Source organism: Tachypleus tridentatus, chromosome 7, assembly GCF_004210375.1.
Source record: "Tachypleus tridentatus isolate NWPU-2018 chromosome 7, ASM421037v1, whole genome shotgun sequence".
Lineage (NCBI taxonomy): Eukaryota > Metazoa > Arthropoda > Merostomata > Xiphosura > Limulidae > Tachypleus > Tachypleus tridentatus.
This window is the reverse complement of record NC_134831.1, coordinates 70,811,480-70,925,921: the sequence shown is the minus strand read 5'-3', so window position 1 is coordinate 70,925,921 and position 114,442 is coordinate 70,811,480. Positions and strand designations below refer to the sequence as shown.

General features: G+C 32.8%; 1 protein-coding gene across 1 annotated transcript; it reads right to left on the bottom strand.

Moving 5' to 3' along the window:
* Positions 1–18,070: 18,070 nt before the first annotated feature.
* On the bottom strand, positions 18,071–84,860 carry LOC143258019 (tachykinin-like peptides receptor 99D). Its single transcript, XM_076517059.1, has 5 exons — positions 84,058–84,860; positions 34,450–34,665; positions 24,842–24,992; positions 23,443–23,639; positions 18,071–18,582 (listed from the first exon to the last, which is right to left on the bottom strand). Exons 1-5 carry the CDS (start codon positions 84,471–84,473, stop codon positions 18,318–18,320), a joined length of 1,245 nt encoding a protein of 414 aa, XP_076373174.1. The 5' UTR covers positions 84,474–84,860; the 3' UTR covers positions 18,071–18,317.
* Positions 84,861–114,442: the final 29,582 nt, after the last annotated feature.

Sequence of the window (114,442 nt, the reverse complement as noted above, 5' to 3'; positions counted from 1 at the left end):
ATACATTTAATCACCAAATTAAAACTAACTTACATGGATCTAGCCGTTTTCTTAAGTTAATTAAGCTAGTCAGTAAATGATGGTTCACTGCTAAATAATTTAATTCACTTTACTAAATAATTGTATACGAGACAGAAAAAAAGATAAAAAAAAACAGGTTAAAATTCACATACGGAAAACATTGTGAGCATTGGAAATACTCCTTTGTTGATACTGGTGTCAATCGATAGTGACTTGAATACGTGATAAAATCGTAACCTTTAACCCTGGTTCTAATTTATTTTTATATGACCCCCAAGTAGCACAGTGGTATGTTTATGGACTTACATGCTAAAAACCGGGTTTCGATACCGATGGTGGGCAGAGCACCGACAGCCCATTGTGTAGCTTTGGGCTTAATTCTAAATAAAGAAACAAACAATTTTCATTGTACCGGAACTTAATGTCTGGGCATTTTTTCGTCAGTGTTCATGGAAAAAATGAGGAGTCCTTTATAACAAACCACATCATGTTCTTTAAGAAGAGTTAACTATATATAGACGTCCGTTTCATTTTAGTTTAAATGTACTCTTTCATCATTTGGCTATAGTTTTATGTACAGTGTCCTATATTTTTATCAGCTGATAATTTATAAAAAACTAATACCCTTATATCTCTTCAAATCCTCAGGACAAAATGACACACAACGATCATTTGTTGCCATGACTGCTTATCTTACCTTTCCACTGTATTCTTTAACAAAACGATGTGACTGTGCTATCTCTTCAATGATCCTGTAAAGCACTGCGATAAACAGCTTGTGGCGTAATCGCAGAAAAAAAAAAGCTTTATCCGAAATAGCCGTTGCCGTATGTAATCTTAACCTAAGCTAAAGGATTAAAACATTCGGTTTACAAGAATGTAACTAATTACCTACAAAACACCTAAACAAAAATTTAGTTATTGAAGTGTTGAAACCGTTGTTTCAACTGCGACAGTCTTTTCACATAAAATACATGAATTTAATTTTATTTTTTAAAATTAATTTTCCCCTAATAGTGTTGTCCCACACAATTCCAGTTCCCTTAAGTGTATTATCATTTTTGCATCTCAAAAGATGTCATGGTAAGAAGCCTATGCTACCACTTCTATGAAATTATTATTATTTTTAAATGTATTTCATTATATCTATCTATAACTATGTCGCGATAATTAGTTTTTTAAATCTCATTTCAGCCGTAAATCTGATGTAATTTGTCGAATAAGAGCTAATTCTGTTTTGAGACTCCTAAATAAAAATTAAGTTTAGAGCATTATCCATTCTAACCACAATCAACTAATTATTTGAATGTTTCTTCTTACATCTATGTTGAGTTAATTGAATATCTCAACCTGGAAGTCCACAAGATCTGGAAACACGTACACACATATTCATAATTTCTTTAATATATAGAACTTAAATTATGACACAGTAATAAAACACTGATGTAAGTGGCGACAAAAATAAACATCGCAGAGTGATGAATACGAATACAATAAGTACAGTAAGGGATAAAAAAAATAAAATTGGATTTATATCAAAAGCACAAAATAACAAAATATGAAACTAGAGAAATAAATAATTGCATTAATAGCACACAAAATGAGTAGGAGATTTAGTTCATTGTCATTACTTAATTTAGGAAAAACAACGTTAGACTTTCAACATTTCCACTAAAAATTCACTAAAAGGAAGGACTTTGGCAATTAAACTAATAACGTCTCGTGTCACGTTACCATTCATCAACTTGGCAATAACTCGTCTCCAAGTAATATACTTATTGCTAACAGTTAATATCTATTGCTTTGCAAAGTTAGTTGGGTTGTATCGTACAGCATTGAACTAGTTTTCTTATTAATATAGCTCTATTTATCAATGCTATAATTAGTAGTTATTAAGCCCCTGTATGCATAACTGGGCATAGAAATATCAGTTTCAAAAACTGAGCTAATTTCTTTTCCATTTTTAAGCTAAGTTATAATTTTTAAGATCTTAGAAATAGTTCGTTTGAAGTTTTTATGTGTAAGGTAGGGCAGTTTCACACAGTGCTTACTAGACCTATTTTCTATTTGTATTGTACAGTTACTTGGAGATGAGTTGAATTAAGTAATGAAAATGAACTAAATCTCCTACTTATTTTGTGTGCTGTTAATGCAATTATTTGTTTCTCAAGTTTCATATTTTGTTGTTTTGTGCTTTTGATATAACTCCAATTTAATTTTTTTTTATCTCTGGCTGTACTTATTGTATTCGTATTCATCACTCTGTAATGTTGATTTTTATCGCCGCTTACATCAGTGTTTTGTTCCTGTGTCATGATTTAAGTTTTATATATATGTACAAGAGAAAGATTAACAAAGATCTGTACTCAACTGACAAGTAAATGTTTTATAAAATACAAAATTTGTCTCTTTCGAGTTTGGAATGAAAATGTCATTTTTCAGTCGTTTAATTTAGAAATTAGCAGTATTTAAAGTATAAGTTTTAGTGTTATGGATTTACTATTATATATTTATTTTAATATCGATGCTTGTTTCATTGAAATATGTATTTAGAAATGCATGTGACTTATATTGTTAAATCTGTATTGCGAAATTTCCGCTTACTTACTAAAGTTGTAGAAGATTCTTGAGCGTAAGAATCAACAATCTACTATACGTGTATGTAAGTACTAGTGATTGTTAATTATTGTTGTTTTAATTGAAATTTCTTAAAAACTCTCCTCTCAATCTTATAAAAGGTATCCACCATAACGTGAATAGACAGTATATATCGTTGGTTTTCTACAATTGGTACACTATAAACCTTGGAAGCTATAATTGTGATGAATGCTTATTAATTGGGAAACTACAAATATTTGAGCAAGAACGTTTCTAAATTTAGAACATTATAAACCGTTTTAACTTCAGCGGATTGACATCAGACGTCAATATTTTTGTGAAGATATAAATATAACTTTAGTGGTGAAAAACTTACATGTAATCAGCGAAGAGCTAGCTAGCTCCCCCATTAAGTGAATTGTACCTATATCAATTCAAAATTAATTTATTCGTCGTGAACCCTCGATAAGATGTCAAGGAAGTTCTAGATCGGATAGAAGACTCAATATATTGTGTGTAAGTTTGTAAAACTTTTATATATAAATAATATTTTGTAATAACTATTTATAATAACCATTATTATAAATTGTATTATTATTATTCGTAATTGAAAATATATTTGTATTAAGAAAGAAAACTGTGTATATCAATCTTGTTGGCAAACGTTAAATTTTATACATCTATACATTTAATTAACTTCTAAATTTAAATTACAGCTCAAGTGTTTCAGGCTATTTGAAATCGTAATGCGTAACAAAATAAATTGAAGTCTCTTTCGAAATAAATTATAATACGTAACACTCATACTGTTTATAATGGTAAGCTAACATTATGAGGGCTTGAATACCAGTTTTAAGAGGCATGTTTTTCTTGTTATCCACTGTGTTTCAGGTTATTTTAATTTCATTTTTTAATTCTACTTTCAAATTATTGTTACAGTCTACTTCCTTCCTACATTTAGTTGTACACAGCGAATGATTGTTTTAGATTTGAGGCGTTGTGGGCTTGCTGTCTAATATCTATCGTTAAATTTATTCATTATTATTTTTTCTTCCGTAGGTACGTGCCATAGTATAATCAGTGGCCTCTCCCATAAAAGTACGGAAGTATCGTTTTACATTTCCTTTATTTTACTTTTTGCACTACTTTCATTTGCCTATCTTTTAAATGCAAGGCTTTTTGTTTTTGGCCCTTGTTTTGAAAAGGTCTGTCATAATTGATTCACAATCTGCAAGTTAAATCCATTCACCAAACATTCTTACTGTTTCGGTCAATGGAGCGTTATAACATGAAAGTCAGTCCCACTATTCTGTTTGAGTGGCCAAAAGAGTTGGTGGTGGCTGGTATTAATTATCTTTCTTCTGGTCTTTCACTTCTAAATTAGGGACGGCTAGAGCAGGTAGCCTTCGATTGGCATTTCAAAAGTTATTTTAAAATATTATCAAAGGTAAAGAGATGCTGTTTCACATTCTATTTCATTTATATATTTATTTTAATACAGCTAATGTATAAGAATGATAAGAATGTTCATCTTGTTATTGCTTGAGGAAATGCTTATTGGATATATATATAAACACACACACACACACACACACACACACATTAACGAATCAGTGTTTATCTTCCTTGATTTAATATTCCGTGAGTCATAAATGATATCAAGTTAAGTGATATTTTAATTCTGTTGAGATTCCATACACAAGTGTAAACTCGTGTTTTCAAATAATAATGTTTTTATTATCTAAAGCAATAAGAGGGAACATATAAAGTCCTTATCGTTAGAAATATGTAAAACAGAACCTTAGGTAATTACTTATTGTAAAATCGCTTCGTTTATATAAAACTTAAAATAGTTTTAAACTATAAAATCCAATGTTGTTAAATCAAATCGCTCTGTACCTAAAATTTTTATTATCAAAAACTGAAAAAAGCAATAATATTTGTACACAGATCTTATATTAATTATTTTAACACAAAGAAACACTTCATTTCCATATAGATCGATTTTAACCATAAAATGCTATTTGTACGTCGAGTTAAAATTAATATTAAATCATAAAATTTCGGTTTGTTAGTACGCAGGCCATACATCCATAATAAATAATATATGCATACTCAGATAATAAAGCTCTTGCAGATCTTGAAAATGCTGTGCACCAGAAGTTTTATCTATGTATTTATTAAACTTTAATTCCAAATTACGAAATATAATATAATTTGAGTGTATAATACAACTTTGTTCTCATTTATAAAATGTAATATTTTTAAAGCAAGTTGGAATTCTGTTTTAATGCCACGAAAGCAACCTTGTTTTGTTTGTATATGACTACAAAATTATTCTAAATCACAAAATTTCACCAGATCACAAATAGTTGATAAAAGAAATGTAGGCCAGATGTAAATTAGTGGTTAGCATACCATACAATGATAGTGGTCGAAAGTTTCAAGACTCGAATCGTGATGAACTGTTGAACATGTTATGCGTTTTTTAACTCGAGAGCGTTATAATCGTGACAGTCAGCCCCGTTAGGAGTAATTGTCCCGAGTGGAAAGTGCTGCTGACCAACTCTTCCCTCTGTTTAATAAGCAGATCTATATTAGGGTTTGTGTTTGTAGTTAAGCACAATAGTACAAAATAGTCTGTATTTGCTCTGCCCACCACGGGTATCAAAACTCAGTTTATAGCGCTTTAAGTCCGCAAACATATCGCTATGCCACTGGCGCCTTAAATTATGGATGTTTGTGTCTAAATCTTGAGAGATTGTGATGCGACTCCTTTGATTATATATTCCATAAGAAATCATTCATATGAAATCTAGGTGGATTATACAATCCTTTCAGATTTATATTTATTATATCAGATACTTTTTTCTCGTATGCTCAAAGCATTTAAATTTTACACACGTATTTTGTTTGAAATCAATAGATGCATGATTCAACTGATAATCTTTAGGGAAACTTTTTTTTTTTTTCGATCAGTAAAATAAATACATTCATATGATATTATTAAATCATAGGTAATTTCGTAAAAACTACCTTAATATTTTACCCTTTTTTGAAGACTTGATCTGATAATAAATCTAAGGATTTTTTTTTTGTAAAACCTGGATAATTGAATTTAAGGAAACATTCGTGATACGAATATATAAAGTTAAAGCTTCAAATGAATTTCCATTGGTATTAAGCCATTAAAAAAGGAAATAAAAATTTCTAATACTTAGGATTTTATTGCACGATTTCATTGACAGAGAAATTATTCTTATATAATCCAATAAATTACATTATTTTAAAAAAGTTATGTACGATATATTATTTATAAATAATTCGAGTATGGTTGTTGAAACATTGATCCAGTTCCAAGGGAATCTCCAAAAATGATACCAAATCGATGACTCGTTGACATTTCTCGAGCATATATACAGCAAGCTACTAAAATCAAACCAGTTTTAGTTTTCTATTGTAACAAACACTGATAATTTACATATAGCTTGTACTACTTGTGTTCACTTGAAAATGACTAGGGAAGAAGAATAGAGTCGATTCAAGCTGCAGGAAGAAAAAGGTTTATTTATTCATCATAAGTCAGTGTTTATGGAAACAAACAAATAATACATTAACATTAAGGCTTTCTAAACACATATATAATATATGATATACAGCTAAGCTTTTTTTAATCTTGACAAACAACAAGAACGCACTATAGACTTAGGCCTAACACTGATTACATAACTATAAACTCGTGGTTACGAAAGTTGTACTGCTTGGTACTCTATACTGAAGGATGAAAACGTCCTCTATGTATATGTAAGGTTTGACTTTTATCAAAAATAGCACGTTAAAGTATAGAAAGAAGGAATGAGTTTAAGACCAGTTACAGAAAATTATGTATTTACAAACTTATGAAACTGTTTGTTTTTTTTAAAAAAACTTTGATATTTTGTGTATTTAATCAACTTCTTTCCCAGAAATCGATCGCAAGTATCCACGTTCTGGATCACAAGCGTTGTTTTAGTAGCTGATTATTTCATTTAACTAAACAAAATTGTTGAAATAAAAATGAAATTTTCCTTAGATATAAAAAATCAGGATATCATAGATCATTTGTAATAAATAAATTACCACTCTGTTAAAATTAAAAACTCACAGAAATCCATACTTCCTAAATATAACTTATAAATATTGTCCTCTCATTTGGGGGTCTACCTTTTCTAGAAAAAAATGAACATACAGTAACACATCTTGTCCATAAAATCTATTGTTTCTGTTCACTCCAGGAACATAAGAAACATATTCAATAACTCACCACGAGCACCTTGATCTTAAAGACTAACTATATATGTTTTTGTTTTACGATTTTTATTCTTTTCGAAACAACACTTTGAAATCAAATGTTGAAGTATAATTATGTTATGGTAAGCAATGAATATTATTACTATTTCAAGAGGATATTGTTGATTAAAACTATATATAATACTATTTCAAGATGATATGGTTGACTAAAATTGTATATAATATTATTTCAAAATGATATTGTTGATTAAAATAATATATAATATTATTTCAAGAAGATATTGCTGATTAATATTATATATAATACTATTTCAAGAGGATATTGTTGATTTAGGATTATATGTAATATTATTTGAAGGTGATATTGTTTATTAAAATAATATATATACTGTTATTTCAAGAGGATATTGTTGATTTAAAATTATACATATAATATTATTTCAAGAGGATATTGTTGATTTAAGATTATATATATAATATTATTTCAAGAGGATATTGTTGATTTAAGATTATATATATAATATTATTTCAAGAGGATATTGTTGATTTAAAAATATATATATATATATATAATATTATTTTAAGATGATATTTTTGATTTAAAATTCAAATAGTTCAGTCACCCACTAACCTCAGACGAGTGAAGTATATACTCGTTCTAGTACGACACAGTTGATTGAAAACCCACAAGCTATGCATTTATTTTTATCAGCGTTAAACTTGGACGATTGAACTTTATAACTATTCTGATTTCATAGTATTGATTAAAAACTAGCAAATTATTAATCTGTTTGCCACAATCATTAAACTTAGATGATTGTAGTAAACATTTCTTGCATTTCAAAAATAACGATATTAACAACAATACTCTGGTGTTAACTGGGAATATATTAATAGTTTAGTTACTCTAATGTTTCATTAGTTTACACTGTTTCTATATAATAAAACGCTATATTTATATACATGTAGACCGGTAAAACCTTGTTCTACTCTTAACAAGTAAACACTTCAAACGTGTAACCGTGTGATTTTGTAGTTTTCTTAACTACTTCAAATAGAACAAATAAATTTGTCATTTAAAAGTTTGTTTTGACAAGCACCATAAATTTAGCACGTAAACCATTTATATGTAAGTGTTTTGTTTTCTTTACCAGAAGATGAAATTTAGCACTTAATCATTCATAAGTAAGATTTCTTGGTCAACGCTCCAAATTTAGCAATAAACCATGTCAGTGGGAACATTTCGTGGTTAGTAGCACTTCAAATTTGCACATAACATTTCACTTGAAAGTCGTTCTTAGTCAGAACTTCAAACTTAACAAGTAACCGTACCATTTGTAGCTATTACTCAACCAGTACTTACAAATGGTAAGGTTATGTAATACATTTGAAGTTTTATTTCACTATCTTGTGAAATATAGCACACAAACTCTTTATTTCAACCAGAAATAGTGAGTAGATTTTTTCATTAATCTTTATTAGCCATTATTACAAATACAGCCTCTAATCGTGAAGTTGTTGCTTTTTTGTTACAAGCATTTCAAGTAAAATGCGTAATGTCATATTCAAGACCAGCACCAGAAAAATCACACTTGGAAATCAAGTTTGGAATGGTTACGAAAATCTGAAAAAGTTGGTATTCTGACTTTCGTATTCAGCCAAAAGCCATAACAAAATTCATAGATACTTGAAAAGCTTGTTGCCTATGTCATTCCCATTAGGAAATAATTATATCCTACGATACTTTAACTTTCAGCTTCGTGACCTTGTACATATGTACATATATATACATGTAACTAAGAAACATTCACATTGGTATTTATACACTAATGGTATACATAGAAACAGCCGCCTACATCTTTTTACACATATAGACATGTGCTAGTTGATACATATTTCTACATTTTACCCACCTCCATCTATTATCCGTAAATAGAAAATTGGAAAAAAACATCACTACATAATCACAAACATTTTCCCTTAGTAACTACTGTTTGAAATACGTAACAGGAAAGAGGAAAATAAAGCATCCTGTATTTAGAAGTACATTACTGTAGCACTTACACCTCTAACCAAGAAGGTGAGCACACTATCAGTTTTGGAATTGTTATGCATGTTCACATCGTTAAATCTTTTATACAAACACCTATTTGTTACAGGTTTATAAACTATATATATATTTGTTTACTCCATATATAAATGTACATAACATTACACTTGGTACATCAACACTGTTACACGTGGTTGTGTTAGCCAAAATGTTAATTTTGTACACACCCACACACAGATAAATACATTACTAGGAAAACTTTTATATGTACATTGTTTAAGTATAAGTTTGAGTGGTAAAAACGTTTACGCATGATACAGATGCACTTTGTTACGGAGGCAGTACACACAAGCATAATTTTCTATATATCTATAAATACGTAATAATATTAAGATAAATATTTATAAGTTTCATTTAAAGCTGCCTAAGTTTAATGTTATCCAGCAGTCTACAAATTGTTAATACTTGGTTTGCATAAGTTTAATAAACAAACCTACGTACGTTACACAGAGTAGTTTTGTCTCTAAACTCATAGGTGCTTCGATTATCACCTTGGAATTTGGTAACTAATACACAAAACATGTTAATTACACTCAAAAACAGCAAAATTCATAGATCATAAACATGTTTAACCCTTAGACGGTGGCCATCATCAACTGATGCTGCTACCTACAACGTTTCACTATTTGAGAGTTAAACCTTCTGTTATCAAGATATCAACTCAAAAACAGCAAAACTCATAGATTGTAAGCATGTTTAATTCTTCTGTTATCAAAATATCAAATAAACATATAAATCAAACTGATTTCTCTATGCTTCTTTTCAATGTTTTAGAAAATAACCTGATTATTAATTTTTAATTAACTATTATTAAGTGCTGGACTCATACTAGTAAAAAAATGTGACATATGTTAAGATTGTTAGTAGAAATCGTACCTATGTTGCTTATCAATTCATTAAATGGATACAACGTAAGTTACCAGCAAGGTTTAGTCGCTGGCGCAAGGATACAGTTGAATAGTTGATGTGAAGCGTTCTTAACTAAGTAAACTTAATATACAAACAGTTATTCATTATAATACTTACTTCAGAATGAAGTGATAAGTGCACAAACCTCATACAAGTGTGTTTTATCGTTGCTATAGTGATGTCACGTTTCAACGCCGTGAAACATTTTTACAACTTTTTTTACTATCAAACTCCTGAGCGTGAAGAAACACTAATATTCAAATAATCACCATGTCCTCTTACATTCCCTTATATTCGAATCTTGACGTGCTCTTTCTTGCTCAGACGTTTTTCTTTTTCTCTTTTTTCTTTCCTTTTTCACCTAAAGACATTAAGACTATCGGTATCTGATTACATCGTGTTTTCTAAAGCATGCTCTAAGTAAAGTAATATTTTATCAGTTCTTTGACGTAACATTCATAGAATCTGCCATACCCAAAGTTTTCACTAAATAGAGAATATTCATTTCTAAACATTATTCACGGTCTTCTGGCTATATAATGACGTAACAAACATTAAAGTGTTGGTGTGATGCGAAAAAGTTTTCTCCCAACCAAACTTTATCGTGTAGAAATAATAACGTTCTCTTTGAAAAGCGGCTCCAATTTTCAATTAAGGACAAGTTCACTGCGTATTTCAGTATACTATAATTTAGTAAAGGTCATTTCATAGATATACCATGTCACTAAAAATTACATAACATTAAATAAGGCATAACAATGGTAATTTTACTCAGTTCTTCAGTGTACAAAATTACGCCAAACAGAATAACAGACAAAATGCCAGGCGCTGCATCAAACAAGTGAGAACAGAGTTAGCACACAGAGCTAGGACTACGTGTTTCGGCAAGACCACTGCTTAAACGAATTAACAAAATGACAAATGATTTGAAAGGAGTATAATGTTATTTTTTCTATTGAATTATCAAACAACATCAAATGTCGCCTCATGAAATAAATCTGGTATTTATTGAAATTATTTCTCACATATTTAATTTAGAACCACAAAAGTTAATTTTTAGAGACCAAATTTAAACGTGTGTAAGAACACAGTATGAAATCTATAGAAATTCACCATGAAATGTGTACCGATGCTGTTTTGGAGATAAATAGTGCAGCAGTAAATCACATATATATATTTTATATTTCAAAAATGAAAGAATAGACGAGAACTAGCAAAAAATTATAAAATCTGACTATAAACCAAATTACTTTAAAAAGTGGGTCGATAAAAGAAATTATTGTCACAAAAAATATAAAACCCTAATGGCACTTTAAACCTTACATTAACGACATTCATATTCTCTTTTATTCATATACACACGCGCAGAGAAAAGAGATGGGTTGAATTAATTCATATAAAAACTTTTGGTACGTCACAAAAGTGGTAAAATGGTTTATTGTGAATTTCAGGCAAAGCTACACTCGGGCTATCTGCGCTAGCCGTCTCTAATTTAGCAGTATAAGTTTGTTTTTTTTTTTTTTTTTTATTTTCGCGCAAAGCTACTCGAGGGCTATCTGCGCTAGCCGTCTCTAATTTAGCAGTGTAAGACTAGAATGAAGGCAGCTAGTCATTACTACCCACCGCAAACTCTTGGGCTACTCTTTTACCAACGAATAGTGGGATTGACCGTAGCATTATAACGCCCCCACGGCTGAAAGAGCGAGCATGTTTGGTGTAACGCAGATTCGAATCCGTGACCCACGGATTACGGGTCGAGTGCATTAATCACTTGGCCATGCCTGGTCATGGTAAAATGAGATTTGATTCATGCCTCGATTAACTGTAGAACCGTATTTTATGCTATCTTGCTTTTCGAAAAAGCATAGTATATTTGTTAAAATATAAATTTATGCAATATCTACGAAATTTCACTACACAGTTTCTGTTATGATTTCAATTGAGTAAGTTGTAAACAAGAACAAAAGTGATTACTGGTGGAAAGAGACTTCTTATTAATTTTATATTATTTATACATCACACCCACAAGATATCAAGATAAAATATGTAGGTACATTTGTTTTAGCACAATGCTACACAATATGCTACTTCCTCTCTGGCCAACACTAGGAATCGAACCCTGGATTTTAGCATTGTAAATCCGTAAACTCACTACACACTCACTGAAGAAACTTAATCGTAAGAATTCCTTGTAGGACTTAACTGTAACTACCACTTAGAAAAACATCAGGTTAGTGAGTGAATTCCAAAGGGAATAACTTCTCACAAATTAAAAGCATGATACAAAACTCTCTTCCTATCCGTTACAAAAATTTCCTTCTCGCCCCTCATCATTTTATTCACATTGAAACAACCGAGTATATGGAACTAAAATATCAGGTTTTACATATCTAGAATCATGAACGTAAATATGTGTGTGTTTTGTGGGTTGTCTGCTGTGTTCACCGAGAGGAATCGAACCCCTGATTATAGCTTTGTAAATCCGAAAACTTTCCATTGTCCCAGTGGGGGACCTGTTTCGGTGCTTAGTAATTCCGACAAATAGGCCCAACTTTGTCAGGTGTCGTTTGGTTAAATAACACCATGAATAACAAGGGTTAATAACTGATAAATTAATTAAGTCAGCGGTTATAAAAACCTTCTTTGCTTATTATTCATAGTTAAGACTACATATTCAGAGATGCCAACCATTACGATTTTGGTGTATACATTACGACTATACGCTCATACAGACAAATATTACGACTTGTTGCAACTCCCAAATTATTATATATTATATAGGCCTATACAATAAAGTGATAAATTGTTCCCCCAGGGCTTGAAAGGGGTGAAAAGAAAATTTCTAGTGAGATACAAATAAATTTTGACAATAAATGAAAGACATAGTCCAAATGGCTACTTGCGATAATCATGTTTGTGCTTGAAATAATAAAAAATATTTGTATCTCCGACGTCTACCAATAGTTTGAGTGCGGTGCTTCTCCATACTGGGTACGTGGGGAATCCATAGTTACGTCATCAGTGCTTGTCAGCCAATCAGCGCTCGCGTAGATGGGTATTTCTTGTTTTATAAGCGGCGTAGAAACACTAATGCGATCGTTCACAAAATGGAAAAAAAGAGGCCTCGTTCACCAGATTCTCTTGTTTCTGCAAATCTAAAAGGACTAAAACTGTGAATCAAAAATTTAAGAAAGAGTATAGTGCAAAATATGCGGTCATTGCTTCAAAAGTCAGTGATAGTCATGCGTTTTGTACAGTTTGTCACATCAATTTTTCTGTGGCGCATGGCGGGATAAACGATTGTTCCAGACACAAAATCGGCATCTCACCAACAAAATGCTGAGGCAAAGACAAAAACGTTGCAGATAACGACATTTATGAGTAAGAATTCAGAAAATGAAACCATAAATGCAGAAGTGATGTTCACGCAATTCGTCATTGCTCATAATTGGCTGTAGCCAATCATGCAGGACATCTATTCAGAAATATGTTACCAGACTCTGATATAGCGAAAAAGTATGGCTGTGCTAGAATCAAAACTACAGCCATTGTACAAATGTTGGGTTGTGAAGACGACAAAATGATTTCAAGCATTACTAACAGTGTTTACAGTTTAGCACAGATGGATCCACAGACATGGATGACTCAAAACTGTATCCAGTGGTTGTACGATATCTGTACGGGCTCTGTCTACAATCATTACGCTCAGTCATTTGAAATAGTTGGCATCTCTGCATATTATTTATTATTATTGTACATTTTTAGCAAATCTTCTGATAGAAATTCTTAAACGATGGCTTATAGTTGATTAAAGTCAGGAAGATCAAACTGCAATATAAATATCTAAGAACTTTAAAACTTACATCCATATGTCGCTTCTCCTCAACCTATATTTAAGGTGGTTATTTATTGTTTAAATTCAAACATGAATTACCGGAGTTTTGAAACACTGCTTGTTAATATTGTAAAAAATGACTAAATTATCAACCAAAACAGAAAATATCTCCAATATGGTTTCTTTGAAAACCAACAGTAACAGTTTAACTTTACATCACACTATTTGGAAAGGATAATACACGTTATTTTCAACTGCTTGAAAGAAATCTCCAAGAATCAATAACGAATTAACTTTTCTCTTAAACTAAAAATTGAAAATTCATTGGCATTTGTTTTAGTTTACTTATAATTCTCAATAGACTGTAACGTTATAAACTCGGATAAAATAGGTAACTCTGAAAGACAGTTTAGTTTAAGCTCGATATACTTTAGTAGAAAACAAATGGCAACATTTTAATCAAGTCCTTACATAACTGTAGTTTTCCTTTTCTGTTTCCAAGACATATTCAGAAATAACATAACATTGAATTCCAACGTATTTTAATGTTCTTTTCAATTTTTATTATCAATGTATTTTATTTCCTTATTTGCAGAAAATTAATAATTTACTATTTCAGTCATTAATTTAACTGCATCGCTTTATCTCCAGATATTATAAAATTAGAATTGCAAATTATCGTCGCAGATTCACTGTTTACTACTAATATTATTGTAAATATATAATTCTTTAATTGTCATTGGTCTAACATACCTAACACGTTTAGACACTGAAAGACTTCTCTACCCTGGACAGTGGCATCAGGCAAATAGCAAAATAGATTTTGGTTCAGATATTTCTTAAGGCGACACAAAGGATAGTGTGATAGTCGTCACAGAGTGTAAACTGACAGATTATGGAAAGGCAGATAGCTTACAGTAAATACTTCTAACTCTTGAGCTACTCCAATGAAATAGTTGGAACTGACCATCCCTCTTATAACACACTCGGTATCCCAAAGTCTGTAGTGAGATTTTGTGGCAATGGGACTAGAACTTGGACCCTCGGATTCCAGTCAACTAATAGGCCACGCCTAGCCCAAAAATGCTACTTTTTTACAAACCTTTAATTTAACATTCTTAATGGGATGACTGTGCAGATAGTTAAAAACATCTGTAGTTTTACACAATAATACATCAGCTTTCTTGTGCTTGAAAATCTTTACATTTCTGCAAGCTTAAACATCAAAGTAACCCTAACAGTTTCGATGGATTTTAATACAACGTTTATACAGTATTTAATATAAAGTTTTAACTGCGTTAAATACAACTTAGGTGATCAGCTTTAGTCTCAAACGGAAGTCTAGTAAAAAATTGAGCAAAAATACCTAAAATAAAATCTCTGAAGTTAAAAGTTTTCAAGTAATATATCCAGATTATCCTACCTTTTCTAGAAGTGTTAGGAACACTTCTAGATCTATTTTCACCAAGTTAAAGTGTTAATAAAACTATCTTAACTCTGCATCCACATTTTGTTGCTTCATTGTTTTGCGTCCCCTAGTGACGCAGCGGTATGTCTGTGGAATTATACTGCTAGAAACTGGGTTTCGATACCTGTGATGGGTAGAGCATAGATATCCCTTTGTGTAGCTTTGTGCTTAATAACAAACAGCAACATCATTTTTTTTTTTGTGGATGATAACTCTCTCATGGGCACAAGTGCCTCTCTCTCCAATTCCTCTCTGGTACAGCAGTAAGTCTACGGATTTACAACGCTAAAATCAGGAGTTCTATTCCATTCGGTAGACTCAGCAGTTAGCCCGATGTGGCTTTGCTATAAGAAAACATACACATACACACATTCATTTTAATAAATAGTTTCAGAAACGATCCGCCATGGCCAGGTGGTTAAGGTGTTCGAATCGCAATCCGAAGGTCATGGGCTCAAATCCACCTCGCACAAAATATGTTCACCCTTTCAGCCGTGGGAGCGTTATAATGATACGGTGAATCCCACTATTCATTGGTAAAAAGAGTAGCCCAGAAGTTGGTGGTAGTTATAAATAGTTGCTTTTTCTGTTGTTTTCTTTGCTAAACTAGGAACAGCAAGCGCAGATTGCCCTGATGTAGCTTTGCAGGAAATTCTAAAACAAACTTTCAGAAATATTTAACAGAACTAATGTAATCCACATTAAAAGAGCTGCTCGTTTACAAAAACGTTTAATTGATCTTCCAAAGAGAAAATCGGCAGTCAAAGTTTAGGATAATTCATTTAGTGTTTAAATTACTGTAATTTCGCAAAAAACGTCTTTCAAAAGTTTTTGTATTTCCGGAAATGACTCTTGCGCGTGCACATACACAGTACCATTGAAAATTTTCGAGTTATACGTATCAGTAACTTCATTTAATTTTATGGATTGGTGTTATATTTTAAGTAGCTTATTCTGTTGTTTAGATTCCTGAAGTTAAAGAACAAGATAGGTTAGGTTTTTTGAATTTCGCACAAAGCTATACGAGGGCTATCTGCGCTAGCCGTCCCTAATTTAGCAGTATAAGACTAGAGGGAAGGCAGCTAGTCATCACCACCCACCGCCGACTCTTGGGCTACTCTTTTACCAACGAATAGTGGGATTGACCGTCACATTATAATGCCCTCACGGCTGGGAGGGCGAGCATGTTTGTCGCGGCTCGGGCGCGAACCCGCGACCCTCAGATTACGAAGCGCACGCCTTAACGCGCTAGGCCATGCCAGGCCCTAAAAAACAACAAAACCTTTCAAAGCTGTAAATTTCGGGACTTTATTGTTTGTCTAAATTTAGCGCAAAGCTGCACGATGGCTATCTGCGCTAGCCGTCCCTAATTTAGCTATGTAAGCTAGAAGGAAAGCAGCTAGTCATCACCACCCACCGCCAACTCTTGGCTACTCTTTTGCCAACGAATAATTGGATTGACCGTCACATTATAACGCCCTCACGGCTACGGCTGAAGGGCGAGCATGTTTGATGCGACGGGGATTCGTAGCTGCAACCCTGAAAGTACGAGTCGAGTGCCCTAACTACCTGGCCGTGCCGGGCCGGGATTTTATCGAAATTTTGTGTAGAGTGATTTTAGACTCTCTGTACATGTGTAGTGTTTATTATTTTTCATTAATGAAATAATCTGTTTATTAATCTTACTTACTTTAGAATCACGTTCGTGCTATTAAGGAGGCTTTAAGATAACGAAACAATAATAATTTGAATTGTGATAAATATTTAGGCGCCACCTTTTAAACGGATTTTGTAAATGGATACTGAAGGCTGTTTATAAATACATATGATTATCATTAATGAGTACCTGAACATTAATTTAATTTTTATAAAGAGAACGTAGAGTTTATCTATGGTGGAGAGATTAACATCTCTGTGTTTATTATTATATTACCTAAACGTATCCATCACAAACTGAAGTACCAACTTTAAAATATTAAGTCGAATACAAGCAAATCTGTATGGTTATATAAGTATAATCAACTGCACCACTGTCATGATTAAGTGTTGCTAGAAATAACTATACATTTATCCTCTCTTTAGATTTGTGAAACATGCGCACTCTCACCATTTCAATGCCTACGCCCACGTCACCCATTTGTATTATATACCTAATTACTTTCGCTTTAAGGTAAAATCACACTCCTTCATTCTATGTTTTTATAGTGTAATGTACCACACCCTCGCCTTTATTTGAAATTTTTTATAACAATTACTTTAATATTAGGTTGTCAAATAGTTAATACTATTATGCGTCACTTTTATTGACCCATCAGTTTATTTTTTTGCCAGTTCAATTTTATCTTTCTAATTTTCTTGCTTACGTTTCTTTAAATTATTATAAATGATTTAACCTTTGTTTAATTCCTTAATGCTATGATATTGTTAACACTGATTCTTTTACTCACAACTGTCTTACTAGTTCAGAGCTAATAAGGGCCATAAAGAATTACAATAATAGAAATGTAAAAAAACAGCAAAAACCCACAATATATTCATTCAGTTGAAACACTCATATGCGATTTTTTGTTGCTGTTGTTAGGAAGAAGCATTGTCGTTATGATGTGTCTGTGTGCATATATATAATTTCTCTCATAAATCTGCCCTGAAGCTAGATCTTCTAACAACATATATACACAACTATTAATACTTATAATTATTCATACCTGCAAAATTCATTTTAAAATCTAAATACATATATTTTTCACACTCTAAACGGATGACACCCGTATTCATTTTATTACTTCCAGCGCACTTTTTTTTTTCTACGAGGAAATAAATAGAAATATTTTCTGGCATCTATTGCGATAGGATTAGCAATGGCGAGGATATAGTCTTATATATTATGAGAATATCCACTTATTATAACGACTAAACTATGACAGAGTATTCATTCACTAGCTAAGTACATAGAGAATAAAATTCTAACTAATTAGAGAGTTGCAGAAACTGCGTAAATTATACTGGAGGTCTTTAGTCATGATATTTGTTTTTTACGTGTTCGTCACACACCTTAAGATCTTATAGTGATCATCAGGGATTTAATTTTAAACGTTTGAAAGTCTTTGTCCTTTAGGTCCATATTTAGGTAGAAGTAGAAAACTGGTTGAATTTCCACTACCGTTGAACGTCTCTGTCACGGTGTGCAAAGGAACGTTAATATTGCCGTTGAAAGTAACTCGGGTATCGGCGTACGGCTCTGAACAGCTGTTGCGAGCAACCGTTTGGTGGCGCTGTTCATACAGCTTCATAGTATCTTCTGGAAGTCGGCAGAAACACAACATGAATACTTTCTTAAACCCTTGTCGAAACCTGTAGATAAAATACAAGGTAAAAAAGTTTTAAAATGTTGTGTAATTTTTATATCACATCGATAACTTTTCCAAAATTAATTATTAAGCAACAAATATGTCGATTTTATAAATATTTGAAATGATCAAAGTAACAACATTGATTAGCATCAGTATTGGGAAATCATCTGAACGATTAGAGTACGAAACTTTCCCTAGCAAAAGGGTAAAAACCTAATCTGTTTGTATAAGTAGATAAACATCTTTTAAGATATTGCTTGTTTGTTTAGAATTAGGCCTGCAGCCATACCATTGTGCCACTGGGAGGGGGGGGGTAAGATAGTGGAAACGGGATATACGAAGACGAAGATAAAGAAGGCTAAAAACGGTCACATTATTAGCGTATCGGACTTTGAAGTTGAATCCATGGTTCCCTTTCTGTACGAGAAAAAAAATCGCGTTCCGGTCTTTATGGACTGTGAGTGCATTATAATAGTAAAGGTCAAGTCTTACTATTTGATCTAACAAAAGTAGTCCAAGAGTTTGCGGTGGGTGGTGATGACTAGTTGCCCTTTCTTTTCTTTTTTCACTTCAAATTAGGGACGAATAAAGCAGATACCCTTTGTAAAAGTTTGCTCGAAATCTAACGAAACATATGAATATTTGGTTTATTTGTTGTTTTTTTTAATTTTGCCACTTTGACTAGAGGACTAGAGGAGAGGCAGCTAGTCATCACCTCCCATTGCCAACTGTTGGGCTACTCTTTTACTAACAAATAGTGTGATTGACCATGACATTAAAACGCCCTCACTGCTGAAAGGGCGAGCATGTTTAGCGTGACATATAAAGAGATGCTTGAAACAGACTGTTAAAAGGCATGTTAAAATAGTTGGATTTATAACTAACTATACTTTTTCTTAACACCGAATTTAATTTTTAGTTTTATTTGTTTGTTTGCAATTAAGCACAAAGGTGCCCAAAGGGTTATTTGTGCTCTGCCCATCACAGGTATCGAAACCCGGTTACGACTGATGTGAGTCCGCAGACATACCGCTGTACCACTAGGTGGCAATTGCTAGTCACCACGATTTGTCATACATTCTGTTTTTCCAACTATGTAAGTACTATTACAATACTTTTTTTTATTACAAAACATGTTAAGTCCTTAATATAAGTTTTGTCTGGAAGTCCGGCTGGAAAGATTTAACTCCAGTATTTATGGCCCGGCATAGCCAGGTGGTTAAGGCACTCGACTTGTAATCTGAGGGTCGCGGGTTCGAATCCCAGTCACACCAAACATACTCGCCCTTTCAGCCGTGGGGGCAATAAATTGTGACGGTGAATCCCATTATTCTTTGGTAAAAGGGTAACCAAAGATTTGGCGGTAGGTAGTAATAACTAGTTTCCTTCTCTCTAGTCTTATACTGCTAAATTAGGGACGGCTAGCGCAGATAGCCCTTGTGTAGCTTTACGCGAAATTCAAAACAAACGAATCCAGTATTTATCGAAGAATATCTTAAACTTCATTAGTATAAAGTACAAATGTTTTAAAAAAAGAATTATTTAACAATAAAAAATAATTAGCAGTGAAGTACAAAGAAGGATGACAATGTCTCATTCATACACTTCGCGTGTATCTTAAAAACATGATATATTTCTTTAACAATGAAATAACTCAGTGTCGTCACGTTTTAAACCTAATAGAATATATTTCATTGTACAAGTGTCCAATTATCACGTGTATAATATACTTGTCAGCTTTTTTATTAGGAATTATATAACCTTTCAGACTCTGGCCTGACCTGAGCTACAGATATAAATTAGATTGATCACATGATGGGTTAGGTGATACCTGCAGCACATACACAGTCGGTCTAATAAATGTAGGTAAAGACAAAAACATTGCAGCGTTAGAATAAAGCATGATAGAGGGTACATACCTATCAGTTACCATAGTGGACAATACAGTTTCATTGCTAGTCTGCTAAAAGACATCGATCATTCGATCTTACCAACAATGGTGAAATGTAAATACATTTCTCTTGAGAGGGGAATTATGCCCCTCCCATAGTAGTGATACAATGAAAAGATATGCATTCTGTCCAGTAAAGTCATGTGGTCGGACGGGTCATATCTTATCTTCCCTTTTTTGCAGTGTTGGAAAAAGCCATATTTGGAGAAATCCACACGAATCATTCGTCTCCTTTTTTATAGCTCTAATTATCCATGCTTCTGGTGGTCAGGGACATGTTTTTCTGACATAAGCTGGGTCCCTTGGGCCATTTAGAAGGAATAATTAATGCTATTGGTTATCGCAGAATAATTTCTGACCAATGTATCCAACAATGATTCATGCGTACCTTGATGGAGATGGCTAATTCCTAGCTGACAATCCTTTCGTATAACACTTTCAGTTTGCGCGTGAATGGTTTGAAGAACATGATGAGGATCTCAGGAATCTTTCATGGTTCACACAATCCTTGGATCTTAATCCAAATAAGCATCTAATGAGATTAATTTAAAAGACGAATTCTCCCTCATGATTCCTTGTCTACCTTGCTTCATAAATTGCTCACAATATTGATGAAAGAATGGGGAAACGCTCTTAGGGCACATTTCAGTATCTTGCAGGTTCTATCTCACGTTGTATCTTGACTGTCATTTTGGGAAAAGGTGGTCCAGCTCGTAATTAACTATAGCTCCCATTAAAGTAGTCAGCCAGTGTGTATATGATGCTGTACCTATACACTTTACCCTACGAGTGTTTCAACATATTTATGATTATATTTATTACACAACTTTGTTTGCATCTTACATTTCGAATCTTGTGACAACATGTTTATCAATGTATTTGCATTTTACTTTATGAATATTTTAAAACATCTTTATTAATGTATTTGCATCTTACTTTATGAACATTTTCATAATACCTTTACCAATGTACTTGCATCTTATTTTATGAAAATTTGACAACATTTGTATCAGTATATTTGCATCTTACTTTGTGAATATGTTGACAACACCTTTATCAAAGTATTTTCTTTTACTTTATACTTGAAGTACACAATCCAACTGTTTAAAAGTACCATTTTTACTTACACAGTCACCTCATTTATATGGGTCTACTCATTCCGTTCTTCATTGTCACTTTGGTATGGCTGCAGATTCACATCGCCGAACACCGGATTTTGATACTCGTGGTAGGCAGAGCATAGATAGGCCATTATGTAGCTTTGTGTTTAATTCTAAACAATTTGTTTGTTTTTGAATTTCGCACAAAGCTACTCGAGGGCTATCTGTGCGAGCCGTTCCTAATTTAGCAGTGTAAGACTAGAGGGAAGGTAGCTAGTCATCTCCACCCACCGCCAACTCTTGGGCTATTCTTTTACCAACGAATAGTGGGATTGACCGTAACGTTATGACGCCCCCACGGCTGAAAGGTGCGACCGGGATTCAAACTCGCGACCCTTGGATTACGAGTCGAACGCCTTAACACGCTTGGCCATGCCAGGCCGAATAAGATTTGATAGCACACCTTGTTTAATGTAAAAACTTATTACAACAAGAGCATTGTTACAGTAAGGAATATTATCAGACAGCGTGGCAGAACCAGCAAATAATTCTAGATATTTATATTGTTGTCAATCTGTTACCCATCATAGCCAACGAGGAATAACCAGTTTCCTGCAATAGTTTTAACACAAGTAAATTATAAACACAGGACACTTTAAAAACACAAATATTGTTTGTGTACTTACACAAAGACGTACAATGTATTAGCCGTATTTTGCCCACCGCAGGATTCTAACTTCAAATTTTAGCATTATAAGCTCTCAGATTTATCGGTGATCCACCAGGAACGCTATATCTTACACTATAGATAATTAGCTTTATATAGTTAAACGTGAAAAAATCACGTGTATATGTAAATGTACATGTATACATTTATATGTTCGTAATTATGTAAATTCATTACACGAAATCATTATTATACATTTTGTACTTGCTGTCAGATAACTTATCTTCCACTTTCAGCTGCGTTGCATATAACAATCTGACAAGTTAACTATAGAGTTTTCTAAAACTTGCAATTTGCTGATTAATGAAGGGCAGAAATGGTAATGTAGTTTTATAAGTATCCATCTAATTAGAACAATTCATCTGTCGACTACCAGTTATGATTTGCTCCATTTTTTAGAATAGCTGACATAAAAGTTTTAATAAGAAACTGCCGGCTTGACACTAGGTAGTTTTTAATGAAAACATTATAAAACAAAGTATTTTTTATTCACCTTAAATGTGATTCTTTTATAAAAATGATATAAGAATATAATCTATTTTCAAACTATTTTTTAAAATACATTTGACTTTAATAATTGCTATTTAAGTAGGTTTCAGACAAAGGTCTCAAGGTAAACAGAATATTTTCATCTGATAAAAACAAAGTGATAAGTTACCTGATATAGCATAAAACAGAACTTTAATAGATATGATTTTTACAATAGTATGTTTCAGAAATCTAAAACTGTGAATAAAATGATATGAAAACGAATAAACGTCTGTTTATGTGTTGTAGAATGCTTATGAGATGAATTTTGTATGTTTCGTGTTCCTTCTGTTTGTAGCTATTTCTCTTCAAAAACTTATTGAAATAATAGTGTTAAACTCGTCTTAAACAGGGTTTAAAGTTTGACTATCTTATTTTGTAAGTTACCCTCGTCAAAAATATATATATAAGAATGAAATATTTCTGACAATAAACTTTGTCATTTAGAAACAGCACTTATCATTTCACATTTACAAGTGATGGCAATATAAAAATTTAATTTGTGAAGCTCTTAAAAGGTTCAGGTCTGTTTAAGCCAGAACTTTGGTATTTTACCTGCTGTTCATCCAACAGTAGATGATGGGGTTATACATTGAGTTGGACATAGCAAGCCAGTATATCCCAAGGTATATATGTTGGATATTTTTGTAGCTGGTGATTTCTCTGTGATGGTGAGCCACAAGGAAGTAGATGTGGTAAGGAAGCCAACACACAGTAAATATAAATACCACAACAATCATCATTTTTACGATCTATAAAAAAGCAACATAAATTTATGAAGAGAATATGACATAAAGTTATGGTCAACTACCGTCATCTCAGTAGTTAACAGTCTATAAGAAATCAATTTTTTCGTATACAGAGATAGGTGAGTACCTCATACTAAAACGACTGTGAATATGCAACTTAGCATGACAGCCACGTCCGATATTAAATCGTGACGCAACCACATTTTGACATTGTTTGTCTTTTTCTAGGCAATGTAATGCCTTCGAAAATTGATCGCTTTTTTAAAGAGTGGGAGACAGTTTATTTAACTTAAAGTCCTTGAACTTTATGTGATCGGGAAATAAGAGAAACTTGATACACTGGAATCATTCAGTGACAATAGGGAACGTAATTAAGAAAGATCTTGTTTGGAAATAAGTATACAAGTTATTTAACGACTTTTCTGTTCATCGCATACCTAGAGCAGCTAGAGAATCAAATGGATAATCATGCTATTCTACATGAATATATATATATTGGTTAGATAATTGGAATCAGCACCTATAGATTTATGAGTGATGGAATTGTATAGGAGGTGGACTATATAAAGCATGCGGGAAGATTAATATGCTTTAAACATTATAACCTTATGATGGAGCCTTTACAATGGAATACACGCTACAAGTTTATTGTAGAGATACACTATTGTCAGTAGAATAATGAATAGACCAAAATAAGGTGGTGAGGCCTCCATATAGTTTCAATATAACGTACTCAACCTTTGAACATTTATAACACAAACAACTCTAAATTAAATATCAGTAAACGCCAACTAAAATAACAATAATAATAATTTAAGTCATAAAGACTAATATTGCATTAATATAATAATTCCACTGACACTATATGTTTTCGGTGTAAATGGAAACTTATATATTTATAACCGCACAAGTAAAACCAAAATATTCACACTTTTCTCGTGGAATCTCGTATCGTCACATGTGGCAGTGTTTGTCCATGGAAATAAACAGGGCATCATTCTACACTATTCACGTCATTCTCTTTAATTTTATGGTTTTCTTCTTTGTTAGTGAGTTTGGAAGGAAATAATTTTAATGCTTTTCGTTTATACAGTGTGTGTAAAGAAATTCCATTTATGTAAGTCGAAAATCCCTACTTTCCTTTTCCATCTTCACGAGCGTATTTATAACGAAATGTTGACTTTACAAACCTACAATTTTCATACCTTTCTCTTTGACTTGATGGCTTCTATTTGCGCAGCTGTACACTCACCAATACTTTGACTGCCCCACAGCTCTTGACCAACTCGAAAATAGGTGAATGTCATTGAGGTAATAGGTAAAATATAAGCCAAAACCAGAATCATCACGTTATAGCTATATTGTAAAAAAATTAAAGAATAACAAAACGTTATAACTCAAGCAAACAATGTTTCAGTAGAAATACATAAACAGTGTGAGTTTATTGTAAATATTGATTTTCTAGCTACTAATTCAATCTTTCAATGATATGCAAACATACATTTAAATAAATAGAAACATAGCATCAAGATATGATAGAAACATAACATCAAAACATCATTGATCGTAAATTGGTGCAAACACTAACACCCCAGAACAGGGCTGAAAACATAAATAACACAAAATATTGAGCCAATAAAAAGTTTATGAGAGTTATTGTCTGTTTAGGATATATGGTGTTTTATGTTTTGTTTTTATTCATATAGAAACCAGCACTGTTATTGTCACTGTACAGTTTCACTTTTCAAGAATATTAATTGTTTATTTAGCTTTTTATCTTTAAGAATTTTATTATTTATGATATCAATGAATTACTCAAATTTTCTAATGATATGATTAGATAAGTACGTTTTAAACCTAGTTCAGTATAGTATTAAGAAATATAATTTTATTTGTTTATGTTTCGATAAAATGTGTTTCTTTACACAAGGGTGTTCGCTATTCTATGTAAAATATTTTCTCAACCCAAACGAGCCGTTTTTGCATATAAATTTCTCAACAAGTGGGTTTCTCGACATCACTGAAAATGTGTTTCTTAAAATATTTTAAAAATACCTCCTACATTTTTCTTCTCCTAATAATATCTCTTGTTTGATTATTTTTAAGGATGTCATAATTTGACGATGTAGGAGATCTGTATACGTTTTTAAACAACTTTATTTTTTTCTGGATAACCCTTTTATATTGACTAAAATTAACTCAAATACTCTAAAATTGTTAAAGGTTACAAGGTAATTCATACCATTCCATCAACAATAAACAGTTTTTTTTTTTAAGTTTCTTTACTCCATTTACTTTGCTTTTTCTTTTCTTTCTGTGAAGGGCCCGGCATGGCCAAGGGGGTTAAGGCGTTCGACTCGTAATCTGAGGGTTGCAGGTTCGAATTTTCGTCGCAACAAAAATGCTCGTCCTTTCTGCCGTAAGGGCGTTATAATATGACGGTCAATCCCACTATTCGTTGATAAAAGAGTAGCCCAAGTGTTGTCGGTGGGTGGTGATGACTAGCTGCCTTTCCTCTAGTCTTACACTGCTAAATTAGGGACGGCTAGCGCAGATAGCCCTTGTGTAGCTTTGCGCAAAATTCCAAAACAAACAAACAATCTTTCTGTTAAAATTGTTTTCATCCAGTATATAATCTAAAACTCTATTATGCTTTGTTTGGTTTTTATTTGCTTCTTTTTATGCACCTACAACATTTTAGTCGCTCTGTAGCACTTGCGGTATTACGGTTTCGCGGGTGTTATGATTCTATGCTTCAAATCCTCCAGGTTATTTGGACGTGTGATAAATACCAGGGGATTTATTCAAAATAAAAATACCTAATGTTATGAGATCAGGAGAACGTGATGGCTCTTTAACCAGCTAAGGACGCTCTATTCTTACAAAAAGCGACCTTTGGGGGTGTTACCTAACAACCTATGCGTAGAGCAGCGATGCATGTTCTGCTAAAACCACGTGCACTCTAGAGTGGTTTGCATGATTCCCAGAATAACATGTTGGAGATTACTTTTGCACGTAAGACTTTGTTTCTCCTGTCTAAAACATCTTCTAAGAAGCAACATATTATTCCATTTTTCTTTCGCGCCCTTACCTATTCATAAAGTTCCACATGTTGGCTTGGGTAAACTTCTGAGAAGTGTGCAGCTTTTATGGATGGTGATTACACTATATCAGCATCGAAATCGCGCTTTTGAATTTACTCTTGCTTCGCACGTAACTTGTCGGATTGATTATTTGTTTATGAATTTCGCGCAAAGCTACACGAGGGCTATCTGCGCCAGCCGTCCCTAATTTAGCAGTGCAAGACTAGAGGGAAGGTAGCTAGTCATCACCACCCACCACCAACTCTTGGGCTACTCTTTTATCAGCGAATGTTTGGATTGACCGTTACATACTAACGCCCCAACGGCTGAAAGGACGAGCATGTTTGGTGCGATAGGGATTTGAACCCGCGACTATCAGATTAGTAGTCGAGTGCCTGAAACACCTGGACATACCAGGCCTTTGTCGGATTGACCTCATTGGGTTTGTTTAGATTCCAAAAAATTCACATTTGTTTCTGTGGAGAAACAATGCGTTTTAAAACGGCCACAAAACCGTTTCACAAAACCTGACGAACACGCTTTTAATACTTGTGTGAAGCAAAGAAGAATTCTGACCCCAAATTCTCTCAAATTAAATTCTGTTATCAAGTGTTTTAGATCAAGTATAGCAACTCCAAACAACGGGATAAAACGTTTTTGTAAAGTTAATAATGACCTGAACTAGTTATTGCAACACAGAAAAATGAGACATTTAATAAAAAACGGACATAACTTGGAAAAATTATAGTAAGTGTACAAGTTAGAAATATCATGACAGACGTACAGTCATGTGAGAAAGTTAAGACGCCCTACGAAAGCCTGTGTATTTTTGTAACATTTTTGGATATATAGATATTTAATCTCAATTTTAACAATACTGAGAGATTATAGAAATATAACTAAACAATTAAAACTGAAGAAAAGACTTTTCAAGATCTTCTGTAAATGTAATTCTACAAAAATGCATATCCTAATTGAGGAAAAAGTTAGGACACCCCCACATTTATTCCCACTTAAAATGGGTTAACTCACACACAGGTGTATCACACCAGGTGCACATGATTAGAAGATAGTTACTCAGCATTTTCAATGAGGCTTGCCCTATTTAAACCTCAGACATTTAGTTTGGTGTGCTCCTGACTGTTAAAGTGAGAGTGAGCACCATGGTAAGAGCAAAAGAGCTGTCTGAGGCCTTCAGAAAGAAAATTGTAGCAGCTTATGAGTCTGGTAAGGGAGAAAAAAAGATCCCAAAAGATTTTGGAATCAGCCATTCTACTGTACGGAAAATAGTCAACAAGTGGAGGGCTTTCAAAACAACTGCCAACGTGCCCAGGTCTGGTCGTCCAAGCAAGTTCACTCCGAGAGCAGATCGCAAGATGCTAAAAGAGGTCTCCGAACACCCTAACATGTCATCACGGAACCTACAGCAGGCTCTGGATACTGATGATGTTAAAGCGCATGCCTCTACAATCAGAAAGAGACTGCACAAGTTTAACTTGCATGGGAGGTGTGCAAGGAGAAAACCTTTGCTCTCTAAGAAAAACATCAAGGCCAGACTGAAGTTTGCCAGAGAGAATGTAGACAAAGACCAGGACTTCTGGAATAATGTTCTTTGGACACTAAAACAGAGGATATGTTTGGCGTAAACCAAATACAGCATTCCAGGAAAAGAACCTCATACCAACTGTGAAGCATGGAGGTGGAAGTGTCATGGTTTGGGGCTGCTTTGCTGCAGCAGGACCTGGACAGCTCACAATTATAGAATCCACCATGAATTCTCCTGTGTATCAGAGGGTGCTTGAGGATCATGTGAGACCATCTGTACGAAAATTAAAACTGAAGCGGAACTGGACCCTGCAACATGACAATGACCCAAAACATACCAGTAAATCTACCAAGGACTGGCTGAAAACTAAAAAAATGGAGAGTCCTGGAATGGCCGAGTCAAAGCCCAGATCTTAATCCCATTGAGATGCTGTGGGGTGAGTTGAAACGGGCTGTACATGCAAGAAACCCCTCAAACATCTCACAGCTGAAATAATTCTGCATTGAGGAGTGGGGCAAACTTTCTTCAGACCGATGTCAGAGACTGGTAGATGGCTACAAGAAGCATCTCACTGCAGTTATTTCAGTCAAAGGGGGTAACACTAGCTATTAGGAGGTAGGGTGTCCCAACTTTTTCCTCAGTTAGAGTATGCATTTTTGTAGAATCACATTTACAGAAGATCTTGAATAGTCTTTTCTTCAGTTTTAATTGTTCAGCTATATTCCTATAATCTCTCAGTATTGTTGAAATTGAGATTAAATATCTATGTATCCAAAAATGTTACACAAATACACAGGCTTTCATAGAGTGTCCTAACTTTTTCATATGACTGTATGCTCAGCATCATCATATATTAACGTCTATTTTGTGGGCACCTTCTTCGAATAGTTATATTAAGTGATTGAACGCGAACATTGAATTCTCCACGTGGGCTTTGATAGTTCTTTTTATCTCCAATTTATCAGTGGTAAATTTGCCAACTTAAAACGCTAAAATTCAATGTTTTGGTTCCTCTTGACTGACAAAGCTCCAATGGTGTGTTGTGTAGCTTTGCGTTAAAATAAAGATATATATGTTGGATATATACCAGGAACTTTGGGAGGAACTTAGATTACAATCTTTACCAACCCTACTGAAAAGTTGATTCTCTGTTATTACCCGAAGACAAGATGACCTTGTTCTGTACTCGAAGTTGAAAAATAACGAAAAATATTTAATGAATGATCATATGAAATAGAAAAGTAATAAAATATGTACTTAAATCGTTCTAGAGAAAAGTTTTGCTATCTAGGTTTGCCATTGTTTTAAATCTCTCGTGAAAAGAGATCAAATTAACATTCAACTACGACGAGGTATAGTTTAACAGAACTCAATCAATAAATAAATACATCGGGACTAATGGTGCCCTTTATTCAAGTAAAATGTGTCGCGTGTTAAAAAGCAATTCAGGAGATATAATATGGAAATGGAGTGACAATTTAACCTCTAACATATTGTGGAATAACTAACGTAACTTGAAAAGATTAACAATTAAGTTAATAACTTTTCTTTATATTTTTCCATCGATTTATGTTAGTGGTATAATATGCCAGGCTGCAAATCTGAGATTCAAAGTTCTAGTCCCGCGATAGGCAACAGCAATTCGCGCTCTGCATTTTGAAATTAGCGTATTATAAGGGTAAAGGTATAACACGAATAGCTTAAATAGGTGAGTGATGGTGGCGTAGACAAACTTCCTTCTATATTGTCTGTCTTTCAAATTAGGGACGGCTAGTCCAGGCATACTTCACGTGGCTTTGCACATGAATAATAATAAAGAAAAAAACACATACGTTTGTTTCATAGTCAGCAGGTTAAACGAAAGATTTTCTGTGAGTTTTATTTAGACTTCTTTTCCATAAAATGAACTGTTTGTGAAAGTAATTAAAATAACAGTAATCGAAACTATAATAACCCACTTTTAATAATAAATTTGTCCTTCAAACACGGTAGAATTTTTAACCTGCGTTTCTTTTATAAAAAAATCACCTTTTTTAAAAGAATATTTTGTCGAAAAATATTCAGGATCCGGCGTGGGCAGGTAGGTTAAGGCGTTCAACTCGTAATCCGAGGGTCGCGGGTTCGAATCCCTGTCACACCAAACATGCTCGCCCTTACAGCCGTGGGGGCGTTATAATGTGACGGTCAATCCCACTATTCGTTGGTAAAAGGGTAGCCCAAGAGTTGGCGGTGGGTGGTGATGACTAGCTACCTTCCCTCTAGTCTTACACTTTTAAATCAGGGACGGCTAGCGCAGATAGCCCTCGTGTAGCTTTGCACGAAATTCAAAACAGAACAAACTAGGCGTAATTATTTCGATAAATATAAAATAAAACGTTTCCCTTTTCTCATAATATAACAGAAGTATAGCTTTTAAATAATGCATATTCGCTAACCAGCGAAACTGCCAGAAGTTTAATTCGATATTGGAACTTAACTTTGAAGGTCAGCGATTTCCAGAAGAAATGATAAGGTGGTAGTAGCAGTGATACGAAGGCTTCTATTATTTTGAATATGAATATAAAAGGATAATTTAATTAGTTATGCAAAAGAAAGTAAAAATCAAATTAAAGTAGTGTTAGATATTTTCTAAAAGACTAAGCTTTAGAAGGGATTTGGATCAGTTTTCTTTCTGTTCCACGTGTACTTTACGTGAACTTTTCATCCGAGACGAGAAATCTTATTAGGGAAGAGCGTGACTCTTCTCGCTGGCTGCTAACTTTCATTCAATACTTAAGTCATTATTTCTCGTGACGTTGTCAGAATATCTTAAAATTCCAAGAAAAGTATGAACACTCTCCGTTCGCCACCAAATCTCATTTAGTACTTAAGTTATTTATTTCTAAAGAAAATGCAGAATGTCTTAAAATTTCAAAAAACAAACAAAAATGAACATTTATTAATGAACAGCATGGTGACACTTCACTAGCTACTAACCCCTGTTTGGTATTAAGTCATTTTCTAGCGAAATGTCAAAATACTTCCAACTTTGAAATGATATCTTGCTGTCTGACTTTAATATTACTTCAAAACGTGTTCCCCGCTGGTAAAGCGTTAAGTCTTCATACTTATAACACTAAAATCAGCGGTTCGATTCCCCTAGGTGTATACCACAGGTAGCTCGGTGTGACTTTGCTATAAAAAACATACACAAACACACATTCTAAAACGTTGAAGGAATAGAAAGCTTTACGTTTTCTTTGTTTGTGTACTCTTACAAATGACAAGAGTTCATAAAAGATACCTTTTACAAAATATTAATCATGCATATTCAAATTCTGTTTTATATTTGGTGGTCTCATATATTCTGGCTTTAATAAAAGTACATTTGAAAGCCTTGAAAGAAGTTCGTTTGATTTTTGTTATTTTATAGCAAAGTCACATTGAACTATCTATTGTGTTCATCAAGAGGAATCGTACCTGGAATTTTAACGTTGCAAGTCTCTATAACTAACACTGTATCACGAGGGACAGTGAATGAGGAATCGACGAATCATGAAAGAGTATTATATACTAGATCAGTAGTTGATACTGTGATAGAAGTTTTTACTAAGTTGATAGTTATACTTGAAGACAATGTTTGAGTCTTAATTATGTAGAAATATTGCTTTTTAATCTTTGTAACCTTCTTTTTATATCAAGTATATGTTCAAATGAAAATAACAAAAACTTTACTCTAGAGAACTTAGTGAATAAGGCAATCTCGCAGTCTTGTATATATTTCACGTAAATTTTAGTTTTTATAAATCCTTAAATCTGTAATCCTGTAGTTGGTGTTCTAATGTTTTTGTATTTAATATGAAACGTTTAGCACGTTATATTAAAACGATTTTTGTATATGTAAATCAGCAATTCAAGTGACGACGTCAGTTGTTATAAAATCGTGATGGAGCTAATTGTATCACAACTATATTTTGACATTATTTGGCGATTTCCGATGACGAGATGTCATCTAAAGTTTATCTCTTTTAGGAAGGGTATACAATAGCCTTTTCCGACGCAAAATATTCATTTACACAAATCGTATAGATTAACGTTCAGATTAGGAATTTATAATTAATGGCGTCAAACAACAAATATAGATCAACTTGGAACTCAGGATCATCTGGTAAGAGACATGACAGAAGTGTTCCTTAACTGTTGTAATTAAATGCGATGTCTTGCAACAGGTGAAAATCACGAAAAGAAAAGTCAATTGAAACAAGAAGAAATTCTTAATAGACTTGAATGTGATTAGATCTCAAATCGGTCAAGAGATGGATCTATGAGCTAAGCGTTTGTAACTGATAACAAAATCTTAGAGCCATTGCATAAGCCGCTGTGCCTCAACTAAAAGATATTTTGGTGACCAAGTAAGTCAGCTTGTAACCAGCGATAATCATGATAATAAAGATCAGTACAAAAGTCGTCTTTGCACCAAGGCAACAGTACACAGCATAACCAATAAGGCTCTCTATCTGGAATAGAGATTTAAGTCACGTGTACACATATTATTTCCACAACATATTTCTTTAACCAACGTGTACCTTAATTAGCTGCAAAAGGAAATGGGTACACATGCCATTACATACAAAAACGCACCAGTTAAGTCACTGTACGAAATGACCGTGGAGCTCTACTTTAACAAACTGTTGATACTGCTATCCCAGTACAATAGATGGCATATGAAAGGTAAACAGAAAGGTAGAGTGTGCTTTTGACATGAACGTCTTATAACGTAAAATGCATTGTAGTACTACTGTCAAGGGTAAATCATGATCGGACGCGGCGACATTGATTGTAACAAGGTGGTGAGTCTTCAAAATAATTCTTATATAATGCACTCAACCTCTATATAAACATATAAGAATAAACAGATATACCATGCTATTTCTTTGTTCATTTCATATGTTAACGTGAATCTACACAAGGCTATCTGCGCTAGCAGTCCCTAATTTTCAGATTAGATAAGAGGGAAAAGAGGTAATTAACAACACTTACAGCCAACTCTTAGACCATGTTTTCTGACTAAATAGGTGATTTGGCTATCTTTCTTACAGCGTGGTTTCAGAAGACCCAGCTACAAAATATTTAATGAGAGTTTGCGGTAATCGGACGCAAACCACGGACATTCGGATTCGTAGTCTGTCAGCGCTATTTAGTAGATTTTCCGTGAAATAAATGAGGCTATAACTTTAAGAAATCTTATAAGAATATTTATTATATAATTTACTTTATCCAATAAACGTTTTATGCCTTTTTCATAAATATGTACCATATATTTTCTTTTTGAAGCTAACAACAGAGAAATGTAAAATCTTATCATGTGACTTGATAGTCAAAAATGATTTGTTTTTGTGGTTTTTCGGTGTTCAAAAAAGAATATTCTGCTGGTTTGCAAATTTTCTGATTTATGAGTAAGGCTAGTTTGAATAAAATGAATAAATAAATAATATAATAATGACTAATTTTGTTTAAATAAAAAATCATAAACTTAAATTCACCAACTTAACCTAGTCACACCGAACCAGTTGTTTTTGGATGTATTAAATATATTGTGGTTGACATATAATCACATTCTTTTCTACTTTCACTCATCTGATAGGTAGTATTTCACAGGTTTTGAGTATAAGTCTTTTTGCTTATCTCTCCCGGTTAAACGTGGAACACTCTTTCAAAACCTGTACAAAAATAAGGAAAATCTTAATGTGTCCAAAGATAACGCCTGATTTTGTACGATCATTTTTACCACTTCAACTAAGTGGTAACTAAAACCTTTTAATAACTTTATTTGTAAACGTTACCAGATGTATTAAAGAAACTTTCTTAGATAGGATAAAAATATAATACTATAAAATTAGTAATCCTAATTTTTTACTTCTTGTTGCCATTACTGCGACTAGTTTTGTAAAGAAACTGTTAACTTCTTCATACTATATGAGATCAACGTATTATGTTTCGGCTGTTTCACTCCTGAATGTGGTATTCGTTTCTAACTGAGTTGGATTTCAAACTTCCTATCGAACATAAAATCGATTCTTGGAGTATCTTGAATGTAAAGCACGACCAGATTAAGACACATTTGAATCACAACCTTAGAAACACATTAAAGTGTTATGGAGCTTATTTAGGAATCCAAAGACGAAGCTTAAATCTTGAGACTTACATGTATTCTGTGTAGCTCTGAGTGGTGGGTCCGTCAGGCCAAATCATGTAACATATAACACGATAGTCTCCATTTGGGTAAACTTCCTTCATGGTTGTAGAGTAAAGTATATTCGGTAAAGACAGCGTACTGCTTGCAACCCATATCCACAAGGTGATGTTGAGAGTGGTTACTCGAGACATCCGGGGCTTTAACGGGTGCATGATAGCCATATACCTATGAAATTAAACTAATAGTATAGGAAGAACAAAACTTGCAAGTGGGAGTATTTCAACAGCTGTGTATTTAGCTTCTATAACGTTAAACTAATTTCATAATTGGAAGATTTAGTTATTTGAAAAAAAGGTTAATAGATAGCAAAGAATTGTGTATAAGCTCTAGAGTAAAAACAGAATTGTCTCGAGTGCGTTAATTAATTCGTAATAATACTTCACTTTAACACTAAACAATACTTTTATTTGAAGTACTCCACTTTAACACTAAACAATACTTTCATTGGAAGTGTAATAATATAGTTAACAGGCAGCATTAGTACAAAGAAGTAAATATGATTTCACTATTACTTTGATTAATTTAACTAAGTTTCTTTAGCTTTGTCGTAATTATAACATACCAACTTTGTCTTGCTTATTTCTATTAAAATTGACAAAATTTCAATCGGGAATGTTGTGATAAAAATATATTAACTAGATAAAATATTATATTTGTGAAATGTTGTGATGTGATTAACTTATTCACATTTGTACACGATTTAAACAAAGTGAGATGAGACATAGACTTAATACGTGTAATAAATATCACACTTGTCTGTACTTTATCTGCCTCATTCCTGTTCATTCGTCCATTGGCTATTTTAAACCCAGTATGTATTAAAGTATCGTTTCATTAATATATTATGTTTGCTGCACAGTTTTTACTCAGAATATTCTTCATATAGCACGAGCTGAGCTGGAGACGAGAGTCAAATAATTATCTGAAATACTATCTGTATATACAATGCAGGAGCTTTGAAAGTTAAAGTCTGAATGGCAAAAGCTGGTGAAACATTGTAACCCAAACACTAATATCAAATAAAGGCTTATCAAATAGGACTAACTTCCTGTATAAAGTACACAAAGTTAAATAAGAAATACTCGGTTTAAACTCCACGTAAGTTAAATAAACGTACGTAAATCGAACTCTTATGTATAATATAGATAAAGTTATATATATATCCGTAAATAGGGCTTACTTTTAACAAATAAAAAGTTAAATAGATACATAAAATGGATCTTACCTGTAATGTAAACAATGTTAAGCAAATGTACGTAAATAGGGCTCTTTGTTGATATATTTGTAAACAAAAATTTTATGTATAATGTGGATAAAGTTAAATAAATATACATAAATAGTATTCTTATGTTCAATGTACACAAAGATAAGTTATGATACGTTAACAGGACTCTATGTACAATACTATTATAGTTAAGTAAACTACCTGTAGAATATAAATAAAGTTAAATAAACACTCTAAATTAAAACCCTGTCTTTAGAACACAGATAAAGTTAACAATAGTACGATGTACCGTTGAGAACTGATCCAACATAAATATATCACCAATAAAAAAAACGTTCCTGGTTCAAGCTGATCTGAAAAACACATTATTCAAGCCCACTACTTCTTAGGACATGAGATGAGATATATTCATCTGATCCTAGACGTGTGCGGCTTACAGAAAAGAAGCTTAATGTTGAATTATTATCTGTCATAAAATATTGATTGAGGAAGAATCAGTCCTTCATCTACTGTAGGTCACATAGACAATCTTGAAATAAACAGTCTACAGAAAAAAATTAGCTCAAAGTCACAAAATCTTTCGAGTATTCAAACTTATAACCTATAATATTATTGTATTTATAAAATAATTATTACCTTCAACTGTATATTTATGTTTCCAATAATCCGAAATAAAGGTTTGCTAAAAATGGTATGAAATTTAAAAAAAAAATCAATAAAACATTGTATTAAAGGCTTAACCCTACAAAATGTAAATATGGAAATTTACCACTTGGTTAACATTTTTCTTAACTTTGTTTACGATATGATTTATTTACCTTTGATGTAATCAGATAGTTAAAAAGGAACAAAAGAATTCTGTGACAAATACAGGGACCTCCGCTAGTATAGCGGCATGTCTACAGATTTACAACGTTAAAATAAAGGGTTTGATTCCCCTCGGTGGGCTCAGCAGATAGCTCGATATGGTTTTCCTATAAAAAAAACTACACAAATACAGCTTTAGTTCCTGGTAGGAGCTGAAACGTTGTGGATTAAAGCATTCAATTCCTAACCCTAACCTGATTGATCTTCCTGAGTTAATGACGAACTTGCTACCGGCGTCTAGATTTTGTCTGATAGATGAAATATTTCCAACGCGTTTGGGTTATATGGCCACAGATATTATCCGTTATGAATTTTAATGATGACAACAAGGACTGGTAAATAATATTGATTTTTGAGCCTCTTCGTAACGTTTTTGATTTATATTATTTTTATCGTTATTGTTTTATAGTGCTGATTAAAAACTCGTCTATTAACAATTAATGAGTTTAATAATATTAGAATCATTGACTTACAAGATTGCAGTATCCGTCTTTTGTTCTGGTTATGAACTTAAAAGAATGTGGGGGTTGTATGCCTCCCAATTGTTTGGTATCACAATATAAACTATCAAATATACATTGGTACAATTCGTTTGTACGTGATAGAGAATGTATGGTATTCCGTAGTGTTTACCGATTATATTATTTTTCCCCTCATCATTTCTACAATTATTTCCAATACTCTTTATATAGACAAATTAATTTCTGTCTGTTGTGCAATGTCTAAATAATGTTGTTTTGTTTGGCGTGTCTTTCTTTTACGTTGGTTAACGTTAGGCCTAACATCACCTGAAGCTCATCCGATGCTTCACATTTTTCCATTTTCCTTGTTAAGTTATTTCTTTATCGAGTAATTTATATGCTTTCTTATTAAAATAAATAACAGTATTAGAGATTTCCATTTTTTCCCTTGAAACACTGTTTTCTTAAAATTCTTACTCTATACTCCCTAAAGTACAACGCAGTTTTGATGTAAATACTGTTTTAAAGCAAGACTTCGTGAGTTTAGTGAAACAATGCATAATCAACAAAATGAACATATAATCGATTTGGAATTGAAGTAAACTTTGTTCAATATATATAAATAACATTATTTTATTAATATATATGAACACAGCTGTATATGTTTTATGCAAAACGTGAAAATGAATTTGCAACGAAATGCCAAATGTCAGACGTTGTCCTCATATCCTACAAAACTATATACTTTACGATAGGTTAACATATATACATATATATATATATATATGCATATACATTCTTTGTTCACAGCATTTTAGTTAAGAAGTATCAACTATCTGTATATTATTTTACGGATGTAAAACATAATATTTATGGTTTCAGATTAATGGAGACTGCTGTCTCATAATTTTCTATTGTAATCAGAGATCTTGACTTCATTGGTCTAACCTTGAATTTTTATTATTTGTATAAATATATGTGTATGTGTTCACCTTTGACCTTGTGACCATTTGTGGGTCTGTCGCCTTTTTTATATGGAATATTTCCTAATCCTATTCAAAGTCTTACATGGCATCATAAGAAATTGTAAAATAGCCATAGAGTAAAACACGTATTATGTATTTTTCAATAAATTGCTGGTGAAAGCAACAAAAACTCAAAATTAACTTATTTTTGCATGACGTTTTAAGTGGCATATCATTAAAATTATATGCTATTGCTTGTGTAACGTTTGCTGTTTGAATTTGGCGCAAACCTATAAAACCATGAAGTACTTAACTACACATTCATGTTTATATATTTATATTTTTAATATATATACTATTGTCGATACAACGTTTCAAGCAATGCTCTTCTCCAGGTATCACTAACTGAATAGTGAAACCGTAAACAAAAACATTCTAAATCGAAGGTCGAGTGACAATGCAACAAATGATTGTTTGTTTGTGTGTTTTTTTTTAATTTTGTGCAAAACTACACAAGGGCTATCTGCGCTAGCCATCCTAATTTAGCAGTGTAAGACTACAGGGAGGGCAGATAGTCGTCATTGCCCACCGCCAACTCTTGGGTTACTCTTTTACCAACTAATTGTGAGATTAACCATCACAATATAACGCCCCCAAGCCTAAAAGGGCAAGCATGTTTGATGTGACGAGAATTAGAACCCGTCTTTTGTTCTGGTTATGAACTTAAAAGAATGTGGGGGTTGTATGTCTCGATAAGTAACTTAAAAATCCCAACTTTTCACACATTATTTATTACATAACATATTATTACAGTAATCATTATTATCTCACCAAAAGCTTTGTATAAGGTTTAAGAGCTCGGATACTTTAAACGTAGTATACACTGTGCGCTGGTCAGAGTGCTTTGTAGGAAGAGATATAAAAAATAGTAGTGGCGATAGATGTTTTTTCTCCTACCTGTTTTTAATCCCCAACTCTCAATGTCCTTCCACACACTTTCACGTTATTAATTAACTGGCAGGCACTGACTGCAGAAGTGTCATACAGGCTGAATTTGTAAGATCACAGGTCAAAGCGGAAAGTGGGTATAATGTATAACTTAAGAAACGGCTCATCGTGTCAGCCTTATGGTGACTGTTGGAGCTTAAACTTCATATGAGTTTACGTATTATTGCAATAGTAGCGGCTAGTTAAATTTATTTCATTTCTCCATAGAAAGTGCTAAAGCACTCTATGAAATCTATAAGACGTTCGTGTGCTCTCCCTCTATACAGTGTGTATGTTGTTTTATATAAAATTTAATAATAAAGTTTTCATGTAAGAATGTGGTGTCATGTATGAATATAGTTAACGTTAACTTACTTCAAAAACAATAAATGCTCAATAACAGCAATACCATGGAGTGAAGGTGTTGTAAATCATCACTAACACGTACATTCTTCCAAACTATCATTTCACAATGTTTGGTTTAAAATAATCCCTCTACGTAGGAGTAGTTAGAAAACGAACAGACAAACAGACAGACACAAACATATTTTTGTGCTTTGTGTATATATATATACATATAAATATGGAGGTAAATGTCAGAAATATAAGTAAGTGATGTTCTCTCTCTCTCTGTGTTTTTACATATTAAGCGAGAAATTCAAAGGCCTTTTGACAGGTAAATAATTAAGAAATGGAGAAGTGTAGTGAAATTATTATTAAATGGTATAGAATGAGGCACCATAGAACTACCCCTGACAATGTCATCATGGTTATTAAAGACTAACTTCAAAGTCGTGTTCTTTGAAATATTTATTATTTGCATCATACCTGAAAAATGTCAACTACAAAGTTGTAGACAATAAAAGTAGAGAAAAGAATTTAAATTAAAAGCTATTAAAATCACTACACAGCAACAACAGCTATAAATATGAATGTAGATATGTAAAGTACTAACAGTATTACAAAATATCAGTAAACAATAAACAACTTTACAAAATTTTTACCCTGTAAAGGATTTACTACATTTATTGTAATACCTCCGTTTGTTTCTGCATAGTTTTATTTTTGCGTGTGAGGTATATTATTGACTGTGTATTACGCATATCCCACCAGTTCTCGAAACTAGTAGAGAATTCTTGAAAGTGAGAAACAACAATATTTGTTTATGAAAACGCGCTATATCATTATTGAAAATGAACTTTGGTGAAAGTTCAAGAGACTCGTGTGATTTATATCAAAACAACACGCCAAAAGAGGAGAATATTATTGGACAGGTACAGTCAGTATGCTATAGAAGTAGGAAGTTATAATTGTGATTAGCGTCTATTAATCGGAAAAATACATAATGTGATCAGAAACATTATAGATTTTGAAGATTACAAACCGTTTTTCTTCAGTGAATTATTTCGGACGATATTATTTCTACAGGACTTTAAATAGCTTTGCTGGAAGGAGTCAGCTTGTAGCCGGTGTGAGGTTAGTCAAGAAAAAAAGACAGGGTTAGCTTATGCGAGGAGTAAGATTATGTATTCGGGATTAATTTGATAGTCGTGAACCTGGACCATTGACAAAATATTCGGTTCTAAACCAGATATGAGATACGGTATAGCTTCTAAGTTCTTAAAACTGTTGTATATAAACCATCATTTGTAATAACTATTGGTAATAGCTGTTATTATAAATTGTATTGTTTCTGTATTTGTATATTAAAAATATATTTGTGTTAAAAAAGGAAATTGTGTGTATCAATCTTTTTGGCAAATTACATAAATTTAATGCATATTAACATTTAATTAACTCCAAGTTCAAATTAAAATTTCCGGTTATTTGAGATAGTAATACGCAACGTATGTAATGTAGTGAATTGGAGACTCATCCGAAATAAATTATAATATGCAACAACTCAAATGTAACAAATGTCAACAGAAAGGCTTCATTCTCAATATTTATTGCTGTTTTTGGATTGTCTGAACAATACTTATATGTAAATGAACCTATAGTACACAGACGCTGACATGCATTTCCTATCATCTATTTTGAAGGATGGTATTTATATAGGATTGGTATTTAAATGTATTTACATTTGACATACAGTTTGACAGACCTGGGCACTCTAATAGCATATTCCATACAGTAGAACCATTTAAACTGTTATCAACTAACTACTATGTTATATGTTAAATGATTTCTGAGAGGCTGCAGTGTAATTCTTGCCTGTTGTCATATGCAGAGGGCTTTTCTTAAATATGTTTTAACATCCTTTATCATTCAACGTTTCAATAAGCTATTTATGCAAAATTCTGACTTTGCATCTTAAATTAGGGTTTGTGTAAGTCTTCCTATGGATATAGGATATATATCTATGGATATAGATCTTTCGTTTCACAATTTTAAGCATGGAAGGGATGTATTTAAGCCTAACACTGTTGTTCTTGGTTTCAATAACTTTTGTTTTAAAATATTTAATTTGCTATTTTCTAAATCTTCGCCATCAATATATTAAGTGTTTGAAGCATATTAATAAACATTTCGAAGGACTGGGCCTTAAAGATGACATTGAAAATCATTAGTGTTACAGTTATAAGTTAGTAAGCCCACAACACCTCATTCCATAACACTAATAATATTTTCCTACATCTGAATTATTTGTTGTCAATGGAGTTTTGAATTACTCTTTATACGAGTGCGTAATTTATATAGTTATCCCTATGTTCTTTAATACTAAATTATATATTCTGGTAATATGCATATTGTGCTTGTATCCCACTAAAACCATTGTCAATCATTTCTACACTTTCTATCCAGGTATGTATAACGGATGATAGTTTTTTTTTTATTTGCGACTGAGAATCTAAGTTTTCTTTGTCAATTTTGAGGGTATTTTACAAGAGATTGAAAAAATCAGCTCGTTTCTTCGTGGTCTGTTACGCGTAATGGTCTTTGAACCATGCTTTTATTGAAACCTTATTCAGGTTCAAGTTTTTTTTTCCTCTCTTACTACTTCTCTAAGTACTTTGACGTTCCTGCTATTGTCGTACGTTTTCATTGGCGCGTTTTTACGAACTTTTAAAATAGAGTACGGTAAGCATCGATTTGACCAAGAAAAACAGAGAGAAAAACGAATTTCTTGTTAACGCTCCAGCAAGTAACTTTGGATTTGTTAAAACTCAAACTTCTAAGAAATAATATATATATATATATATATACCCTAGATTAGATAGTGCAACAAACAGAAGTTCTAAAGTTTACCACATTTAAGATAATAAAAATGAGTAAATGAAAAATGTTTAAGTATCCAAACATTATTCACTTGAGGTTCTTAATGTCTCTTCTTTTAAGGCATTAGGATAAAAAGAACACTATAAATTTTAATAAATGTTTAATTACCCCTCAAAAATATTCTTATCTAGTTAAACGCATAACACCAGGTGTTAAATTTTTCAACTAACCATCAGCTATTTTTTATTTCATACAAAATAATTCAAATAAGGGTTTAATCAATTAATTTATAATATAAAACATGTCAATATTATTTTATAGTTAACGTGCCATAAAGGCGTTATTTTTTTTAATTTCACCTGTGTCAAAAGAACATATTCGATAGCATTTCCTGTCATATGCACGATTAGTATTTAAGAATATAAAAGAAACCCACAAAACACATAAACAAAAGGCTGTTTATAAAGATTTTAGAGAAGTTTACATTATGAATATTCACTCCTGTAATATTTTTAATATGGGCCAATCATATTCTGTGCAATGAAGTCCCAGATGTTGCCATGGTGACTATGACGTTTCTGTGCTTTTATAAGAAGTCCCGGTAAACCATTAAGTTTGAAGACAAAAGTGGATACAAGTCTCTCTTTTTATTACAAGTGTATCGAGTTCATGCTACCAATAAATGTAGTATACTGAATACATGAAAACACCTGCCTCTTATTTTTTAGACAGACTCAGCGTTCAAAAACTTAAATTTATATTCAAAATCGTATGGTTTGTTCCTTTATTTTTTAAAGGTTTGTTTGTTTTTAAATTTCGCTCAAAGCTACTCGAGGGCTATCTGTGCTAGCCGTCCCTTATTTAGCAGTGCAAGACTAGAGGGAAGGCAGCTAGTCATCACCACCCACCGGCAACTCTTAGGCTACTCTTTTACCAACGAATAGTGGTATTGACCGCACATTATAATGCCCCCCCGGCTGAAAGGGCGAGCATGTTTAGCGCGACGGTGATGTTAACCCGCGACCCTCAGATTACGAGTCGCACGCCTTAACACGCTTGGCCATGCCGAGCCTTTTTTTTTTTAAAGGAATTTATCCAAATTAAGTTATACTGTAAACTTATTTTACGTGCATAAATTTCGCGTCTTATTTTTTCTTCATGCGATTACATTTGGTTAAGTATGTTCTTAAAACGATTTTGTTTTAATACTTATTGTTGGTAATGACTTAATGATCTATCAAAAAACTATTCCAAATAAGATCCAAGGATATATTTTAAAACAAGGACAACATTTGGGTTAAAGGGTTGTACTTCATGTTGTACAAATCATTTCACGTCATGCATCAACATATTGATTCAATGTACTCCTCTAAGTAGCGTCATAAATTTATTGTCAGTAAAAGATTTTCCAGACAATATGTTTCATTAAAGCTCCCCTAAACATTCCCATTAACAGTTTCACAAATAGATAACTAGTGCTGCAAGTTAGGGTAAAGCACGTAATCGATTTGACTTGCCTGCACCTTCCAACCGGTTAAGCTACAGTCGAAATTGTATCTGAATATCAAATATATAGATATATATATAACTTTGTGATATATTAAAATATATAGCTTAATAATTTCAGTATAAGTCAATAAACATAAGCAAAAATGATTTATCACGAACTTTAGACATTGTTAAAACAGCAAAACATGAATTAAAAATATTATAATCTATGTATCATACATTGTCAATGTGAATATCTTGTCACATAGGATGACTGTTTTCTAGGTAGTTTTTAAGTTTATTTTTTAATTTTTTTATAAAACAAGAACGACTAACATGTAGAGAGGTTTGGTAAGCTATGTTAGAACACCACTCCATGTTTTTCAAAATCAACCTACAGTTGGAGAACCATGGTTTTCCAGAGCCTGTTTCATTAGTCCAATCGCATAAAATCTGGCGTATCTTCTCGGTCTGAAAAATGACACAATTCACTTCACAGTGAGGTATGCAACGGTTGAATAGATTTATTGAGAAAGCAGCTTAATTATATGTTGTATACTACACACGTGGATGGCTTTTGCCATTGTAGTCTTTGTGGTCGTATATTCTCATTTGTTACAAAACGCTATATTTTTCTCATAACTTGTTGCAGGTCGTTACCTAGATGGTCTTGGCGTTTCAAGTTGATTCATACTTATTTTTTTTATAATGCCATGTTCAAATACATATAATTATCTTTGAAATTCTGAAAAATTCTAAATCCTAGATTTGAGCACATCCTTATGATCTGAATGTATAAATACTCACGATCGAAAGGACTGTCACGTAATACCTTGCCTAAAGTGATCCACTTTTAATGGCATCACATTACCTATGAAATACAAAAAATGCCAAATTAACTATAATACATAACGTTCTGCTGTGACTTTATATCGCCTGTGGTTTTCACGTGACTTCCTGATTTTCATATTCAAAATCACTTCAAGAAGGAGACTATTCACACATATGTGATTATTATTAAACGACCAAGAGACAAAGAAAACAACACTTCGGAAAAAAAAGGGCATTCAACGATATTTATGGAAAGAGAAAACTCACAATGAAAAACATTTAGTGCGTCAACGGATTCCGAAACCACACCCCACGCCAACCATTAACAAATCAAAGGATACGATTACATTCTTCAACTTAAAAAAGCCATTGAAATTAAGCAGGACATATTTTCTGATACGATTAGCAGGATAACGAAGGTGAGATTGAGTTCGATGAGACATAGGCCCACAAGCTTCCAGCCACACTTTGAAATTAAACGCTGTTTTCATAAGTAACGTGGTTAAGAAAACACTGAAATCACATCAATCTCCTGAATGCAATTCGAATAAACTTTTTGCTTCTTGTAGCTTTGAAAGCTTCTGTCCTCTGGTCTGTGAAATGTTTGTAGAAATCTGTGGTCTAACGTTGGTTTTGCCTTCCTTTGCAGACGTTTCTAACAATTGTAATAATGGTCAACAGACTGAATTATTCGACGATGGAAAATGTAATACAAAGACAACTTCGTTGTTTCTAGTTTTTGAATATCCACAAAGCTACACGAGAGCTATCTAATTTAGCATTATAAAACTAGAGGGAAAGCAGTTCATCATCATTACCCAACACAAACTCTTGGGCTACTCTTTTACCAACGAATATTGGGATGGACTGTGACATATAATGCCCCCACGGCTGAAAGAGCTGTAATTCGAACCCGCGAACCTCAGATTACGAATCGAGCATCTTAACTAGCTGACTGCACAGAGCCGTACAGCGGCAAGCTGTGCATACTAGTTTTTATTATTCTTTACCAATCTGTGTTTTTAATAGCAATTAAGAAGCCCAGGTTTATATCTAGTGACATTTACGCACTTAAGGTGCTCTTACGTTTTGGAGAGAGTGAGAAATTCCAAGAACTGTTTGCCGGTGAAACTAATATGCTGCTCAGTGTTTATGGGAGAGAAAAAGTCCACAATTAAATTTAAAGTTTCATCAAGGAGGATATTGGTATATAGAGATTCGATATCAAAACTGGTCATAACTTACTGATCTGCAGAGGGAATTTTAGAGAGTTCAGAAACAACAAGGTAAAATAATCGGTTATCATAAATCGTTAAAGGTGAGGAGCTTCAGGATAAAAAACGATAAATTTAGACAGGTTGTAATTTCAAGCGCTTACACCTAAAACAATAAAATAAAGAGGTTTTTTTTAGTTGTTTAGGGCTGTAAACTGATTAGAGATATAAAAACAGTGGTAACAGTTAATAAAAGAAGTCTTATGAAAAATTAATAATGAAAGCCACCTAAAACCTTAGATGGAAAGCAATGAAACTTCAATAAAACCTTTCCTCATTTATGGGAGTAATTTGAAGTAAACAAAATGGTCTGTAGTGCCTTAGCATATGTATAATTTAATTACACGAAAGACAGATATGATATTCGTAACAACTACATAGGTTTAACCACTTAAAAGTAGTATAACGTATAAATAATGCCCCACTGGTACAGAGGTAAGTCTACTGATTTACAACGCTAAAATCAGGAGTTTGATTCCCCTCAGTGAAAACAGCAGATATGCCAGATGTGGCTTTGCTTTAACAAAACACACACATGTATGAATAATATAACGCAGCAACAGAGATATTTAACTAAATAAGAAACGAAGTCTTCTGTTAATTGAAATTTCCTGAGACCAACACAACATAACTTATAAGATACGAATTATTATTATTATTTTTAGAAAGTGGCACAAAAATTTCCCAATATATAACAAAGTACAATTATAGTAAAAAGGAAATTGTTTAGTTTAGCGTAAAGCTGCACAGTGGTTTCTGTGCTTTGTTCGCCGAGGAGAATCAAATTCCTGAACCATAAGTGGACGAAAAAGGAATCTAAGCACGTCTGAAAATATTTGTATTTCTATATATACATTGAAAAGTGTGTGTCTTTACGAGAATTAACTTTACAAATTCATTCTCTGTTCGTTCTTTATTTATTTTTAATGTTATAAATTTGAATTTAGCTCTAGATTAAAAGTAAAATGGAGACATCTGAAACTATTTTAAAAATAGACTCATTATGAGAAGAAAACTAAATTATTATTGAAGAAACTTTGTATGATGGACGGCAACTGCCTGTTGTGGAGACATAAGTGTGTAAGACGAAAAGCGAAAGACTTTGAAAACGTCTTCGTCTACACTTTTGTCTCCACAACAGTTGCCGTCCATTCTACAAAGCTTTATCATTAATACTCTGCTTAAACAATCTATTAAAGAATAAATTATTGTTAAAACTTTCTCTTTTTTTGACATTTTAAGAAAGTTTTAATTCATTTTCAGTGCACTTAGATACCGTTTAGGACAGAATTCGATATTCATAATGACTTCAATAGAACAGTATTTGCAGTTGAGTCACCTCTAAACGTAGACTACTAGTTTAAATTTTTTCAAATTTAATGATGCCTGTTTATTATTTCAAATATCATGAACTGTTTCATAAAGTAGCAAAAAAATTGGTCCGCTGTTTGAAAATGCATTAAATCGCATTTCACTTTCTTTTACTTTGTCAATTCTTAATATGCGCAGTAATTCTGACACCCAACTATAGTAATCGCAAAGCCCATACTTGCTATGCCAGTGTAATCGGATTATACGACACTGCAAAACATTTCGAAATCCGATTAGTATGTAAGCATTTGGCCTAACGTACATCCACAAATTTTATTATTGTTTTGAAAGCAATGACAATATAGCATACATCAAAAAGATTAGAGAAATGGGAAAAAAGTCTTAGTATGAGTAGTTCGTTCTGTTACCATGTTAGTCAGATATTTGGAATATACTGACACATTACGATTTCACATTTACAACAACAACAAAATTTCAGAAGTGTACCGGAGTATACGACTATATTTTCAAAATAATTTTTAATAGGCTTAATACGAACATGACATATACATTTTTTGTTTACAAATATTCTGTAACCAGGAATAATACATTTTGTTTAAATTTCCTCTTTCTTTCTCTCTCTCCTCTTGATAATGTAACCACATGTTAACTAACATTGCGTGTAATATTTGCGAAAATTTTTATATAAGAAAATGGCGAGATAATATTGTATATTAAAATAAAAGAGCATCTGCCACCACGCTTTATTTTTGAACAGATTAACGAAACTTCTAACTTTGTTCTAATAAAAATATACTTATTCTTAATCGATAATCATATAGAAATAAATAAGAAATAAAAAAATAATTTCTGATCGACAATAGCAGAACGTTTTTGTCTTATTTGTGTTTTAATTCTTCTAATTGTAGTCTAGTAAACGTTTTATATATATTCTACCTAGTGATTATTTTACATAAGATAGATTTTTCTTTCAAAAAGAGAATAAATCACGTCATTCATGTTCAAATGTGATTTTCAGTAAACAACTTTTCCCTCGCCCGATGCATTAACGGTAAGCCCGAGGTGATTATAACGCTAAAAATAGGGTTTCGATACCCATAATGGGTATTGCACGCACAGCCGTTGCGTACCTTTGTGCTTCCAAAACCAGATAAACAACAACAAGTTAATAAGGTCAGCAGGAAGTGTATAAAGTAAATAATACAACTATACTGAATATATTATGTCGCTTTACAACTATACTGAATATATTATGTCCCTTTACAACTATACTTAATATATTCTGTCGCTTTACAAACTAATGAAGACAATCATAACAAAAAAAAATAAATTTAATTAAAGTAATCGCCACCAACTGATGCCTTTGTATTTTATTCTTCACAATATTTACAATCTTAATAGTATCGTCAATCACTAAATAAATTATAGTATTGTAACCGTATTATTTGTTAAATTCGAACCCGTTTTGATTTTTTTTCTAGAGTTAGTTCCAATCACCAGCATGGCCAAGTAGTTAAGGCACTCGACTCATAATCTGAGGGTCGCGGGTTCGAATCGCCGTCACACCAAACACGCTCGTCCTTTCAGCCGTGGGGGGCGTTATAAAGTTACGGTCAATCCCACTATTCGTTGGTAAAAGAGTAGCTCAAGAGTTGGCTGTGGGTGGTGATGACTAGGTGGCTTCCCTCTTGTCTTACTCTGCTGAATTAGGGACGGCTAGCGCAGATAGCCCTTGTGTAGCTTTTCACGAAATTCCGAAACAAAGAAAGAAATAAACCAATCAGTAGGTAAACGAAAAAAATAATAGCACGTTCTACTCTCTTTGCTCTGTTATATCATGTAAGAAAACAGTATTTTGGATCAGTTAATGGGATTTGTATAAAGTTATAGCACGAAAAAATGACGAGGCAAATGGAAAATCGTGTTCACAGTCTCTTCTGTTTCAATACAAAGTTTCTGTTAGACTTAGATTTTTCATAAGATGAATATATGTTGATATTCTATGTGTAGGGTGAACAACATAAAATGGTTTTATTGTCACAATTTTTAAATACAATCTAAAAACAAAAACACTAATTGCATTTTATAAAAATATCTATTTATTTAACTATAAATGTGTAAATATAAATCAACGTAATACGAAGATTCTTTTTTAAAAAAACCTATTCTAAACACCTTTTTCCTTTGAAAACCAAACCAGTAATTATGACAATGGTTTAATAAGTGTCAGAACTGACAGACTGATATAATTATTCCTCAGTTGTGTTATCAACCAAGTGGTATTACTTAGTGACACGAGGTTTTTTTTTTCCTTGATGCATCACACACATATATCATTGTTTGAATGTTTAAACAATAAACCGACTCTAAGCTTAAGTGACATCAAGAGAGACGAACGTCTTTTGTTGTCGGCCAATAAACCCTCAAAAGCGTGCTGTGCCAAAGGTATCTGAAGTTTTGGGTGAGCCATCAGACTGGATTATTTGAGATAAATGGTCGTTCATGAATACTAAACCCTTGAAATTCCACATTTTTACTAATGATAGAAATAAGCCCAACCTAGTGTTCCAGACAAGAAATCTTATTACTAAAAGCCAAACTTCTTTATGTGTTTGTATCATTCATTGTGATGGCCATCTGCGCCGCCATCAGATTTTACTGTAAACAAATAAAAATCTCTCCTTCCTTACTTCTTAGAAATTTATATTTTATAAGGAACGTAGAATGCATGCGAAAAAAAAATCGTAAAACACGTCTACTACAAAATTTGGTTATCTATTTTAAAAATATCACAATTTTCCGTCATTGTTTGAATTATAAAATATTATACTACTTGGAAATTCAAAACATAATTGTTTCTTTTCAATTGGTAATTTTTATGGAAAATTATATCTAAAATATGCGAAATTAAAAAACAAACAAACAATAATCATTGCCCTTAGAAATATTTAATTCTAGTAATAAAGGTATTAGAATAATGTAAATAATGTAAAAGAACAAACAACAACTGTGGGAATTCGAAATAGAGACATCACAGGTGAACTATTTTATTCTGAGCGATAAAGCTGAATTTAAACTATTAAATTTTAATAGTTGTTAAATTGAAAGACTTTGTATCTTCAATCTTTAATTCAACAATTGCAAACCAAAACACCAACTTGTATAGCACAAAAGATACCAACCCAACTAAAGCTAAAGATTAGGTTTCGATACCCATAGTTGGCAGAGAATAGATAGTTTATTGCAACTTTGTGCGTAACTACAAACAAACGAACTCTATTTCTTGATATATGTACAGTAACGAAATTAATTACCGAAAAACATAAGTGACACACATAGAGAAGTCACAAATGAATAATGGGAACTAGGTGGTAAATTTATTTATGATGCATATATTAACACAGAAAAAAGAATAGAAAAGGGAGTAAGTTTAACATTACAATAATATTTTGTACTCTCTTTCAAACAAAGCATTGCACATTATTGTGATATTGACGCACGGTTTATCGATGTACGATTGTGAATATTATTTGATCTCCTTTCGACCTTCTCGGTTATTTTATATCAGCTTTTACAACCTTGAGAATGTTTGTGAAAACCAAACCATGGTTGTCAGTGCGTGTTCCACCAGCTTCTTTACCGTCGAGATAACGTCGAATGAATGTGATTATTGTATTGGTGAAAGTTGTGTTCCTGAGGGAATGTCATGATGGATAAAACTCTGCTTGTATCTGTAAGCATTCGGAGTGTAATAAATTTTAAGTAAGCCATCGACACTATTACTTGATGTGCAGTTTCACATTTCTAATGATCCTCTCCATGGGTCACCACCGTATGTGGTGTACATTGACCATGGTCATACTTTTTCTCTTTGCTGTCCACCAAACTGATATTTATTCTTGCCAAAGTTAGTGCATCTGTAAAAATAACGTAACTTGTATTTGATATTTTATACTGACATGGTGGTTTTGTTTGGTATCACAATATAAACTATCAAATATACACTGGTACAATTCGTTTGTACGTGATAGAGAATGTGTGGTATTCCGTAGTGTTTACCGATTATATTATTTTTTTCCCCTCATCATTTCTATAATTATTTCCAATACTCTTTATATAGACAAATTAATTTCTGTCTGTTGTGCAATGTCTTAATAATGTTGTTTTGTTTGGCGTGTCTTTCTTTTACGTTGGTTAACGTTAGGCCTAACATCACCTGAAGCTCATCCGATGCTTCATATTTTTCCATTTTCCTTGTTAAGTTATTTCTTTATCGAGTAATTTATATGCTTTCTTATTAAAATAAATAACAGTATTAGAGATTTCTATTTTTCCCTTGAAACACTGTTTTCTTAAAATTCTTACTCTATACTCCCTAAAGTACAACGCAGTTTTGATGTAAATACTGTTTTAAAGCAAGACTTCGTGAGTTTAGTGAAACAATGCATAATCAACAAAACGAACATATAATCGATTTGGAATTGAAGTAAACTTTGTTCAATATATATAAATAACATTATTTTATTAATATATATGAACACAGCTGTATATGTTTTATGCAAAACGTGAAAATGAATTTGCAACGAAATGCCAAATGTCAGACGTTGTCCTCATGTCCTACAAAACTGTATACTTTACGATAGGTTAACATATATACATATATATATATATGCATATACATTCTTTGTTCACAGCATTTTAGTTAAGAAGTATCAACTATCTGTATATTATTTTACGGATGTAAAACATAATATTTATGGTTTCAGATTAATGGAGACTGCTGTCTCATAATTTTCTATTGTAATCAGAGATCTTGACTTCATTAGTCTAACCTTGAATTTTTATTATTTGTATAAATATATGTGTATGTGTTCACCTTTGACCTTGTGACCATTTGTGGGTCTGTCGCCTTTTTTATGTGGAATATTTCCTAATCCTATTCAAAGTCTTACATGGCATCATAAGAAATTGTAAAATAGCCATAGAGTAAAACACGTATTATGTATTTTTCAATAAATTGCTGGTGAAAGCAACAAAAACTCAAAATTAACTTATTTTTGCATGACGTTTTAAGTGGCATATCATGAAAATTATATGCTATTGCATGTGTAACGTTTGCTCTTTGAATTTGGCGCAAACCTATAAAACCATGAAGTAATTAACTACACATTCATGTTTATATATTTATATTTTTAATATATATACTATTGTCGATACAACGTTTCAAGCAATGCTCTTCTCCAGGTATCACTAACTGAATAGTAAAACCGTAAATAAAAAGATTCTAAATCGAAGGTCGAGTGACAATGTAACAAATGATTGTTTGTTTGTGTGTTTTTTTTAATTTTGTGCAAAACTACACAAGGGCTATCTGCGCTAGCCATCCTAATTTAGCAGTGTAAGACTACAGGGAGGGCAGCTAGTCGTCATTGCCCACCGCTAACTCTTGGGTTACTCTTTTACCAACTAATTGTGAGATTGACCATCACAATATAACGCCCCCAAGCCTGAAAGGGCAAGCATGTTTGATGTGACGGGAATCAGAACCCTCGACCTTTAGATTATGATTCAAGCACCTTAAGGTCCACCTGGCAATGCCGAACTTATACCTAACACCATACATATCAAACTCTTAAGTATTGCAAAAGTAACTAACAGTATGACTGACCCCTTAATGACATTTCTACATTTCGCAATTTAAATGATTTTATTTTTCAGTGTCAGTCAATGGACAATCGGAAGTAAAACCTCTTTAAAACATTCTGCTCTTGATTTCAGTATGGTCTTCAACACTTATTCTTAACTGATTGGAAAACTCTAAAGTTTAATAATAATATACAGAATAAACATCAGACCTTGATCGAACTTGAACGAATCACACTTGTTTCTTTGCGCATAAAATAATGCTTAACGAAAGAAAATACGAAATTTAACAATAAGTATATAACAAAGAACAGACCTTGATTAAACTTGAACGAATCAAACATGTATTTTTTTCCATATGATATAATGTGTAGCCTAAATAAAATTCATAATACTACATGTATTACCTTTCGTGATCCAATATTTTAGAGTGTGTGTACACAGAGATTGGAAAACATAATGAAAACGCATTTCCCTTTTTAACTCTAAGTGCCGGTGTCTCTAAGAAGGGAGAATTTAACCAAATGGTAAGCTAGCTGTGATTTATTCTGTAACTTAGAATTTGGTTGTATGAAAATAGTATATTATTTTTCTTTCTGACAAATATTCTAAAAATTTCCATTTGAAAACGTCTGTCGGAAATAAAAAAACAACAATAACAACAAAAGTGAATGTCCAGCTATATCCCTCGTGACAAAAACACATAAAATAATGAATGTATTCCAAGAAATAGTATGAAAAGTAATACTAACATGGATATAGAAAATACATATCAGCGAAACATAATAGTGAGCAAAAAACTAAGTTGACAATTCGTGGCAGTATTAACACGATTAGTAAGACGAAAACACAAGATTACAACTTCAAAAGTGTGCACAAACTTTAACGTTAAACTACAACAACCAATTCCTGTCAAAACGACAGAAAGAAAACTGCATAATATCAGTTACCATGGTAGATCTGTCATTAAGTGATCTCTAACAACACCACAAAATACAAAAACTTCAAATAAAACATTGTCAGTGGCATAAAAATTGGACCGAAGATTGACCGAAGAATGTGATTTGATTATTTAATAATCTTTTTCTCTGAAATAACTAAGTTTATCTGGTGAATACTAAAATAAGTTAACAACTCTAAATGAAATTTATCACTAAGCAACCACGCAGGAAGACATTTAACGGTACGAGCAGTCTTTCTTGAATGGTAAAGTGACATCCAATGATAACTGAAACGTTGTTACCAACCAAGTTTACCTTTTGATGAACACTTCATTTCTAAACAGAGCCACTCTGTTTAAAGTTACAATCCACATAAGATAAAAAATTTTAAAGAATAAGTCGTGAACTCGAGGAAGGGTTCGGACACTCAATTTAGCCAACACAATCACTAGATTTAAAAGTTATCGAATATCTATAGTTAAAGGATAATTAACTTACCCAACACAATCACTATATTTAAATGTTATCGAGTATCTATGGTTAAGGGACACTTAGCCAACATAATCACCAGATTGAAATGTTATCGAATATCTATAGTTAAAGGATACTTAACTTAGCCAACGGCCCGGCATGGCCAAACGTGTTAAGGCGTGCGACTCGTAATCTGAGGGTCGCGGGTTCGAATCGCCGTCACACCAAACATGCTCGCCCTTTCAGCCGTGGGGGCGTTATAATGTGAGAGTCAATCCCACTATTCGTTGGTAAAAGAGTAGCCAAAGAGTTGGGGGTGAGTGGTGATGACTAGTTGCCTTCCCTCTAGTCTTACACTGCTAAATTAGGGACGGCTAGCACAGATAGCCCTCGAGTAGCTTTGTGCGAAATTCAAAAAACAAACAAACAAACAAACTTAGCCAACACAATCACTAGATTTAAATGTTATCGAATATGTATGGTTAAAGGATAGTTAACTTAGCCAACACAATCACTAGATTTAAATTTTATCGAATTGTTGTGATTAAATCTGGAAATCAAGATCTAAGGCAAATTTCAATTACCAGCATCACTTCAACCATGAGAAAAAGTTTTAATGAACGAGTAGTCAAAGACCCTGTGTCATCAATTTCACACGCATTAATCCCTCATTGCCTGATTGCGGTGATTGATTTTGTTCCATTAGTTATCTTTTCATGTTCTGAAATACAATAAATGTTTCCAGTGATTCTTCCTCTGTTGATTATAAATATTCGTGATCATTTTTGATTCGATTATCGCTGTTATTACTTACTTAGAGCCACAGTAAAGCGAGATACATAGAAATGCAATAAAAACACAAAGCTGTGTGAAAAAAAATCTTCACAAAAATTGAAGAAGTGAAGAAATCAGAACCAATACTCATTTCTTTTTCGTTTTGTTCCTGAAATGTGACAACTGTGAGAAAGAGATGAAACCTATTAATTTTACTTAACATGGGCACTTGTAAGTTTTCTGTTACGTTTACGTGAATCTATCATTTGATGTAACATATACTCCGATTTAACTTCTTTGGGAACTATAACGTATAATTTTATCCGTTATTTACTTGTTGGATTAAAATTTCATAATTGTATTATTAGTTTATATGGCCAATTTGAGACGGAAATATGTGACATATACATACACCTCTATATCTCTCTCTTTCTCTCTCTGTATATATACATATGCTAAAATAATATGGTCTATGCATAACTTAAAGAGTAATATTAGTACAAAAATATTTAAGCAGTTTGAAAATTTAACGAGATTTAACTACGTAATTTTAAAGTTTCACCATGAATAAAAGTTCAAATATTTATTCAAGAGGAAAATACCAAATGTGCTGCAGTATAACGATAAATTTAATAGAAAGTCGAAAATACACAGAAAAATATGCAGAAAAATACACAAAAGGAAAGTAGATAGATCCTCAATGAGCTCTTATGCTACTGTAATAAAAATGAATATGAAATATAAGTGCATTTCATAGTACACACAAAAAGTATTTCCAAACATCAAATAATAAAAAAATGACAGCAAAAATTTCGAGTGACATAAATACAGAGTATTTGAATGCAGTTTGACGAAATTTACTGAACGCGAGCACCTTCTGTAAATAAAAATAATATAAGAAATTAAATGTCCATTTCTATTACCCATATGTTTTATAATTCACAGCTTAATGTATGATTAAGTTTTGTCTTGAGGCATCTCCTTCTCAGTTTGCACGATTACTTGTTGATATAAAACGAAGAACAAATTTTATTCATATTTAGTTACATTAGTTTTAACTAGTGGTTATTGGAATTCTAAACTTTTTTATGTTTTCATTCTACATCAGATGAGTGAAATGGTGAAACTGGTCATTGTTTGATTGCTGGTTGTTTATTCTAACGCAAAGCTGCACAATGGGCTATCTGAACATAAAAAGGAGACCCAGACATGTTTGGATATTTATAAAGAGAACTTCGTTTTCATTCATAAAAATTATATTACAGCATTTAGCTTATTCTATATCTCATATCACATTAAGTACTATGGTTATATTTCTGTTTCAAAGTAAGGTAAAACTATTATTCAATTTAGAATGTAAACAATATATTTATTTTATAAAACTACCATTCACTGTGGGCCAAGCGCGTAAGGCGTGCGACTCGTAATCCGAGGGTCGCGGGTTCGCGCCCGCATCGCGCCAAACATGCTCGCTCTCCAAGCCTTAGGGCGTTATAATGTGACGGTCAATCCCACTATTCGTTGGTAAAAGAGTAGTCTAGGTGTTGGCTGTGGGTGGTGATGACTAGCTGCCTTCCCTCTAGTCTTACACTGCTAAATTAGGGACGGCTCGGTGCAGTGGGCTAACAACCTACTCACTTAAATACTTGTTGAAGAATCCGCAAGCGATTGCGGCCCTATGTTCCTAGATGGAATCTAATGGTGATAACTAACTAACTAATCATTCACTGTAAATACGCTTCACAGCAAAGTTAAATGCACAGTCAGGCATATATAGTCATTGTTATGTATGTTTGATCATAATGCATGGAAATATACAGGCATATAAAACCAGGACGTATCATTTCCAAGCACCTGTTGTATATTATGTGTTTTTAACTTACTTTGAGAAAATAAACAGCGAAATGAAATAGTTTGAAACTTTAGAATTCTTTCATACAGATTAGTTAGCTACTGTAAATAAAAGATCTGATTTCATACATACTATTTGAATGAATTTTCAGCTATGAAATACTGAAAATGTTTCATTGTGATACGTCTTTTTATCTTTGTTGTATATTTTAATTTCTCATCTTAAGGTCTTTCTACATTATTTTCTTAAATTTCCTAAAGTTTTTATTTAAAAATCCTTATTTAAAGTTCCCCTTTTCCCTATCATCACAGAAAATCTCGATACTGTAAAGGACATATTCAATTAACAATCTTGTGGTATCAGTCTGTTAAGTGTATTTCTTAATTTAATAGAATACTGCCTAATATGAATATTTTCACTAGCTCTTTTTTGTTGTTTATTGCTAAGCACAAATCCAAACAATAGGTTCTGTTCATTACTGGTATCAAAACCTAATTTTAAGTATTGTAAGCTCTTAGACTTGCTACTGAACCATCAGGGACCATTTCGCTAGTTTACAAAAATAAAATTAAAATATGTTCGTAAATTAATACAGATAATAACCATTTTAAATATAAATTTATAACTCTATCAAGAAAATAGCAATATTTAATTAACATTTTTGCAGTCAGGCTTTGTAGTTTCAATAGGTTTTTACAATATTTAAATTCTCAGTTATATAAACTATGCACTAATTCGAAGCAATTTCCGAATCGTTAATACAGTATGACAGATCAACAAATATATTATGCTATTTTGTTATTTATCAGATTACTTGTTTTTTTCCTTAGAATGGAATTACAAATAAAAATCATGCTAGTTAAGAGTATGAATCATATAAAAACAGATTTCTTAATACAAAGGAAATTTATTTCAAGACCGCTTCAGCAATTCATTATTCACCTCTAATTAACACATCTCAGATAATTAAAAGTTTTTACGTTAGGCACTTAATTCTACTTTTAAGAACCTCGTCGACGTACATCTGTATGTAAGATTAATCAGTATTAATCAAAGATATCAAAGTAAGAAGAGAAGTTTGAGTCAATGATGATTGTAGGGTGAAGATAAAGTAATGGTAGCAGTGGAAAACAACCGAATTTCAAGGAAAACTAATTCATTCCAAAACTCGGCTTGTTTGAATTTCAAGATATTTCATATATGAAAAAAAAAGTTACATGGAAAGGACTTCAATCCGCTAAAGAGAAACACTGTTACGGTTAACATTTTAAAATTTCTAAGTGATATTGAGTTAAACGGGCGTAACTATCAATCACAGATCAAATCCAAGTTAACCCTAAAAATCAAAACTAAATAATACTTAACAAGCTAAAATAGTAAAGTCCTTATAAAACCGGATTAATGGTACTTACTGTCTTAAATCAAGATTAATAATTTAAGGTAACAATACAAAACAATCTTCATGAGTCTATAGAAACTGATTTATAAATAAATATTTAAAATAATTTTCTACACAGTAACAACATAGCTCAAGACAATAAAGAACATTTCTATTGCTTCATGATAATCTAAACTGGACGAAACACTTTTATATTCACTAAGTAAACTGAGTAATTTAACCCAAAGGCTGAAAGATCGTGTAATTACTTATGAAACAATTCTTTAAAATCTTCATCAATGGAAAGACGTGTAACAAGATTACTGAAATAAAAATTTTCGATTGTTTTATCCAAAGTATATAATTTTTTTTGTATTGAATAGAATTCCCAATGATCAGAATTAAATTAGTAGTGAAGTTGTATTGAATGAATCTCTGTCTTTTGTTTAAATGCTCTTTATGTATCTGAGAACGGCTGGTATGGGTATTAACACTTTTACTGATAAGTAGAGAACAGAGTTTCGACCTACATAGGTCATCTTCAGGTTGAAACGTTGTTCTCTCCTGATCAATAAAAGTGTTAATACTCGTACCAGCTGTTCTGAGATACATTTTTATTTCAAGTGCTCTTCAGTCTATTAAAAATCTTTACCAAAAATAAATAATTTAACCATTACCAATAGCTGTTGTTATCACAAAAACTAAAAATCTGCATTTGCAATACGATTATGTAAGTTGGGAATCCGAAATAAGGTAAATATTATATTATTGCATTGGAAAGAATGGGCATAAACTCCGATGCTCTATAACAACTCTGATATTTCCCGTATAACGTTAGCACGATTATATCCCCGAAGATATTAGTGGTAGCTGAAGTAGTTCTTTAGACAAAATGCTGATATATGCACCCTGATATGCTCTAGCGTTATGTATTCTCAAAGATTAACAAGAATATCATTTTGTTAGTAGGGTAACCTGTCTTTGTCCAAATTTATTAAACTAATTTCTGTCTTTACTTGTTTCTAAATTTATAAAATTTGTTGTTGCGTCAGTTAACTACAGAAAACAATTTATATATTATTTATTACAGTGTCCTATTAAATATCACTAAATGATAAGAAATTATTAGCTAATGTTATTAAGTTTTCATCAGTTAATAATTGGAACCATAACAACACATTTTAACGTACAGTATTTACTACTGTAGAAGGTTTCGGAGTATTTCTTGGTAATAACGCAAGATGAGAACATTCAATCGCTCAATTGACATCTCAAATTTTAAAAGTCATACATTAATTCACTTTGTACACGAATTTGTTCGTTCTTTCGCAAACTCCGCCTACAGTTTTGGAGCTAGCAGGACCAAATTTAGCTCGAGAATTGGATGGCTGCAGTGTTTTTATAGTAGTCCCATATCAAGAGGGTACCAAGGAAGGTTAAAATGCTACCGGGCATGTCATTCAATCATGAAAGGGGAAAGCAGATTTTAAAACCCCTGAATCCAAATACGACATCGTATTTTGTGTTCCTGTCCCCCTTGAAATACGAGGGTTCCATATTTGAAATTATGTCATACCCCCTCTCCAGGTAGTAATTTTTTTGTTTTGTTTTGAATTTCGCACAAAGCTACTCGAGGGCTATCTGTGCTAACCGTCCCTAATTTAGCAGTGTAAGACTAGAGGGAAGGCAGCTAGTCATCACCACCCACCGCCAACTCTTGGGCTACTCTTTTACCAACGAATAGTGGGATTGACCGTAATATTATAACGCCCCCACGGCTGAAAGGGCGAGCATGTTTGGCGCGACGGGGATACGATCTCGCGACCCTCAGATTACGAGTCGCACGCCTTAACACACTTGGCCTTGCCGGGCCCCAGGTAGTAATATCAAACTTGGTAAAATGCTGAGATGTCACGAAGAGATGTCCTAACAGGTTTTTTGGGGAACACAGAAAACCGAAAATAAATGAGGAGATTTAACAAGGCACTGGGGCTTCTGCGAATAATTACGGGTTCTTTTAATCTCGCAACAGAGCGTGGTTAGACTATGTTTGTGTTATTAAAGACTAAACAGTTTTTTATTCAAACCTGGAAAAAAATATAGTTAAAAAACTTTCGTTTTAGTTTCTCGAACATGTGGTTTTCAGTTCAGATTTTAGTGAAACCACAAAAGAGCCTCGTTATCGTTTTTACAAAGTTTTTTTCTATCACTCAATCTACAGTTGATGTAATTTGAACATTTATTTAACATTTACATTTCTCTTGAGTATCTTTTAGCTGTGAATATATTCCTTTCTCCTAAAATACGAAATAATAACTTCTATTAAGTAACTACTTGATACATTTTCTCGATTTGGAACGAAGTTTTAGCCAATATTATATTTTGTTGCCATGTTTGGAATACACGACGTTAAATGAAGCCTGGTCAAGAGGTAAGAGGAGGTTTAACATTTGGATATTTCATTAAAGAAGTGTTATAGCAAATGTTTTAAGTTATTTGCTAATGATACGTGTCCACAAAATTTGTTTTGGTTTTTCATAATCAGTGAAACTGGAGCTTCAGTTTATAAACACACCTGAAAAATAACAAGGAATGTAATATATAATTTTACTAAAAAAAGTATTATATCATAATTGACGCTTTCTTTCTTTCACGTTGTAAAGCTAATACAAACAATCGTATTCACAACTACTTAAAAATATTTTATTCTTAAACTGAAGGATTTTATAGAGTTAAAGGTAAAAAAGAAGGAAATTACTTAAATTAACCATCAAAGGTATTGTACCAGTTGGGCCATTCATTAAATAAATCCTGATAAAAATAAACATATTTATTAATTAGAGCCATTCAGTTAATCAGATTATTCAGTTTTGTATGTAAACTTATTTCTATTGTTATAATTCATTAAAAGTGTCTTTCTCAGTAACTTACTTGATCTTTTAACATGTCTTATTTCATACTGAAATATATGTCACTCAGAGTTTATGCATATTTTCTTACTTGTGCTCTGGAGATACTATCTCGATTTTAGAATATTTTAATTTATGCATCACATATCGAAATGCTACTTCCCAAAAGTTTTACACAACATGAAAAATAAGGTATATAAGATAGAAAAGAATAGGATAGGAACTACTGACGTCACAAATATATTATTAGCACTCTGACACACGATGCTGCTTTCTAGAATTACTTCCTTTCCATTTATATCCTTATGTAGATGTCATTAGTGATTTTTATCTTTCTTTCCAGTATCAAAGAAATAAAAAAGTAGTAAAGGTTGAAACTAATGAGATTTTCTGAAACGCGGAAAATCGCGCTGTTAGGAATTAATGTTCCGCACCACGAAAGAGGAACGTTCAGCTGACATATAGGAATAAATTATAGTTTAAACATATAGAGTAACATCAGTACTTCACCTCGACTGACGCTGTTTTTTTCTTAGCTACCTTAAAATGGATTTCAGCCAGATGTATATATAAATATTTTTATAAAAGTAAACTATTGAAAATGAACACCGCTAAATACTATAGTAAAGAGTGAAAAACTAGCTAAAAATCCTTTCTTTAAATTACACGAAGTACTCGCAATACATAACTTAAAGAAGTACCTATTGTGTAATGTGACTGTAAAATCGAAAATAAAGAATTACTAAATATTAATTTGAGCCTTTTATCATTTTTCAGAAATGTGAATAACTTAGACAAGTAATTAGACACCTCCCTTTTCATACAGTGAATTAGAAAAGAAACAAAACAAAAGAACACACAAAAGCCCTCTGGGCAATCATTTATTTTAATTTTCATCAGAAACTGACTTGCTTCATTTCGTCAGCTAACCATAGCGTTTATTTTTAAACATGGTTTATGAACCAGTTTAGTCAGTACTTTTTTTTTCAAATGTTATAAGTAATGTGAAAAGAAAACAAAAATCAACGAATTCTTATATCAATTGGTTATTTACACAATAAATAATTTCTTTTACTGCTTTACTTTGCATGACTTTGTTTCTTTCCATAAATATCATTAAAAATATTTACCAAGCTTAAGAATAAACCTACAGGTGAATAGAAAATTGAGGAAGATAATGTTATTTATATTGCTTCCTTGCAAAAATCAACAACAGAGCAAAAAGCTCTCTAAATATTTCAACACGTTGTATTTCGATTTTACAAAAACGTGTCAGGCCTGATTCTTCTTTGAGAAGCATACCCAGCTAAACATTCATAGATCATGTTAACAATGTTAAAGTCATAAACATGAAACATTCTTCGTTTAATTTGTTTATTTGCTTTTGGACTTTTGCATGAAGCTACACGAGGACTATCTGCGCCAGCCATCCCTAATTTAGCAACGTAGAACCAGAGGAAAGGTAGCTAGTCATCACCACCCGCAGCCAACTGTTGGGCTTCTCTTTAACAACGAATAGTAGGATTGACGGTAACATTATAACGCTACCACAGCTGAAAGTGCTAGTATGTTTGGTGTGATAGTGATTCGAACCCGAGACCCTCAAGTTACGAGTTGAGCGCCCTAATCACCTGGCCATGCCTGGCTCGTCTTGGTTTAAATTGTAGGGTTTCTATTAAAATCAAGTTACATTACATTATTACACAAAGCTCTAAACAAGCTATTCAAGTTATTTAATTTTATGGTGATGTGTAATTGCTTCTTCCAAGCAATGTTGATGTCGCTATTGTGTGGTTTCTACAATCTGTGATATTTTTAACAGTTTAAAATGTTCAACAAATATATGCTGTAACTTGAATGTAAGTAAGCAGTGAATCCAAAGTTAATTTTAGTACATTTAGAGTGAAAATTAGAGAACAGATTATGTCTACTCAGGTTACTCAGGTTTTAAGCATCCCATAATTTTCATTCTTATTTTAAGTAAGAGCGTGAAAGACATTTTAGCACATTTAGAGCTCAGTAATTAAGACAATATAGAGGAGAGTTCCACCAATCTGCTGAGCATTTGAATATTCGGTCTAAACCGGAATTATAACATTGTTTAATATTACTAAGTTGATTTAATTACATTAAATTCTAGTTATGAATAGCAATAAACATTAAAATGGTTTTTTAGTAATTACAACACACAAGCTAATAAGCTACAGTTCAGTGTTTCTGATCAATGCCTAATAATATTGTTATAAAATAACCCAAAGTTTTAAGTCATATAACTTTTATTATTTTCTCTTAGCTTTATCAAACACCTAAAACTGAGGAAAACCATCATAAAACGAAGATCGTTAATACGATAATCTATAAGAATCTAAGTTCTTTTGATATTAGATTCTTGACAAGAACTCTGCCACCACAATGACATGGTTTTAAACATAATATTGTTTTCACATAAAGCAACTCCTTGTATTTTCATTCTCTTCTTCTAAGCAAATATTAAACTATTTGAAGCCCATCAGTGTCTGAGCTGTACGTTGAAAGCCGATAACTCTGAAAGCCAGGTTTCAGTAGCCGAGGTGAGCACAGCACAGATAGCCAATTGCGTAACTTAGCGCTTAACAACAAGCAAGTTATTTTATCATTCAAAAAATATAGCTACGGAGGCAAATTTGAGGTATCTTTGATATTCGGTTCAAATAATTAGCTGTAAATAAAAACGTGTTATATCAAATATTTTATCTTAAAAATACATTAGCTTTGCACTCAACAACAAACGAACACTATTTGAAATTTTCTAACCAGTCTACGTTGTTCAAGCAGTTTAAAACATTATGTCACTTCTTGAAATAACCGAGATTTGTATTTAATCCATAAGAAATATTTAAAGTAAAATAAGAGAGATTTTAAAACATATATTCAAACACGGAATTTTTGCTTTCATAATTACCAGAGAAAAAATCCATATCTTTTTCTTTGCAAATAAAGGTAGGTATAATACTTTCATACTTTTAATTTGATGGTTTAAAATATATACCAAAATAAGCATAATCTTATAAAAATCAGTTCAGACTAGCGTATTTAAGTCTTTTGAAAGTGCATATAAAGATTTTTCTTGATCACATGAGAGAATAAATCACTTGAGATTCCTAACTAAAATCTCAAATGAAAAACATTATATTATATCATAAATCTGAACAAATACCGCTAATAGAATGTTAAACTGTTGAAGGAATGAGTTTTAAGAAACGTCCTCATTTCAGTTATTAAAATTTTTAATTTTTCAGAGCAGTTTTACCTCAATCACTGAACTTAATCGTTTAAATATCAATAGTTGTATCCATTAAATAGTATTAACAATTGATATTTTCCTTCTAATTATTTTCTTGGCGTAGCTTGAGTTTTAGTACTGAGACATTAATACTGTTTGGTCATCTCACCACTCAATGCTGTTTTTATTAAATTAAAAATGTTAACATGGAAGACACGTATTTCTTGTACTTGCTTTTAACTACAAAATAAACAATGCTATAAGACTGATTACTAGAAGTGATATGCAAATATTATACATATTAAAATAATTATGTATTTTTTTTAGTCATTTGACAAAAGTTTATATTATCTTTGTAACAAACGTACGTATGTTCACTCCCCTGTAATCTCAACAATAACAACTGTAGATTTTAGCAAATTATTAATACTTAAACTACATTATACGTAGTCTGTATTGGTTAAGTATTCGTCGATTTTCCAAAGCTCTCATGTTTGAATTATAGCTCTTTACAGTACGTGCGTGAGATCTCGAGCAGTTGTTAGCATACTCCATCTATAAGTTGTGGTATTTAAAACAGCCGTCTATTTATACAGAAATGCCCTAGGTATCTGTAACCAGACTGCAAGAAAATATAACTTAGTTACAAGATTGCTATTTTTGTTTAGAATGTAAAGGTTACTGAGTTTCTGGAGTTCAAGTAGAATATTACAACCAGCCCATTTGTTCTCTATTTCCCTTCACCTAACCTGACATAGAATGTCGATAGGTTTTAACGTGCCAATCTGTAACTGCCAGGTTTCGGCCAAAGACCTTCAAATATTGTGAAATAAAAAGAGAAATGTCAATAACAGTAGTCTGGAACAGTCTATGTTTTTATTGTCAGTGACAGTTGTCTGGAACAATGTTTGTACTTATTGTCAGTAACAGTAGTCTGGAACAGTGTATGTATTTATTGTCAGTGACAGTTGTCTGGAACAATGTTTGTACTTATTGTCAGTAACAGTAGTCTGGAACAGTGTACGTATTTATTGTCAGTGACAGTAGTCTGGAACAATGTTTGTACTTATTGTCAGTAACAGTAATTTGGAACAGTGTTTGTATTTATTGTCAGTAATAGTAGTCAAGAACAGTGTACGTATTTATTGTCACTAACAGTAGTCTGGAATAGTGTACATATTTATTGCCATTAACAGTAGTCTGGAACAGTGTATGTATTTATTGTCACTAACAGTAGTCGGGAACAATGTGTGTATTTACTGTCAGTAACAGTAGTTTGGAACAGTATATGTATTTATTGTCAGTAACAGAAGTCTGGAACAGTATATGTATTTATTTGTATTATTATTTCAATATTGTGTCAGTTCGATTTTTACGTTTGTAAAAAGAGCATCTGAGATCAGAGTGATTTTTCATTCCGAAACCTTAAGCATTTTTGTTGCATTATTTTTCTAAAGAAGCTGTAGGTTAGTAATTTACTCTAATTTAACTATTCTAGAATCACTTATGAAGACTTGATATATATAATATTACCAAATCAAATTAAGCGAGTTTTGCTCTCTTTGTCAGTGTAATGAAATCTGGCCTAAACTGAAAATCCCAACAACCTTGTTCAGAATTAAACATAAAGCTACACAATGGGCTATCTGTGTTCCGCATAGAGCGGGTATCAAAACCCGGTTTTTAGCCGTGCAAGTCCGCAAACATACCGCTGTACCAATTGTACTGGGACAAAAGTAAGTGATAAGTTAGCTTATCGATTCCAAAGTGTGTTTCAAAGCAAACTGGAGTCAAAAGTTAATAAGGAAAGAAGTCACAGAACTTCGATAAATAAATACCTGTTTATGCAGCAGTAGTGGAGATATAAATGTTAAACACTATTCTAATGCTCTACCTATACACAAATATTTTTTGAGGGAGGGGTTACTATGAAATGCAACGAAGTTTTAATGTTATCAATTTGCTTAATCCCCTGTTCCTCCAAACATGGCCAGGTGGTTAAGACACTCGTCTTTTTATTTGAGGGTGGCGGGTTTGAATCCCAGTCACGCCAAACGTGCTCGTCTTGTCAGCCGTGGGGGCATTATAATGTTACGGTCAATCCCACTATTTGTTGGTAAAAGAGTAACCCAAGAGTTGGATGTTGGTGGTAATGACTAGCTGCCTTTCCTCTAGTCTTACACTCTTAAATGAGGGACAGCTAGCGCAGATAGTCTCAAGTAGCTATGCACGAAATTCAAAACAAACCAATCTAATCTTCCTCCAAACTAATTGCTCCTTGATCTATCTGGACTGAAACTTGTTGTGAGCAGAAGTCACTCATCTGGCATTAAATCCACATCCAAGAATTTAATAAAGATTCAGCTGTAGGAACTGATGAATGCCGGTAACGAATCGCACTTGAGAAGTTTTTGTGGTATTAAATAAAGTGTTTATTGTGTTTTGAAACGCCAAAATGAGGATGGGTAGCAATTGACAAAACCCTTGAGGAGCAACAAATCTTGCTTTCTGCTGCGGCTCTAAGACAGGTGTAGCGGTATTAAATGGCAACTTAAAGAATAATCTTAGTTTAACAGTACAACTTGAACCTAAGAGTTTTGAGAGTAGAATCATAGTGAGGTTTTTTTTTAAACTGTTCTGGAATTTGCATGCTGGTTATAGTTCGTACCTTACTGGACATTGCTGTACTGTTTATAATGATGGTTATAATTAAGCAAATAATGTACTTGCTTCAACATGATTCTTTGGTGTAATATTATTAGCAGAATGATTAGTTGTCTGAAATTATTATGAAAATGCTTCAGATCTTCTATCGCTTACTCTAAAAATTTGGATAATCAAAGTTTCGGTACTGATTTTACATGAAAGGATAAATGTGTGCAACATAACATGAATTAAAGAGGGAAGTGTGTTTATGTTGTGTAAAATAATCTTTTAGACCATTACTAAATTTCACTGTATGTGAATGTAAATTTCTAACATTATTTATAAAGAAAGCCAGCATAACTGATTCATGACTGGTGTTAAAAACAAAACTATGTTACAGTTAATATTAAACAAAGTGAGAAATACTTAAAGGAAAGAATAACAATTACTTTTAACGATTAAAGGCACTAAAACTGCAAAAATATCACAACATTTTCTTTTCATTATCTGACGATTCCACACTGATTCATACAAAGTTGTAATACTTTATACTGAAACAGGTCATACAAAGTTGTAATACTTTATACTGAAACAGGTCATACAAAGTTGTAATACTTTATACTGAAACAGGTCATACAAAGTTGTAATACTTTATACTGAAACAGGTCATACAAAGTTGTAATACTTTATACTGAAACAGGTCATTCAAACATTAGTGTGCTCATTATTAAATCTGCACTGCCTTAAAGAGCAACTTTATACGTAACGTAGCTAAATCTCAACAATAGTTCTTTACATTATTACAATTAACAAAAAGATCTTACATTTATAAGACAACTGAGAAGGAACAGTAATAGCCAAGAATTAAAAAGTGGCATATTTTTATACATTACAACTATAATTTCTGCCAGCTATATTTGGGATTTAAACTGCACTTACGTGGTTCGGGACGTTAACTCCTAACTGCATCATTCACTTTGTTTCAGAGAATCCCATTACTATTAAAGTGTACTACTTTTTTATTTCATCGATATTGGAGAAAAAGGAAAGATCAGTAATGGTATCGACATCCGGACATAAGTGGAAAGGGAGGAATTCTAGAAAATATCGTACGTCACATGGCTGATGTTGCATTTACGACGACATTCTGATGAGTGTGTGTGTGTGTGTATTAAATAATACTGAAATTATCTAAAATCGAATTTAGTCATAAGGTATCACCTTCTCAAATACACAAACAACGCAAAAACCGGTAATTATAATTATGAATGTATAATTATAAATCCCAGTTGTATAACTGTAGCAAGTATTTCAAGTCAGAGTAAGACACATGTAAAAAAAACACACTTAATTTTTAAGAAAAACGTAATTTAATAAATAACAACAGCTTATACACGTTTTGTTTCGTATTTATAACACGGTCTAACGTTGTATAAAGCAACAAGCTGTGAGTTATAAATATGTTAATCGGTTCATGATTTATTTATTTATCTTTAGTCTTTATTTCATTGCATACCTTGGAAGTGTAAATTTATTTCGCACAATATGCTTAACTTCACGATGACGATAAACCCATCTGAAGTAAAAATGTATGCTAAAGGTTTTAATATTATTATTATTTCATTTAAAGTTTTGATACCCATACCAGTCGTCTTTAGAATACATGTTTGACCCCAGTTTAGATAATTACAAAACTAAATTGAAAAGTATAAAACGTACTATGGACAACACTCTTTAATACTAATTTCCCTTTGGCTGCATTCTCTTGTGAGTAAGCGGAGATATGAGTATTCCTTCTGATGGCTAGACAGGTGATTGGCTAGCATCTCTATGACCAGTTTCGTGTGAAAATGAAGTGCAATAAAAATAACCAGATAATATTTCTACCAGTGATTCGTTCATTAATACGAAATTAGTTATATTTAAATATTTCACCAATATTGTCTTTAAAGAAAGAAACTATATTTTTTACATATTTTAATGTTTAACAGTGTTTTGTATATATCGGATAAAGAAAAAAGCTTCAAAACTATTACTCTGTATTAAATACATTCTCTAGCATTCAACCAAGCGTGGAAAGTTAATATAAAGGGACTATTTAAAAATCAGGTTACTGTATTATAAATGATTGAAATAAAAAAAATTGATTTTATAAACACCAATAGGGATTAATACATACATAACCTAACTAACTATGGTAATATGGAACGTTTCACTGCTACGAAAAGTGTTGAAACAAGAATGTCAAAATTACAGAAACCGAGTTACTTAAATTTGGTTTGTTTTGAATTTCGGGCAAAGCTACACAAGGACTGTCTGTGTCTGTGCTAGCCGTCCCTAATTTAACAGTGTAAGACTAGAGGTAAGACAGCTAGTCATCACCACCCACTGCCAACTCTTGGACTACTGTTTTACCAATGAATAGTGGAATTGTCCGAACTTTATAACGTCCCCACGGCTAATAGGGCGATCATGTTTGGTGTGACAGAGATTCAAACCCGCGACCCCCGGATTACGAATCGATTGCCTTAATTACCTGGCCATGATGAGCCGAGTTAAAAAAATTATCTCTACTTTAGAAAATCATTGTTGTTCAGAAACAAAGTAGGGATAATTTTTTTAAAATTTAAGTACCTGATTTTTCTTGTAGTTTTGCCTGTCTTGTTTCAATACTTTCCGTAACATTAAAACTTCCTATATTACTGTAGCTAGTTAGGTTACATATATATTGATCCATACTGGTCTTTATAAAAATTAATTTTTGCTATTATACTTACTTGTTTCTTTTTATAAGTTATATTTACTATGCGCCAGCAGTAGAAAGTGGAGACGCTCATCTACCTGATTCTAATTTACTATTCATCAGGCTTTCCGTCAACCTATTCTCATATCTAGTTATATGGCCAAAGTGGCTCTCTCTCTCTCTCTCTCTCCATATATATATATATGATACTATTCTCTCTGGTATAAAAAATAATTGGAATCCAAAATGGAGTATTCTGTAAAAGAATTAGAGCTATTAGTTTAGTCGACATTTCATTACTCGTTTTTGGAAAAGTCACTTACTTACTTACTTTCTTAAACAGTTAAATTTTGATTCATTCCATAAATACATATATAGCGAACTAAGTGGCTTTATAAGCACAATAAACTTTAGTTTTCCCAGCCAATACTTTGAAATAATCATTATTGATATTCGTACATTTTAAAGGTGGTTTTAAACAGTTAATTTTTATAGCCGCCATTTTTTTCACCGCGATCCTTATTATCATGAGGTAGTACTATATTTAATAATATGTGTGCCTGTTTGTTAACATGCCCACGCTATTTTTTTTTACAACCATTGTTAGGAACGTTTTTTTTATGTATAAGTATATTTACTAAAAAAAACAGCTTTCAATATATTACTAAGTGTCTATGAAAATGTTCCTGATAGCATTAAAGTGGTTACACCAGCTTATTAAAAGACTGATACTGAGTTCAATACTTTACTGAAAATATTAAAAGTATAAATATTGAGCTTTAACACTCCTACGAAAAGACGTTTCTAGTCCTGATTTCTCCAAGCCCGTTCCCCTGGCTGTGGTTTCGCTAGATAGTAGATAGGGACAGTGGGAATCTCGTTAATCCATTCATTAATGGATTTAAATGGCAATTTCATTTAAATACATAATTATTAGCCTAATATTAATAACCTTTCAAGTTGCTCTGGGGCCTATCAGGCCCCACTTTTCGTAGGAGTGTAAAACACGTCAAGGAAAAACAATGAAACTTTTAACGCAGACATGAAACATCATATTAACTTATTATTGTCAAAACATGTTAGACCTAAATACGTTATAGAAGTGATTAAAGGTCTAATAGAGAGCAAGTGAGAAAAAAAAATGTAACAAAGTTAAAGTATTATTTTAAAACTATCAAACCATTTGTCAAAGTGTCCGCAATAAATTTGTTAGAGTCAATTTATAGGACAAAATGTTTCACTTAGTTTCTGCACTTTACCCGCGAATTAACGGTATGGCCACATGTTTTAACAGGTTTATTGGTTTTAGGTTTAGCGCACTTTTATGGCTTGTGTCTCAAAGAAGAAAACAAATGGTCTGACACTGAGCGTATAACGATAGAAGTGAGGAGATAATATGTTAACTTAAAGGAAAAAACAGGGTCCAGCTGTTACGCCAATATAGATTCTACGCTATCACTCTTGGTAATCTTACCGTTTTCTTGTCTTGCAATAAATACGTTTATGTTTTGTCATAATATGACACTGTGTAAACACTAGTAAAATCTTTAATCGATTATATCAATTACAACAGAAAAAACTGTAGCTTAGTTTGTTTATTGTTTTTTGCGGTTAAAGTTAATTTGTTTTTGAATTTCACGAAAAGCTACACTACGGTTACCGTACTAGCCGTCCCTAATTTAGGAGTAAAAACTAGAGGAAAAGCAACTATTCATCACCAACCTCCGTCACCTATAAGACCCCTATTTTACAAGCGAATAATGCGATTGATCGTGACATTATAACTCTTCTACTGCTGAAAGAGCAAGAATGTTTGGTGGGACGGGGATTGAAACCCGCGACCCTAAGACTGCGAATTAAGCACCTTATTCACCTGTCCATGCCAGGCAGTTTGCGGTTAAGAATGCCTATGCATGTAAAAATGTATAAAGAGTCAGAAAACTAATATTCTAAATAGGCAACCCATTCACTACGACTGTCACGAACATGGGTCAGACTTTTTCTTATGTACACTGCGGCTGTTCCATATATGGAAATTCACTTTTAAATTTTCTACGTGAATTGGTAACGGGTATTTATGAGTGCTGAGGTACTCTTTATCCATACAAGCATTGTTACCGAGTAATGGGTGAGTCAGTTTTTGTCTTTTTTCATCAGTTCTTCTCATGATATCAACGAAATCCTGTATACGGGACATCTACAGAGAATGGGATATATTTATATTATATGGATTTCAAAAGTTTATGACCATACTGAAACGAAGCGTTAATCGGTAAACACGTAACGAAATTTAGTCATTTGTGTTCAAGCATTAGCGTTGTCAACATCTCCCACTGACATCTCCTGTGTCACACTTGGTAAAAACATGGCAAAGGCTAAAAAGTTGACAGAGTTTGAACATGGCAGAATTTTCGAGCTGCAAAAGTAAGGTATCTCTCAACGTGCCATTGCTGGTGAGATTGGGCGTAGCAAAACTGCTGTTGCAAATTTCTTAAAAGACCTTGAGGGATACGGAACGAGAATTTCAAGTGGTCGACCCAAGAAAATTTCGCCGGCGTTGAGCGGGAGGATTCGACGGGTTGTTCGGCAAGACACCAGCCGATCGTCGAATCAGATTAAGTTCCTTACGGACGCAGAATGCAACTCAAGAACAATAAGACGGCATCTACAAGAGAAAAGCTTTAAAAACTGTAAACGTCTTCAAAGGCCACGCCTCCTTCCACATCACGAAACAGCTCGGTTAAACTTTTCTGTAAAGCACCAAATATAGAACGTAGAAAAGTGAACGAAGGTTTTGTTCTCTGATGAGAAAAAGATTAAGCTGGATGGTCCAGATGGCTTCCAACGTTACTGGTACGATAAGGATATCCAACCGGAGCCATTTTCTACACGATACAGTGGAGGAAGTTTCATCATGATCTGGGTGCTTTCTCCTTCCATGGAACAATGGAGCTTCAGGTTATACAGGGGTGCCAAACAGCAGCTGGCTACATTGGCATGTTGGAGAGAGCATCCTTATTGACTGAAGGCCCTCGCTTGTGTGAAAATGACTGGACAACGCTGCAATCCACAATGCCAGCAGGACAAAGGACTTTTTTCATGGCGAATAACGTGATTCTTTTGGACCATTCAGTGTGTTCGTCCGAACTGAAACCCCATTGAAAATGCTTGGGGGTGGATGGCAAGGGAAGTCTATAGAAATGGACGTCAATTCCAAACAGTGCATGATCGTCGTGAAGCCATCTTCACCATTTGGAATAACATTCCAGCCAGCCTTCTACAAACGGTAATGTCGACCATGCCAAAAGCGAATGTTTGAAGTTATTCGCAATGACGGCCGTGCAATTCACTAATGAGACCTCTTGTTGGGCATATAATACCCTGTTTAGGACTTCTTTTTGGTATGGTCTTAAACTTTTAACCAGCTACTATTTAGGTTAATTTTATAATGTTCACATTTTCCCTATTAAATGCTAAAAAGTTTTTTTTTTTATTTTCCCTTTTCTTATTTTCATCTTTTGAAGCTCTACTCAAATAAGTGGTTGAGTCTAACAACGCAAAATGCATATTTTTTTCTTTATGTTCATTGGCCTTAAGATTTTGGCCAGCAGTGTATTTCAACTGTTGGTTGCACTAGTTTATTTAATAAACTAAAATAATAATTTATTTCTCATATAAATGTGTTTTGCTCTATTTAAGAGTTTAGTAGTTTTTCTTAAGTTTCTTTTATGATTGAATTGTTTTAGACGTTTATGAATATGTGTCGAATATTTTCAGCGTTCAAAAGGAAAAAAAAACAACACGTGTTCTTATATACTGGCTACTTCTCACTTATTATTTGTTTAACAGCTAATTACACTGCAGTTAGTATACTCACCAGTTAATTACACTGCATTTAGTATACTCACCAGTTAATTATATTATATTCTAAGCAGCGGTCTCATAAGTTCTTTTACACTGAATATAGTACACTCACCAATTATAATATCCCCTAAAACAGCGGTCTCATGAGGTCTTTTACATTTAATTTAGTATATTCACCAATTTATTATATTATTCTCTAAGACACTGGTCAAATAAGGTTTTCGATACCTTTATTATGGCTCTTACTATGACCAGGTACTGTAAAATTAAGCAAAACTGTATTTGGGGAAAGATGTATTCATTAACAAGTTGAAAACTCAATCTTGGTATTATGGTCATCATCTGAAATAGTTAACTGTGAAAAATAATAAAATTGGTGACCAGTACTCTAAGACATTCTTTATAACTAGTCGTTTGCAAGAGTTGTTTATGTTTGTACACGAAGGTGTTTCACTTAAAGATGATGTTTTGTAATACGAAGTTAATAACTCACTTTCAATTACTCAGGCGAAGAGATATGTATTATATTTATACACAAAGACTTACATTTCCATCTCAATTAAACCTAGGACCAGCAATGGCACTACCAATAAGTTTATCTACTTACTACTTTTTTGTCTAGTTCAAATTAGTAGTTTCAACTTTTGGTATTCGCGAAAGAAAATAATTGGTACCCGTAAGAAATATTTCACAATAAAATTCTTTGTGTGTTTCTTTTGTTATGGTTATATTTGTGTTTATCTTAGTTTGACCATATTTTTTTCCAAAAAAGGTGAGAATCTTTCCAAAGAAAAAAAAAGGGAAATTATTTTACATCAATGTGTTCTGTTATTTATTGATATCCATTGCTGATTATTACACGCATTTGAAGAAAGAATGTTTAAAAATAAAATTTCGCTTGAGTATGTTTCTATTTTGAACTATTTGTTACATTACAAAATTATTTTACGTTTAATTCAACGGACAAACAATAAGAAATCTAAAAAAAGATAGAGTTAAAGTTGAGGTTTGCGAATTACTATCATTTAGTTATTAACATCTGTCAATGTTGTATTGTAAGTGATTAACACGTACTTAATCCATACTACCTTAAATTTTTCAAGTATTTTCTTCTTGTGGAAATTTCTGTAAGTGTGATAGTAATGTGTTGTTGTTTTTTAAATATCGCGCAAAGCTACACGGGGGCTATCTGCGCTAGCCGTCCCTAATTTAGCAGTGTAAGACTAGAGGGAAGGCAGTTAGTCATCACCACCTGCCGCTAACTTTTGGACTACTCTTTTAGCCACGAATAGTGGGATTGACCGTCACATTATAACGCCCCCACGGCTGAAAGGGCGAGTATGTTTGGTGCGACGGGAATTCTACCCCGCAACTCTCAGATTACGCCTTAACCCACCTAGCCATGCCGGGCTTAATCGTAATGTGAATGGTTATGATAAGCATCTTTCGGCTAGCTTTCATAATTAGTAAAACCTTGTATGTGTTAGTTCTATAATAAAGAAAATATTTATATATTAACACTCCTCTCACGTTATAAGAAGAATCACAACTCTAAGTTTTGTTGTTGCATCTATTAATATTAAATTATCAATTCTATAATGTTTAAATCACTTATAGCTATTTTATTTGTTATTTTCAAAATAGCACAGAAAGCTGTTTAAAATCATCTTTAGCTGAATTATTCCTCAGGCATAGAATGATTTTTGTAAACTAAAAGAAAATTAGAAAATTAATGAAAAAATTTAATAAAAATATATATGAATCAATATATTTGAGCAGAAACTCAATGGTATATTAATCTTATAAACAATGGACAAGTTTTTATCCTTGATAAAAAAAAACAGACTTGTGTGATAAAATGTATATTTCTTACTTTTGTGAAATCCTCAAATGGACTTTTATGGCTTGGCACACGAGTGAAATTAGATTTAGCTGGAATTCCATGAGATAAGCTCACAGACGGATTCTTGGAAGTCCCAATCTAAGGCATGTGGTTTAGAAAGACGAAACGTTTTTTTTTTTAGTTGTGAGACTAAGCCAATAGGGAAGATTGACGAGTGGAATTCATTGCAGCTCTAACTAGAAGATGTCAAAATATTTCTGAAACCTTCTCAATAAATCTTCAATGAATATTTTTGTTTTTTATTGCTGCCAATAATTCTTTGAATAATTTAAAATTCAAATTTAGTAATTGTAGTTTAAACGTGAAAAAGAAGTAGATAAAAGGGATTTATACGCAAATGGAGAAAGAAATAGAGTATTGTGTATAAGCAATGACACGCATAAACTGTTTCATATACACATGATTTCATTTCAAGTGTTACGAAGAAATCGCGTCTTGTAGCATGGTATTACACATAACAAAACAACTTTTTCCTTCAATCACTGTTATACAAACAACATTTCATGTTAGGTGCTACACATGTACGAAGACACTTAGCCAGTATTAAATATAAATAATGCTTATGATGTTTTTTCATATAGACAGCACTAGTAATCTTACAGAGAAAAAACATGGCATTGCCTAGTTATCAATATTGTTCCTGACACTGTCTGAATATAGGCTTGAAGTCATGCTCATAATATATTTCACAAGAAAAGCAAGAAATAATTTTAGCTTATTAGTATCATTTTAAAGTAAGTAATATGTGTATGTAAATAAGCATGCAAGTCTTATTAAACAATTTAATTACCTTTTTTAACATGAATACCACATATCATGTATCCTTGTTTTTGGTTTATATTTTTAAATAGTCAAATGTGCCTGAAAATTTCGTAAAATTTTCATACTTAAAAGGTTTTTCTTCTTATAAGCACAAAGCTACACAATGAGTTATGTATAATTTATCAATCTTGGGGAATCGAGCCACGCATTTTAGCATCTCAAATTGGAAGACTTACTGCTCACTAATAGGAGCAATTAAAAGTTGAATGCCAATCAATATAAATTGTATTGTGAATAAAATATACAACTCTATGTGAAATGAGAGTATATTCGTTTATGTCACAAATCAATTCAACATATGTGCTGTTTTTATTGAGCCTCAGTATGTGATATTTAAACTGAACACTCAAAACTAAGAATTTAACCATGAAACATATATGTGTGATAGAGTAATTTTGTACTTTATTCTTGTTATCATGGCTTATTGTGTATAATTCTTATTAAAATTCATGAAGGAACATTTTTCATATGGATAACAGGTCTCGCACTTGCGTGCTGTCTGACACAAGGTCACGTGATTTTCTCTGATTAGGCTGAGGGACAAAGAACTATGTTCTAACCATGAAAACAAAAATAGTAATAATAAAGCAGCAATACACCACACCAACAATAGAATTGTATTTTCTTTTAAGCATGCTTGTTCATTAAGAATTTTAAAAATTCATTGCGCATATAAAGTTGCTCAATTTAATTAGTTTTCGCTCCGGGTTACTAGTTATTTTCTAGTTTAAAGGTAATTATCTTTAACCGTGATGTAGCAAGAAGAAAATAAAGTACAGAAAGTAGCACAAAAATGAATATTAAATTTTTTAAGCTCTCAAAATATTAAAACTGTTATTTGTCTTAATCTGAAACAATGTTGGTAAATTAATTAAAAATCAACCCTTCCTCACTCTCTAGGATTGTTAGTTTAAGACCTAATTAATCTTAATTCGAAAAAAGAAAAACAACTGTTAATCCATGGGCCTAAGTAACATCCGTTTCAAGCTTTTCTTTAATTTGAAAACAATCTTCAATATTAGCATTATCTGTTATGTACCACAAGTATATATATTTCTTACTGTAAATAATTCAACATTGTCAAAGTTTGTTCTTTAGTAATAACGGCTTCAGTTTCAGAGTTTTTGTTGTTTTTGCAGCTTAAAGCATCAAGTGTTATTGCAACAATGCTTTGTAGAAGTAGCGGTTAAAAAATTCAATGTTTACGACTTGAAATTAGAAGAATTATTATTATAGTGACAAGCTGTAGGAATAATGTCGGGTTGGCTGTAAAATTATTGCTACTCTAGTTTTCTATAATAATTATTATTGTTGGATTGGTTGTAAAATTATTGTTATACTTGTTTTCTGTAAGAACTATTATAGTTCTGATCTGTAGTAATAATGGTGGTAGTTTCAAAGTCTTTGTTTAAAAATGTAAATATCATCGTTATACTATTATACAGTAGTATCGGTTAATTTGGACTTACTTTCTCGTTTCAAGTAACAGTAAACAACGTTAGTTTTTATAACAATGAAACTGATTTAGAGAATTGTAAACAACTGTTCTTACATTGGTATGTAGTAAAGACAGTTTAAGACTTTAATGCTTCGTTATTCTTTGTCAAATAATTCCTTTAAACAGTGTGGATTCCATTTCTGAAAGCTATCTCTCTACAATGGAATATGTAGCTTTAACATATATGTCGCAAAGTATATATTTAGGAATAGTCGCCTTAATGTACAAAGTAGTTTAGTGTGATACAGGGAAATAAAGTATAATCCTTCACCAACGATTACTGGACGCATTAAGATTTTGAAATATGTCTGTTTAAAACTCTATGAAACTTGCAGCATTCATTAATTTCTAATCTTTGTGTAGCATATTGTTAACGTTACCAGGATGTATGCTCAGTTTCGCCAATATTTCTCTTGTTAAAGTTACTAAGAGGAATGGCAACTTCACCAAGATTTGTCATGGTAAAATTGCCAAGAGATATGCCAAGTTTCAACAACATTTCTCTTGATAACTTTACCAAGAGATATGCCCAGTTTCAACAACATTTCTCTTGACAACTTTACCAAGAGATGTGCTCAGTTTCAACAACATTTGTCTTGATAACTTTACCAAGTGATATGCCTAGTTTCATCAAGATTTTACTTGGAGTGGACAGTTCTTTTTTTTTACCGTAGTTTCACTTTGTAGGGGACAGTAACAAAATCATCCAGCCATAAGCTTGTTCGCTGCAGCAAGGCACTGTTGAATGGTTGAAAATTCGTCATGATCCAAATAAATACATGACAAATATGTCGCCCGTGGGGCCCCGACTCGCATCTGAAACGATGCTCTTATTGCATTAGCATATATACAAACAAATTTTATAATATATGAATAACTTTATATATAATCTGTGTTGTAGTCATTTTTCTTTACACTATATGACGTATAAAACCACTTGAAATTATAAGAAAAATCTATTTTTTTCATTATCAACCTCTTTCTCTGGTGCTTTTCCTATCCAATTTTATATCTGTTTGTCTGTCCCAAGAGACTAATACTAAGAAGTGATCGACTAGATATAATAAATCCAAGTTATACTTGTCACTGGACGCTTGTCGAAGAAATACAACTTCTTTTATAAAAGAAAAATCCTCTTAGGGTTTCAGGGCAATTTTGATTATTGTCATTTATCTCCGGTATTTCTATTACAACGTTTATTTTCTGTTACTATAGATTCAAAATGATAAACATACAATGACGTCAAATTGCTAATTCATGACTACTGGCAACATGACTTTGTGGCTCACCAAAACCTTCTTATATAATAACAAAAACATTCAAAATACTCTTTAATTAAAATTAATTGAAAAAAATCGTACAGTTTATTAAGGCCTACTAACTTCTTAATTATAACGTTACTTAATATACGAACTTTTTAAAAATTCACAATGTCTATAGCTGTTTGTAAATACAGAGTAGAAGCATTCTCAAACCCAGATCTTCATCGTTTGGGCTTTTAAGATAATTTGTGATTAATCAAAAATAATACAAGCATTTAATCAGAAACAAAGTAAGGTGTGATACTATGGTACTGCCTTATGAAATTAATAAAACAAATACAACAGACTATAGTTGCCATGCCTTTTTTCATTTACAAAATTGTTATGATGTATTCAAGAGGAAAATATTATTTTGAATGATAACAATAGTATTTTGCTGTTGAAATGGGATGGTTAACAACATACACCAAAGTGATATTAAATCAGTCTTATAAATTCAACACACTTTGAAGTTTAAAATGTTAACATGATTTGCAACAAAAATATTATTGATTTGTTTTTGTTTGTATTTTAAAACGGATAGGTTGCACATTAACCTTTTTTTTTTTTATAAAGATGTTTCTTGCAAAGACAAAGAAAAGCAACCAGAAGACACTTCACACGACTGTATTTACTGTTTGCTACACGAAACATGAAAACCAAAGGAGAACAATATGCATATTTGTACTGAATAAAAGCCTCTCAAAAGACCAAATGTTTCTACTATTGTATTTTACTACCGTAATTATCCCTAAAAATAACCTGCACACAAGACTCCAGAGAGTTTAATGACGCAGTTAGTTTTACAGATTCCTTGTAGTTTAGATATTACACGGTTGCTGTCCGATAATTTTAGAGGTATAGTTGAATTCAGAGCGAATTCATTTTATTTACTCCAGATCCTATATCGTATTATTACAGGTTGTGAAGATGTTTTACGAACTACTTTGTTTAACAAACCAAAAGGCATTGAACGATAACTCAAGAATCACTCCATTTCCACCAACAATATAATTTTGGTAGAAGAAAATTCCACCTACGAAATTACCAAACAAATGATAAAGCACCCGCAGAGCTCTCTGAAGTTTTCCTTTTCAGTGGTTTGAAAAAACTTTATTAAATATATACAATATTAAATCGAGCTTGAAATATTGTCAATATCTACTATTTTAGGCGTTTATAATTTTCCTTACCTAGTAGAACCAAGAAATACACAAATAAATTTAGTTTAATTATTCCGTGCCTTTACAAAGCACATAATACTTGTGTTTCCAAGCCCTGGTTCCAATGATACAAGCGTAGAAGGGTGATCTATTCATCCAGCGTACAATTAAGTACCCATCATTCAATGAGATAAACTGGAACAACTGGGGTGAAGTATCTTTCTCAAAGACGTAACAGTCTTCAACCCTCCAGCCATTTGACTACGAGTCTAAAGCGTGAAGCTGCTGACCCACGCTGTTGTGTATTTAATTCTATATGTATAAATGAAGTGACATCAAAACTATAAAAAATTCATTTATTTAAACGATTTATCAAAGTTTCCAATATTGGTAAAAAAACCTCTAAGACTACAGCATGCTTGAATGCTGATTTTCTATAGAACCGCAACTTAAAATTTTATATAGCTAAAGGTGTTTAATGGTCTAGAATAAACAGATTTATATTTAACTAGAAATAACTACGAATATTTAAACAATTGCTATAACACATTCTTACTAAATGATGTTGCTTGAGAAAAGCAAACTTTCACTAATCGTCTTTAAAACGAATTTCGAGCAAAGCTTCACAAGGGCTACCTGCGCTAGCCCTCACTGATTTAGCATTATAAGAGTAGAGGGAAGGCAGCTAGTCATCACCACCCATTGCCAACTCTTGGGCTACTCTTTACCAACGAATAGTGGGATTGAGCGTCACTTTATAATGCCCCCATGGCTGAAATGGCGAGCATGTTTGATGTGACTGGGATTTGAACCCGCGACCCTCAGATTACGAGTCGAGTGCCTTAACCACCTGGTCATGCCGTGCAATTTAATCTTGAAAGGTTTGTTTAATATTTAAAATATCAAGAGCACTTTTAAAATACAATAATCACGAGAATTTTATACAAGTGTTTTAGGACTAACTAGGTTGTTTTGTTATTAGTTATTCAAAGTTTCTATCAGTTATTTCTAGTAATTCTACGGAGTTGTAATATTCTCCCCTCAAAATTTTATGCGAGGTTTAACTTCTAGGTTATTTGAGTTTGTCTTCTTTTAATTCAAAGTGGGAACATTCTTGGTAAAATTCCACAAACTTAGTTCACTAGGCACTAGACAATGATAGATCTAGACTCAAGTGAGCTAGACTCAATACTTAAAATGACTCAAAAATATTGATACTTGAATGCTCACAAAGAATGGGCGTGACTAGGCAATAGAATTTCTAAATGTGAAACTTGTTTTAAATACGTACCTTGCCATCGAATAAGCATCATATTATTGAAAACTAACCCTGATGTCGTTGTACAACTATTATATTTTAAACATCAGTAATATAGTTTTGTTTTTATACTGAAAACCGTCGATTTTCTCTAGATATATATTCTAAAGTTCAATTTTGTTGCAAGTTTATTTAATCTGTGAATTCATGGTGCTATTAACATTCTAAACAATTAACTATGGCATAACGGGAAAACATGTTATTATTTTGTTAACCTAAAGAAGGTCGAAAGGTTGTTTCTTACTTTATTTTAATTAAAGTTTTAATATCCACACCAGCCGTCTTTAGAATACATTTTCACTTCAAGTGGGTTTCTCGTCATCATGAATTACTTCACCAGGCTGTGAAACTATTTATCTCTTGATGCAACTGAGCTGCGCAGAGAAACCAAATTTGCAGACGTAGCTACCACACAAAGAGACAAAAACAACCTTAACAGTATTGTTCTCTGATTCTGTGTACAAGTTATGGAACAGAAGGTAGCAAATTGAAAAAAAATAAATACTATATGCAAACAACTATTTTAAAGTTAGGCAGTTTCGTAGCACTTTAGAATGAGCAGAATAGATGTAAAGAAGGTGTTTTGAGTTAATATACTTTATCAACTGAAGTTTCCGTATTATTTCCATTTGGAATAAAATATGTTAGAGTTTGCTTAGAGAAGAGATCTTTACATATGCTTAGAGCCATGCCATAAGTAGAAATATTTTCTACAAAGACCTTAGAGAATAAAGCACATTAACATTATTATTTCGAAATTTAAAATTACCCAATACCAGATTAAAGCACATAAAATTTGTGATAGAAATGGAACCAATTTACTATCAGTATAATTTGTATTCTACACAAATCTATATTATGAATTTTTTTATCATTTTGCAGAGTGTTTCTATGTTTTTATTTATTGTTTCAATAATAAAGTAGAGTAATAAACAAAAGCAATGTTTAAATGTAAAGGTTTAATGCCAAACCTGGAATATAATTAATGAAAATGAATAATGAAATATCACGGAAGTGAATATTGTAATGTTACAAATTATTATCATAGTATTATTATCTTTATTAGCAGAACAAAAAATACAGTAAGCAGCCGTTGCTAATGACGCACGTTTTGTAACCAGAAGTCAATGACGGTTCGACTAAGAACCGATTGATTAAAATAACTACAGCATTGGCGTGGCATATGATTACATATTTCAGTGTTAATGCTGTTCTTGTATATAAACTCTTACAAAACTCACTAAACTCGCTTTCTTCTGTCATTAAAGTAGAATAATATTCTTAAGACAAGAACAATTACACGTACTTGAGACCGAAATCGCTTGTCTGGCTAAAATGTGTAAGAAATCAGATATATAAACGTAACGTTTGTTTTCACAAAAGCAGGTATATAGATTCATATAAGAGTTCTTAGGATCATGTTATACGTAAGAAGTTGTAATGTTCTCTATGGTTTATTTATCAAGATGAGAACAGAAAGATGCGAATTAAATATCTGTCTAATTTCTTATCAAGTTCCAGGAAATATAAACTGCGTCTGTGGTTGTTATTTAAAACAAATCGTGTGGTTTAAAATCTTTATTACAATTTTAATGTTAAAAAAAATCATATCACGTCATCTCTTCAAGATTGTTATAACCAGTCACGATTTTCATATATGTGGGATCTATTAAATGACAGTGATTAAATCCTCTGCATTCTCGATTATTGACAAATTTTAGTGTGTTGTGTAAACAAACAACTTCGTAAGCCGATATTCCCCGCAGTATTTACATAGTGTTTATTTGATCTACACATACGTACGTTTTCGTCGTAGACATGGATTTTGTTCTCAACACCGTATTTCGAAAAACTAGGATATTTCACAATGCTTTTTTCAAAGTGTATAATGTATGCAATCTTATATACAGTGGAAGTTAAAAACGGTTTGCTTCATTTTGTTAGTTTTTCAAACAAAATGTATGATTTCATAAGGACGTTGTTCTATCATTACAAACATAGAAATTCCTTATATTACACTTCTCATGAAAGAAAAGGTTAAGAAAAAAAAGTTTAAATCCTGTTAGCACGTAAATAGGTTTTGAGTATTTGTTTTTTAACGGCTCTTTTGTTGAAACTTCAAATGAACCCATCTTCACCAGTCTAACGTAGAATCCACTCTTATAATTCATGATAAAAGACTGATAGAAAAAACAATACGTGTCAGAAGGAGCATCATAATTGGAAAAAGGTTGGTGTTGTTAGGCTTAAGGTATTAATTTTTGTAATTAAAATTATGTGTATCATCTTTTTTCTTCTCGGAAATTAAAATATAAATGAAAACAAATAAGTTACTACAAATAATTTAACAAAATTAAAATGCTCAAAAAACGCAGCTGGACCAAAACAGTGGATAGTAGTTAGTAGACATAACTGCTTACCTGTCAATAGAGATTGCCATAAGTGTAAATACACTAGCAGCTACCGACAAGATAGAGATAAAGTTGGACACTTTGCAGTAAGCGCTTCCAAAAGGCCAGTCACCATTCAGCATGGATGAAAAATTGAAGATGACGTTCAAGGTGGAAACCATGGTGTCTGCCAAGCTAAGGTTCACCAAGAAGTAGTTGGTGACTGTTCTCATTCTTTTATGAGCCAGTACAATCCAGATGACAATAACGTTGCCACCAGTAGCAACTAGCACCATTCCTCCAAAAGCAAGGCTCCATAAAGTCTGTTGCCACCATGGAAGAATGTAAACGTTTTCTGTGGGAATGTCTTTTAAAAAGGTGTCATTGACAGATACAAAAGTCTCGTTTCCGTCATATGTGCAGTTATTTATCATCTTTTGGTTCATTATACTTTATTGGAAATATTTTAGCAGAAACTGATGTTAAAAGTATACAAAGGAACAAAAAGTAGAAAATCGCTTCGTTTTCGCAATTTGAAAGCAAATGTCACAAGTTTTAAATGAGCCTTTCCTTCATTATAACATTTCGATTTCTGAGACAATCATGTATTATGATACCTGGAACTAAAAACGCAAACTAACAAGTCAATATATATATATATATTACATAATTATGAAAATTAACTAATGCTTAGTTCTTATTATTTTCTCAATCACGCACAACTCGGGAAAGATACAACAAGACCATTTATGTTTGAGTCCAGAACGAAGGGAGGAAGTTGGGTTTCCTGCTCATGAACTCTCCAACCTCTGACTAGCGGTGTTCACAGAACAGAGCCACAACTCAGTCTGTTACAACGAAGATCCAATGAGAGTATTTCGAGTGCAAAGTGATGTGACAATGACGGCACGATACGCGCACGCGCACTGAGCAAACTCGACGAGATTTGTTGCCCTTGGTCCAAAATAAATCACTATATTCTCTGTCACTACTCGTGTTATGAAAATTGGAGAAGGGCATCAGAAGTAATATCACGATATAGAATTCGTCCCAGGAATCTGAAAATAACTAAATAACCAGGATTTATTAAATAATTACTCTGTCAGAGTTGTGTAAGTAATAGTATTAAGTTTCTATATATATATATATGTATACAAAACTATCGTATTAAGATTGTTTAAGTAAATACTGTAAGAGAACACTGTAATAAGTACGTTCTGTGCAAAGACTGTATGAATAACCACTTTATCAGTCTGTTGTAAGGAAAACTTTATTAGGTCTTTGTAACCAACCAATTCATTCAAACCATTGTAAGTAACTACTCTTAAAGGAATCTATAAATGTCTTCTGAATCAGGACTTTTAACATAAATATTACATCAGGAGTCTTTACATAAGTACTATATCAAGCCTTTATCAGGATGTATTAAATGTTTTTGTAGGTTTGTTTGCAGTTAAGCATAAAGTTACTCCATGAGCTATCTGTGATCTGTACCGCTGAAGGGGGGAAGAAATGTAAATTATTTCTGTATCAGGATTTTGAAAATAACTATTTCATCACGATATCCTAAATAATCAGTGCATCAAAGACTCTTAAGCTAATATTTGTATGGAATATCTATCCAGAAGGCTCTTAACGTTTTGGTATGTTTTTAGTTTTTATTTTTGACACAAGAAGGTATGCTTTTTCATGATAAGAAATAATTCGATAGGAAACTACCAAAATGCTACTTGAACATTTATTTTGGATTAAATGTTAAATCTGTTACCTTTAATTTTTTTAAATTTAACAAGATAAATGTCAGGTATACGAAGTATTTTGAAACTTATATAACCGAAACGATAACAATAACAAAATACTAAAAATCCTTACATTATAAGTGATGTACATTGATTTTATTTTAGTTACTTGTTTTAGACATCAGAACGATTTTTCTTTAGCATATTACTTTCTTACAGGTTAACTCGTAAGATAAGCAAGTCTTCATAAACATATCTCCGTTGAGGGTCGAAAAATTCTAAAAAATGTATTTACAAAATTCGACATACTTTAAAAAACATGTTTATGTTATCAGTTTTACTTTGGACTTAAAAACATGTTATGAACATTTACAATATTTATTTGTAATTATAGATATGCATGTTTGGATATGTAACATATAAAAGAAATAAATATTTATATACAACGTTTTTAAAATAATAATTTAGATATCATATTTTTCTTTACAAGTTTAATGATATATTTCAGTTACTATGACCATCTAAAACAAGTGGAAAGGTTTAAGTTTTAAAAAGTTTCAACTGTTTATATCAAGTTTACCACTTATGTGACAAACATTTAAGTCAAAAACTCATTTTATTGTTCAAGTTGTTTGTTTGTTTCGGATATTCGCGCAAAGACGTCTCTAATTTTCAACTTAATAACAATACGAAAGGTAGCTAGTCAACAGCATTCACCTCCTTGGTGTGTTTTTCTTATAGCAAAGCCACATAGGGCTATCTGCTCAGCCCACCGAGGGGAATCGCACCTCCTTGGGCTATTTTAATATAATAGTGGGAATTTACTATTACTCTTATAACGCACCAACAGACACAAAATGTGAAGTACACGTAATGGACACGAACCATGGACCATCGGATTTATAACCCAGAAAAAGAAACTGGTAAGCCACGCTTAGCCTTAAAAATTATATTATGCACATTCTCATTTATTTAAAAACCATAAAAAATTATTTGTACTTTTAGTATACCTATACAAAGAAAATTACACCTATATAATATTAATGGACAAAACAGTTTGATAGATTACCATTAGCAAAACAAAAAAACATATATATATATATATATTGTATAATGCTGAGAGCCAAAAAACATTAAGATTTTCGTAGTTAAACAGAAAGCTACAATGGGTTATCTGTGCTCTGCCCATTAAGGGCAAAAACAAAAGATATGATAGAAAATCCCTCTAATAATCATGGGCGCAGATATATCTTTCCCAAGGGAGGAGGCAGTCAAGGATTACTGACAAGTAAAAACTTATCAGGCTTTTATGTTATATTCTTTTATTGAGGGGCAAGAGCACCAGTGTACTCGGCGCTTATGTTAATAATAATTAATTGTTTCTTGATAGTAGCGTCTAAACTTAAATAAAATATACATGTTATTTTCTATTTAAATGCTATCATCGGTTGAAAAATTGCCAGTTAGGACAAAAAGGTAAGACTTTTTAACTATACGTAACAGAGTACATAATAAACACTACATAAAAACTGAAACGAAGTATTCAGAATTCGATAATAATCATTAAGTATAAATCATACATAAAATAAACACTGGATATTGACACAGAATACTTGAAAAGCATGTATATTTAATTACCCATCTTCATAAAATATTACTATAGGTAATAATAGCTACGTAGATAGACGGGCTGTGGGAGTTGCTGACAAACTTTTTTTTTGTTTTCATATTTTTATAAGCTCGGGGTAGCCAGGTGGTTAAAGCACTCGACTCGTAATCCAAGGGTCGCGGGTTCGAATCCCCGTCACACCAAGCATGCTCACCCTTTCAGCTGTGAGGACGTTATAATGTGACGGTTAATCCCGCTATTTGTTGGTAAAAAAAAGAGTAACCCACGAGTTGGTGATGGGTGGTGATGACTAGCTGCCTTCCCTCTAATCTTACACTGCTAAATTAGGGACAGGTAACGCAGATAGCCCTCGTATAGCTTTGCGCGAAATTCAAAACAAATAAATGTTTTTATAAAATGAATTTATCTTTGAACTCGATGGCCATTGAATAAACCTGCAAAAACTGGAGAAAGCATTAGCATGTGTTACTGAAATTATGAGGATGAACAGTCTGAATTATTAACTTTCACCTAAAAAGGATATTATCTTTTGAATATAGTTGTTTTAAGTAATCGTTTTGATGATTTCGTAACTTCTCTTTTTAAGTATTTGTAAATTAGTTTTTTAATTTTCATTTTGGTTAAATTCACGATCTGAAAAACGTTCTATAACAGGTGTAAACAACAACAACATAAAATGTTAAAACCACACTTTAAGAGATCATTTTTGTACTATAGTTTAATACTAGTATATGTTTATATTAGGTTGAGGAATAATTCGTGAGCGTTTTTAAATAATTTCATTCAAGCATTACATGCAAGACTATACAATACTTCAATGCATGAACACATTACACCCAAAACATTTATTATGATACTTTATTTCATGTAATACCTAGGTATATAGTATGCATTGTTTTAAACGAAATTGCAAGAAATTAAATGCGAAAAGCAGATGGTGTCAAAAATGCTCGATTTTGTCCACTTGACATTCCATTTAATGAGCTGAAAATGAAAGCAAAAATTAAAGACATGAAAATCAAACACACCATCTATTAGAGCAAAAAATTATCTACCAAATGACATGAAATATTTTGCGAAAGCGTTTCATTTATATATATATTTTTTTAACTTGACAAAACGCTCACGAATTATTCTTCAACCCAATAATATCAAAATACCACTTTAAGATTTAAATTGTATTTTTAAGTATAAAGATATTTAATCATATAACGTAGATATCAGACAACTTACGATTATTACTGAGTAGAAAGCTAAATTTGTCTTTCTTAACACAGATAGATGATTGACTAGGTCATCATGAACGTCAGATGATTTCCAATAATGATGTAACCTAGCGAGTCAGCAATGAGTTTACTGATTTACAATGATAATATTGTGAGATCGATTTCCAGTTGCGGAGTGAACGTAGATAACCTATCCTGAAAGTCTGCGAAAAAAAAACTCTACTTATTTGCTAATAGTTCTATTTGGCCGAGGAAAACAATTAGTTTGTGCTCTCTGTGACAGGAAACCATAAATAAATACTTGATTGGTAAAACTACAGGGATAAACAATGACATAACAATAACAAATTAGGAAACATAAAGAAAGTGAAACAAAAGCTAATGATCAAACAGATAACATTATTACATTGATAAAAAAGCTGCCTTTAATTTAATGTAAAACCAATCATATAACTTTATTTGATTGAGCAAAATAACATTATTTAAGAAGGTAAACTAAATAACATATATTCTATTCTAAAAACATAACATTATTTGACAAGGTTAAACAAATAGCATACATTCTATTCTGAGGAATGTAACATTATATAACAAAGTGAAATAACATTATGTCCTCTTCTGAGAAACATAATAACTTGACAAGGTGAAATAAATAGCATGTATCATATTGTGAGGAACAAACGTTATTTAACAGGGTTAAGTAAATATAATTTATCTTATTGTTAGAAACAAACGTTATTTAGCAGGGTGAAATAAATAGAATATATCCTATTCTGTAACAGGTTAAAATAAACGGTTCCTATCTTATTCTAAGGAACGTAATACTATTTGACTAGATTAAGCAAGTAGCACGTGACCTTTTGATACGGCTAATAAGTAACTTAATATTTATTGTTTTTGAAGAAGTTAGGGTATAAGATGTTAAACGATATACGATATATGAGACTATTAGTCAAAACTTTATCTCTTCAAACAACGATAGGTTAGGTAAAGCAAGCAACACCTGATCTCTGGAGATGGTAATCAGAAAACATAAACCTATGAGCGTCACATTACACTTGGACTCGCTCCAGCTAGCTTCTGCTCAGGAGACTAGCCGGATTTCTAAATCTCTCTGAAATGCGAGACAGGAAAAGATTAAACAGCTTGCAATGTTTCACGGTTCAACGAATACCCTTCCTTTGGGAACAAAATCTAGGTAATAACACAATACGGACCAGCATTTCGAACGAATTTACTAATCTTTCATCAATCAATCTGGTTTGACAAAGAATGGTCGACACTGCGCTATTCTCTTTACTCCAGAAGACCGTTATGATAGGGAAGAGTTTCTGTAAATACATTCCAGTAATAAATCGTAAATTTTTTATAGCTTTACAAGTTCAGTCCCTGTATAACAATATGTGTTCAGTCCATGTCGTGCCGTAAGTCTTTATATGCCAATTTTGGATTTTTGGATTGTTATGAATGAACTTTCTGAGTTTTGATTTTTAAGTCAATATTATGCTTTACAAAAACTACTTTCTGTACAAAATATCCTAGGTTAACTTGTTTTCTTATTCAAGTTTGGGATTTAGCACTAAATGTTTACTCTAAAACTACGAATATTCTGAGCTTCAAACAAGTATTACCTATATGAATAATTTGAGAATATTTGTGTAAAAAGGTAAAAAAAAAGTTTTATTTGTATTATATGTACGTGAAAATATAGTATTCTCTCTAGAAAAACGAAACACTTGTGTCTACAACATGACTTTAGAGATTACAAAGTTGCAATTTAGAGAGCAACTATTAATCGATATTCCAGAGACAGCAGTTGTTCTAATGAATACGCAAAAAGAGGATTTTTGTTTATTTTTACAAAATCTTCTGGAAAGTACATTAACATATATTTTGTGGAACTATAATTCTCGAGTATTAGATAATGTAGATATGCAAATCTACTAAAGAGCTATATGCGCTAGCCGTCCTAATTTAGCATTGTAATAATATAGGGAAGATAGCTAGTCATCATCACCCACCGTCAACTCTTGGGCTACTCTTTTACCAAAGAATATGGAATTGACTATTATGATTGACAGGGCGAGCATGTTTGGTGCGATGGGGATTCGAATCCGCAACCCTCTGATTACGAGTAGAGTGCTTTAACCACCTGTCCACGCTGGGTCTTTACTTGAATTAAAAAAAGAAGAGTGTTCAGAACTTAACCCGTCATTTAATCACGATATAGACCGTTGTGGCAAAGCTGAAGATTTTGGTAATGAAGATTTTTGGTTTTGTTTGAATTTTGCGTGAAGCTTAGCGATAGCTATTTGCGGTAGCCGTCACTAATTTAGCAGTGAAAGACTAGAGAAAAGATGACAAGTTATCATTACCCACCGCCAACTCTTGGGCTACTCTTTTACTAAAAAATAGTGGAATTGGTCGAAATATTATAACGTCCCCACGGCTGAAAGAGCGAGAATGTTTTCGTAGAACGATGACTCGAACCCACAATCCTCAGATTGTGAATCAAGAGCCCTAACTAAATTCCCATGGCGGGCAGGAAATGAGGACCTGGATTCAACTTTTGGCGATACTCTGTGTTACAAGCTGTAGTTGCGTTATAATAGTGGTGGTCAATCCTTCATCCTGAGTACTGGGTGGTAAGGACAGCCAATGCTAGCCCGTTCCACTAGCTTCGCCATAAATACAAATAATCAAGTTATAATATGGATAATTTGGCTTTACCTAAAGGCGGATTTTTTAAATATTTGTTCTTCTATTTTATTTTTAAAAGATGAAAAATCCAAAACATCACAAGAGTTCCGGTTTAAAATAACGCGCTTTTCTGAAAAACGATCACATTTCAAGTTAACCTTAAATACACTAAAAATTCCTGCTATGGCTTAACTATATTTGATATATTGCTTGTTTTTTTGGATTTTCGCGCAAAGCTACTCAAGAGCTATCTGGGCTAGCCGTTCCTAATTTAGCAGTGTAAGACTAGAGGGAAGGTAGCTAGTCATCACCACCCACCGTTAACTCTATGGTTACTCTTTTACCAGCGAATAGTGGGATTGACCGTCACATTATAACGCCCCCACAGCTGAAAAGGCGAGCTTATTTCGTGCTCGGGTGATTCAAACCCTCAACCTTCAGATTACGAGTCGAACGCCTTAACCCTTCTGGTCATTCCGGGCCACATTGCATTAGATGAGAGTGTGACATTGTGAAGATGTCATATTTGTACTCTAAGTATGGAGAGAAATAACCTTTATCATGACGGGAAACTGAGTAGAAACAGAAAAATTGTGACCCCTACTGTAAATCTACATGCATACTGAATAAAAGGTACGTGAAGTTGGGAGTTGCACTTCGCGTAATGAAAAAGTTTTTCAAGTATCATATAAGCAAAAGTTCTATTACAGTACGATATAAAGCTTATTTTTAAACTAAAGAGTTAAATTTTGGCTAGAAAATTTGTAGTTTTATTGTTTTTCAGTTCATAAAATCATTGATGCTATTTCTGAATAATATATCACTGAAAAATCCGCTGCATTGAATCTGTAATCTTGGGAAAGTAGTAATCAATAACGTAATTGTGATTTTCTTCATATCCAGTTTATTAGGCAAGCTTTCAACATATCTCTTCAAATATGACTTAGCTGTAAGTAAACAGTTCTATTGTAAAAATATAGTGGCTGCTGTAGTTATTTAAATTACATCGTATCTCACATTTTTTATCACAGTGGTATTATTGTTTCTGTAAATACTTTATTCGTGCACTATCATTACAGTACTTTTTAGTGCATTGTTGGTATTATGTCAGGTAGCTTGAAAACGTCTCCAAGGAGGACTTTTTTTCAATTTTTGTTGAACTTACGAATAAAACTTTATTGAATTATTTTCATTTTCTTTCATCACTTTCAAATCTTATCTTACTGTCATTTTTATAATTACTTTTTGCCGTTTTACATGATTTTATATAATTTTTTACTGGACATCTTGGACCCCTGTACGTTTGAGCCTTATAGAAATTACTCCTTACGACCCATTTATGCTCAATATTCTTGTTTCTGAAATGTTGTCGTGAGAGCTTAATAAAAATTAAGACTAGATATAAAGAAATATTATTAAAATTCTTTCATCGAAACTGCCATTTCCATCGTAAAACGTATTCAGGCTTAATCATTATTGTTTGTAGCGCAAATACAAATTTTAAAATCTTCAATGGAAGATGGCAATCTTAATCGTTTCATTATACACGATGGTCAGTTTCCAAGAAACCTAAGGGCAAAAATCCACTTGAGCTGTACAAGTATATGATCAACTGGAATTGTTGTACTATTTCATTCTTTTTTTCGATCACTTTGTTCATTAAATCATCCTTTTATTTTGAGGTATGGTTGTTGAACGTTGGTTTATGAACCCATGTCAACTTCACATCCTGTTTGTTATCTTATTAATGGTGCCAAGATGTGTTCTCAGCTTCATCAAAATGACTGTATGTAGGGTTAGGGCGGATAGTTTACTTTCGTAACTAAGGTTTTCGGAGCTGTTGCTGTCCTAAACACTCTGCTGCACGAGTATTTATGTCTCCACAGTGAACATTGAAGAAATCGCTTTTTCTAAATCGTATAACCCCTTTTATTATTAATTCTTTAGTAACTTCACTGTACGAATAACTTTTCTCGGATAGGGCAGTGACAAAACTACCGCCATAAGGGAATTCGTTGAGAACCAAACGATAAGAGTTATAATTTAGGTGATATAATAAATGCATATTGAATCTATTGACATAATCTCAATTTAACCAGAAACATCTTTAGGAGTAATTTTAGTCAGAACTCAACAAGAAACCAGTGAAATTTTGTAATAACACTGTCAACAATTATTAAAACATCATGGGCCTGACAAAGCTTGGTGATTTTGGTGTTCCATTTGTAATTTACAGGTCGCGAGTTCGAATCCCGTTATGAAATCAGAGTCAATCCCATTTTCCGTTGTTAAAGTGTAATCCAGGTTAGGCGGTAGTTGGTGATGACTAACTGTCTCCCCTCTAGTTTATCAGTTCACTTCGAGTAGCTTTGAGCAAAATTCAACAAAGAAACGATGTAAAACTAAACAGCTCATTTGTGATCAGAAAAAAATAAGTTTGCCAGCTTTAAAAATATTACCGCATTCGAACAAATTTGGAGAAAGAATCGCGAATGCATTCGCGTTTAGGTGAAAGAAAATTTTACAACGAAAAAATAATTTATGATATGCAAGATTTCACTAGAAAAATAAACTAGATGCTAATTAGCAGATATAGAATTCTGGTGTGACCGAACAATAATCGTTGTTTAGTGAATACTTTCAAATATTTAGTGCAAAAAAAAAAATAAAAATTATTGAATTAAGAATTTTTGTGCTTTTTTAATTGGAATTGGATTTCTACCTGTACCTACGAATATAGGGTTCAAGTGAAGCCATACCTAGTATTGAACTACTGACCGAAGGGAAGACAATCATTTACCAACACAATGGCTTTGTTCTTCTCAATAAACCAAATAATTAAAACGGCTGTCAGTTTTATTATGTTCTCACAGCTAAAGATAAGATAATTGCTATTTAAATTCTTCATTTTAAATTGTAAAAAATGTAAATAAAGTTAAAATACGTAAAACCAGAGGAGCTCTAAGATCAAGGTTGGAAATTCCTCGTTTGGTCAGTAATCATCTAGATTAACGTAAAAATAGATCATTACCTTACATTGCTAATTAACATTAAATTCTAAGTATTGATATTAAATATTTTAACCTGAGAAATGAAAGAAAGCAAAACAACTGGTGATATTTGTACTTTACAAAAAACAAGGGAACTCGGTTCAGGGAGAAAGAAAGAAAAATATACTTTGACTTAAAATAAGAGAAAAGAAAACTGCAGAATACCAAATAAGCATATATCACACAATAACAAGGAAATTACAGTCATCCAAAACTATATTTCGTCTTCTGATACATTTATAAGTGAACTATATTTAAAATAAGGAATTTGTTATTATTGGTTAGGGTAGAATAGAACGTAAACTTATTTAATTATTGTATTAACTTTTTATTAGAATTGCTTTTAGTACATGAGCTATAAATAAATTTACGTTGGAAAGTAACGGATATCTTCTTTTCATACACATTAGTACAGCTAATAAAAATTTCAAGGCATGCGAACAAATGTTGTTATATTTGTTTTAAAACTAAGAGGTTAGGTTACACTCTTCAGTCGAGAGTTAATTTCCAATACCTCTTGTCGTCAAAGGTACTGACGGATGGATGATGTGTTTGAAACATGAGGAAATAATGTTTGCTTTATAAATGGCCTCTTAAGGGTTTTATAGAACTAACTTTAATTTGCCAATCGCATCCGGTAGTTAAAATTACTTTATGCTAACGTCAACTGGAATGAATCAACTTTTCGTATCAATGGTTTGTTTGCTTATTGAATTTCTTGCAAAGCTATCTGCGCTAGCCGTCGCTAATGTATCAGTGTAAGACTAGTGGGAAAACAGCTAGTTATCACCATTCCACATCAACTCTTGCGCTACGTTTTTACCAATGAATACTGGGATTGAACCCCTCCCTTCCACACAGATTACGAGTAGAGTGCCATAACCAACTGATATCAATGGATTACTAAAACGTGCCACACATTTAGTTACGAGGATGGACCATTGAAGACAGGTTAGAGACAGAGGCCCACCTGACTAAATTGTAAAATATCACAACTCGTTTTTTTAATGTTTTCGGATATTATAATGTCATGGATAACTTAACTAGAAACGTTGATAATTGTTTTTAATTTTATCAGAGTATGCTTGTAAACATCGATAAGCGCTTTTAGTTTTATTAGGATATGCTTGTAAATATTGACATGAGTCACCTTTTAACAAAACTGGGCGTTTGTTTTTAATGCTCTTTGTTTCTGTATTGTTAAGGGCAAATCTCTTAAATAGACTATACGTGCTCTGTTAACTGCCTAACTTTTAATGTATAAGCTGCAGAAAATGTTACTGTTAAAACAGCTACTGTTAAAAATGGCTTTTACTAATCCCAACAAATACGCATTAACAATGTTAGCAGGTGTATCTTTAAGGTTTCCACTAAGATCTTGCTTTATTGGACTTTTGTACATTGGCAGAATTCCACTTTCTATATTGTTGGAAGATGCCGTTCAGCAGTTTCGAAGATAAATTGTTGTCATCCTGAAGAATGATTTTCAACAGTACAAAAGGTTATTAATAATAACACAAAAGTTATTAATAATAGCATAAAATAACATTTATAAAGTTATTAGCACTGTTTAACTCGAAAATGCATATAGAGTGTCATGTTGTAGTAACAAATCCTGTAAACAGTAAAACTGAACTAGCATGTTGTTATAAAATAATCTGAAATGCATAAGGTAAAAGCTCAGATACTATATTTTCTACTGGCCTACCCAATTACAAAAATTCACTGGGAACAAGCAATTATAAAAAATATTCCACCTTGCTTTGAACGGTATCTACGTGCTTTTAAAATAATCAATAACACACAGCGTTAAAATAGATACAAATTAAAAACATTTCAATTATGACCACTATTTCCATTCAAAAATTGACTCTATATGTTTCGACGTTACAATATCGTCTTCAGGAGTGAGTTACAAGACATAATCTGAGGGTCACGGGTTAGAATTCCCGTCACATTAAACACGCTCGCCCTTTCAAAAACAAACAAATTTTATCTTGTAACTTTTCAAATAAATCCGTGCAAAAAACCTTGAAAACCCAATGTCTCTTTTATCTCTCATTAGGAATGTATCGAAACTTTAAATCTAGATATCTGTTTTGAACAATACTTTAAATGCGTTCGTCGGCTTTCCTATAAATTTGTAGATGTTTATTTTGTTTTTATTCAATTTCATGAAAAGATATTCAAGTAATATATGAAGTAACTGTCACTAATTTTGAAGTGATAGACTGCAAGGAAAACCATCTGGTCAACATCATCCACAATCAACAATCATCACATTATAACTCCTTCACGGATCAAAGGAGAATGTTTGGTGACGGTTTCGATCCCTCGACTAAAAAACTGCAAGTCAAACGCTCTAACTACCAGGCACAGGCATATCCGTGGTTATACACTGAAGATGAATAAACCTACTTTGATCTTTGCATGGAGTGAGGCTTAACTTTGAAGATTTCCAATAATTAAGTTTATTATTCTCAAGTATGTCACTAGTGACGAACTTGAGATTCTAAAAAAAAAAAAAAAAAAAAATTACTTGACGTCTACTTTTGAAACCTCGAAGCTTTCCGTTTCTTCCTGTGTTCTGTGAGAATAAAGTAGTTTCGGCCAGAATTTCTAGAAGAATTTAACAAATCAAGTAAGCAGATATATACGTATGAAGTTGAGAATTAGTATACAAATAACCAATAAAGTCGATCTTGAAAGTGTGGATGCAGCCAGTTTGTTTTAATATATAAATATATACTCACTTTCATGTAAAGTAATTACTGAAATTATAATTGGTAGTATCAAGTAAATTATTATTCCCCCAGTAGCATAGCGGTATATCTGCGGACTCCCATTACCAGATGCCACGGTTCGATACCAGTAATATCCACAGCACAGAGAGCCCATTGTGTAGTTTTGTACTTAACTTCAAATTAAGTAAATAATTAACGTTCCCCGCTAGTGCAGTGACAAGTCTACGGATTTGCAACGCTAAAAGCAGCGGTTCGATTCCCCTCGGTGGTCTCAACAGATAGCTTGATGTGGCTTTGCTATAAGAAACACACACGTAATTAATGTTAAAATAATTTATAGAATGATCGAGTCAAAAAGACTACTTTATAATCCTTTCAATTCGTATTGTAAACTGAGATCTGTGAAAGTACAAGTTTTTCTAACAAATTCCTCCCAGTGGAACAACAGTATGCCTGTGGACTTACAGAAATCGGGTTTCAATACCTGTTGTATGAAAAGCACTGATAGCTCTTTGTATAACTTTGTACTTAATTCAATAACAATAGCTTTTAATAAATATTTGACCCCTGATGATTCAGTTACTAGTCTCAATGTTTATAACTTTAAAAATTAGATTTAGACATCCATAGGTAACAGAGAATAGTAATCTATTGTTTAGCTTTCTGCTTGAGATCAAATGTTTAGTTAAATATGTTCTAAGTTGAAACAAATAAATTTCAATATTCGTGCCAGTTACTATACTTGAAATCAGAGAAAAGTTTTGCCAATAGCAAGATTTAAAATTTGAAAACTGAAACAATATATACATGTGGGTACGAGCGACACGTTTTTTTCAATCACAGACATTTCGTGTTTCAAAACCCCAGCGTTATTACTATTTACGGACAACTCCACGAGAGAAATCTTTCTTATAACAAGCGTAGGTTATTAAACGGATACTCCTATTTCGTCTTCACTCGAATGTCAATAGAAACTGTCAAGAGTGGTCGAAATATTGCAATGGTTTGTATTCGCAAACGTGTTACGAGTTTCCTCGCTGAAAGACTTATAGTTTGTCATTTTTATATGGAACTCCTAAGTAGGAGCGTCAATTTAATAAGCCATCAGTCATCCTTGAAGTAATCTATGATATACTTTCTTTCTAGGACTAAAATAACAAATTTTCGTCCATCATGGAGAAACAGGATTATAAATTTGAGAGTGACAGTGACATTCGTAGGTACTTGATCTTGTAGTGTAGAGTAAGCGAAAGTTTGACAAACCGGTTTCATGAGAAACAATGAAACCCACTACCAAAGATAGCTTCCTTAAGATTCTAGTCATACGTTTTCAGACTCTAATATTTACAGCACACAGTACTGTAAACATATCTTATAAATGTTTACATACTTTGCTATACTGCCCTCCAGATAAGATCACCACCAACTTTATTACACGCACGAAGAAAATACAGTCCTGTAATATGATATATTATGCTAATTTTCTTGACCTTATAGCACGTAGAAAGTACAGTCCTTTATTATGCGTGTAGATTTGCATAAAATATTCCACTCTCGCATTTTCTGTAGGCATATTAATTAGTTACTTTACAGTTGCCAATATTATGATTGATCCTATTTTTATTAAAGAACAGTGTATTTCCGTTAAGTACACTTGTTATTAGGCCTATTATGTTTTTAAACACTACATTTTTTATTTAGTCCTGTTTCAATTTTTAAGAATTATAAAAGTGTGTAATAATATTATTCCAACCACACTGTGTTTGTCACATCTATTTCAAACGACTCTTTTCACTCGATCCAAAACTCATCAGATCGGTAGGGTTTGTTTGTTTGTGAATTTCGCACAAAGCTACTTGAGGGCTATCTGTGCTAGCCGTCCCTAATTTAGCAGTGTAAGACTAGAGGGAAGGCAACTAGTTATCACCACCCACCGCCAACTCTTGGGCTACTCTTCTACCAAAGAAAAGTGAGATTGACCGTAACATTATAACGCCCCCACGGCTGAAAGGGCAAGCATGTTTGGCGCGACGGGTATGCGAACCCGCGCCCCTCAGAGTACGAGTCGCACGCTTTAACACGCTTGGCCATGCCGGACCGATCGGTAGGGACACAACAAACATAGTAGAAGTCAGAACATTACTAATATAAGACATTTGTTACAACAATAATTATTATTGTGTGAACGCCTTTTTTCAAGCTGGAGAAACACGATTGTAATTAATTTATACCTTATATCACAATGGATGGAGTGAAACGCTTTGTCAAATGAATATAACGAAAGTAGCGTAGTTGATATTCTATTATAAAGCATTCTTCTTGTTCTCGAAAATCCCTAACGGTATAGATAAAGAATATGTTTGAAACGCATTAGGCCTAACAGTAATCTATTGTCGCAAGTATAATTATTTACAATCATGCTTTACAACCTTGTAAAAGCCATCACCATCATGGCAATTGTCATTGTATTTTGGTCTTGAAAATCTACTCAGATGGAAGTAACTAGTAACGTCACAGGTAATGAATGTAAATAAACATTATTTTTTGCATCGCTGGTACAGATATTAAGTTTTAATTCTCTTTTGCTTTAAGTTGTTAGCTGTTAGGGGTCCGGGCTGTGAATCTGAGAGCCCATGTTTTGTGTCCTATTGTTACAAAATCTTACTACAGACATTAATCTATGACTGCGTTCTAAAAGTGACAATAAAATCCAACTATTAGATTAGAGTAATCCAAGTTTTGAGATGGATACTGTTAACGAGCTGCTTTTCTTCCAATCTATGAGTCCAAAATTAGAGACGATTAGAACATACAAACCTTTATATAGTGATGTACGATTATCCACAACAAACAAATAATCTACTTTCGCTGGGCGCTCATTCAGTTTCTTTAATGTGTTCACAGATGACTGCTATACTTAATTTAAGTTGTTTTCAGAATTCTATAAAATTACACGAGTCTGTGCATATTTTAAAATAATAGTTCGATTCTATTAACCGAAATAAGATAAAGCCTTAAACTTATTTGCAACTTTCATGACTTGGTCGTAACACTTTCTGCAAATCGTTTTAAATTATAACACAGAAATTTAGCTTATCAATATTAAGTCATTCTATATTTTACATGCTTAATCCAGTACTTGTTATTATAAGCAGAACTATTTCTGTTAGTCAAGTAGAACAGGCCCAGCATGGCCAGGTGGGTTAAGGCGTTCGACTCGTAATCATAGGGTCGAGGGTTCAAATCCCGGTTGCACCAAACGTGCTCGCCCTTACAGCCGTGGGGGCGTTATAATGTGACGGTCAATCCCACTATTCGTTGGTAAAAGAGTAGCCCAATAGTTGGCGGTGGGTGGAGATGACTAGCTGCCTTCCATCTAGTCTTACACTGCTAAATTAGGGACGGTTAGCACAGATAGCCCTCGAGTAGCTTTGTGCAAAATTAAAAAAAAACAAAAAACAAATTCCTCTAGTCTTACACTACTAAATTAGGGAGAGCTAGTACAGATAGCCCTCGAGTAGCTTTGTGTGAAATTCAAAATACAAGAAAAAACAATTAGAACAGCTTTAAGAATATATACCTGTGCAATTATTTGTCTGTAGTTAGGCTTATATATCACAGTAACTGTCTTCCTAGCTATCGACCTAGCTAGAGATCTGCACCACATGTCGAAACCAACCGTCAGCTGGTAGGTAGCTGGTTATGAGAGTCAGTTTCTCCAGAGCTAGGTTTTGTTCTGCTCATAATGTCCGTGAAATGACCTCATGGAACGAAGTATTATAGATACGAAAGTGTCTTTCCTTATTTTTCTTGTAAATATGTATAATTCTAAGATGATCAAGTGATCCTTGTTAGATAAAGTTGCAATCAATCAATAGCAGGTGTCGCCACATGTATTATACACTTTATCTATCGAATATCGGAAAATTGATGAAAACAGAATAAAGAACCAGTGTATTTTTAAATACATTTTTTATTTAATTTTAACCAAGAGAGAAAACAAATATCCTTTTTTTGTTTCTTTAAACATTATATTGGTGAAAACTATGCACATTCGAATCTTTAAAAGTCAATTTTTAGAAACGCCACACAATAAAAATAATTGATAAATCAGTTTTCTTTATAGTTGACAATAGGATGGCTCGCCATGGTCAGGTGGTTATGTTACTCGACTTGGAATCCGAGGGTCTCAGGTTCGAATTCCCATCACACCAAACATGCTCGCACTTTCATCTGTGAGGACGTTATGGACGGTCAATCCCACTATTCTTTAGTATAAGAGTAGCCCAAGAGTTGGCGGTGGGTGGTGATAACTGGCTGCCTTTCCTCTGGGCTTACACTACAAAATTAGGGACGGTTAGCGCAGATAACCCTCGTGTAGCTTTGAGCGAAATTCAAAACAAACCACGAAAATAGGATACAGAGATATTTTAATGATTTGAATTTTTCCAATTTTCAGTAGTTCGTTTTTCTACCAAATTAGCAATTACAATAAGCCAACTAAGAGCGACTTAGCTCTTCAGAAAATTTGCGATTTTTGTATTGTCATTTATAGTTCTTTTTTTCGTAAAAGTTTTAGCCTTTTAATATATTTTGGGAAATGTCCAAGTTTTTATAAAGTAGTATGGAAGGCGTCACCACATTTCAAAGAAGCAGACACATTCGAAAAGTGTGGTCGATATCATTGAAAATATTGCAAACTATAACAATTGCATTTATATACTGCGTATTGTTTTGAATGGTGTACCAATAATACTACATTGAAAATAAATACACTGAACACTACTTAATCCAAGAACATTAAAATCAAACGAGAATATCATTGTATCAATAGAGAAACAAAATAAAATTACAAAAACGTAGAAACAGATGTAAATACAGCACACGATTGATTTTTGATCCAAAACAAATTTCCGGTCGATAAAAACGTTCTTTGTTCACATTCACGTCGGTATCTTTACAAAACCATATCGTTGTACTAGGTATTAACATCGAAACAAAGTAACGAGATAAAACATAAGCAAACTGTGATTGAATTATGATTGTTTCGGACAAGAACCTTTCTGCCTATCGCCACGTTAACAGAATCCAATAACGGACAACCAACTGAAAATTTATCAAATTATATCATGGAAAACGATGGTTTGGAAGAAATCGTTTGAGAGAGGTTGTGCCACTTGCTTCACTTGGAAGTAACAGCTGGCAGACAAGCTGAAATGGCAGGGTGTTTAACAAGAGAATTACAATTATCAAATCTAGTTAACAGGAAATAATTACGAATTATGCTTGTACGCAAACGCAAGCATACGCGTATATACATGTACGTATATACATAATACGTATTTATAGAGTATGAGTGAAAGAAAAAGAAAGATATTAATATTGATTGAGCTCGACACAACAAGAGTGAATATGTATCTTTGTTCTTTCACGACAGCACAATACTTGAATAGTATATGACTATACCATTACAATAAGCTGTTCACAGTTATTTAACAGACTAGCTAATGTGGAGCTTCAGGGAATAAAAGAAAAGATCCGTTAACGGCTTAGGAATGCGCCTAATTTATTATTTGCTTCGCTACTCTACTGTTAATATCGTGTTGTACCTATAATACTCAAGAGGTTTATTATTGCTCAACAATATTTTTGTATTGCTGTTGTTATTACAAACTGGTTAAACTGCAGATGTTGTTTCCTAAACTTCTCTTAATTTCTCCATTGCCGTTGAAGTTGTGTAATTAATTCTGTGTAAGATTCCATGAACATTATTTATGTATGCAGTATGATACTTTAAAAGGTATGCAGTTTTATAACTTAATAAATATTTTAATATCAAGCAGTTGTATATATTAACCCTGATGAACCTGCAAAGGAGGAACGTTGGTTAAAAATATCTTATATATATATATCGGTTGTGTAAAGCTAGTTTCCTTGTACTTTTTCTAAAAATGTTTTAAATGTACGGTTTAAAAATGAAAAGTCAAAGAAATATTAGAAAACCAAGGGTTGCAATGGACAAATTATGAAGAATGTGAGGATTGTAATCCGAATTTAACGTGTGTTTTAACAGCAGTTCTGAGGCATGTTGGTTTTCTAATATTTTGCGAACTTCCGATATCACTATGTAATAAAATGTTTACCTTTTCTTGTTTCTGGGCAGAAAGTGTTATTTCTCAATTACTATTTTTTTCTTCAAACTTTGCTTTTGTGACCTGGATAATGAAATTTTCAAATTTTAGAACATTCCAGGTAGGTTCAGTGCTGAGTAGCTGATAGAGAATTCTCTCGAACTTACAAGAATTATGAAGAACTTTTTAGAATGTTGTAGAATTTTCAAGAATTTTATAGAACTTACGAGAATTTTCAAGAATTTTATAGAACTTACGAGAATTTTCAAGAACCTTTTAGAATTTTGTAGAGCTTTCCATTGTAATATATATACAGGGGCTCACCACTTGCCACTTCTGTTTAGTTCTTGCTGCCTCAGTGATCACACAGACCTAGCTGATTTTATCAGAGATGGCATCAAGAAGCTGTAAGCATTCTCCAAACGCATACTGCTATGTATGTAACCAACTTATCAAGACAAGAGCAAAAAAGTACTCTGTGACAGCATCTGCTAAAATGTGTGAAGCCTACAAGACATATTTCAACATGCCTGTCGGGGATCAAGACAAACCCTGGGTTTGTCTGCGTTTTACCTGCGAGTACTGCAAAAAAAACACTAGAAGGTAAGACGGACAATCTTTGTTTGCTTGAATTGTAAGATTTTATATTATACAAATTTTAGAGCTTTTAAAATTTAAATATCTTTTAATTTAGATATTTTTAATTTCCAATAGTATAGACAAAAATATTACATATAATATATTTTGCATGAACCTCTTACACATTAGTTGTGATCAAAATAAAGTTACTCTTCATAATAACAATTTTATTTTGCTCTTTTGCAGGATGGTACAGAGGGGAAGAGAGAGCCATGAAGTTTGCTATTCCAAGAATTTGGAGTGAACCCACTGACCACTAAAGCAATTGCTGCTTCTGCATGGTGGACCCTTCCAAACGTCGGGCTGGCAAGAATGTATCTGCTATCATGTATCAGGACCTTCCATCATCCATGGCTCCAGTGCTACATTGCCCTGAGCTCCCTGTACCCACTCCGACAGAGAGAAAGCAGCCTTCCTCAGAAGAGTGCAGCAAATCAGAAGAGGAGGTAGACGTTGAAGATCCAGATTACAATTTCAGAGGTGCAGCTGGTGAGAAAAACCCATATTACCCCAGCCAAAGAAACTTCAATGATTTGATCAGGGATCTTGGTCTAACAAAGTCAAATGCTGACACTATATTTGGAGGCTGATACGTGAAAGTGAGTTACATTACAGTCGCAAATAACGAAAAACTATTCACTTCTAAACATTTTTGTATAACTTTAGAATAAATACATGTAAATCTTGATTCATATGTTGTTTTATTCAGACCTTATGTAAATGAAAATGTGCAAATTTGCCCGTTTTTACATAGAAAATTGGTTAATTTCTAAATTTCATTATCCAGATCACAAAAGTAAAGTTTGAAGGGAATAATGGCCATTTTCTGTACTTTTACAAAATAAGCAATTAAAAAATAACACATACTATCCAGGAACAAAATTTGTGTTACATGTGTATTTAAACGGTACCTTTATCACTTTTCAGTAACGTGTGTTGCATAACCAGTAACCTTTTTTGTTGCATAACAGTTTTACATATTACGCGGATAAAAATATTGTATTTTATTACTAAGGAAACCTTGTTGTTGTTTGTTTGTTTGTTTGTTTTTTAAATTTCGCACAAAACTACTCCAGGGCTTTCTGTGCTAGCCGTCTCTAATTTAGCAGTGTAAGACTAGAGGGAAGGCAGCTAGTCATCACCACCAACCCTTGGACTACTCTTTTACCAACGAATAGTGGGATTGACCGTAACATTATAACGTCCCTTCGGCTGAAAGGACGAGGATGTTTGGCGCGACGGGGACGGGGATACGAACCCGCGACCCTTAGATTAGGAGTCGCACGCCTTAACACGCTCGGCCATGCCGGGCCACCTTGTTGTTGTATAGAAGCATCATATACATAGGAACACTATGAAGTTAAAAATTATAGTAACAATATTTATGGAGCTATAAGCTTTGTCAGTGTTGTATAACAAAGTGCATACGTACTTTTAAAATATACCAATTGTAACGACAATAACTTTGGTGTAATGATGGAATTAAACTTTGTAATTATTAATTTAAACAGAATTATTTTAAACACGTATTTACGAAACACTCAGTAAAAATAACGTTATTTTGTTTGTTTGTTTTTGAATTTCGCGCAACGCTAGCCGTCCCTTACTCAGCGATGTAAGTCTAAAGGGAAGGCAGCTAGTCATCATCACCTACCGCCAACTCTCGGGCTATTCTTTTACCAAAGAATAGTGGGATTGACCGTCACTTTATAACGCCTCCATGGCTGAAAAGATGGGCATGTTTGGTGCGATGGGAATTTAAACCCGCGACCTTCAGATTACGAGTATACCGTCTTAACCACCTGATCATGCCGGGCCTTAAAATTAAGTGATATAATATACTTACAAAATAATGTTAATATTCAAGCCAGTTCAGTATATTAACAGGAGTTCGGTTTTCCTCGGTGTACTCAGCAGATTGCCTCACGTGACTTTGCTATCAGAAAAACACAGACACAGACACTTAGTATATTAACAGCTGAGATTCATGTAATATACAGTTATAATTAACATATGAAGATAAGAAAATAAAACAACCTATTGTTTTTGTTGCGTACGTTAAGTGCCAGCTTTAAAACAAAGGCATGAAAGAACTATTAAAAATTCGTGTTCGTATTTGATGACATATTGCCGTGCCACTGGATAATCCAAGAATAATACTTAGAAACTGGAAAATAGATTTAGCAAAACTTCTTAATCGAGAATTGGTCAATGTTTTAGGGCAGTAGGGGTTGGTTTCCCTATTGGCCTTTTCTACCCTCCTCAGGAATTGTTATTTAGTTTGCACTGTTAGTGAACCTCATGGAATTAGCCCTTGTTAGGTTGTTGTATTACACATGGTATGTTAAATTTTCTTTATTGTTCGTAATTTTAATTAACATATCATTTTATATCCATGTCCTGTTCATGGAGTATTATTAACTCGTATATTTTCACTCGCTCTACTTATTCATGACAACATTATTAGTCCATGATTATAATACAGTTTCTGCACACAAACCCATTTTAGATAAAAATACGTTTGTGTCTACGATTCGGTATAACCGAACATAGTTAATCCTTTAATTTTCTTATTTATTATGTTCAGAGTGAAGAGGTGCTTAGGGGTTAGTTTATCACGTATTATGTAACACTCTAGTTTGCATATCAGCTCATTTTTGTCAATTTTTTTTTCCAATATTGAAGTGAATTATCTCGGGGTCCGTTTAATAGCGTTGGCATATATATATATGTGTGTGTGTGTGTGTATTTGAGTTACAAGAAGTGCGTTTAAGGGTGGAGATTCTGTAAAATTATTAAACAATGAGAGATTTTGTAGTTTTCTTTTCTTCCGGCAGGTGAAACTGTGATTATTCAAAGTTTTTAACTTGCTAAAACATGATATATATCTATGTTCGGATCATTTGGGTGAGGAGTTTGGGGTAAAATGATGGTGTTGGCAAAGTAAAAGCTCGAATTAGTGATCTTCTTACGTAGGTCGCCACTGTGATAATATGACACAGTAATCTGTTTTCTCCTTATAAGGATTAATGAACAACGAAACGGAAATGCCTGGTTATAAACTTCTTACAGATTCCATAATGATAATAAACACCATTTACTTATATATATAAAAGTTTGTTCAACAGTATTTCTTCTCGAGTTTGCTATGAAATAGGCGGCAGTTGTCTATTAGAGAAACACTTGTAGAAATATATTGGTGACTATACAATTTGCTTTGCAGCCTAAGTGTAGAGGACGACGTTTTGAAAGTCTTCTGCGAAATATTATTATCACTGCTAATATTTTCGCGTGACTAAAAGTTGACGTATGAATTAAACGTGTATCAGTAACACCTGCATATAAATATAAGCTGGTGCATTAAGTTAGCAAGTATCATCCATTATTTAACTAGATTTAAGCCTATACGGGATTTCTCGCCATTCTACGCTGGTGTATGTATTGGGTACCAAAAACAGTTTCGCGTAACAATAGGTTGTTGTATGAAATTAATAATTATTACAAATTATTATTAGACGTCTTTGGAATATTAGTCAGTTCTATATTATATTTAACTAATAAGTACCCATTAACGTGTCTGCTCCCCAGTTTCTCAGCGGCATGTCTGAAAGTTTATAGTACTAAATATAGAGCTTCGATAACAAACGATTAGAGTATTTTTAATAAATAGGCGTTTAGGAAACTTGTAAGCAAACTTTGTACACCTATGAAAACATCAGAGATAACGATAATTATATTTTAACTAATACAATAAAGTTTAAAAAACTCTTCCAAGGCCAGTTAGATGTTTTTCACCTTATCGTCTCCGTGAACCTTATAACAGTGGTTTTACAAGTAACTTTTAAACACTTGTCTCGCTTATGACATGAAAGAATCGCTTATGCCCCACCCTTAATACCCAGCTAATTTTAAACGTCTCTCACAATAATGCTCCTTTTAAGTCGATGCTCTGAAGTTAATTTAGCTAAGTGGATGGCTTCATAACTGAGTTTTAATATTGGCTTCTAAATAAGCAAGTACTCGGTCGTTAACTTTGAGAAACTAAATAATATATCCAACCATAGCATGAATATTGATGGGTTTGCTAGAACTTTGTTGATAAAAAAGTAATCTCTGGAAACACATGACTTTAAGAAATATTTGGTCTTGAAAGAACATTCCACTACGGAACAGGTGCTTATATGTAGGTATAATACTTCTCTTTAGGATAGATGTATGATGATTTAGACAGGTATTGGACATCACATATATATATATATATATATATATAAAATGATTTATCATCACAGATGTCTGTACATTCTAAGTATACTAAGCTTTAAGACAAAAATCTGAACTTAAGCTGACAGCATGTAAATAAAACCAGCACCTGAAATTTAAAGCACATTTTCAACGCAATATATATATATTAGATGAACGGGTTTGTACAAACCTATTTATAAACCTATTTTCGTATACAAAGAAAACCAATTTCTTTGTATACGACCAAAACTTGTACGAAACATTTGTGGGAATATCATATTAATATCTAAACAAACAAATAATGCAGGTATACTTGTAGGAAGAACGATAAAGAATTTAAAATCAGAAACAGGAGTAATAACAAATCAAACCAAGTAACAACTTTCGAAAAACATTTCGCGATTAGGATTTTGACATATGCAAAAAGGTATGATGGACGTGTTTTGCTAGAGGCAACAATGTATGTGTTTTGATACATGCAACAAGGTATGATGGACGTGTTTTGATACATGCAGCAATATATGACGGACGTGTTTTGCTACGTGCAACGAGTTATGACAAGTGTGTTTTGCTATATGCAACAAAGTATGACGGACGTGTTTTGATACATGCAACGAGGTATGACGGAAGTGTTTTGCTACATGCAACGAGGTATGACGGACGTGTTTTGCTACATGCAACAAGGCACGACGGATGTGTCACTGAAGCTGCTACTCGCCTCAAGGACGGCTAAATATCTATATAAACTCCCTTGGTGCTGCCACAATGGCCAATTTGTTTAACGTGTGAATTTCACTTTTATATAAAAATATGAGGTATATTCCCTAGGGAGTTTGTTATCTATTTGTTTTGGAGGTTTAACACGATCTACAATTTCCCTCTAACATCTAACATTGCGGTTTTCTTGTGAAAGGGGTAGAGAGAGACGAAAACCGACCGGATTAGCAAGAAGAAACTTAGCGATAGTGACGTCACTCTGTTTATTTAACTGAGCTTGATGTAAATGTAAAAACCATACATACACATACGCACACACACAGGTATATATAAGTCTATCTAACCGAACGCAGAATATTAACAATTACGTTGCCGTGTTCGCTTAACTAAGCCTTTCTGGAATTTCCCCGTCTCTATGAACCTACAACTTAACACATCTCTATAGACTAGTAAACAGACCCTAGGACTATTTAATCACACTTGCTAGCTGACGTTTTACCTATATAACGAATGCCTTGCACTTCTCTGTTTACCTCACGGTCACAAAGATAACGATATGGATTCGGAAACTGTCATCTTGAAGATGTTGTGACTTAATGAAATAGAAGTATACTAGCACAGAGAGTGCTGATCATATGGATTCTCAGAACTATTCCAGATCGTATTAATAATTGTTGATAAACTGACACACAATACTCCCTGATTATTGAGGAGAAGAAGAAAAATATATATTAGAACGTTAATTTTACGACATTGATCTTTTGAAGATAAGATGATGAATACACATTTGATATTACTTCAAAGTGAGATTAGCGTTAACATAACGAGTCGCGAAAGGTCCAAGGTTCAAAGACGTACTTTGCACTTTCGTCTGTAGGTGTTTATAATATAATACTGAGGGGTCAAATAACTGGGCAAGCTGTTGTAGTAGCGAGTACTACTAGCAAACTGCTTTCCTTCTAGTTACTAGTTCAAAATAAAATTGTTTGTTTGAAGCTATGCACAAAGCCATACAATAGGCTATTTGTAATTTTCCCACCACAGATATTAAAACCAGGTTTCTAGCGTTGTAAGTCTGCAAACATACCGCTATGCTACTGGAAATCTCAAAATATCAGGTCATCTTTTAATTAATGTCCGATTTTAGGTTCAGTAAAAGAGAAATTACTTCAAACGTTTTTAATGTTATTTAATCAATAAAGTATACTCCATTATTATTTATTACTTCTTGCCAATGATCACAAGCTTCTAAACGCCACTTCTATAAAATTCTTTGGGCTCAGAAGAAAAGAATGTAGAGAGGTTAGTTTTGACATCTTCGTGTGTTCCAAGCTCTTTTCCATCACGATAGTTCTGCAAACTTTGGAATAGATGATAATCAGATGGAGCAAGACCTGGAGAATAAGGAGGACGTGGAAGTTTTTTCCAGTCTAGCTCTTTAATCTTTGCAAATGTGATTCTTGTTGTATGGGGCGGTGCATTATCCTGGTGTAACACAGCACCTTTACGATTGATCAAAGCAGGACTCTTTTCTTTCAGCGCAACATTCAAGCGCTCTAACTGTTGACAATAGAATTCTGATGTAATCGTTATTACATTGAGTGGTAGCAACTCAAAGTGGATCATACCACCAATATTCCACCAAACGTTTAACAAGACTTTTCAAGGCTATGCATTAGCCAGACTACCTGCACTGTTATTGTCTGCGTTAACTTAACAATTTGCGTTAACCACAAAATTATGCAACTTAAAACTACTTTGCGTGATCTGTTTTACTTATAATATTATTCTGCTGAAAACTACTTCGGGTGACCCGTGTTAACCACAAAATTATGTTACTTAAAACTACTTAGATTAAGTTGAAGTTTTTAATCATTATAACGTGCTACGTTATCACTTTTTTTATATGTAATATCCAAAACAACAACATACAAACTGCGTACGTCATCGTTTATAATGCATTTTGCAGTGCATTAATATTTTGAATTAGTTTCAACCTCCCATATTAGACCTTGATAGCCTATAACATACAAGTTGATATACGTCATATGCAAATGGATTGAAAACTATAAATTAAAACTTTATGTATAGGATCTAAGTGACGTTTGTAAGTTTACAAAATGCAAAGTTTATAAGATGTTACTTCATGTGATTTTGCTTCATAAAGTGTACTTTATAATAATTATTTAATGCTAACAGTTCATTGTAAAGTTCGAGAGATTTGTATTAGTTCCTGTTCTAAAGTCTTCAACCAGTTCGTAGATTTATAATATTACACGAGAATTTCGCGAGTAAATATTAGCATCTTAACATTCAATACATCACATAAAATAGCTGTAGAAAAACGTCACCTTTAATAAATAAATCTACACATTTGTTTGTTTGTTTTTGAATTTCGCACAAAGCTACTCGAGAGCTATCTGTGCTAGCCGTCCCTAATTTAGCAGTGTAAGACTAGAGGGAAGGCAACTAGTCATCACCACCCACCGCCAACTCTTGGGCTACTCTTTTACCAACGAATAGTGGGATTGACCGTAACATTATAATGCCCCCACGGCTGAAAGGGCGAGCATGTTTGGCGCGATGGGGATGCGAACCCGCGACCCTCATATTACGAGTCGCACGCCTTCACACGCTTGGCCATGCCGGGTCTACAACTACACATTATAGTCGAATCTACCTGGAATTAAATAGTAATAATCCCTGAGCTAGAAATACAATTGACACTTCTTGTTGCATTTTTCCTATCATATACTACCTGGTATGTAAAATAAATGTCTTTACCAACAGTTTCCTAAACGCTTCTATTCATGAACGAATTTAAAATATACACACCATATGTATGTTTGTGCACCTTATGATAACCAAATATAATATTTCAGAATTTTCTTCTTCATGTGTAGTCTATCGGAAATATTACAGATAAATCTATTAATGTCGACGTTGTGAAGACAATCAGTTTAAATTTCTATTGGAAAAGAAACAGAAGCTGAAAAACTGTAGATACGTGCTTATAGTTATTCCGTTATAAACACAATGTGTTCAGTTTTTTTCTCCGGAAAATATTCTCTAGTATAATTACCATTGGTTACATCTTTAAAAAGTCAGTATATACAAATATATACATGTTGCTTATGTCAGAGGGACTTACGTTAATAAACGAGAAAATTGTTTGTTTGTTTTTGAATTTCGCACAAAGCTACTCGAGGGTTATCTGTGCTAGCCGTCCCTAATTTAGTAGTGTAAGACTAGAGGGAAGGCAACTAGTCATCACCACCCACCGCCAACTCTTGGGCTACTCTTTTACCAACGAATAGTGTGATTGACAGTCACAGTATAACGCCCCCCCGGCTGAAAGGGCGAGCATGTTTGGCGCGACGGGGATGCGAACCCGCGACCCTCAGATTACGAGTTACACGCCCTAACACGCTTGGCCATCAAACGAGAAAATGATTTATATATATATATATATGTTCTTCTCATGTCTGCGTTTTTACGGTTTGTAATTTGCACGTGCCAGTGGTTACTATGTACATTTTTCATTCGTTGGACTCCTTATTTTACGTGTTTTGCATGTGTAAGGCAGTTTATTGATTGTATATTACATATACAAAGTTTATTATTACACATTGTTTCCATTTTTTCGGAAATATTACTTACATAAATTTTTATATGCTTTATACATTTCTATATGAAACACTGCATACATTATATCATACGCTAAGTGAATTCTATGTATTATTCACATAATTCGTGTAGCTTACGTACGTATTCTTCATATCACAGTGTGGTTACTTATTTATTGTCCATATTTTTACTAATACATGGCAATCTACTAATCCGAACTTTTTTTTAATGTTTGAGTATTTTATGGGTAAGTTTCAAGTTTTTCTTCTAGTTTTACAACGTAATTAAAAGGCACTCCTTTTCTTACTTGTTAAAAGTTAAGCTTATAAATTTTCCATAAGTTTTCCTTGTTGCATTTATTTATAAGATATAAAAACGGCACGCATTTCTCCATAAGATATGAAAACGAAATAAAGATTGTTTGTTTTTCTGAATTTCGCACAAAGCTACTCGAGGGCTATCTGCGCTAGCCGTCCCTAATTTAGGAGTGTAAGACTAGAGGGGAGGCAGCTGGTCATCACCATCCACCGCCAACTCTTGGGCTACTCTTTTACCAACGAATAGTGGGATTGACAGTCACATTATAACGTCCCCACGGCTGAAAGGGTGAACATGTTTGATGTGACGGAAATTCGAACCCGAAACCCTCGGATTACACGTCGAACGCCTTAACCCATCTGGCCATGCCGGGCCACGAAAAAAAGAAATCATATCAAACGAAAATGTTGTTCATATTAATTTGACCTTACGTTTACGTAGGCCCAACAATACGTTAAGGGTAATTAGTTGCTTTGCACAAGTAAGTTAATTATAAGAAAGCGAAACAAAAAACAGACAACGTGTTTGAAAAACATAATTTTACTTCACTTTCGTTTGGATTCAGACTCACCTTCTAAGCTCATGCGCCTTAGAAACCATTTCGTTCGATACGTAAGAAAAGCAAAATCTAACAGACACAGATAATAATCGTTTCAGACAGAGTAATTGCTTTATGTCATTTGTAAGCTAGGTAATGCCAGTAGGTCGCGTTGTCTGCAGTATTTCGGTTTAATGTTATTGTTTTCTAACAATAGTGTATAACATTGTCAAATCCTTTTCGTATGTGTGTGTGTTTGTGTGGTGTTTGTGCTCATAAAAAATACAATATTTTGTTTTTTTAATGCCTGATGAACAAATACATACTTTCTGAAAGCGCTCAGGTCATTGGATTTGTTTTCTAATGCTATTTTTTTATTGTTGATCTTGCGTGCTTTGCAACATCACAAGAAAAATACAAAACAAAAGCTAATGATATTCCCAATATTGTGCACGTAATAAATGTCAAAAAAACTGGAACACTTGTTATTCTTATTGTATATTTAATAATTACTACAGATATATTTATTATAAATAGTCATTGCAGTTTTATAATAAAATAAATATATATAGAATAATTTGAACATTTCACATGATTTCGTTGTCTCAATATTATGTAAGCCACTACGTTTTGCATTATTATCAAATATATTATCATTTTAATTTTAATTTAAAAGGGAAGAATTTTATTACATTTTATCTAAATCATTGTGCTGTGGAAACAAAATAAAAATGACAAAAACAAGAGAATCTTTATTTTAACCATGTACGTTTTATGTTATAAAAAAAAGGCTTTAAAAGATTTAACATAATGGAACATTATGTACGTTGTTTCTCCTTTGCTTTTTTCTTTAACTTATACGGATCTTTATCAACTGAAGAAAATGATCTGGGAAAGAAAAAACTCGATGTCTTTTTCCCTTTTTTCTCCTTCTCTTTTCATGCTCCCTATATTGATTATTATATTTAGTAACTGTTTACTTAATGTGGCTTGAGACAAACACTAGTAATTAGATTTCAGCCTTTCTTTGCACGTTGTTGGGGTGTATATTTGGAAGAACTGAATGAGACTAGAGACAGGATTTGTAAAAGCTGACAAATGTTAGACTGAACAA

Bases quoted from the DNA above. Each gene is read 5' to 3' on its own strand.
- LOC143258019 (XM_076517059.1), bottom strand. From the start codon at position 84,473: ATGAACCAAAAGATGATAAATAACTGCACATATGACGGAAACGAGACT. The intron at 23,640-24,841 runs GTATGAAAATTG...GCTTTTTTATAG, and splicing joins CCATCAAGTCAAAGAGAAAG to ATCGTAAAAATGATGATTGT. The intron at 18,583-23,442 runs GTAAAATACCAA...TTTTATCTACAG, and splicing joins TACTGTTGGATGAACAGCAG to GTTTCGACAAGGGTTTAAGA.